Source organism: Lepidochelys olivacea, assembly GCF_965140295.1.
Source record: "Lepidochelys olivacea isolate rLepOli2 genome assembly, chromosome: 2".
Taxonomy (NCBI): domain Eukaryota; kingdom Metazoa; phylum Chordata; order Testudines; family Cheloniidae; genus Lepidochelys; species Lepidochelys olivacea.
Genome location: NC_140412.1, coordinates 152786366 through 152912383, shown reverse-complemented (window position 1 = coordinate 152912383; position 126018 = coordinate 152786366). Strand labels below are relative to the sequence as shown.

General features: G+C 41.9%; 1 protein-coding gene across 3 annotated transcripts; it reads left to right on the top strand.

Annotated features, from left to right (window-relative positions):
- The first annotated feature begins 6381 nt into the window (after nucleotides 1-6381).
- On the top strand, nucleotides 6382-84612 carry ANKS6 (ankyrin repeat and sterile alpha motif domain containing 6). 3 transcript variants are annotated; one of them, XR_014710516.1, is made up of 18 exons: nucleotides 6382-6800; nucleotides 12633-13132; nucleotides 17607-17651; nucleotides 20526-20730; nucleotides 21565-21671; nucleotides 24854-25002; nucleotides 30254-30464; nucleotides 32007-32053; nucleotides 33380-33583; nucleotides 34840-35005; nucleotides 40161-40333; nucleotides 50004-50196; nucleotides 53135-53251; nucleotides 64307-64374; nucleotides 68314-68430; nucleotides 72986-73082; nucleotides 76485-76589; nucleotides 83643-84612. XR_014710516.1 is itself a non-coding variant. In XM_084621202.1 (17 exons), the coding sequence occupies exons 1-17, from the start codon at nucleotides 6457-6459 to the stop codon at nucleotides 83690-83692; spliced, it is 2790 nt and encodes a 929-aa protein (XP_084477328.1). In that variant the 5' UTR covers nucleotides 6382-6456; the 3' UTR covers nucleotides 83693-84611. The 3 variants fall into 3 exon arrangements, 2 of the variants coding, with proteins under 2 accessions (XP_084477328.1, XP_084477327.1); XM_084621202.1 differs by lacking the exon at nucleotides 76485-76589 and having other exon boundaries at nucleotides 50007-50196; nucleotides 83643-84611; XM_084621201.1 differs by lacking the exon at nucleotides 76485-76589 and having other exon boundaries at nucleotides 83643-84610.
- Nucleotides 84613-126018: the final 41406 nt, after the last annotated feature.

Sequence of the window (126018 nt, the reverse complement as noted above, 5' to 3'; positions counted from 1 at the left end):
TGGATACACAAATTTGCACCTCTATATATTATCTATTTATTTATTTAAAAACATTTTTGCTGTTAACAAGCATGTTACCTCTGGAGACACAAATCCAGTTTGAGAACTGCAAAACTAAGCATCTCTGATGGTATCTTCTAGACTGAGCACTGAGTCCCATTGGGTAGATAGAAAGATTAACCTAAATAGTCTATACAGAAGCCCCTGGAACTCCATGAGATTGGGTCTCTAATCCATGAACTATTGGAACTCATTTACAAAACTTTTCTTACATGAATTGTCTCATACTATAGAATTAAAATTTATAATCCCTATTCCATGATGAGATATCTTTGAGCTATAGTGTATCTTAATTAAAACTATCTTTAGGGAGGTTTTTTCCTCAAAAAGCATTTTATCAAAAAAATTCAATTTAAATAAAAAAAATCTGATTTTTAATTTTTTTTAAAAAAAGAATTGGTTTTTATCCACCCTGATCTGCATAGATGGGGGGGGGCTGTAGTGTGGGGTGACTAATGATCAGGGGGATGGGATCAGGAGTGAGGGGGGTTATAAGGTGAGTGTTTTCAGCCGTTCCTATTCTGAGCGACAGCCACCCCTGCTGCCAGCGGACATAGAAGCGGTGCTCTCCCCTGGCCACAGGAGCAGCCCCACTCTGCAGCCACCCCCAGGTCATATTACAAACTGCTGCCTGTCACAATTTGCTGTTTTGCTGTTACTGCACATGCACAGTAATATCTGCTGAAGCCTCTGCCTTCCCTGGCCTTTACAGTCTGCTCCCTCCCTGTTGCTCTCGAGGGCTAGAGGGGTCAGAGGAGGCCAATCGGACGGGAGGGTTGGGCGGAGACTGTGCAAGGGGCTGAACTGAATGGTGGGGGTCAAACAACTGGGGGCAGGGGAAGGAGAAGGGCCAGAGCAAAATCAGTGATGGAGATAGGAGCTGGGGTTGAGTCAGTGGCAAAGGGAAGCCCTGGGATAGGGCGGGGCAGAGGGGATGAAGTTTATCCCCGATGAGGTGAGGTGAGCCATCAGCAGTGTTTCTAAAAATGAGTGTTGAGGGGCAGAGCAGAGGGGCTTTCCCCTCCACACTTTCATAGGACAGTACAGCTCAGCACCAGCTTCCCAGGGCTGTGCTCTTTAAAGGCACAGTGTGCTCCAATGCCTAGGCAATACGGGCTCTTCCCTATCTGATATGATGTATTGAACTGCTGAAGGAAACTTGATTCAGCTAAAATATTTTACATATTCTCAACCCCTCCAAAAAGGAAAATTGTCAAGTGTTTAATACAATCCCTTATCAGTTTATATGTCTGTATAAAGCCTCATAGCAGTTCACAAATTTGTCTTAAGTGGTGGTCTGATTGCCTGAACTGGATCTCCTTTTTCTTGTAATCCACTGTAAACAGTGTGTCACGCCTATATTTACTTTTTAAAATGTTATTTTTATTACCCTTAGCACGTCATCGTTTACCTTTGTTAACATAGCGTAGATGGATATCTTTTGTGCGATTCAATTGATATTTTTAATAGCAAATAATCCCTGAAAATATGAATAGTTGCTCGTCACCTCAGCAATCACATTTCACGGTAATTCTAGTATAGCTCTTCCTGTTTATATTGGGATATTAGTTATTCATTCTAAATATTTGTTCTTTTTTCATTTTTTATATACCAGTTTATTCTTTGGAATCATATGACATCAAGGCAGGCTGATTTCCTGGTTTGGTGTCAAAACTTCTTAAGTTTCCTTTGATCCACCAAAAGGGATTGCCTTTATAAACTGTTATTTTGCCTCTCTATCCAGCACCATAGTGCTTTTTCCCATGTCATATGTGTGTAGAACTTGGTTCCCATATATTCACCACAGGCCAGAATTTTAAAGGTTGAAAGCACCTAGATGCTTTTGAAAATCTCACTAGTTGCCTAAATACCTTTAAAAATCTGGCCCGAAGGGCACTATACTATCTTTTATAAAATCCTCCTCAAAGTAAATTTCTACTGTATTTTTTATTTAATATAGGTTAGCTATACAACCCCAAGACAGATTGACAACCACAAGTATTCAAAAATCATGAATTATATTTCCAAAAATCATGACATTAAAGTAGATAGATAAATACGTTTGGGGTTCTTTTAATTTTCCTTTCTGTTTTTGAGCCTTTAGGGCACATTAGCTCAATACTTTTGCTGTCACCTCACCCTAAGAATCATATACCTAAAAGAGTTGTACATTCCCATAACATTCCATACCATTTTGGACTTCCAGTAACATGTGGTTTCTACCAACTACAAAAGCAGTTTCTCCTCCCTTGGTGTTCACACCTCAACTGCTAAAAGAGGGCCTCATCCGCCCTGATTGAACTAACCTCGTTATCCCTAGCCTGATTCTTGCTTGCATATTTATACCTGTCTCTGGAAATTTCCACTACATGCATCTGACGAAGTGGGTATTCACAAAAAGCTTATGCTCCAATACGTCTGTTAGTCTATAAGGTGCCACAGGACTCTTTGCCGCTTTTACAGATCCAGACTAACCACGACTACCCCCTCTGATACTTGACTACCTTCTTTTGTAATTGAAAATATATTAAAATTCCTTATTTCTGTAAGTAATTCCCTATCCTGAAAATACCGAAGTGCACATTTTACTCTCCTATTACTTCATTTGTTGCACAAATAAATGTTGATTTTTCTATGCAATTGTTTATATTTCTAATTGCATATTTTAATTTCATAGCCTTTTATGTATGCTACATATTTGATTATGATACATTTCAGTGATGTTCTTCTTTCTGACAAGTTTACTGTTCTGTAATGCTAAACCCAAGGATTTGTAAGATGATTTATCCAGTTGCACCTTGCATTGGTTGGCTCGGGTGGCATAGTGCTGACCTCACCTATTTTGCCTTTGGTGAAACTATGTCTAGATACGTCTGCATCCGATGAAGTGAGCTGTGTTAGGGGGCTTACTCCTTCACCCACTTACTTCCCTGGTCCTTCTCGCATGAACAGAGAGCAACAATACCCGAAGTCCAAAGGTGCAAACAATTCAATGTTTATTGGGGTGAACTTCCAGCAAGCATGATTCCAGTTTCCTTCCTTAGTATCCTCCTTCCCAGCTCTGACACCACAAAGCCTTACACCTGTGTCCCTGTTCCCATTCCTGCCCTTAGCCAAACATGATTCCAACTTCCTTACTCCCATTCCCTGTTCCCATTTCCCCCTTTAGCAAAACATGATTCCAATTTTCTTACTCCCATTCCCTGTTCCCATCTCCCCCTTTAGCAAAACATGATTCCAATTTTCTTACCCCCATTCCCTGTTCCCATCTCACACACCCACATGCCCACCCCCACCCACACCCCGTCACTTCCTCATTGACTACATATTATATAGTAAAACTTGAGTTCTGCTTAGCTATACCTTAACCAATCATTTTCCTGAAATTTAACTAACCAATCCTAACATATTGTAACATGATTATGTAACCAATTATATCCCACCACCTCAATTAGTTTACACCCAGCAAAATTAATTATACAGCAGACAGGAACAATCACAGAACCAGACAGAGATTATACAGACAAACAACAGCAAAGTGGGAACTATAATGACAAAACAATACAGAAGTGAGGATTTCACATCCCAGCTATTGATAAGTGAGTTCTTGCCAGACAGGATGCTATCAATCTAAGTTTCCTTTTACATTTTCTAGGCACTTCCCTTTCTCTGGAGGTGATAGGAATACAATCCTGTCCTGATAGTGCCTAACAGCCCAATAGCACCTTATTTCAATGTGACTAGTTTGGAATGTGAGGATGTGACCGTTCGCTTCCCAGCTTATGGCTGCCTCTGCTGCTTAGCCAAAGGCCTTAGCCTAAGCACAGGGCCACAAACTGTCACAGTAAGAGAAGGCCCTTACACCAGCAGACAGTGATTTTGATTCTTTCTTTTATACCTCTATCACTAGCCAAGTGATAAGAATACACCTAAATTCTTAGAGTACAGGCCTTTGCAGACAGGCCTGAATATCTATATCCTAACGAAAGCTCATGCTCAAATAAATTGGTTAGTCTCTAAGGTGCCACAAATACTCCTTTTCTTTTTGCGAATACAGACTAACACGGCTGTTACTCTGAAATATGTCTACACTGGCAACTGAACGACAAAACTTTTGTTGTTCAGAGATGTTAAAAAAACACCCCCCCAAAAGACAAAAGTTTTGCTGACAAGTGCCAGCGTGAACAGCTCTTTGTCCGCAGGAGCACTCTCCTTCCGACAACACTAATGCTGCTCATTGGGGGTGGAAGTTTTATGTCGGCAGGAGAGCGCCTGCTCTGTTCCTCTGGCTCCCAGCCACGCCGCCGGCGAGTGCTGGGGGGCAATTCCCCCCAAGCCTGAGAGCCAGGGGACTTCAACTTCCCACAGGAAGTGGCCAGCCCCTCCCCTGCCCATCCCCTGCAGAGGCCTGGGGCCCCACACAGCCCCTCCCTGCTCCTATCTGCTCCTGCCTGGGACCCCAGGCTGCTCTGCTCTCCTGGCTCCCAGGCTTGGGGGGAGGGGGGAACTGCCCCCCAGCACTCGCCGGCGGTGTGGCTGGGAATCAGGGGAGGGGAGCAGGCTGGAGCCGGGTTGCTCTACTTACTGGTGAGTGCAGGCCCAACTGCTTCTGGAGTCATCAGGGGAGTGGGGGCGGGGCTGGGGTGGAACGGGGCAGAGGCTTAGGGAAGAGCCAGTGCGTGGTCTGGAGCAGCACACAGCTGTGCAGGGCACCAGGGAATTTGGTGCCAAATTTCCTGGTGCCCTACACAGCTGCATGCTTCACATATACGTAAGGACGGCCCTGAACCGTGTAATGCTGTTGCAAAAAAGCAAACATCATTCTGGGATGTATTAGCAGGAGTGTTGTAAGCAAGACATGAGAAATAATTCTTCTGCTCTACTCTGCACTGATTAGACCTCAACTGGAGTATTGTGTCCAGTTCTGGGCGCCACATTTCAGGAAGGATGTCGACAAATTGGAGTCCAGAGAAGAGCAACAAAAATGATTAAAGGTCTAGAAAACATGACCTATGAGGGAAGATTGAAAAAATTGGGTTTGTTTAGTCCGAAAAAGAGAAGACTGAGAGGGGACATGTTAACAGTTTTCAAATATGTAAGAGGTTGTTACAAGGAGGAGGAAGAAAAATTGATTTTCTTAACCTCTGAGGACAGGACAAGAAGCAATAGGCTTAAAGGGAGCAAGGGAGGTTTAGGTTGGACATTAGGAAAAATTTCCTGTCTGGGTGGTTAAGCACTGGAATAAATTGCCTAGGGAGGTTGTGGAATCGCCATCATTGGAGATTTTAAAGAGCAGGTTAGACAAACACCTGTCAAGAATGGTATAGATAATTAGTCCTGCCACAAGTGCAGGGGACTGGACTCGATGACCTCTCGAGGTCCCTTCCAGTTCTCTGAGTCTATGAAAAACACAGTGAGGACAAGGCACTTCAGTTTGAAGTGAGGAAAAGGCCTGAGAAAATGTCTCTGAAATAAGAGCTGGGGCAATATACTCATATGTTTTGCCAAAGTGGGTAAGCAGATCAGGTTGAAAACTTGATCAGTATGTGTAACTGCCAATAGGGAGGGGGAAGGCTGCATAAGAAACAATGGAAGTTATTCTGCCTAACAGCTTGTGTTTAAAATGTATTTCAAATACTGTTTACAATGCTTTGCACTAGTTTCAGTGTTTCCTGTACATAAAATGTTTGTTTACTATAGAAACTATATGGCCTAATCTACAATGGAAAGAGATTAAGAAAGAACATCTTCATTCAGAGTTTTACATAGGCTAGCCCTGCAGTTTAACTCTGTGGAACGGTTTTCCAGATTACCAAAATGTCTGTCTTTGTGTCCAAATTGAAAATGCAGGTTTCACAGTAGTAGCAAATTGTGACAGTGCACCCCCAACCATCGCAAGGCCCTGCCCCAGGAGCTGGGGAAAGGGAGAGCCAGCTAGTTGTGACAGGTTTCAGAGTCTGTACCCGCAAAAAGAAAAGGAGGACTTGGGGCACCTTAGAGACTAACCAATTTATTTGAGCATAAGCTTTTGTGAGCTACAGCTCACTTCATCGGATGCATCGGATGAAGTGAGCTGTAGCTCAGGAAAGCTCATGCTCAAATAAATGCGTTAGTCTCTAAAGGTGCCCCAAGTCCTCCTTGTCTAATTGTGACAGGCCTTCCCACCTCAGTCCCCATTCGCCGCCCTGGCCCAGAGGACGGGGAAGGCGAGGGGTAGCAGAGCGCCAAGGAGCACCAGGCTGTCAGCGAGCGCGGGGTGTAACACTACACCGGCTGCCCTCCCGCGGGCGGAGCGCCGAGCCCCCCTGCCAGGCCGGCGAGGCCCGCGCCGGGGGCGGACGCGGGGAGCGGGGCCGCCAGCTGCCCGGGGCTCGCACGCCGCGGCGGGCGCTGCCGATGGGGGAATGCGGGGTTCCCACCCAGGTCCAGCTGTTTCTCCGCGCCTGCGACCAGGGGGACTACGAGAGCGCCCGGCGCCTGCTGGGGCTGCCCGGGGGCGGCGCGGAGGCGGCGGGCGGCTCCGCTTGCGGGGCGGAGGAGGCGGCGGAGTCGGGGGCAGGGGAGGCGGCAGCGCCTCCCCCCTCGGTGCCAGTGGACTGCACGGACGAGGCCGGCAACACGGGGCTGCAGTTCGCCGCGGCCGGGGGCCACGAGCAGCTGGTGCGGTTCCTGCTGCGCAAAGGGGCCTCGGTGCAGAGCCGGAACCACTACGGCTGGAGCCCGCTCATGCAGGCGGCCAGGTAGGGCCGGGCCCTGCCCGTATCCGCTCCCGCGCAGCCACTGAGCATGCTCCGGCCGCCCGAGCCCGGCGCTAGGGTGCCTGGGGCTGGGTGGGGACCGCCCTGCTCCGTGGCCGGGGGGCGAGAGCGACTGGAGCGCAGCGGGGCCCTGGAGGGCAGAGGTTGGGTGGCAGCGGCCTGGGCAATGCCGCCTCTCTAGCAGAACGGCTGCTATTGGGGCTGCTCCTCCCCCTTCCCCCCGGCCCGGTTTGACCTGGGTTTGGTGTTCATAAAGGGGCCCTGTTGTTTCTTCATTTCAAGGAAGCCAGTTAGAAAACAAAACAATCCCCACGTGCCCTGCTGAAGAGCAGAGGAAACCTGGGGGAGTGGTCAGCACAGAGCAGAGACATTCCTTCCTGAGCATCCTCACTTACACACGACCTGGAGTGTGTCTGTTCCTCCACTTACCCGTGGTTAGAGCCCATAATAAACCATAGTCAGTTTCCCTAAGAGTAGCCAAAGTATCATAGACCCAGTCCTTTGGGAGAATCAACCTGCACTCTGGACAGATCAGGGATTCTGTTTTTGATCCATTCAAGCTATTAGCAATAGCTCCAAACATCTTGTAAATGGGGTCCTCCTGGGGAGCCAGCTGTGGTCAGTCAATTAGGGTGAACTGCAAAGAATGGGGCAGACAATCCCCATAAAGCTGGTGGATATTCCAATACCTAGATTTACCAAGCCAGCATAAAACAGCTTTTTTATTGTTACTCAGAAGTCCAAACAACACAGTTCCTTTAACGTGATCCAGCCTCAGGCCTCAGTCCAGGTACCCACGTCAAATATGATGAAAATTTCTGTAAATCTTATTTAATCATATAAAAGAAAAGGTTCTACCAATCCCAGAGGATCGCACGCATTACCTGCCAGGTTAACGAATGTTTCAGATCTTACCCAAATAGACTCTACAGCCAATTCTTATTAACTAAAAGCTCAAGGTTTATTTATAAAAAGAAAGAAAGGTGAGAGTTCAAATTGATTAAAGGAATCAATTACACACAGTAATGGCAAAATTCTTGGTTTAGGCTTGTAGCAGTGATGGGATAAACTGCTGGCTTAAGTCAAATCTCTGAAGTACATCCACATCTTGGATGGGTCATTCAGTCCATTGTTCAGAGCTTCAGTTTGTAGCAAAGTTCCTCCAGAGGTAAGAAGCAGGAATGAAGACCAAATGGAGAAGATGCAGCTGCCTTTTACAGTCTCTTGCCATGAGGCCTGTGCTTCCTTTGTTTCAAACACAAGCTGCCCAGTACATGGCTTGGAAGCCTTAGAGTTCTCTCCATAGGCATGTCCCTGCATGATTTTAAGTTTGAAATACAGACATGTCTATAACTCATAATACAAACATATAAACAAGATTGTCATATCTGGCAAATAATAACATTTTTGCAGATATCTTGCATGGCATATCTGGATGATTACTTCTTGGGCGTTACCTCAGGAGCCAACATTTGAAATCCAGGCATAGAGTCAATACTTATAACTTTAAAAACAAAAATGGTACATGCATACAGATAGCATAATCATAACCAGCAAATCATAACCTTTTCATAGACATCTTACTCTACAACCTTTGTACAACATTTTCTGCAAATATATAACAGTAGTTGCAACAATTATCTATATGGTCAAATTTGTATCTGTACATGTAGGAGTCATAATGTGCACTTCTGGATGCTGGAATATTTTTGCTTTTAAAAAAGTTATTTTAAAATATTAGTTTAAACAATCCCATAACTTGCAAGAAAGTTACATTTTGCTCGTGAGGAAAGGCACAGCAAGTGTGAAATTGAATAAATGTCAGAATTTAGTGTTAGCACATTTCTTTTCTCATTGGCCTTTAGTTTATTATAATTACAGTAAATAGTGGTACAGGTCATGAATAGAGATCTATAAATTACATAAATTTTACCAAATCATAAGTGAAACCTGTATTTTTAAAAGTGATGTACAAATAAAAAATAACTGTTTTGCACCTCTTTCTTCCCCTGTGGGAATACAATATGCCTGAAAGTTTATTTTATTTGGTTTTGTTTCTTTGGTTGACTTAGAGAACTTGATCCAAAGCCCACTAAAGCCAGTGAAAAGACTCCTATTTCAACGGGCTTTACCTAATTTTTCTAAAAGTCTCACTGGACAAAATGGAAGACTATTAGTTTATAACTGTCAATAAAGAGAATCAGATTTCATCTGCTGTATCAGTCATAGAATTTACTATAGCATTTGTCACTGTACTGTCTAAGGCCCCAACCCTGCAAATGTTTGCATGTGTTATCTTTAAATGTGTGAGTACTTCATAGGTCTTAAGTCTTTTGCAGGATTGGATTGCAGAACCTAAGAGTTTACTAAAATAATCGAGCACTTGATTGAGAGGGAAAAATATTATTTTTTAGTCCATTGCTTTAAAACATTTGAAGAAAAAAATCTTGTCAAGAGTCAACAGCTTCAGCTAAAAACCACAGAAAGCTCCCAATGTACAAGTCCTTCAACTAGTTCTCAAGTAAGAACAGGGAAGACAAAATTTAACAATCCTGGTATTTCTGAAATAAAAAACAAACAGAAACCTTTGTTTGTTTGTTTTCCTTAAAAATAATATACACCTTCTCTAAAAACAATAACACTGCAAAAAAGGGCACAAGACTTCCTCAGGTCACTTTTTAGAAACTGTCATTTTTAAAAATACTGCACAGAGATTTCTGCTTCATTAAAGCTCATGGAGAAAACTGAAAGTGGCTGGAGAATAGCCTTTGTCTTTAGTGAATTATGTCAGTGGCACAACAAAAAATACTAAGGAAATTTATTGCTTGCACACCCTGTACTTTCACTGACTAATGCTTTCTACAGTCCTTAAAAAGATAGGCTCCAGATCACAGACACTTACTCATATACACCTCTACCCCGATATAACGTGACCCGATATAACACGAATTCAAATATAACATGGTAAAGCAGCGCTCCGGGGTGGGGGTGGGGGCCTGCACACTCCGGTGGATCAAAGCAAGTTCGATATAACGCGGTTTCACCTATAATGCTGTAAGATTTTTTGTCTCCCAAGGACAGCGTTATATCGGGGTAGAGGTGTACTTAACTTTATTTATGTACATAGTCCAGTTGAAATCAGTGGGACTGCCTATGTGTGGAAGTCAGTTGGGTGCACAAGTATTTGCAGGATCAGGGCCATATTGGGGTAATTTATTGCTTGAAGATTATTTTCTCTGATACATTTCTTCCACAACTATTTCATATGTACCAGAGAAATATGGATGTTAAACCCCACCTGTTAGCATAGTTAGTTCCCTTCTCCTCTTTATTCTAATAATATGGTGATTCCTCAAATATATTATAATTGTATTGCTGTAATGCACAAAGGCCCCTTTTGGGTGCAGAGCTCCATTGTACTAAACACTGTATAAACGTATGTAGGAAGACACCCTAGCTGTGTCAAGCAGCTTAAAATAGATACTGTTTGCTGGTTGTTTATAAAAATATGGGCTTCATCTCCATAGCTGAGCAGAGAAAGGGGAGTTCTAACTCACCTTTCGATTTTCACATCATGGGGTCTGCTTTGGCATAAATTCCTGCACAGTAAGTGGAATAGGCCCCTTGGGGGTCATGGGCAGGTAAGAATAACAAGAGAACAGTGGTGCTCGAGCCAGGACATGCAGAGGCAGATAATGGTTTTGTGGGGCCCTGGGCCAGAGCAAATGGGGGCCCCTCCCTACCCCTTCCACGCAGGGTTAGGGTTGCCAACTTTCTAATCACACAATACCCAACACCCTTGCCCCGCCCCTTCTCTGAGACCCCGCCCCACTCCATCCCCCCTCCCTCCGTTACTTGGTGTTCCCCACCCTCACTCACTCACTCATTTTCACTGGGCTGGGGAGGGTCCCTTTTTGACCAGGTGTTGCAGTTGAAAACTGGACACCTGGCAACGGTCCCCCCCACATCCTGGCACTCCTCCCGGGAAGCGGGGTCAGAGTGCGGGGGCTGAATTGGTGCCTGGGGGATAGATTGGGTTTTATATAAATAGAGAATCAGGCTTATTATAACAGAAGTGCATATTTTATCACAATCTATGATCCAGAATAAATACTTTCCTTAAATCTGTACTCTCAGAGTATAAGCGTAATGTCAAATCCTGTGTGGAAAAGGAACAAATTATTTTATGCTAATTGATGATACACGATCACTCTCAAATGCAAATTCAAACACCTTATTAAATTTACCATAAATCAACAAAGTTAAACATTTCTGGTTAACTTTTATATATATACAGTAATACATGAATTACCAAAAAATACTCTTATGTGACAAATATAAAATTATGATAATTTACTGTGGTAAGAAAGGGCAGCATGTTTTATGGGGCAGATGATAATTGTTGTACACTCAGCTACTGGTAGCAAAATCTGACAGGGAGGCATTTTCTGGCTATGCTGTCATTGCTTTTCCTCTTGGAACTTACGAAAACCTCTTTTGTCAGGAGCCAACGGGGGAGATTGTGGGGGAGAGAAGGTGAGGCAAGAATGAGGGAAATATCCTGATTCTTATGATATAAAAAAATATCATGGTAGTGTTTAAACAAACAACAAAACAACCCCCCCTTCCTCCTAACCCTCCCCCTCATACTTGCCTGTTTCCAGTCTCCTGCAGGATACTGTGACTGAGATATTTATTAAAAGCCCCATGCATTTGAAACTGAAATTATTGTACTTGAACATTTCCCCCTTCCTTTGATTTGTACACTGAACGCTAACTTTACCTTTTTTTAGTATCTTTCACCACAGCCAAGCTTAGGTCTTTCTGGTTCATCCCCAATAATAAATATTCTGTAGTTGTAACTTTTTTGTCTCACCCCCCCACCCCCCCACAGGATGGTTAAGAATCTCTCTCATTCTCTCAGAGCTATATTGGCTCTGCAGAGCTCACAGCAGTAGAAGCTTATTTATAGGAAGAAAAATTGAATTTGAAGTTTTGAACTACTAAGCCAGTTGTTAATTGGACTGGTAATTTAAAAGAAACAAATAAAACCTCCCTTCTAAACTTTCAAAAGCTTGGGGGTGGGGAGAAGTTTGTGGTGAAGAAAGATTTCTATTTGGAAAGTGAAATAACCCCCCTAAAAGTGACTATATCTGATCATAGGGATTTACAATGAAAACACCTGTGCACAGTGGCAGATCAACCAGTAATAGTATTAAAACAATACTTTTATTTTTTTAGGCCCTGATTCAGGAAATTCCTTAAGTATGTGCAGAATTTTAAGCATGTAAGTTCAATATGGGATTATTCACATGTTTAAAATTACTTTTATTCTTAAATACCTTCTTGATCTGGGACATTTGTGTTTTGTTCAGATCTTTACAGTTCTGTGGATTCTTCTAAATCATGGAATCATAATCGGGATTGGAAGGGACCTCAGGAGGTCATCTAGTCCAACCCCCTGCTCAATGCAGGACCAACCCCAACTAAATCATCCCAGCCAGGGCTTTATCAAGCCCGACCTTAAAAACCTCTAAAGAAGGAGATTTCACCACCTCCCTAGGTAACCCATTCCAGTGCTTCATCACCCTCCTAGTGCAAAAGTTTTTCCTAATATCCAATGTCAAAGGATGGGGGCTGGGCAGCGGTGATAGCCTTGAGTCCAGATGGTACATTTTCAGTTGATGTAGGTACAATATGAGAGGTTAGCATACTGGATATCTGCTGTAGCAAAATTTTCTCACATGCTCTCTATAGGAGATATTTGTTACAATAGAATTGGTTCTTTTTTCAATTCTTTTTCCTCCTCTTAAGGTTTGGACATCTAACCGTGGCTCACATCCTGTTGGAGAATGGCGCTGATCTCAATGCACAGAATAAGCTGGGAGCCAGTGTACTTACAATGGCTTCTAGAGGTGGCCACGTCAGTGTCGTGAAATTGTTGCTGGAATCTGGAGCTTTTGTTGATAATTATGACCATTTTAATACCAGTTTGGTTGACAACAGCAAAGAGGAACTTCCCGATATAACACCACTAATAGCAGCTGCACAGCATGGATATGAGGCAGTGGTGCACTTGCTGCTGGACTGGGGAGCTGATTGTAATTACACTGTGAAGACTGTGGGCTGGAGTCCTCTAATGCTGGCAGCTGTTAGTGGAAAGGTGAGCTTGGCACAACAACTCATGGACAAGGGAGCCAATCCTAACCACCTAAATGTGCTGCATAAAACACCTTTTGAAATCTCCAGTGGCTTCAAAGATAAAGACATGAAAGATTATTTGGAATCACTAACAACAATCAGGCGCCTGACAGGTATGGGCTACTATTCTTCTGGTTTCCTTGCTGCAGGGTTTAGGTTAGACATTTTGAGACATAAGAATCAAAGAAGTAGTTATTAATGTATATTTTGTACTTCGAGGCACAGGGATCGTGATCTAGATGTTCTTGGAATGGATTTACTCACCTTTGCCTGCAAGCAGATTTCCTCCAAATAACATGGAGGCATGTTGGTATTTCCATAGTTTTATGGCAACAAGACTGTGAATTTGACTTGAAAAATTAAAACAAAAAAATTGGTGTTCCAAGTGGGATCCTATGTGTGCTCTTTTAGGGGGAAAATAAAAAGATTTACCCAAAGAGGCAAAGATGTTGAAAAACTGAAGACAATTCAGAGAAGCGCTACAAGAATGATTCAAGTCTACAAATCCTGCCTTACAGTGAGAGACTAAAGGAGCTCAGTCTTATTAGTTTAACAAAGAGAAGGTTAAGAGGTGACTAGATCAAAATCTAAATACATCTCCATAGAGACAAGAAATCTTATACTGGAGGGCTCTTCAGTTTAGCAGACAAAGGCATACTAATGTTGGAATGGAATGTCTAAATGGAAATAAGACTATTTTTTAACAAAGAAAATAATTAACTTTTGGAACAGACCACCAAAGAATGTGGTAAATTCTTTATTGGTTGAAGGCTTTAAAGCAAGAGTGAATGTGTTTTTAAAATATATACTGTAGTTCATCCACAAATTGTTGGGTCTGATGCAGGAATTGTTGGGCAAAAGAAATTACGCCAGCAAAATATATGTTGCTCAGGGGGTGTGTTTTTTCACATAAGTGCTAATGTAGACAAGGCCTTAATCTCTGCCACACACTGGTTCTAGCTATATACTCAGACACGAAGGGCATTTCTCTTGAAAGGGGCAAGGCAGCAGAAAGGGACACTCACATGAGTTCTGCAGCTCTTAAGTCTCTGCTAATATGCTGTAAGATGGCTGGCTGATGCACCTGGAGAGGGAAGGAGAATTCACCCCCTAAACAACAGGACACTTCAAATTTTCTTCTCAGGGTTTTTTTAAATCTGCAAAATTAAAACAAAAAATCCAAAATATTCTGACTGCCCTTCAGGGTGTTGTCTTAACCCTTGTCTCCAGGGCTTCACAGTCCTTATATGCCTTTGTCCAGGGGGTCTCCAGCTGAAGTTTTCTCCCAGCCAACCGCAGTTCCCTGTAGGTGTCTTCCTATCTGGACTTTAACTAGACAGGTGCAAGGAGTTCCCCTTTCCAGGTCCTTTCCTGACCCAGAGTCTCTCCTTTCTGGCCCCTTGCCTCTAGTGCATGTGACTAGAACCAGGTATTACCTACTGCTCCCAGTTTTAAAGAGACCAAGGAATTCAAATTCTTCCTTTGGTTCTTCCTCCCAGCATTTGACGCTATGCAGTATTTTGGAATTACTTCCTGTGAAGTCCAGTTATGGACAGAAAGCTGTCTGTGTAAAAATGGCAACTTCTAACTTAGTAGGTCTGTCCAGCTTTTCTTGATTTCATTTCAAATATGTCATTACTTTATACTCCTGTTAGCACTGACGTGCCAATAACCCTCTGGAAGAGGGAGCTGGATTTATTATCTGACTTGTATACACATAACAGAATATATCACTTTTTTCCTTAATTATGTGGTGCCAACAGTTCCTAGACACTTCACAGAAATTTATGAAGACAAACTCCATGCCCTAAAAAACTTAAAATTGGAATAATTTCATTTGCAGAATTGTGATCCGCTGACTGCTTGATGCTGGGACTGGACAGCAGGGGATGGATCACTTGATAATTGCCCTGTTCTTTTAATTCCCTTTGAAGAATCTTGCACTGGCCACTGTTGGAAGACAGGATACTGGGCTAGATAGACCATTGATCTGACCCTGCCATTCTTATGTTCTTTTATCATTGATAAGGATGGAAATGAAGGCCTTGGAAACGGAGTTTAGAAAAATAATTTTTTATATGGAACTGAGCAAATTTGATGTGGAAATCCATGAGTAGGAATGAAAATGGAACGCCACAAAGCCATTTTTAGTTATGTTTCAGAGTAGACATGCACTTTGGGAATATTTACCCCAGCGCAGAAGCCCATACATTTTATCCCAGAAATTCACACTAATGCTTTGAACCTTACTGTGGACTTTCTGAAGTGAATGTCATCCTTTAACAGATATTTTACTCTTCCAGAGAGTATACATTTACTGTATAAATTTAAAGATTTCTTTCCCTTATACAGAATAGATGTTGAGTGGCAAACAACTCTACTCAGTCTGTAGTCCTGATCCTGCACTGAGAACCTTGCAGGTGGACCTCTGCTCCCACAGGACCTATATTATTTTCTTTGTGCTTTCTTCTTTACTGATCAAATAGAAGCCGAAATGTACATAATTATACGTAGAATATTGTGACGGTGGTCCCAGGGAGCCACAGTGGGGTACTCAGTTAGGGTGAACTGCAAAGAATGGGCCAGACAATCCACAAAGCTGGTGGATATTCCAATACTTAGATTTACCAAGCCAGCACAAAACAGCTTCTCTAATATCTTACTGATTACCCAGAAGCCAACAACACAGTTCCCTTAAAGCCGTGGTCACCAACGGGTCAATCGCGATCAACTGGTAGATCCTAGAGGATCTCCCAGTTGATTGCGATCTCCGGTGGTGTAGCGTGGCTGCCGCTAAGGCAGACTCCTTGCCTACTCTGGCCCTATGCTGCTCCCAGAAGCACCACCCCTGCAGCTCCCATTGGCCAGGAGAGCTGCAGGGGCAGTGCTTGCAGAGAGGGGCAGCGCGCAGAGCAACATGCCCTGCCCCTCTCCCCCGCCCCCCAGGGGCCCAGAGGTGCATTGGCCCCTTCCGGGAGCAGTGTGGGCCGGTGTAGGTTGGGAGCTTGCTTTGGCCTGGCTGCACCTGCTGCAGACAGGGAGCAGCCGGAAGTAAGTGCTGCCCGGTGGGAGGCCACACCCCAACACCCAGCTCTGAGCCCCCTCCTGGAGCCAGCACCCCAAACCTCCTCCTGCACCCCAAGCCCCAGTCCTGACCCCCCTCCCAGAGCCAGCACCCTGTACCTCCTCCTGAACCCCAACATTCTGCCCCAGCCCTGACCCTCCTCCCAGAGCCAGTACCCCATGCCTCCTCATGCACCCCCTCCCAAACCCCAACCTCCTACCCGAGCCCGGTGAAAGTGAGTGAGGGTGGGGGGGAGCGAGCGACAGAGAGGAGGGGATGGAGTGAGCGGGGCAGGGTTTTGGGGAAGGGGCAGGGCCTTGGGGAAGGGGTGGGGTAGATCCTGGGTTGCCCTTAGACTCAAAGAGTGATCTTGGGCATAAAAAAGGTTAGAGACCACTGCCTTAAAGCAACCCAGCCTCAGGCCTCGACCCAGACACCCAAGTCAAATATGATGAGGATTACTGAAAATCTTATTAATCATATAAGAAAGTTCTACCAATCCCAAAGGATCGGACACATTACCTCCCAAGTTAATGAATACTTCAGATCTTACCCAAATACATGCTTACAGCCAATCCTTATTAAGTAAACTAAACTTTATTTAAAAAGAAAAGAGAGAGAGTATTGGTTAAAAGATCAATGTACATACAGACATGAGTAGAGTTCTGAGATCAGATTCATAGGAGAGATGGCGAGCTTTGTAGTTGCAAAGAGTTCTTACAGAATTAGTCCATAGGTTATAGTCCAATGTCCATATTCAAGGTGATCCAGATGAGACTGGAGATCTCAGTCTTACGACTTAAGCTTCCCCTGCATGAAGCATCAAGCAGATCTGAGATAAAAAGGATCAGGACCCAAGGGATTTTTATACAGTTCCAGGCCTTCTCTTGACAGCTCAGAGTCCTTAGGCAAACAATCAGTAATCATGGAGATTTTGAAGTAGACCTATTTCCTAAGCATTACCGGTAATTAGCTACATGGATTAACATAATGCAATTTATCCATTAGGCAGTTTATCACAAACTTTAAAGAGACATATAGACAATGACATTACTTCACCCAAGATTCATCTAAATGTTCATATTCCCTTTTGATCTCTGCATGAATAGCTATAGTGACAGATAGGAAAGTCTGTTTGCATGGATAACATCTAACAAGATATAAGTGAACATATACAATTTGTATCACCTCTAATTCTCTTACAATACAGGTTTGCATTTCACAATTCTAGCCTATCTAACACGGAATGGCTCTAATTACCATTTGCGTACTTTTCTAACATGTCTCTAGGTTGACTCTGGGTCATTTAGCCTGCGAGCCGCTTAACCCTTTCTGGCCATGCGTCACACTTTGTATAAGATTTGTTGCAATTATATAACAGTGTTAGCAACAATGATTTGCATGGTCATACTCTAATCAGATAACATCACCAATATATTTTTACTTTTTATGCTAAACTAATTGTACTACAAATTTTTGGCTACATGACTCAAATTTTAATACAGATATTTGTATTTTCTCAGATAATGACAAGAGGCAGCCTGATGTCTTTCATGCTTTGAAAATGGGTAAGCATTAAAAAAAATTCACCAGCACATCTGTTTCTTGAGACTGTAGGGCATTGTACTTGCTAACATGGGAAATTGAGACAGTGTGTACTGGAGTTATAGGCTACTTTGCCCTTTCCTTACTATTTAGATAAAGATATGAACAAAAGCTACATCAATACTTAGAGTATCAAAGGACGTAAAATCAGAGGTTCTGACAAGCTAAAAGAGACATTCACTGCCTGTGATTTCTTTTGACACACTGGGAGGATATCAAAATGAGAAATCCACTCCGACATTTTCAGGACTCAATTACAAGGAAATACCAAGGTGGATAGGGTGACAGTCATCAAGAATTCTTCTTGCAGTGTTGCAGGAGGACAGTACTGTAACAAGAGCTGTGCCATGCTGATTCTGTCAGTCTTTCAAAGTTTGTATATAGTCCCTCAGTTCCTGCCAGTAGACTAGATGATGTGTAACTAGATTAATCTACCTTTGCCCTGGCTGAGACTGATGACCAGGCTGTCAGGGGATGATGGGGTGGATGCTGATGTCCCAACTGTTATTGACAATCAACTTCTCTAGATGACAACACTGGAGTATCTTCTGTATCCTCATGAGACCCCAGCAAGTCCAGGATATAGCTGTCAACATGGATGAGACTTTAAACCTGTAGACTCCATCAGTACAGGAAGAGACCCATGCATTCTTGAGCATGGCCCTGATCAAACTGACCATCTACATACACCCTTATCTGATATAAATGTTATCAAGAAGTATAACACTTAGGAACACAGGAAGAACCCACCAGTGACTAGAAAGATAAGCAGATAAGAAATTTAAATCCAGTGTACACAGCAAATAGACTACCCAAACAAAGTCAAAACAGATACATTAAAATATTTCAGCCTTATGCTGATCAGTAGAAGTCAGCAGTCAACCATTCATGCAAAATGAGTTACCTAGTCTACATCATAGCAACCTGGCTTGCTGACACCATTTGTCCCATGCTAGGTCACTTGGGCCCACCAACCCAGTCCACAGAATGCAGATTAGTAGGTGATATAGCCATAATTCTCACTTCCAGGTTCAAGTGCAGGAAAAATATACTTGAAACAAAATCTTTGCAATTCATCTATCTGACCTATAAGACCAGGGACAAATCCAGTGACTTTTTAGAAGAGCAGCTTGTGATGCTATCTGACATAGTAATGAAGAGCTGAAGATCTGTTGTCTTAAAATACCAACATTCAAATGGATGATGCCACAGATGCAGCAGCACAAAATCTCTTATGCCTGCTATCAGGTGGGTTCTTTACCTTTCTTCTGCAAACCTGAGGTGGTGTGGTCTAGGTCATTAAGGACAACAAGTCTGTAATATACTAAGTCATCAAGCAAAGAGGAGCAACAATAGCAAAGTGTTGTGGCACTCAACAGTGAAAAAGTTCTTGAAGGGCCTAGCTAATGCTTTTCTACCAGTCAAAGACCCAGTTGCCGTCTGGGATCTGATGCTCACTATCCTATTGAGAAAAAGAGGCTTCCTGATGACGGTGACATGAATGAGGAGAGTGAGTAAACTATAGAGTCTTGTGCCTGACCCTCCATTTCCAGTTTTTCACAAGGCCATGGTTGTTATATGTACCCACCCCAAGACCTTAATGAGATAATTAACTTTCTGGTGTGTGTGTGTTTCCCATAAGCCTCATGCACCTGATGAAGAAGTTAGACTTTACACTGTGGATTTTAAGAGAGCGTTGAGTTATTACTTAGATAAATGTAGGGTGTTTAGAAAATTACTTAGATTTCTTTTTATTCCATATGAGAAACATTGTAAGGGAAATGTCATTGTTTCTTGACATCTGTCCAGATGGATTAGATTGTGCACAGAGACTTGTTTTTATTTTAGCTAGTGTTCCCAAATTAGAAGGACTTTGTGCCAGTTCAACAGGAAGTACCTCCTGTGGTTGTCTTCATCACATTCAAACTGAGAAGCATAAGATTATGTTTACACAATGATAATACCTAAACTTACCTCCAGATCTGATGCTTTTACAATTGATGTTAAATTAAAAACTCTTCAGCCCACCATTTCTGGAGTTTGTACTGCTTGTCAAACTAGTATTACTGGAAATGGGCAGATATTACCCTGACAAAGAAAGAGATGATACTTGTCAATAACTGCAGTTCTTCAAGGGTGTTGCTTCCCTACATTCATGCTATCCACCCATCTTCCCTTTTTTCCTCAGAGTCCTCTCAAATCTGTTAAGGTGCTAGAGTACAGTAGAAGTAACACGGCCTCAGAGGCTAACAGGCTCCTTGGTGGTAAAGTTTTGACACCACGTACAGTCATGAAAGTGAAACAGGATTTTAGGCCTGGTTTAAGTGCAAATCAAATTGCAACCTTAACTACAGAGTCAGTACCAATGTCTGCATAATATTTAATATACCATTTAATACACCTGCTCTAGGGATTTATCCTTGGAATTATGGGATAGTGCTGTGGTGCACAGGAAAAGACTGGAGGGAGCAATTTGTATGGATACACTCCGCCAGTTTATGCAAAACAGGACAGATACGCTGATCAGCTGAAGGAACAAATAGCACTACAAATTCTTAGTTGTAACATTTAAACTTGAAATAGTGCAGTTCTCTAATGTAGATGGAGCTATAGTGTATGTGAAGTAATTATATTTCTGTTGATGTTGCTATTTCATTTAATTTTCATAGTACAATAAAACATTTTAAAGGTGATACATATTTTGATTCTTTATTTTTCTTTTTAAGTAAGAATATTTTTGTCAATGTTAGCAAATCAAAATATATATTAATTTAGAGGCTGAGAAATTGTCTATTCCTAATATACAACATTATTGTGTTTTGTGACTTTCTTCATAGGAAATTTTCAGCTGGTTAAAGAGATTGCAGATGAAGACCCAAATCAAGTTAATATTATTAATGGTGATGGTGCTTCTCCACTGATGATTGCAGCTGTAACTGGACAGTTGGCTCTTGTACAGCTGCTTGTTGAGAGAAATGCTGACATTGACAAACAAGATAATGTTCATGGCTGGACAGCCCTAATGCAGGCCACATACCATGGGTAAGTGATTTTTCCCCTTGATTAGTGGTAGGAGAGGGTTTATTCTACTTCCTAGATATGGACTCAAAAGTAATCAATTAGATATTGGTTCAGAAAAGCAGAGGGCAAGCTAACTAAAAATTCTAGATACTGATGCCAAGGAACAGTAAGTCCTATGCCGGTGAGAAACAGGCCTCTCTTAGGTGCTGAAACTTGTAGTATTGTTGATGTGATTTTCCTTGGTGCTAGCTTCAAAAGAAGCATCAGTTTTGGTATTGGGACCCTCAGGTTTCTCTAGTGGGCCCTATCTCCAGTAAGTGGCTTGGAGACCCAGGCTACCAAGCTGGTACCAAGTGGAACCCTGTCAGTGCGGATTAGCACTGGGTCAGAAGCCTCAGTCTCTAGTTCCATCAACCACTCCTCACCCCAAGGAGACTAAGAGGAGGAAAGTACTTAGGGAGCCCAGTTATTGAACCAGAACTCTCTTCTGAAGAAATAGCAGAAGAAGAAACATTGCGACTATGGATCCAAGAATTGAATGGCAGATCTGGGGACTTCAGTGCTGGAGACCCTGAGTGCCAAACTTGTTCTGCAGATAGCCAGGAGCATTCTAATTTGTTGCAAAGATTTTGATGTGAGGGGTCCACTGTTTTCCCCCCATCAGCAGTGATGCCTCACTTTCTATGTTAGAAGGTTCCTTACTGGCGCCAGTCCCACAGAATTGAGAGCCACCTAGGTTGTCTATAGACAATATCTGGACAAATTCTAATTCAGAAAAAAGAGTGTGGCATAAGAGGGAAGAGATGGAACATTAACACTCTTTCACATATGTGACCAATTCTTTTTTCCTTAAAGAAATAAAGATGTTGTTAAGTATTTGTTGAATCGCGGAGCTGATGTCAATCTACGTGCAAAAAATGGATACACAGCCTTTGATCTGATAATGCTACTGAACGATCCAGGTATGTTATGTCACAGAGCCCAAAGGAAATGCTTGCAATAACAGCATATGCAACAAAGAAAACATCCCTTCTAATTTAGAAAATACACTTGAGTTGTAGAAAATAATCTCCCATGAGTTCCATGTGACAGAGAGAGATTATTTTCTGGAAACAGTATGCTTACTGGATTAAAGGGTCAAATAGAAATGTACGGAAATATATGGGGTATAGCTTGTCCTTTTAGAATCTGTTTATTCCTGCTGCCTGATTTTTCAAGTGTGGTGTAAAAATGCAATGTTTGTGTCACCAATGTCTTTTCAGTGATGTGAATTATGATGGCCCAAAGACTCTCCTGTGATATCACTAAAAATAGAGAGTAAAAATATAGAATAATTATGAAGGTGAAAACGTCCACTTGCACTGATGTTTTAGTAACCGACAGTAAAAGGAAAGGAAAGAGTGGGTGCCATCATCTGGAAAGTGGGGAACTCCTGGGCAAATCTCTTTTTTAGTTTTGTCAGATCGAGTAAAAGTCACATTTGAGGAGTCCAACATCTTTTTATTGAAAAACATCCTAGAAAGAAAGGAAAAACACCTTAAATGAAGCTTTGTTAAAATGTTTTTAATGTTTCTGTTAAGCTATCAGATAAATGACTTTAGCTTACATTATTTGGCACTTTTCTGTTATTCTTACCTGTATCTGAACTGGCTTTTCTGAAGTCAAAGAATACTGTTTCTGATGGAATTAACCTTTGCTATCTCTGTATTTCCTTCACTCCTTCCAAGAGAGAGAATGAACGAACAGGCAGAGGACTTCAACAAAATAATAATAATAAATAATAATAATAATAATAAGGAAGGTGAAAAAAACTGAACGCTAAATAGTTCTTAGTTCTGTTATCACCCAGTTGACTAGTGTTGAATGGCAATCAGTAGAGCTGTACTGACATCTTGATTGGACAGTGTTCCAAGCTATACTATGGGTTATTGACAGTACATATTGTGACATGTTGCAGCATCACAGGCAAAAACGTAGAGAAAGAAAATGAATTCAGGAAAGCTACTGCTTTGACAGGTCGTTGGCACTCGTGCTGATACAGTGCAGGCAGGGAGCAGAGAGGAGGACTGCAGCAGAAGGCTGGGTGATCTGCAGGCAGTTAAACCCTCAGGCTCACAGATCCCAGTCAGCCAGGCAGAGCACCTCCCACTCCATGATCTTTTTCATTCTGGGCATCACAACAGAGACTCCTTTCTCAGCTGTGTTCTCTAAAGTTTCCCGCTATTGCAGAATCACTTGTGGGAGCTCTGGTGTACACAAGGGTCTGAGGATTGTCAGTTCTTTAATAACTGACAGGTACCTGTATTTTATCTGGATTGGAGCTCTCACTAGTAGAGCTGCACCCAGGGCAGCAATAGTGGGGAAATTTTTTTGGGGGGGGGAGGAGGAAATCTACTGAAGTGTTTTTTCTTGTGGTGAATGTCAACTTGCAGAGCTGATGAAGGCTTCCGGTTTTCTACTCAGTCAGGCTACTGTGTAGGCCAGTTCATTCCTTCTGAAAGTCTCTTCTGGTTCTGCTGGAAATAAGAAAGTTTTACCGAACTTTTTTCAAGCATCAGCACTGCAAAGACACACATATTTAGTTCCAAATACAAAATGTCTATGCTCCCCTAAAAGTCATGTTATTCCACTCCTTGTGCTTACTAACTCTGCACACTCAAGTCTCCCTCCCAGCCACTGTCAAATCTTCCACTAGTCCATCTCCCCTTAGATCATCCTGTCCCTTTCCACTGCAGCATGTAAAATAATCTGGGATTAGATTTTCAAAAGCGCTTAAGTTAGCAAAACCAGTCCCACTGAAAGTCCTAGCTCCCTTAGGTGTTCCTAATGCTCTTGGATCTTGTCTTTGTGACACGTTACTGCTCAGCAAGCCAGAGTGTGACTCTAGAGTGCACTAGCTTTCTGTGCAGTAACATCCCATATAGACATTGCTACAATACACAAAAGGTCCACAGTGTGCTTTGACATATGACTGTTTGAAACAGGTGGCCACACAGTAATCCTTAGACACTTTTGCAGATCCCATCTCTAACCCTTGTGTATTTCATTAAAAACTTTGGGTGAAATCCTGACCCCAGTGAAGTTAATACTAAAACTCCTATTGTCTTCAGTGCTGTCAAGGACCCACACTTTGTTTTGAGAATACGTATTGCCAGTACAAAATACTACTTTGCTAATGTATGTCTCGCTTATGGTTTATTCTCCTCTATTTTTCCCCTTCCATTCACTCTACTTTGTTTTTTTCTGCTTTGTGTCTTGGTGTATTCTCGATCATTTTCACTATCTTGTTTCCCATAGATTAATTTTTACACAGTTTTTAATGGCTTTTAAAATGTGCAATTTATTTTTTCTCTAGGTTCATTGTCATTTTTTTTGTCTCCCAGATACTTTTTTTTATTCTGTCTCACTCTTCAGCATTTTTTCTCTTCAGCAGTCTCTCTCTTTCCCTCATTTTGCCCTCCCATCTTCACCCTTATATTCATTCTTTCCTCTTCCTCTTTTTTCTGTTTTTTCCGTCCTTTCTTTCTTCCACATCTTTTCAGTCTTTTGTTGTGTAATCTGAGTATTGCTCTTCCCTCTGGAATTTGTCTTCAAACTTCCTCCCTCCAGCCTATGCTCAAGGAAAGAGAAGAGAATATCCTTTCTCTCTGCTCTCTTCTTCTGTCTCAGGTAAGAAAAAGTACCTTCTTGATGTTTTTCTTAGCCCACATCAAGCAGCTGTTAGGTTCATTTGTTAAAGTGATTCTCTTGATTCTGACTGAGCAGAGCTCTCTTCTTGCTGTTCAATACTCTTTAGTCTAGTTCTAGTGAATCAAGCACTGATAATGCTTCTGTAGATCTGGTGGTATAAGTACCACGGTGTAAGTCAGCAGCTCACTGCGCGCAGGGCCACCATTCAGTATTTGTGGTCAATCCACCTTTGTATCTGAATGTTACAGAAGTTTCACCTGGACAAGAATAAAGAGGGAGGGCAAAACAGGGAGCCCTTGGCACCAGAATTTTAGGCCTGTGTGTCTGGTGCTGTTGCCTTACACTCTCACAGAATGCATAGGAGCAGCTTCAGCACATCAATCCTGGTTATACATTTGAGATGAAAGGACATTTACAAGTAAAACAAAACAAAAACTGAATTTGTTTTTTCTAGACACAGAACTTGTACGTCAACTAGCATCAGCCTGCATGCAAGTAGACAAAGACAAGGGTAAGCAGAACAACAAATCATCTTTGCCCTGTTCTAGAAGTAGACAATCTTTAAATACCCCGATGTTGCCAGATGACAAGGGAGGATTAAAGGTAAACAAATTTCATATGTACTCTCTCTTTGATGATTTCTGCATAAATAACAAATGTACAATTTACTCCAAGGTATGAAGTATGGAAAGACACCACGCGAAAGTGTTTGGGACCTAGGACATAACTAACATATTTGCTTTCTGCAAGCCAAGTATACATTCATCCTCTTTGATTTTCTAAGATGTGGATTGTGGTAGACTTTTTGGCTGCTGGAGTGGTGGTAAGGACAGGGGGTGGAACTGTTTCTTTAATTTTAGAGGAAAGTTGATATAAGCACCCTTACAAAGAAACTTATTCCAGAGTGGGAAAAGTCACTGTATAGTTAAGGTTATAACTGAGTTTCCATTTCAATCCTGATTTTGGTTCTCATTCTGAAAAAAGTTGTATTGGCCTAAAATTGGTTAGGTTACATCTGCAGCCAAGTTAGAAGTTTTCTACAGCATTCAAAGTGAATGGGATATGGGGTTTAATTAGTATTGTGAGCGGAAGAGGGGGATGTGGGCTGCTCTTATCCTGACAGTAAGATCAGTTCCCTTCACTGCAGCTCCAGCTCTGCCCATCCCCTCTCTGCCAGAGGAGGAGGCTGAGGCAGGGGCAGAGGTGTAGCAGTAGGGAGGACCAGAGCACTGCTTCATGCTCTGCAATAGAGGGAACTGCTCTAAGTATCAGTGCAGGGCCAGCTGTCTGGCTCCAAAGCTCAGGACTTGTGTGAGGAAGGGAGCCCCTGCCCTGAAAAAAAAGGGACATTAGTGGAGTTCATCTCTGAGAGTGGTGTCAGATCTACATGTCATCCTCTTTCTGTGGTCTCACATGCAGCATCAAGGGTAAGGTGATGGGAGCATTCAGACAGCCACACCAGACTGTCCCCTCGTAGCAGTCCCAAGTGTTGGAGTTATGATTCCCATCCTCTCAGGTAGTGCTGTATTCCCTCTGCCTGGGACTGCAGGTGGGTCACCAGCTAAGGGAAGCTGTTAGAGGAGCTGGGCTGGCACCACAGCACTAAAGTTAGTTTTAGAGGCAAGTCGTCCATGTGCCAGACAGCTGAAGCTGCTGTAGGAGGAATATTGCTCTGCCAGCAGCAGGCAGGATAGGTCTGAACTCTGCATTCCTTACAGACCCCCAGCTCCTAGCTCCTCCCTCTCTTTGTTCCCTCTAGGCTCCTTGCTAGGCTTTGAGGGGGCAGGGAAAGGAAGAAAGCAGGTGGTAGCAGAGGCATCTCAGCTCTATTATATAATGGAGTCTGTGCACTCATGTTTGCATTCCATGTAGGGATCAGAGTAGAGACTCGAAGATGAAGAGCATAACCAGGAGCTCTTTGAGTGGGACCCAGGATCCCAATATGGTTGCAGAGGAGGCAGCTAAGCTGGGTTGGTAAAAGGAGGAACCTCTGGGTGAAGGGACTGCTGCATCAGATATGCAGCTTTCTATTGTAAAATGTACTGATGAAGGCTAAGTTTTGTAGGCTGGGGAAATATGGATTCCATCAATGGCTCCTGCAAAATTTGGGAAGCACAATTATTTAACTTCCTCAGTATCTGGTGCATTGGCCATCTGGATCACATGCTGCTGTAATGCACTATAGCCCTGCAGACCTTCACCACAACGACACTCATTGCATATTTCAACCCCCAAATGAGACTCACCTGATTGGTAATTATCCAGAACAGCTGTCTTTCACAGAGCAATTCCCATTTTTTGCAGAATGTCTAGTTGGCAGCCGGTATCAAGTGGAGTGCCCCCAAGGGTCGGTCCTGGGGCCGGTTTTGTTCAATATCTTCATAAATGATCTGGAGCATGGTGTGGATTGCACTCTCAGCAAATTTGCAGATGATACTAAACTAGGAGGAGTGGTAGATACGGTGGCAGGTAGGGATAGGATACAGAGGGACCTAGACAAATTGGAGGATTGGGCCAAAAGAAATCTGATGAGGTTCAACAAGGATAAGTGCAGAGTCCTGCACTTAGGACGGAAGAATCCAATGCACCGCTACAGACTAGGGACCGAATGGCTAGGCAGCAGTTCTGCGGAAAAGGACCTAGGGGTGACAGTGGACGAGAAGCTGGATATGAGTCAACAGTGTGCCCTTGTTGCCAAGAAGGCCAAGGGCATTTTGGGATGTATAAGTAGGGGCATAGCCAGCAGATCGAGGGAAGTGATCGTTCCCCTCTATTCGACATTGGTGAGGCCTCATCTGGAGTACTGTGTCCAGTTTTGGGCCCCACACTACAAGAAGGATGTGGAGAAATTGGAGAGAGTCCAGCGAAGGGCAACAAAAATGATTAGGGGTCTGGAACACATGACTTATGAGGAGAGGCTGAGGGAACTGGGATTGTTTAGTCTGCAGAAGAGAAGAACGAGGGGGGATTTGATAGCAGCTTTCAACTACCTGAGAGGTGGTTCCAAAGAGGATGGTTCTAGACTATTCTCAGTGGTAGAAGATGACAGGACAAGGAGTAATGGTCTCAAGTTGCAGTGGGGGAGGTTTAGGTTGGATATTAGGAAAAACTTTTTCACTAAGAGGGTGGTGAAACACTGGAATGTGTTACCTAGGGAGGTGGTAGAATCTCTTTCCTTAGAAGTTTTTAAGGTCAGGCTTGACAAAGCCCTGGCTGGGATGATTTAATTGGGGATTGGTCCTGCTTTGAGCAGGGGGTTGGACTAGATGACCTCCTGAGGTCCCTTCCAACCCTGATATTCTATGATTCTATGAATAAGGGGAGCCCTCATATCTGTGATCTGGCACTGTACTGTCAGGACTTGCTCACCACTGAGCTACAGAGCAGACACTTTATTCTGAAGTTACATCGCTGCTACAGTTTAGCCCAGGTTTCAAAAACAATTCTGCCCCACCAGCCTGTGGTTGTGTGCCAAACCCAGAAGTATCATGCCATCTACAGAAGAACTGCAAATAGCATATAAGGCCATCTACTCACACCCCAACCACCAACTACCTGTTACATGAATGCTCTGAATTGCTGGTCTTGTCTCTTTCTTGCCAGAGTTGCTCTCAGAGCCACTACCACTGCCAATTTGCCACTCACTTTCAGGGACCTTGCTGAGCAAGGAACAAGAACAGAGCTTTCATCCTGGCTTCCATTTTTGAGAAAAAGGACAGGAAACAGTGCTGGCATCATGGGATTAACAGGATTTACCCCCAGAGAATTATGGGAGTTTGACTTCTCTTCTGGGTTTTGAGACCCTCAGTAGCTGTACTGGAACTGTAGAGAAGGTAGACAGAGGGCAGGTGGACTGCAGTGGTGTAGTATAGTGATAGTGTTGATGTGAGACAAACTGTACCTGAAACTGCCTGGCTCATATGGACATTGTACACTGTAGATACTCACAGGGGAACCATCCCACCAATTTAATTCCCAATTGTTCAATTATTCCATGTAGGCTAGGCCTTTGGAAGAAGTTAATAATTGCACAATATTGCTCCTTATGTTGCTGTGTAATATACCTTATGAACATAAAATTATTCACTTACTATCAAGTGATGTACTATGACCGAGTACCTCCTCTCGTTGTCCTTGTAACAGTGACCAGGCTGACACTGCCCACATCTGCAGGATCCACAGTAGTCAGAGAGAGCTAGGCGTCACTGCTTCCCCTAGTGTCTCTGAACTGTCATATCCTGTTTATCAGGTCCCCAGCTTACTACAAAAAAACCTGTAGGGTTTGCCTGGAAGCTCCAGTCCTTTCAATCCATTTGAAAGCACCAATAAAAGTATATGGATGTTTGTATTTTAATGCTTTTTCTACCATCAGAGCCATCCCTTGGGAAGGGTGAATTGGGGTGACTGCTCCAGGCCCCACGCTTTGGGGGGCCCTGTGGGCCGGTGCAATTGGCCAGCGAGGTCAATCCCGGAAGAGATGAATCTGTGCATTCCACCCCCGGCCCTGCACCCCCCTAGGGATGGCCCTGTCTACCATAATAAGTTCCTTTGCTCAAGAAGTACAAAGAATTTTTTAAAAATAGTCAATACACATCCCAGTTTCATCAGCCTTTGCTCTAATGCAAAACCTTAACAGCCATCTGTGCATTGTTAAAATAGAATAACTTTACACGGGTATTGATGTTATGACAGTAAGACGTGCTAGATCTTGATACTGGAGAGCATGACGTTAGAGTATGAAGTTGTGAGTTGATTGGAAGATTAAATTACAGTACTTAGTACTGTAGTTTTAAAACTTCCCACCCAAAGTACCTGAGTAAATGCACATGCTTCGCTTTCGCAGACAAAGTGACTATAGTGGAAAAAAATATGGAAAACTATTTACTAGGTCCAAAAATTGATGAGGTAAATCACATCCCTTCAAATTCACAATTTGACAATGAATTTCCTGTGATAGAAAAAATGTGGGGGGGAGACTGAGAGAGATTTTAAAATGGAGCTTGAAAATTCATTCATTCATTTGTTCATTCATTTAGATGTATTCTACTTCAGTGTAGCTTTATATACATAATATTTTGTATGTAAAATTAGTTTTACTTTTTATTAATTTAATAAATACTATAAATCAGATGTTCATGTTAACACAGACAAACCTGTAATTTTTTATACATCTATATCTACCTATATCTGTACATAAAGCTGCAATTCAGTCTAGGGCAAAGGTTCCCAAACTTTTCTTATTGCGTACCCCCTTCCAGATCTACCAGCTGCCCATGTACCCCTACCTTTCTCATCACTGGTACTTTGTGTGTTCTTCTTAACACCCCATGTCTTTAGCCATCTATCCATATTTCACGGTTACATACCGATATCGGAGCTACATATACAACCAAAAACAAAACCCCTGCCTAAGTTCTGAGCTCAGACTGGACAGTTGCTGGGCAACTGAATCCACGCTATACTGTGATTAGAGGTGAAGGCTCTGTACGTCAGCATCTGTATCGGTGTTCTCGTTGGTACATCCTGAAGTAAATTAACTACCACATTTTATGTAACAAATTCCCATGGAGTTTTAAAGCTTCATCTGAGTAACCTATTATGAAAATGTAATAAATTAAGTAATTAATAGATAAAATCCAGCATTATACAATTTCTCCCGTGTACCCCCCAGAGATGTCTTGTGTACCACCAGGTCTAGGGTATTGGGTGACATTGATAAACGGCTCCGTCAACTCTTGTAGTTTATCACTAAAACTCCTTGTCAGAATTATAGCTTTGTGCGAAGCTGAATTAATGTAACTTTTCTTTTACTTATATGTTAGAACAAAGTTGTCCTGTCTTCTCATCCCCCTAGTCATGGTGGAACAGAATGTCCAATAGATTCCGCAAGCTGAAGTTGACCCAAACGTTGCGTCATGGATTTTCCACCAGTCAGTCTGTGCCTTTTACTGATGAGCCCGAGTCATCTCTGAATTCCACAATAAAAGCCACTTCACAGCCAGATGTGAACAACTCTGGAAACTGTGATGCTGCAACAGCTTGGACCACAAATGTCAAAGCTAGCGGTAAAGTCAGAACTGCTTATATGCTATATGGGAAGTGTTCTATCATCTGGTAGTTTAGGTGGTACCATATTTAATGTAATGCATTTGCTACAGATGAAAACATGTAATAAGAATGCAGTATGTGGAAAGATGCTGCACAAAGAGTTATTTTATCAGACTTGCACTGGTTTTGGTTAGTGATTGCCGTTGAGCAATAAATTTAGCATCACCCATGCTTAATATCATGTCATGCCATTAGTGCAGTGGTTCTCCAACTTTTGTATTGGTGACCCTTTACACATAGCAAGCCTCTGAGTACGACCCCCCCTCTTATAAATTAAAAAAAACACTTAATATATTTAATACCATTATAAATGCTGGAGGCAAAACAGGGTTTGGGGTGGAGGCTGACAGCTCGCGACCACCTGAGAGGTCCCGACCCCCAGTTTGAGAACCCCTGCATTATTGTATGCTAGAAAATACCCTTGAAATGGGCAGTCGATTCATATTAGAGAGAGAAGGTGGGTGAGGTAATATTTATTGGACCAACTTCCGTTGGTGAGAGAGACAAGCTTTTGAGCTACACAGAGCTTTTCTTCAGGTCTGGGAAAGGTACTAAGAGTGTCACAACTAACTACAAGATCGAACAGATGGTTAAGCACAGTGGTTCTCAACCAGGGGTACATAGAGGTCTGCCTGGGGGCACATCAACTCATATAGATATTTGCCTAGTTTTACAACAGGCTACATTAAAAGCACTAGCGAAGGCAGTACAGACTAAAATTTCATACAGACAATGACTTGTTTATACTACTCTATATACTATACATTGAAATGTCAATACAATATTTATATTACAATTGATTTATTTTATAATTATATGGTAAAAATGAGAAACTCAGCATTTTTTCAGTAATAGTGTGCTGTGACACTTCTGTATTTTTATGTCTGATTTTATAAGCAAGTAGTTTTTAAGTAATGTGAAACTTTGGGGTATGCAAGGCAAGTGAGACTCCTGAAAGGTTGAGAGCCATTGGGTTTAGCATAAGTAGTTAGCACGTTTTCTAAGGGAATGTGCCAGGATGGGTAAGGAATGGTGTCCCTAGCTTCTGATTGTCAGAGGGTGGAGACGGATGGCAGAAGAGAGATCACTTGATCATTACCTATTAGGTTCAGTTCCTCTGGGGCACCTAGCATTGGCCACTGTTGGCAGACAGGATACTGGGCTGGATGGACCTTTGGTCTGACCCAGTATGGCCATTCTTATGTTCTTATGGGAATATTCAAGGTGAATTGGCCTGTTAACACCCCTGTTAGTCATAGAACAAAAAGGGGGGTTAGTGGGTTTGAACCCTGCAGTTTATGATGTAAAATACAAAAACAACAATGGCCCAAATTCATCTTGGATACGTTGCCAGGAAAGTCAATGGAGTTGCATGAGGGATAAATTTATGCCATTGTATTTACTGAGTGAAACTGTTGTGGCATACAATACATTTGTCAAAGTTATCCTTGGGAATAAGCATTTGGAGTTTTTAAAAATATCCTTGATGTGTTTTTCAGGTGTGTGCACAAGAGCAGGAAAGGATGATGAATTATTGACAACCATGGTATGTTACAGTGCTGTCAATGTGCTCAACACTGAATAGAACATCATGCAACTCTCACTCAATCATTTACAATCCAAATTAGATAGGCAGTACAGTTCACTCATATTATCATACAAATGATACAGTGGTCACCATTAATAAAATAAACAGCATTTGCTGATGATCACTAGACAGTTGTATCCAAACTGCTGTATTTTTTCTCTTTAGTGAGAACAGGAAATAACTGCAATATTGCAGATGGTATGGATTGGTAATGCTTGGTAAATATTGACTTTTGTAGCAAGTACAATCCATTAGTTGATGGATGAACTTTTTATGGTCAATAGTGACTTAAAAAGAGATCACTTGAATAGTTGGTTTATTGCTGAAAAGCCACATGAAATACTGTGTTCTAAGGAGGAATTTGAATGTAGTAAGGGATGTAACTCAGACTTATTTCACAACCATTTACATGAATGAACATGCTCTGTTAGATAAAAGGGTAAGCTATAGTAAAATTCACGAAGAACAAGGCATCGTGCATTTTCAGCAATTTTTTACCTATCTCAAAACCTTCACTTTTTGGAGAAAGTTACAAAGAGGGTATAATATAGATTCCTCCTCTCCTTTGTTATACTCCAGCTTCAGATTCTGTTATAGCCTAGAGACTGCATTATCTTCAGTTGATAACCCCTTCTTGGCAATTGTAAAAGATCAAATTACCCATGTTGATTTCATTAGATCTTAAAGAACCATTTATTTGATATGAGGGACAATGTGTTGACTGAGGGAACTGGGGTAGAAGAGGGCTTCAGTTTTTCTTCTTCTTTTTTTTTAGGAGACCCCAAAGAGACAGAGTAAGCAATTGTTCATTCTTTCCCAGGGTCTCATCTAGGAACCCACAGAGTTTTTATCTTGTCACTCCTCCTGTTTATCATTTGGAAGTGACTAATTAACTAGTTAACACTCCTGTTGACTTCACTAGGAGCCAGGATTAGGCCCAAAGGAAGGAATGAAATAGATTTATACTTAACAGGGCAACTTGCACTATTTAAGTGAGCCAAGTTCAGTATATTACATAAAGCTAGTGTATGATAACAGCTTTAATGGTCATTTGCATTGCTTCTGTTTATTATTCTGTATTGTACATCTTCAAAGATGTTTATGTCTTGATTAAATTGTTCTTTTGCCTGTTTAAAATACCCTTACTCCCCCACCATCCTTTTATTCTGATGATGAATATTAAAAGTCTTCCATTCTCTACATAGCTTCATTTCCTATTTTAAATGCATATAATTAGAGTCAAATACATCTTTCTAAAAAGAGGTAATTTCTTTTTCTTCTCAGTTAAGAAGTGGTGCTCCATTTACTAGGCTACCTAGTGATAAACTGAAAGCAGTTATTCCTCCTTTCTTACCTCCTTCAAGTTTTGAGCTGTGGAATTCTGACCGAACACGAATGAACAAAGATGGCAAGACTGAACAGATGAGGACTGCCTTGCCACAGCGTGGGATCAAACATGATTTTAACAGCAGTGCAAACTCTGACATAGTAAGTGAATGCATTGTACAACAAAATATTGTATATTGTTACCTCCAGGAAATTTTGGTTGATAAGACACAGTAGTTTGATGCTGTCCCTCAGACTTATGGTCCTCTTGGATTCTTGCAACATGTAGCTGTGAGAACATCTTGTAGAATCATGTATTTTCCATTGTGAGTTTTTTAAAATTTCTATATCTTTAGAATGGGTAGTCCCTGTAAACTCAGCTACTCAGGAGGAGAAGCATTAGTAGAGTAAGAGCTTGCATGCCACACTTTTCCTTGAATACAATAAGCTCCAGCATTAACATGGGTTTGTCACAAAGTTCTGAGGTGATCATAGATTCCAAGTGAGATGGTTTAGTCCTCAAAGTACGCTGCCTCGGTGTATCAGAGCAGGGGTATTTTGAGTTGATAATGAGTTCTAGAAGGAAGGAGGGGGAAAAACAACTGAACTGAAAGAAAACAGATCAGTTACCTGTAAGTCAGTCATTATAAAGATCACAGCAGCATGAGTGGATAATGTGTGGAGGGAGCAAAGCAAAAGAGGACCAAGAATGGAGTCAGGGAGGCATTCACTCAAGGGCTAGAGGAGTGGAGAAAGACCCACCAAACCAGAGACTGAAGGAGCAATCAGACAGGTAAGAGAACCACCATGAGAGGAGATAACTGCAAAAGCCACTGGAAGATGGGATTTCAAGGAGTAAGGAGTGGATATTGATGTAAAAGAATTCAAGGAGGATGTTGATAGAGTTGAGACTTTAGGATTTGGCCAGAAAATCATTAGAGCCTTTAGTGAGAACACTTGCTGTGGAGTGAAAAAGGTTGAAGTGGGATTAAAGAGGTCAGAGGAGAGGAACTCACAGCAGTAGTTGTGGTTTAGTTAGAGGGGATGGTAGTGAAGCAGATAGTGAGCCCAAGGGTGTTTTCGTAAGATGGGGGAATCTAGAGCAGGACTTTGTATTAGATAAATTTTACATGTGATTTTATGTACCGATCTTGAGACTTTGTATTGCTCATGTTATACTGATGACATTTTTAGACAAAAATCAGAAGAAGAGGACTATTTTTATATTACTACTTTATTCCTTGTTGAATTAGGATTTTGTAATGTTCAAGAAAATAATCATATTCATTTCTGATATCCATTTTGATCCTCAGAGAAAGTCACTATCCTTTGTGGTAAGTAAAATTGTGTTTAAAGCTTTATCTGCCATTTCTTCAAGAAAGAAATTTTAAAAGTGTATATATTTCTTGCTCTTTTAGACATCTGTTACCAAAGGAACTAGACCCATCAAATTGCCAGCCTTTGCAAGAAGACCTGCTTCTCCCTCAAATTCAAGCAACTTCAACCACTCGCCACACTCTTCTGGTGGATCCAGCAACATCGCTGGAATTAACAGACATGGTGGAGAACTCCATAATAGATCAGGTGGATATATATTTTTTAATTTCATATATAAAAATTAAGACAGATTCAGCTAGGTAATCTAAATTCACAGGTAAGGTAGAAATTACACAAGTGCCTGCAAAACTGCCATTAACTTTGCTGGAACAGGAACCACAGACAGTCACAGTAGGGGACTGTAGCAGATCGAGCACTCCCTGCCACCTCCTGCTGGTTATCCGGGAATTAGCTCATTCCAGCACTCGGAGTGCCTCCTGCTAGCCGGTGTCTCTCCTGCCTCAGGCCCCCGTGTCCCTCCCTGATCCCGGTGCCATCTTATCTTGGGGTGCTGCCCCACAGCAATGCCCCCACACTCTGGGTCTCCCCTCCCAGGGGAACCCCCAACCCTCTAAGCCCACCTTCCTCATCTAGCCCCGTTTCCCTGGGGCAAACTGCAGTCTGTAATGGCCACTCATCACTGGCAAGGGGCTTGGACCAGCTTCCTCTGCCTATCCCCGGGCTGCACCTCTGTAGCCCCAGTCCCTCCTTAAGTCTTTAACAAGGCCTCAGCCTGGGGAGTTGCCTGGCTGGAGCTCCCCAGCTCCTTTTGCCCTTCTCCAGCACTGCTCTGCTTCAGGTACCCTTGTGCTCCCAGGAAGCTAGGTCCTTCCCACTCCACAGCTGAAGTGAGTCTCCCAGCTCCTCCCTTAGCCCTTCTTATGCCAGGCCCTGATTGGCTGCCTCAAGCCCACTTATGATTGGCTCCCAGGGCAGCCCTTTTCCACGGCTGGATTTAACCCGTTCCAGACTGGAGCGGGGTGTCTGCCACGCTGCAGGGACTATGGGCCCAGTCATGCATTTGGAACCACAGAAGCTGACCCTGAATCTGAGAAACCTCAGTGACTTTAATTGGGGTACATCCATGTAGCTTAGATTGCAGGAGTGGGTATGCTGTCCGAAAGGACATGTTTCTACCTTAATATTTCTTTAAAGAATTTTAGTCTTTTTTTTCACATATCACTTTTTTTCTGGATGAAAATTTCTGATGTTTTAATTAAAAGAAAGAAAAATCAAACTACCAGCATTCATGCCAAGCCTATCCAAAAGAAGACATTCCAGGCATAAAAGCTATTAAAAATACATGCCTGCTTTATCCCATTTTTGCATATATTATGGTAGACTTTCATAGCATGATCGTATAACATTGGATAGTGTAAGATACTGAAATTGAAAAATATTTATTTTGTAAGTATGGGTTAAGTCTGTGGAGGTACATACATATTTCATAAAGTAATTGTGGTAATTTTAACATGCCAGAAAAGATTTTAACTTCAAAACCTGTTGTAGTAATTTAACATGTGACAGGTTCCCAAAACACAGAACAAAAGATCATATCACTAAGAAATGTATCTGATACACATCTCTGGAAAGAATCTAAAGATTAAACCATTTTCTCAATATAAAGAAATATATTTGTAATATTTTGACACAGAACAGAGGGTACTGGCACCTGTCCTCCCAGGGGCATGAACCTGTCTGTAGCCAGCTGAGGATTCTTTACTGATTATTTCCAAAAGAGCTGCATTTACTAGGACGTATCACTACGTGAAATTCTGTGGCCACTGTTATGCAGGAGGTCAGACTGGATTGTTGTAATGCTTCTTTCTCGTCTTGAAATCCATAAAAGTAATACTTCTTTTGTCTGCCATTTTCCTCCGCAGTTCAATGGGGTTATATTATTGCAGCTGTAGACTGGGAGTTTTTTCCATGTATTTTCATCTTGAATGTAAAATGTGTTTTTCACCAAGAGGGGAATAAATGTAGTTTAATCAGAATTGCTAGGGATTTCAGATCTGGGGTGGATAGAAACACCCATTTCATTCTACGCATAGATCAGAAACCACTTCAGCTCATGGTGGAAAAGAGCTGAATTATCCTTCTCCGTTGCATCAAGCATTGGCCACCCCATGTCCTCAGGAACTGTTGCTGGGTCAGATAAAGCCTAGCCTTACTAGGGGGATGCTATGATTTTTGCATTCAACAACAGATGATCATTGGACATTTTTGGGTTGTTTTAGAGTTTTCTCCTCATCTACCAAATATATTTTATTATTTGTACCAGGGTAGTGCCTAGAGGCCCCAATCAGGATTGGGACCCCATTAAGCTAGGTAAAGCACACAGATTAAAAGATGGTCACTGCCCCAAAGGGTTTACAGTGTAAACTCTCAACCATGAGAAGAAAGAACCCTACTGGATACCCTCTGTAACTCTGAAATGTTACTGCCACTGCCCAAATTCTTCTGACAGCAGCATCTTCTCCCCATATTTTATTATCACCTGAGAATTAGATGGGCTTCTCCCTATTCTCTACCTCTCCCCAGCCAATCTGCTGAGTCAGAAAACTAATGTATAGATGGAGTTTAGCAGCCCTACTCCAGTAGATCTCTGCTTAGTTGATTTAATAGGATGCACCTCCTCCCAAACACAAAAGTGACCCCCAAAGACCTACAGGGAGACCACCAACAGGATCTCCAAGGGGCTGGCCTATAAAAGGTCTCCCACCTTGGGGAAGAGAAGACCAGGAGCAGCAGAGTGGTAGAAACAACGTGAATGTGTTTCACAAGCCCAGTGACCTGGTGGGTTCATCAGAAACATCTGAGTGATTTTCCTTCCTGCAGGCAGTGCCCCTCAGTAGGATTTGAGGAAATACTTGCAGCTAACAATGTTTGTCTGTCATCATCTCGATCACTTTGCTTACATGCATCTCTTTTCTCCACACTTTGTTTGTATCTTTTCATATTAAGAAATTCTTCAGGATAGAGACCAGTGGTTCAATTCTGGTTCTGTTAAAACCAGTGAAAATTTTGCATAATGTCAGGTTTCAGAGTAGCAGCCGTGTTAGTCTATATCCGATGAAGTGAGCTGTAGCTCACGAAAGCTTATGCTCAAATAAATTTGTTAGTCTCTAAGGTGCCACAAGTACTCCTTTTCTTTTTAGTGAAAATTTTGTCGTTAACTTCCATAGATCCAGAATTTCACCCTATGTCTTCATAAGGCCCCTCACACAGTAAGACCCTGTTACAGGGAAAGCTGGTCCTTTAAGGAGAATTTAGGCCTATCTCTTAGCAGTGCCTAATTTCGTACTGGATCATGGGACTTCAAGTCCAGGAAGCATTAACTGAGAGTGAGCAAGTCCACTGGGAAGGAAGAAGCATCCTATCAAGAGCTTCATGCTGTCAGTAGTGGGAGAGATTCAAGAAGAGTAGCAGCTGCTCAGGGAAACTCTCCAGGATCTGGTGTCTATATCAAGGCTGACATGTTTCCCTGTGAAGGAGCCAGAAACAAAACCTGTGAGAGGCTTGGCTGAAGAGACCTGAGCAAGACCTGACCAGAGACAGGCATTGTAGGGGATGTCCCAAGGAAGATAATGGAGAATGGCAGTCTTGGGTTTGGAGCAGATTGCTGCTCATGGTGTAGGGGCCTGTAGTAAATGGAGGGCACAAGACACCTCCTAGAAATGTCATGTGCAAGCTCCTGCATTGAGGAGAAAAAGGACTGTTAAGCCTGAGGTATTACAAAGTCTTACTGATCCCTGCAGTGGAGATTATTGTCAGCTCTTGATACAAGGGGAGAAGGAGGTCCCCTGTGTCAACGGGTGAAGGACTACATAGCCAGTGAGGGGAAAAGGACTGCTGAAGCCTGAAGCACCTATATTTGTGTGTTTGGACTTATTTACCCTGGAAGGAGAGAATTTTTACTTTGACTGTTGGGCCAGAGAACCAGATCATCTTATTAGTCCAGGAAGACAGTCTCCAGTGGAGGAAATGAGGCAACAGCCACACACCTGACACTGAAGAGAGAAACACAACCTCAGCATGCCCCAGTTGTGACTGGGACCTTTTGGCGCGACAAGTAATAGTAAGGCCAGCATGACTACTCGTGTGTCAACTAAACACTTCCGCCTTGCTCTCCTCAACCCAGGCAGCATTTTCAAAGACGTTTATGATGCCTGACACCCTTTGTCCAGAAGGCAAACCCATCTCTGTTAGCAGTACATAAACCTGGAACTGGTACCTGGAGCCTGTTGTCCTTTAGGGTTCAGTGACATGGATAATGAAAAAAAGTTTGACTTTGGATAAAAATAATTGAAAAACGTTAAATTTCATTTGTCAGGCATCCCCCTCTTCTGTCCTGCTGGAATCGCAAAACAGCAGGCGAAACCTGGAGACAAAGAGTCGTGGAAGCCCAAGGATATACATAGACTGACCCCCCACATCCAGCCTTTTAGTCTTTGCTTTGCCGCTTTCCTGGAAGCATGGAGAGCAGCTCTCAGCCTTCTGTCTCCAGCGCTTTAGATAGTCTTTGCTGGCTTTATCTTTCCCCTCATTTGTCTGCCTTTCAAGTATTTTCCCTCTCCTGGTGTCTCTGTTCACTTGCGCTGGTGGCAAAACAGGCTACAGCCGCTGTGTTGATACTGCCCAAAGGTGGTGGCTGCCTTCCCATATTTTTTGCTCCTACTACACCTGATACGCTAAGGGCTACCACAGGATTTTGGGACCAGCAGATTAATAGGTGGGCAGGTGAACAGTTTCTGATAATAATGCTTTACCATTTATATTGTGCTTCATGCATTCAAAGCACAGTACAGAGATTAACAGATAAATGAGGTGGTGGATAAGTATTATTGTCCTCATTTTACAGATGGGGAAACTGAGACAGAAGGTTGAAGTTAATTACCCAAGGCCACTCAGTGAATCAGTAGCAGAGCCAAGATTAGAATTTAGGAACACCTATACTCATGTATCAAGTCCACGCTGCCTTCAAAGTATCTGCAACTCTTTTTCCCACTCCCCCACAACAGTGGGAATTTCTTGCACTGAGACCAGGGATTTGGTGGATTTTCCCATTCTTGCTAGTTTGCTTCTACTTTCCTGCCCCCCACAGGCCAATCCAAGAAAGACAGAAGGCTTTCCTGGGAGCCTAACTTTTCCCCCGGAAGAAACAGTAACTCCTACAAGGACTACCAGCACTGGTGTGGAGAGATTTTTGTCTATGCACTGAAGTTTTTTGGAGGGTGTAGGGTGGTGGAGGAGGTGGCTAGAACGAATCTGTTTTTTTTTTAATTATATCAATTTATTTAGTATGTTGCTTGTTGGTACCTAACTTTTTTTTTTTTTTTAATTTATGGTTCCTCCTCAGGTGGCAGTGCAGATAGTGTTTTGTCTCAAATTGCAGCTCAAAGGAAAAAAGCAGCAGGCTTACCTGAACAGAAACCCAGCCAGCAATATAGCTCAATCCACACAGCTGCTTCATCCACTCTTCCTGAGCTGCAGCAGTGCACTCAGATAGCTGGCAATGGACGTATTGCAAAGGTATATATATGACTTTTAAGTTTTCCTGTTGCTAAAATACCTAATACTTAACAAAGCAGTTAATGAAACATGCCTTAGTCATGTGTGGTAGGAAACACAATTACACAACATATAATGGGGCTAAAATGTGTGAATGTCTGACACAGGGGTAGAAACATGTCAGCTCCACCAAACTTTCCCTTAGTAACAAATCTGTACAAAGGCAGGCAAAAATAAAGGGAAGTTTTTATTTATTTTCTGCTTGGTTCATTTTAAATAAATGTAATCACAGCCCAGACTTTAATAGATTTCCTGAAAATAACTCTGTCAGCCTGACATGGGCCTGCTTAGCATGCAAAGCCCCCTGAATCTGACTCTGCTCAGCAACTAATTCTTTGGAACAAAGTTTTCACAACCAGACTTGAATATGCACAAAGGGGGTTAGGAGGCAGCGTTTTCCTGGAAATTTAAAAATAAATAAATAGCAACGTTGACATCCTTTCTCTGTAGCAGAGGCAGTAAAACAAGATGGGATATGCAGCTGTAGTGGAGTATATGCCCTTTCCAAGAATTAAGGCTCTGATTTGGCAAAATACTTAAGCATATGCTTAACTTTAATTTTGAAGCCAGTGGAACTTAAGAACATGTGTGAGTGCTCTCCTGAACTGGAGCCAGAGAAAAAAGCTTGTGTAATAAGGAAGAGATAACCCAAACATTTTTCTAGGGAAGCAGAATAATATAACTTTAAGCTTTAGCTTCATGAAGAAATTTATTTGTAAGCACTTAGAAAATGTCCAGCTGAAGCTCAAGGTTCATAAACAGCTAATTGTGGCAAACAATTCTGATGACCTTTTGCGATACTATTACGAGTCAGAGCCACAATTCAGCAAAGTACTTAAGCACATACCAAAATTTAAACACATCAGTGGGACTGTTGATGTACCTTACTGAACAGGGGCCTTGGTGAAAAGAAGGAATCCAGATTAAACCCTATTATGTCCGGTGATCTTGTTACAGTTGTTTCACACTGCTTTCACTCTAGTGACTTCAAGACAGTTTTTCTTAATTTACACCAGTCTGTGATCAGGATCAGGTCCAGTATTCTTAGATTTTGGTAAAGTTTTTGATGTGGTCCTGCCTGAGAATCTAATGGAAAAGTTAGAATATTTTTTTGCAACAAATTCCAGGGAATGGATACAAATTGACTGATAGACCATTAGTGGAGAGAGAGAGAGAGAGAGAGAGAGAGAGAATATGCATGTCATTTTGCAGGGATTACTTTAGCACTCAGTATTGTATTAATATTATTATAATTGATCTAGAGCAAGGTTTCTCAACTTCAGGGCTTTGGAGCTGTGCTCCGGCTCCGCTCCAGCTGCAGCTCCACTGCTCCGGAGCTGCTTCGCACTCCAGCTCCAGGCTCCGCTCCAAAGCCCTGCTCAACTTCTCCTCTGCTACCCCCAAACCACTATTTTTTTTCTTCTGTGATTGTATAAACAAGAATCTTTTATGCAGTTTCAGCTAAAAAGGCCAAAAATGCTGTAATAGGAACAGGACTGCATTTGTGATTTGTGTAACTGTAATAATAGCTGTAACATTGTCTGGCAACCATATGTCTGATAGTTTTTTGAGAGTATGTCAATGAGGATCCCAATGTAGGTGCACATGTGGCTCATGCACAAGTCTTTTGAATAGCAGTGTCTATTGAGGCTATGCATGCGCCCTGTGCCTCCTTGTGGTTTTGTGCAAGAGTATAAAGGATGGAGCTGCCACAACCTTCCCTCAGTTCCCTCTTGGTAGCAGGCAAGGAATCCGGTGAGTGTCTGAACCACTGCCCTTTTCAGAGCTTTATAACCTTTGTTTTATTCTCAAATCTACTGTGAGAAGAGCACTGTCCTCCCCCTTAATCTGTACTTAGGGTCCTACCAAATTCATGGCCATGAAAAACGTGTCACAGACTATGAAATCTAGTCTCCCCCGTGAAATCTGGTTGGTCTTTTGGGTGCTTTTACCCTATACTATTCAGATTTCATGGGGGAGACAAGCGTTTCTCAAACTGGGGGCCGCGACCCCAAAGGAGGTTGTGGGGGGAGGAGGGGATTGCAAGTTTACTGTATGGGGGTCGCCATATTGCCACCATTACTTCTGCACTGCCTTCAGAGAACGGTGGCTGCTGGGCAGACACCCAGCTCTGAAGGCAGTGCCTCACCAGAAGCAGTGCAGAAGTGAGGGTGGCAATACCATACCATGCCACCCTTCTGTGCTGCTGCCTTCACAGCTGGGTGGCTGGAGAGTGGCAGCTGCTGGCCAGTGTCCCAGCTCTGAAGGCAGCAGCACAGAGGTAAGGGTGGCAGCACTATACCATGTTATCCTTACTTCTGCACTGCTGCTGGCAGGGGCGCTGCCTTCAGAGCTGGGCTCCTGGCCAGCAGCTGCTGCTCTCCGGTGGCCCAGCTCTGAATACAGCGCCACCACCAGCAGTAAGGCTGGCAATACTGCAACCCCTCCACAATAACCTTGCGACCCTCCCACATCCCTATTTTGGGTTAGGACCCCTATAGTTACAACAGTGAAATTTTAGATTTAAATATATGAAATCATGAAATTTACGATTTTTAAAGTCCTATAACCATGAAATTGACCAAAATAGTGAATTTGGTAGAGCCCTATCTATACTTGATTGCTATTGGCATTAAAAAATTAATCTAAATTAATCTGACTACTCCCTTGTCCAGCGAAGTGAGGCATTTTGCGCCAACCACCTTCTGGACTCTAAACTGTCTGGATTCAAACCTTGTCCATCCTACGATGGCCTTATCCCCCAGACCGATGGACACACTTGATGCCTTTTATGCCTGTCACAGGTACTCAGTTTGCTGGTCTATCTCCTTGAGGACCCATAAGTCAAGGGACGTTTGTCTCAAGCTATACCTATTGAAGAAGTCCAAGAGGGTCCCTTTGGATCCGGAGGCAGTAACTGCAAAGCCAGAACTGAAGAAGTCACCTGGTGCCCCCTCAAGCAGGCACCATGCTCCGGGATCCAGTAGTGAGAAGAAGACACCCAAGAGGGTGCTGAGAACACTGGGACTGGCTACCTCAGAGCCAATGGCCTCAATTCCACCAACCTTAGAACCAGCAGTCTCAACACTGGCAGCCTTGACATCGACCCAGATACCAAAGGATCCAGCACCTACGGTCCCCACACTTCAGCCCTTACCACCCAAGAGACAAGCCAATATGTAGTATAAAGATTGCTTCAAACATCAAGCTGGTTCTTCCTGAAGGAAGCATACCAAACAAAACTACTCAAAGTATTTTGCCACCCTAAGGGCAGGGGATGCAGGCCAGACCACAAGTGCTGTGCAGGAGTGATGACACTGAAGATGACATCGGTACTGGTGATCAAGCCAATCACAGCCTCAAGATTCATGACACTTGAAGAATCAACAACACCTCCCAAGGCCTGCTGCACATTGAGACCTTGGTGGCATAGGTATCATCAGTACTGGGGCTGTACATCCCACATCACCACCGTTTGAGGAGGTATATTCCTCATTCCCTTCATCAAGCTATTCATTTTTGCCAGTGTCAAATATGGAATCAGGAAGTGACCCCAGAAGGAGACCAGAGGTCAAGGCTCCGCCTCAAGCCTGATGTGAATGGCAGTAGACTGCCAACTGCAACTGGACCAGTATCCATATGCCACCCTGGCCATTTTGGTCTTACTGGGAAACATCGTCACATGAGTCCTGGAGCAGATCCCCTTTCCACGCTTAAAAAAAGTGAAGGAGTTCTCACTCACTAGTGGTATTGTTTGTTAATGAGGCCTCCCACATCAGAGAGAGACTGGGATCAACCGTAACCAACAACAGAGGGACAACAGGAACCCCAGACCTTACCCAAGGAATCAGACAAGGCAGTGACACTGGTGTCCACTTCAGTGACTGATGATTTCATGGTATTCCATGATCCCCTGACCATGGAGACCCTGGGCATTGAAACCACAGTGATACAGTAAAAGTCCCACAACCTCATTGACATCTTGAACTCTATGACAATGGCCAATATCACCCTTTCCATCAGCAAGGGTATACTCAAGCTGGTGAAGGGGCTTTGGCAGACTTTCTGCCACATCCAAACGGGTGGAAAAGAATATCAAATATCTCAATAGGGCTTTGAACACTTCTATGCCCATCCATACCCAGGGTCCCTGGTGGTGTCAGCAGTGCAAGAGAAGTCCAAAACTAGAAAGGGCACCCTGAAGGACAAGGACACTAAGACACTGGACTTCTTCGGACACAAGGCATACTCCTTGACCTCATTACAATTTCACATGGTGAACTGTCAGGCCCTGTTTGAAAAGTATAACTTTCTCACATGGGTGAAAGTGACTCCCTTCCTATCCAAGTTCCCACAGGAGTATAGGGAGAAACTGAAGGAGGTTATAAAAGAGGGCCAGAAGTTCATTAGAACAGCATTGCAAGTGGCTATGAATGCATCCAGTGCTGCTGCTAGATCAGTGGTCATGGCCATAACCATTATATGGGCTTGAAGTGTCTAGTGTCCCCAAAGAGGTCCAATCCACTATAGACTATAGAGGGGATAGAGCTCTGGAGCTCTTCAGCAGCCTCACTGATGAAGTGCGCCATTCACCTAAGGACTCAAGGGCCAAGCTAAGATCCCTGGGGATCTATACCGCAGCCCCTACCACAAGGCCCATAAATACCAGAACCAACAAAGGCAGTGAACACTGACCTACTCTCAAGAGTGACAGCATCCATCATTCCATCCCTTAAGGCTAAGGACTGGTTTGTGACTTTTGACTTACAGGACTTATAAGTCCACATAGACGTCTGTCCAGCCCACAGGATGTACCTCAGAGTCACTGCCACCAGTCATTTGACTTTTCACAAGGACAAGGTGAAACCAGATTCTAGGTTCATCACCACGGGGTCTTTGATTGAGATGGAATTCTATACATTGATTTACCTGTTTTCTTCCTGAAACCTCACTGTGCACTGGGAGAGAAGAAGTTACATACTCTGGATGTTTTCAGAGCCTTACTCTATTACATCAACGGGACCATGCTGTTCAGATGTTTCCCCAGTTATTTCTAGTGTGGCGAGGCACCTCCTTCACTCATCGGGCTCAGCTTTTCCCCTTTGCACATGCGGGGACCTGGTGTAAATCAGTCCTACTCCAGAGAGTTTTTATTCCTCATGGGGGTGGTTATTTTCTGATACTACAAGTTGGGCCACAGGGTAGGCCCAAGCAGTACTCTTCAGCCAAACCAAAAAAAAAACAAATTCATAACACGAAAAGGGAATACCTTTCTCTTCTCCCTCTCTAGGCTGTTGCCCTGTTATACTGGCTTCTGGGTGCCAGTTCTTCCCCACACAGCAGTTAGCTTGGTTGCTGCCCCTACAGGGAGTAGAGGAGCCTTCCACCCAGGAGAAGCCTTTTCTCCCTGTTGCCACTACCCTTGCTGCATCTTGTCTCTCCTCTCTCTCTCTCTCTCACAAGAAAGAGGGGGTTTTAAATGTCACAGACAGCCATTCATTGGACTCAGGTGTCCCTAGTTGACCTGAGGTATTCTCTTTTCAGCTCATAGAGAAAAGGGCCTTTACCATTCTGTTGCTGATACACCTGCCTTCCACCACTCTCTCCTAGCTGTCCAGCCTGACTTTGTCACACTGGGGATGGCCGGCGATTCCATAAGTCAGACCATCTCATCACAAAGAGTATCTATGTTGATAAAACAGTGCATCTCGCTTTGTTACCACTGGTTGGTCTAGACCTATAGAATGCTAAGGGTCACTCCACTAGAGCTCAAGCAACATCCTCCACCTGCTTCTGATATGTATTGCTATCTGAAATCTGCAAGACAGTGATGTAGAGTAACCCACTGACCTTGCTGAACATGATGCATTGGACTTAGATGCTAGGTCAGTTGCTAAGTTTGGGGGAGCAGTACTGATGTTACTATTTGACTAGTGAAGCTGAAACTCCTCAGTCCCACCATCTGATGAGGATACTGCTTGCCAGCCACTTACAGTGTGATCCTCACTGACACACACTGGAATAATAAAGAATGGTACTTTACCCTATAGTAACTGTAGTTCTTTGAGAGTTGTTGGAATTGTGGGATCCACAACTCCCCTCTTTTGAAGCCCATAGCACACATGGGCTTTGAATTGCAAGGAGGAAACTCACAGAAGGTTGCAGCCACTCCACCATATGTTCCCTCACATGGGAAAATGAGGAGAGACAGGCGCATGTGTGGCCCCAGCTGACGCTGCTATTCAAAAGACACCCCTGTTGCACACATTAAGTGCATGTGCCCCTACCGTCGGATTCAAAATCTTGAAGAACCTCAACTACTTAGGGTAAGTAACCATTCTAGGTTGAAAAAAAAGGGCTCTGACAGTTTTACATATTATAAAAATGAAGCTCGTCTGTATTTCTCACAGAACTACTCAGGGCCCAACTTGAGGGTCACAGCCCCAAATCTGAGAATGACTAGTGTAGGAGGTGTAGTGATTTTACGTTGATCAAGGTTGCAGGCAGTGTCAAACTAGAAGAGATTAGAAAAGCCGCGCAGAAAGGAAAGCAATTGAAGAATAACCTACAGGACTAAGGATTAGAGAACTGAGCATAAATCACTGAGATTGTAATTAATTTAGGTAAATGCAGACAATGCACTTGAAGAAAAAAACCCTCTGAAGAACAAAATGACAGATAATAGGATAGAAAGAGGTAATACAGAGAAGGATTTGGGGATTCAATTTGAGAGAAAAAATTAGATATGGGCTTGGAGCTGCTGCTGCAAAAAAGCAAATATCCTATTAGACCAGCGGTGGGCAAACTTTTTGGCCCGAGGGCCGCATTGGGGTTGCGCAACTGTATGGAGGGCCAGGTAGGGAAGGCTGTGCCTCCCCAAACAGCCTGGTACCTGCCACCTATCCACCCCCTCCCACTTCCCGCCCCCCTCAGAAACCCCGACCCATTCAATCCTTCCTGCTTCTTGACCCTTGACCGCCCCCTCCCAGGACCTCCACCCCAACTGCCCGGGGACCCCACCCGCATCCAACTCCCCCTGCTCCCTGTCCCCTGACTGCCTCCCCCCACCCAGAACTTCCGTCCCATCCAACCACCCCCTGCTCCCTGTCCCCTGACTGCCCTGGGGACCCCCTGCCCCTTATCCAACACCCCCGCTCCCCGCCCCTTTACCATGCTGGAGCCAGCCACCCTGCCGAGCTGCCTGGCAGGAGCAGCAGGCCAGAGCGCTGGCAGCACGTCGAGCTGAGGCTGTGGGGGAGGGGCCGGGGGCCAGCCTCCCCGACCAGGAGCTCAAGGACCGGGCAGGATGGTCCCACGGGCCGTAGTTTGCCCACCTCTGTATTAGACTATGTAAATCATGGCTGTTTGACATGCAGGACTAAGGAGGTAATAATATTAATAAGTAATAATACAATTTCCAAAGGACCAGGGAGCAAATTTGTCCCTGCATAAATTCCAAGATGTGCTGGTGGCTAGCTCAGGCTAGGGTGGCCTAAGAGCTTCACTAACTTACAACCCTATAGCAATGACCTATATGAGCTTCTGCAAAGATACAGAATCACTAGGATATTATGTCTTATGTGTGCCTTATAGCCCCCTTGCATCAGTCTAACTAGCATAAAGGGGCCTTAAGACAACTGTGAATCTAGGAGCCCAGGGGAAAGTCATCTAGATTCCTTGGGCCCATATATAATGCAAACTTTAAACTAGGTGGTGCATGGCTTCAGAGTAATTTGTAAGATGAGGTGTAATGGCTCCGTTTGGCAGGGTCTGTTCAGAAACATGTATGCTCACATTCATCATCCATGCCATTTTTCCATTTCCATGCTGTCATATATTTAATAAATATATGTGAAATGAATATATACAGAACAGTTTGTCACTTGCCCTAGTGTTATATAATCATATAAATACTAAGGATGTAGTGAAAAACTTCACACATCATGGCTCCAGTTCAGCAAAGCACTTAAACACATCTCTGACTTCTAAACTTTTAGTGAAGTCCTATTGATGGTGTGACCAGGATTCCAGGGGAGCCAACTGAGGTCACTCAATTAGGGTGAACTGCAAAGAACATGGCAGACAATCCCCAAAGACGGTGGATATTCCAAGACTTAGATTTACCAAGCTAGCACAAAACAGCTTCTATAATACCTCACTGGTTACCCAGAAGCCAACAACACAGTTCCCTGAAAGCAACCCAGCCTTAGGCCTCCACCCAGAAACCAAGTCAAATATGATGAGGATTACTGAAAATCTTATTAATCATATAAGAAAGTTCAACCAATCCCAAAGATTTGGACACATTATCTCCCAGGTTAATGAATATTTCAGATCTTACCCAGATACACACTTACAGCCAATTCTTATTATCTAAACTAAAATTTATTAAAAAAGAAAAAAGAGTACTGATTAAAAGATCAATATACATACAGACATGAGTACAGTTCTTGAGATTAGATTCATAGGAGAGATGGTGAGCCATGTAGTTGCAAAGAGTTCTTTCAGAAATAGTCCATAGGTTATAGTCCAATGCCCATATTCAGAGTGATCCAGGTGAGACCGGAGATCTCAATCTTATGACTTAAGCTTTCCCTGCATGAAGCGTCAAGCAGATCTGAGATAAAAAGGATTGGGACCCAAGGCATCTTTATACAGTTGGATAAGCTCGGAGTGCTTATCTTTATACAGTTTGACAGCTCGGAGTGCTTCAGCGAACAATAGGCAATTATGGGGACTTTTGAATAGATCAATTTCCTAAGCATCTCTGGTAATTATCCACACAGATTAACATAAGGCAATTTATCCATTCGACAGTCTATCACAAACTTTAAAGAGACATATAAACAATGACATCATTTCATCTGAGATTAATCTATATGTTAATATTCCCTTTTGATCTTTGAATCAACAGCTATAGTGACAGACAGGAAGTGTCTGTTTACATGGCGAGCATTAAAAAATATATGAGTACACCCATACAATTAGTATCACCTCTAATTTCTAACAATATAGGTTTGTATTTCAAAGTTCTAGCCTATCTACCGTGGAGTGGCCTTAATTACCATTTACATACCGTTCTAACATCTCTCTAATGGCTGACTCTGGGTCAATTATCCTGCAGGATGCTTAATCCTTTCTGGCCATACATCGTACTTTGTATAAGATTTGTTGCAATTGTATAACAGTGGTAGCAACAATGATTTGCATGGTCAGATTTTAATTAGATAACGTCAGAGATGGTCAATCAGATAATCTTAAGTATGTTGTTGAATCAGGGCCTAAATTATGTTTTTAAATCAGTAGTGTTTTAGTTAAATCTGTGAATGAAAAACTTGTATCCAAAGTTAAGATAATGTTATCCTTTATAAACAGTTATTTAAATGAACATTTACATCTCTTTTTGTTTGGAGTGGGGAATTACTGCTTTATTCTAGTCCTGAGAGATTAACAAATATCCTTTCCTTTTGGGGTGATATTTTCAGTTGGTATGAATCAGTGTAGCTCCATTGACTTCAATAAGCACAATCTTAAAGATCTGTTTAAGTGCTTTGCTAAATTGCGACCTTAATTAAAATAATTAATTGAAGGTAGTTTTAGTTAACAAAAACATTTCTATTTTTAACTGTAGCAGAAACTGGAGATGAACAAAAGACCTCCATCTGGGACCTCATCTACATCTAAAAGCACATCACCAACTCTCACACCATCCCCGTCTCCATCCCCATCCCCTAAGGTTCACAATGCGGAGTCCTCTCTCTCTTCCTTTCACAGACAAGCCAAGAGCAATGGTGGCTCCAGCAGTGGAACTATTACTGATGAAGGTGCGTGGATCACTATTGTCAAGAAAATAAAGTTTTAGAAGCCATAATGATACTGGTTTTGTGTATGAGGGGAAAAAATGAGTCTTGTTTCCTTTTTAGAAATTTAAAAGTATTCTGTTTCTAACAGTTTAAGATTGGCAGCTCCTTAACTCTTAACTCTTCAGCTGCTCCATCCCCCAAAGCCTTTGAGTCCCATCCACATGGAAGAGTTTCTTTGGTGTGTGATGGGCAGGACTGATCATGTAGCAGCGCTTCTCTGCCCCACATCCTCTATTATGAATCCTCTTTTCTACAGTTTGCACAGTGTAATTTGAGCGTAGCAAGTGCCTTTTTGATTACGTTCCAAATGGAACTGAAATGGATATGGTTCTTTTTATTGAACAAATTCATTTAAACGCTACATTATCTTATGACAGTTTGGGTTGATGATGTCAGCAGGTACTAATAATCTTTAATTAGAGCAGTGCATTATTTTTATTTTATTGATTTATTATTCTTTGAGAGAGTGAGGGGTTTTAAAAAAATGTTTAGGACTTTCCCAGTTAGATTACAACTTTTTAAGTTGAAATTTTGGGCCTAAGCTATTGTCCTGATAAAAATTACCCTGTTACGCTGTTGAAAATAGAAAATAGTTGATTTTGATATTTCTGGAAATTGGATTGTTAATATATGAGTCCTCTTAGAATTTTAGGTAACACATCCTTAAATGTTTTGTATCATTTCTGTTGATGCACTGTATTCATTTTGAGAAAGTCAGGACTGATTCTACTTTCACATATTCTAATTTTATTTTGGTGGTTTAATTCCATTTACTTTAGGGAGTGACTTCCAATTTATATTAGCATAAAGGGGAGCAGAATTTGCCTCACTAACTGTTCTTGTACTGCAGACTGGCTGTTATAGAGAGGACCTACTAATGGAGGAAATCTTTTCATATTTTAGTTCATGCAATTTTAAGGGGACGGCTTAGTAGTGTAAAAATTTTAGGTTTCCAATAACCTAGAGACAAAAGACTCATAGACTTTAAGGTCAGATGGAACAATCATGATCATCTAATCTGACTTCCTGCACATTGAAAGCCACAGAACCTCACTCACCCACTCCTGTAATAGGATTGCCAGGCATCTGGTTTTCGACCAGAACACCCAGTCAAAAAGGGACCCTGGCGGCTCCGGTCAGTACTGCTGACTGGACTGTTAAAAGTCCAGTCGTCGGTGCAGTGGGGCTAAGGCAGGCTCTTTGCCTGCCCTGGCTCCGCATGGCTCCCTGAAGCAGTGACATGTCCTCTGGCTCCTAGGCACAGGGGCAGCCAGGGAGGCTCCTCATGCAGTCCCTGCCCTGAGCGCTGGCTCTGCAGCTCCCATTGCCCGAGAACCACGGCCAATCGGAGCTGCGGGGGCAGCGCCTGCAGGCGAGGGCAGCACACAGAGCCTCCCTGGCTAGCCCTGTGCTTAGGAGCCAGAGGACATGTCGCCGCTTAAGAGAGTGCCTCGGGCAACCGCCACCCGGAGCCCACCTCGCACCTGAACCCTTTCCCCAGCCCTGAGCCCCCTCCCATACCCCAATCGCCTGCCCCATCCCTGAACCCCCTCTCGCACCCAAACTCCCTCCCAGAGCCTGCACCCTACACTTCCTTCTATACCCCTACCTCAGCCCTGAGCCCCCTCCTGCACCCCAAACCCCTCATCCTCAGCCCCATACTAGAGCCCAGAGCCCCAGTCAGAGCCCTCACCTCCTCCGCCCCACACTCCAACCCCCTGCCCCTGCCCTGAGCCCCCTCCTACACTCTGAACCCCTCCGACTCAGCCCAGAGCCCCCTCCTGCACCCCGATCCCCCTGCCCCAGCCCAGAGCCCCCTGTTGCACCCTGAGCCCACTGCCCCAGCCTGGAGCCCCTTTCCACACTCTGAACCCCTCAGCTCCGCCCAGAGCCCTCTCCTGTACCTGAAACCCCTCATCCCCAGCCCCATACCAGAGTCCGTACCCTCAGCCGGAGCCTTAACCCCCCCCCCCCGCTCCCCAACCTCCTGCCCCAGCCCTGAGCCCCCTCCCGCACCCTGAACTTCTCATTTCTTGCCCCACTGTGGAGCTCAGCCCCCAGCCAGAGCCCGCACCCCTGCCCCAACCCCGAACCCTTCTTGGCTTCACCCCCTCAGCCCAGAGTCCCCTTCTGCACCCCAAACCCCTCATCCCTGGCCCCACCCCAGGGCCCGCACCCTCGGCCGGAGCCCTCACCCCTTCCCATACCCCTGCCCCAACCCGGTGAAAATGAGCGAGTGAGCAAGACTGGGGGAGAGCAAGCGATGGAGGAAGTGAGTGAGCGGCAGTGGGGCCTCGGAGAAGGAGCAGGGCCAGGGCGGGGTAGGGAGTGGGGCAAGAGCGTACATGTTTTTGCAATGAGAAAGTTGGCAGCCCTATCCTGTAATGGACCCTGACCACATTTTGAACACTGACTGACAGGTTAACCACATCCCTGAAAGCCTTAGAACCAGCTGAAACTCTTCAAATCTGGCATCCAAACTGCTCCCCCTACAAAATCGTGGAACTGTGTCACAATCCCAGACTTGATGCTTCTGTGCTACAGTAAAATATGTTCACAGTAGGTCTACTCTGAGATTGAGGATTAAGGCTCTATGGCTACACCAATAGTGCTGTGGCACTATAAACTTCCTCACCTCTAATGACATAAGGGTTCAGAGACCCTATGGCAATGCCAGAGCCGCAGTGCTGAGTTTACTCAGTAGTAGTGCACACACACTCAGAAGCCCTATGATAAGTAAAATGAATAAACTAAAAAAATAATAAATTCAAAGGGCTTGTTACAATACTTAAGATTTTCTTTATTTCACACAAAAAAGTAGGCAGTTGATTTGCACATATTCTTACAATATAGTTATGGTGAGCATAGTGTTTAAAAGATTTGTGTGGTTTCTTTTTAGGCAACCAGTTGGTGGACCATCAAAAACCTGTCCACAGTTTGAGAACCTCTGACATAGAGAATCATGAAAGAAGAAACCATGTGAGAGTAAAAGGAGTTTGTGAAAACTTGGAGAAAGGTAATCTCTCCCGTGCAGAATGTCATTGATGGGGCTTTAAATCTGAGCACAGTAGAAGTATTAGTAGATAGATCCCTCAGAGCCCTCTTTCTCTCCAGTGACATAACTGATAAAGTTATACATTATTATCAACAAACAAGTTCTGGTGAAAAAGGGCTAGAGAGCACAATATCTTCTGTGAAAGCCCAAAATCCAGATATTTCAGGATTGTTCAGAGAAATGAGAGAACTAGTTAAGGAACTGAGGAAAAAAGGGATATAAAATACAAATGGGGTTTCCTAATTTACCTTATCTTCTCCTGTAAGAATAAAACCTTTAGATTTTACTGCTGACCACTGTTAAGCGTTCACAATCAGTTTTACTGCTGACCACTGTAGTTCACAATCTGACCCTTTGCTTTTAAAGATCTAAGGATGTCTACACTAGACTTTTCCCTGGGATCAGTCTATGGTGTAGAACAAACATTTGTAGCCTGGATCAAACGTGTGAGCAGTGTCCTCACCAGCTTTTAGAAATATGTCAAGTATGTTGAATTAATTGGCAGTCAATTAACTTGAGGTAAAAGTGTCTAATGAAGATGAGCATTAAGATGAGGACTGCTTCCTGAGTTGTCCACAACCTTGAAGTACCCCTCATTTGTAAAGAAGGATGCTCCCAAGAGGGACTTAAAGGAGGAATCAGTCCTTCAAGATATCTTTTATTTTAGTTTGAGTTTTTGTAAAACTGAGAGGGATTTCATAACTGCTAAGGCCAGAAGGGACCATTGTGATCATCTAGTCTGACCTCTTGTATAACAAAGGGCCATAGATCTTTCCCAAAATAATTCCTAGAGCATAGAAAAACATGCACCCTAGATTTAAAAATTGTCAGTGATGGTGAATCCACCATGACCCTTAGTAAAATGTTCCAGTGATTAATTACCCTCACTGTCAAAAAATTACACCTTATTTCCAGTCTGAATTTCTCTAGCTTCAACTTCCAGCCATTGGATCATCTTATACATTTGTCTGCTAGATTGAAGAACCCATTATTAAATATTTGTTCTCCATGTAGATACTTGGAGAATGTAATCAAATGACCCCCTTATCCTTGCCTTTGTTAAGCTAAATAGATTGAGCTTTTTGAGATATAGCTATAAGGCATGTTTAATCATTCCTGTGGCTCTTCTGTGAACCCTCTCCAATTTATCAACATCCTTCTTGAATTGTGAGCACCAGAACTGGACACTGTATTCCAGCAGTAGTCACACCATAACTAAATACAGAAGTAAAATAACCTCTCTAGTCTTACTTGAGATTCCCGTTTATGCCACTCAGGATCTCATTAACTCTTTTGCCACAGTGTCGTATTAGAAGCTGATGCTGAGTTGATTATACACGATGACTCACAAATCTTTTCCAGAGTCATTGCTTCCCAGTATAGAGTTCCCCATCCTCTAAGTATGGCCTACATCTTTGTTCCTAGATGAATACATTTACATTTGGCCATATTAACATGCATATTGTTTCCTTGTGTCCAGTTTACCAAGTGATCCAGATTGCTGTTTATCAGTGACCTGTCACCTTATTATTTACCACTCCCCCAATTTTTGTGTCATCTGAAAACTTGATCAGTGATGAATTTATGTTTTCTTCCAGCTCACTGATAAAAATGTTAAATAGTGTAGGGCCAAGAACCCATCTCTGCAGGACCCCACTAGAAACACACCCACTTAATGATTTTTCTCTGTTTACAGTTAAATTTTGAGAGCTATCAGTTAGCCAGTTTTTAAACCATTTAATGTGGGCCTTGTTAATTTTATATCATTCAATATTTTTCATCAAAATCTTGTTTGGTACCAAGTCAAACACCATACAGAAGTCTAAGTATAATATGTCAACACTGTTACCTTTGTCAACCAAACTTGTAATCTCATCACAAAAAGATATAGTTAGTTTGACAGGAACTATTTTCCATAAAGCCATTTTGATTATTATCCTCTTTTAATTCTTTATTAATCGAGTCCCACATCAGTTGCTCCTTTATCTTGCCTGAGATTGATATCAGGCTTACAAGTCTATGATTAACCAGGAAATCCTGTTTACTCATATTAAAAATTTGCACATTAGCTTTCTTCCAGTCTTCTGGAACTTCGCCAGTGCTCCAAGACTTTTTGAAAATCAATGTTAATCGTCCAACAAATTTCTGAGTCAGATCTTTTAAAACTCTTAGATGCAAGTTATCAGGACCTGCTAATTTAAAAATGTCTGACTTTAGTAGCTGTTGTTTAACATCCTCCAGAGATGTTAGTGGAATGGAAAGAATGTTATCATTACCATGTCATCTATTTTTTCCCCAAATATGGAACAGAAATCTTTACTGAAGATATTTGACTTTTCTGCATTATCACTGATAATTCTACCATTTCCAGCTAGTAACTGACCAATATCATTGTCAGGATTCTTTTTGTTCCTAATATATTTTAAAAACTCCTTATTGTCCTTAATTCTGCTGGCCATATATTTCTCCTTGTGTCTCTTTGCTTCCCTTATCAGCTTTCTACAGTTCCTAACTTCTGATTTATATACACTACTCTCAACTCCCCCTTTCAAGTCCTCTTTGGTGTGATTGTATTAATGGGGGAAAGAAAAAGATAGTTAAAAGTGGAAGAGGAAAATATAAAGAGAAAAATGTTTGTGAGAGGATTTCAAGTCTCATTATTTAAAGTAAGTCTGTAGGATCTCCAAGGGAAATGTTTTTACAATAATATTATTATTATTATTGTGTAATTCCATAATTTACATTTTTGTAATTTTCAGTTTGGTTGCTTATTTTACTTTGGCTTCTCAAAATAAATTGTCTTTTTTGGTAGAATGGCAGAAAGAAAGTATAAATCAGGTGAGGAGACGAAGCTACAGAAACTTCTAGGACAATATGTCCAGTCTAATATTAGCAGCGATGACTATTTGTAGAACTCTGTTGATATAGTTTAAATATTTAACTAAATTGAGATAAAATTTCAAAGTGTGTTTGAAAAAGATTTTTAGCTATCAAGGCCTCCAAGTTTTAATTTCTCTAGATCTTGCAAGGGAAACCCAAGCCCACAGATTGAAATTCAATAATCGGATTGTGCAGGTCTTTGTTGTGCAGGAGAAAGGGAAGAGCTGTTAGGAAGCCAGTTATGGCTTCTGTATTCTTAATCTGCCCCAACCCTTCACTTACTGGACCATATGCAAACTATGATTGACACCAATTGCACAAAGCAGCTCAGGTGTTGCAAAGAGATCAGAACTTGAACAGGGAATCTGGCCCCAAATATTTAAAAGCAGTTCCAAATAAGATTAGTGTACAGAAGGCAGCATTTTATCTAACAAAGCTGCATATTATGAGAATAAGAAATATGTTTATCTTGACTTTGAAACTTGATATTTTTAATTTTCAAACCGTCCTAAAACAACTTCAAAGGAGAGTCAGTCGTTTGGAATTATTAATGACTGATTTTTTCAAAAAATAGATTGTTACTATTTTTCTAAGAAGAACAAGCCCTTAAGCACTCAAGTTATTGGAGTTTAGAAATTTATTCTTGATGTGTGGAAAATTGATACTGTTTGAGTTATGCAACATATCTCACTTGCAGCACCATGACAGATATTTATTTATTTTTCTTCTGTCCAGCTAAGATATAATTCACTTATTTTTCTGAGGCTATTATACTACGTGTTCTGTTTTCTTCCCGTATTTTTGGCTAAAATACATTAGGCTATTTTTTATGTCATCTTTTAAAACTGAGACATAAAATAAGGAAAGGAAAATCTAAAAGACTTAGGTAAGAAAGTTCTTTGATGCTAAGGGATGCTCGAGGATTCTCTGTAGCCTGGTGAGTAAGTCATTCACCTTGGAGGTAGGAGATGTGGAGTCAAACTGCTCATCTGAGTCAGGCAGAGAGAAGATCTGAATCACATTTCCTGCACCTCCCAGGAGAGTGACTTAATCATCACACTGTAGAATCACTTACTCTGACCCAGTGAATAATTGTGTCTTTATACAAAGTGGAACAGCTTCAGGGGGAGAAATTGAGAGCAGTCCTCCCCAGAATAGCATATAACCTGGTAGTTAGGCTTCGCATCTGGGAGGAGGGAGATCTGAGTTTAAAAGTCCCTTCTGCAGAGTGGGGATGCTAACATGGGTTTCCCACATCCCAGGCAAGTACTTTAACCATGGGGCTAAAGATTATTGTGGATAGACAGACACACACACACACAGTTTTCTGAAGCTGATCAGACCTTTTCCAATTTGCTGACAAATACCAAAAACATTTTTTGAACAATACTGAATATTCAAGAACAGAAGTACCACAATTCTGGGCCAGACCAATGGTCCATCTTTCACACTATCCTGCTTCTCACAGTGATCAGTACCAGAGTTTCAGGGGAGTGTACAGAACAGGACGGTGGGAATAATCCAACCCGTGTTCCTCTTCCAGCTTTGGGTAGTCAGAGGTTTAGGGTTGTCTGATCATGGGGAGGCATCTCTGACCATCTTGATAATAGCCATTGATGGACCTGTCCTCCATGAACTTATCTAGTTCCTTTTTTAACCCAGTTATACTTTTTGACCATCACAACAGCCTGTGGTAATGAGTTCCACAGGTTAATTTTGTGTTGTGTGACAAAAGTACTTCCTCTTGTTTGTATTAAACCTGCTGCCTATTAATTTCATTGGCTGACTCCTGATTTTTTGTATTGTGGAAAAGAGTAAATAACACTACTCTATTCACTTTTTCTGTACCATTCATGATGTTAGACTTTGATCATATCCCATTTTAGTCTTCTCTTTTCTAAGCTGAACAGTCCTAGTCTTTTTAGTCTCTCCTTGTATGGAAGTTGTTCCACACCCTTTATCATCTTTGTTGCCCTTCTCTGAATCTTTTCCAGTCCCACTGTTTCCTTTTTGAGATGGGGCAACTAGAACTGTACAAAGTGGTGTGGGTGCACCATGGATTTATATAGTGACATTATGATATTTTCCTGCTTTACTTTCTGTCTCTTTCCTAATAGTTTCTAATATTCTGTTAGCCTTTTTTACTGCTGCTGAGCCTTAAGCTGAAGTTTTCAGAGATCTATCCACTGTGACTCCAGGATCTCTTTCTTGAGTGGTAACAGCTAATTTAGTTATGCATGTGTAGTTGGGATTACCCCGCTATTCTGATTTTTTTGGTTTTCTGGCCAAACTAAAAAATCTATTATCCTCCGAGCCCTAGGTGGACATGATAAGATTTCTCATATTCGGTAGCCCTCAACAATAATAAAAAACAACAACTGTGCCTCTGATATGTGAGTGTTACATAGATTTTTTTTTCTAGCAATCATTGTCTTGGAGATGATTGTTACATGGGAAATGCTCTTTCTGTCATAACATAATTTGAATAGTTATGGAGTCATTGTTAGGCTCAATGATTGATTGATTACATTATTAGCAATATATAATTAGAAGTAGCATACTATTCACTTGAATGCATTGTTTGTTTGTGTATTAAAATTAATGGTAACAGTCTTAATAATGTAGTAAATAATGAAAGGCAATAACTGAAATTAAGAAAATGCAGCTTCGTATTACCCTTCTACATACAATGCACTTTAAATTGGGATAAGGGGATTCTTTAGAGGCTGCTTCATTTTGGTATACATAGTTTGTATCAGTACCTATAAAACTGTTGCTATTTTTCCCCTCATGAAAGAAAACACAAGACATGAAAAGTAGTTACTGTTATGTGAGGAGTTACTGAGTGGTGCTGTTAACACATAATCTTACAAATTCTTTTTCTTAGCATGTGAACAGTGTATAGTCTTTGAATAAATGCTGTATTTTTGTTACATTTGCAATGGAGATTCTTTGGGGGTAATTGTTGCAAACAGCAAGTGTGGTTTGCTTTCTGCCCTAATCTCTCTAACTAGAGATAATTGCTTGGAGTAGAGTGACTTCCTGGGAACCAGGCAGTAGAGTTAGGGCTGAGATTCCTGAGAGAGGGAATTGCATGTATGTTGTTTGTGAACCACTGTAGTTCAAAAGCAAGTGCATAGAGTGTAAATAAATAACTTGAAATTAAGAAAATATCCTGACTTGGCATCCTTGATTTCTCCTCCAAAGGGAAGCCAACCTGCCAGGCCTCAAAGTCTGCTTCCACTTAGCACAGAGGCAACTATCTATTTTCTAAAAGGAGTCTTAGTAGAAGAAAATGCTTCCAGTGGGGCCCATATGTGCTTCTAAATCAAGGGCTGTCAGCATTCAACACCTGTTTTAAGATTCTAGACATGATTAGAGGAGGGCAACTTGTGGTAGGCAGGAGCTTCAGTTGCACTATAGAATCAAAAAGAAAAGGAGTACTTGTGGCACCTTAGAGACTAACCAATTTATTTGAGCATGAGCTTTCGTGAGCTACAGCTCACTTCATCGGATGCATACCGTGGAAACTGCAGCAGACTTTATATACACACAGAGAATATGAAACAATACCTCCTCCCAGCCCACTGTCCTGCTGGTAATAGCTTATCTAAAGTGATCATCAGGTTGGGCCATTTCCAGTACAAATCCAGGTTTTCTCACCCTCCACCCCCCCACACAAATTCACTCTCCTGCTGGTGATAGCCCATCCAAAGTGACAACTCTTTACACAATGTGCATGATAATCAAGTTGGGCCATTTCCTGCACAAATCCAGGTTCTCTCAACCCCCTCACCCCCCTCCCAAAAACCACACACAAGAACCTGGATTTGTGCAGGAAATGGCCCAACTTGATTATCATGCACATTGTGTAAAGAGTTGTCACTTTGGATGGGCTATCACCAGCAGGAGAGTGAATTTGTGTGGGGGGGTGGAGGGTGAGAAAACCTGGATTTGTACTGGAAATGGCCCAACCTGATGATCACTTTAGATAAGCTATTACCAGCAGGACAGTGGGCTGGGAGGAGGTATTGTTTCATATTCTCTGTGTGTATATAAAGTCTGCTGCAGTTTCCACGGTATGCATCCGATGAAGTGAGCTGTAGCTCACGAAAGCTCATGCTCAAATAAATTGGTTAGTCTCTAAGGTGCCACAAGTACTCCTTTTCTTTTTGCGAATACATACTAACACGGCTGTTACTCTGAAACCTGTCACTATAGAATCAAAGCTTGATAGGGCTGTGACCGGGTGTCTGGATGGGCCACACTGAGAATGCTACACTCAGGGCAGATTGTAGGGAATAGGGAAGACCATCTCCAAAACTGATAATTTATTCTATAATGAGATTCACCAAGCCAGTAACAAAACAGCTTCTGTAACACCACATTGATTAGCAAGAAGCCAAATACTGTCCCCTTTAAATTATAATCCTTGGTCTCCATCTAGACAGCCAAGTCTAATATAGTGAGGGGTTACTGAAAACTGGATTCACCATATGTGAGGTTCACCAATCCCAAAGGACCGGACACTTATCCCCAGGTCATTATGAGTCTCAGATCTTACCCAGTAATCGCGCAGATGCCTGACTTTTAGTAAATAAAAGACTAAAGGTTTAATAATAAAAGGAAAAAGAAAGAAAAAAGTTGCAAAAGGCTAAAAGATCAATATACATACAAATATGTGTAAAATCCTTAAGTCAGTTTCATAGCAGAGATGGTGAGGCTGCTGATTTATACAAGTCTTTCTGGAATCAATCTAAAAAGTTTTTGTCCAATAGACAGTCCAGGTGTAGAGTACAGTAACTCCTCACTTAACGTCCTCCCGCTTAACGTTTCAAAGTTACGTCGCTGCTCAATTAGGGAACATGATCGTTTAAAGTTGTGCAATGCACCCTTATAACGTTGTTTGGCTGCCTGCTCTGTACACTGCATGTAAGATTTTGTGGAAGAGCAGCGACTTTACAAGGGAGCATTGCACAATTCCCTCTTCTCGGCCTCCTCCCTCTCCCTCCCAGCACTTCCCCCACCTCCAAACAGCTGTTTAGCGACACTTAGGACTTTCTGGGAGGGAGGGGGAGGAGTGGGGAAGCGTTGCATCTCCACTCCTCCCCCTCCTTCCCAGAAAGTCCTAAGCGCTGCCAAACAGCTGTTTGGTGGTGCTTAGGACTTTCTGGGGACGGGGAAGGAGCAGGGATGCAGCGTGCTCTGGAGAGGAGGTGGAGTGGAGGTGGGAAGAGGTGGGCCTGGAGTGGAGTGGAGGTGGGAAGAGGTGGGCCTGGAGTGGAGTGGGGATGGGAAGAGGTGGGCCTGGAGTGGAGTGGGGATGGGAAGAGGTGGGCCTGGAGTGGAGTGGGGATGGGAAGAGGTGGGCCTGGAGCATCCCCCAGCAAAGTCAGCGCCTGTTCTTCTCCAGGTAAGCTGCCACTGCTGCTGCAAAGGTGCTTCCTAGTGTCCTTGCCTGCAGCGGGCTGTGCCTGTGTGGGGTAAGCCAGGGGCACTTCCCAACCACAGTACAGTACAGTAGTGTACAGTATATAATGCCTTTTGTCTTCCCCCCAAAATTTCCTTGGAACCTAACCCCCCGCATTTATATCAAATCTTATGGGAAAATTGGATTCATTTAACATTGTTTCACTTAAAATTGCATTTTTCGGGAACATAACTACAACTTTAAGTGAGGAGTTACTGTATGTTCAAGTCTTTCCTTGCATTTCCAAAACGTTATTTGGAAGCTCTCTGTCTTATGACTCAGACTTTCCCTGTTCAGAGTTTAAGCAGACTGTAAATGGCAGGATCAGGTGCAGAGCTTTTCTCTATAGTTCCCTAACAAGCTGACAAGCCTCTTGTCATAGCAGGACATGAATAAGCAGTGCAGATTGTTGCTTTGAAGCTAATCTTCTATTTCCTGTGCATACACAGGTAAACTAGTCACATTCATTCACATAAGGCAATTAGCCGGCAGTTCATTATAGCATAGACAATTAAGTTGAAGAGAATATAGATAATATGATTAGTTTTATGTAGTATCTTACATCTTTGATTTTAAGATTAACTGACCCATTCACATGCATATTATAAAGCAGTTAAGACATGAAGGGAATTAGCATCTATAAACTAACCTGGTTACATTGTTAAACTTCTAACAAGATACAGGTAAACACAGACAAATACACTTAGCATCTACCCTTGATTTCTATTGCTGCAAATAAATGGGTTCATGATTACTGGTCTAGAGCATCTCTTTGAAATTCATATACAAGTACATTGTCTTGATAACATTTCAGAGCCTCTTGTTAAGTTGTTATGGGTCATACCCAAGTTGACCAGTCTGTCAATGTCACAAGGGCGTATTGCAGAATTCCAAAAGATGAAGGAATAAGCACCATTTAAACTATGCTAGGATATGGCTGGAGAAGTGTAAAAATGAAATATAAAGATTACACTTATTTCTGTTGCCCTACTGTCAAGGTTCCTTTCCCACTCTGAACTCTAGGGTACAGATGTGGGGACCTGCATGAAAGACCCCCTAAGCTTATTCTTACCAGCTTAGGTTAAAAACTTCCTCAAGGTACAAACTTTGCCTTGTCCTTGAATCCTATGCTGCCAAGCGTGTTAAACAAAGAACAGGGAAAGAGCCCACTTGGAGACGTCTTCCCCCCAAAATATTCCCCCAAGCCCTACACCCCCTTTCCTGGGGAAGGCTTGATAAAAATCCTCACCAATTTGCATAGGTGAACACAGACCTAAACCCATGGATCTTAAGAACAATGAAAAAGCAATCAGGATCATAAAAGAAGAATTTTAATTAAAGAAAAAGTAAAAGAATCACCTCTGTAAAATCAGGATGGTAAATACCTTACAGGGTAATCAGATTCAAAACATAGAGAATCCCTCTAGGCAAAACCTTAAGTTACAAAAAGACACAAAAACAGGAATATACATTCCATTCAGCACAGCTTATTTACCAGCCATTTAAACAAAAGGAAATCTAATGCATTTCTAGCTAGATTACTTACTAACTTAACAGAAGTTCTGAAGAGCATTCCTGACCTGGTCCCGGCAAAAGCATCACGCAGACAGACAGACCCTTTGTTCCCCGCCGCTCCAGCTTTGAAAGTATCTTGTCTCCTCATTGGTCATTTTGGTCAGGTGCCGGCGAGGTTATCCGAGGTTATCCTAGCTTCTTAACCCTTTACAGGTGAAAGGGTTTTGCCTCTGGCCAGGAGGGATTTTATAGTTCTGTATACAGAAAGGTGGTTACCCTTCCCTTTATATTTATGACACCTACAAAATATACACACCGGTCAATACAATTTTTTTTATCACATTCCCCCTTACAGTTAAAAGGGAACATCACAGATCATACCCCAGTCTAAGATCATGCCCCAATCTCTCTCTGTGTGGAAACCAGTTTTGTGAACCCTTATCAATTCATGATGATTAGATTGCTTAGATAGAATACCTGAAGAAAAAAAGAGACCATTCTAAAGGATAGTTTTCAATATGTTGAACTTAGAAATAAATGTAACATTAAAAGCGGCTTCATGGGGCAGGATGCGGTGAGAGAAAAGAAAAGTAGGATGGATATGGGGTATCATAACCATAAAGGCCTCTTTTGTACCTCTGTCATCCCGCCACCTCCAGCCAGTATGAGCTTTCTGTATTTTCTGGTTTGAATGACCCATCCCTCCCTGTTTTGTGACCGGCCTGGAGGGGAGATGAGTGATGGGAAAAATAGCTGAAGTGATTGAACTTCCATACAGGTTATTGGAACCTTAGTTCAAAGAGACAGAGAAATCGTAGTCATCCAGGCTTTGGGGCTTACTTCCAATTTCCCTCATAACATAATTGCATGTAAAATGTAGTTAAAAGTAAGACTAGATGTCTAACAAGTACAGTTTGGTATAGTAGGAGTGAGATGCATTTGAGTGCATAGGAGTGAGATGCATTTGCACCTACAGTATATACATGGAATAAAGACAATCTTGTTTTGCAATTTTATATGAGTGGGTTCCTGGAATGTTTGTTTTATTTATCTGTATATCTTCATCAATTAAAGTTTGACATATTTCCCCGACAGGTTACCAAAATTGAATTGTTTTAAACATTGTTTCTTTTTCTTTTCTGTTATTAAAGATGAGCTGACTAGTATCCTTAAAAAATTGTCACTTGAGAAATATCAGCCTATTTTTGAAGAACAGGAGGTAAGTCAGTTTTTTATTTTTGTTTTTTAAGTTTTAAGTGTTTCAGTATTTTATTTCAGCATTTTAGCATGAATAATCTATTGATCTGTTTAAAACCTGTATTTTATTATCCAAGTAAAATCATGGCTCTGTGTTCACTACAGCTGTGCAGTTTGCAGCACACTTTACTATTTGCTGCAGAATTGTTATCTAAAAATCTCAATTTTCATTAAAAAAAAAAGACCTGGATTCTTTCAAGTATTTCTGGTGGCAGCAATAACCCGGAAAATGTGAACTGAATTTTAACAGATACAGCGATGAGTCTGCATAATCAGGAAGACAGCATGAAACAACAAATCTGAGAGGTGTGAGCTACTCCCTTCATCTCAGTCAGGTCTCCCTGGATTCTGTCATCCTGTGGCTGTGGAATGTGACATTTTCCCAGAATGCCATAAAATTCAACATGTTTGCCACTGAATCTGCCATAGTGCCACAAACCAGATGTCCAACTTTTTTTTTTAGTCTGGCACCTGTGAGCAGCTCTCTCTTCCTGTGTATCTCTCCACACAATGGCATTAATTGGGTTATACTCTATATTCCTCTACACTGCTCCACAAAACCAAAGCTGGAATCCAGTGTACAACCAGAAGAGCCAGCAGTGCAGAGAGAACAGTGCTTGGGGAAGCCAAGAAGATGAGCCACTGAAGTGGGCTACTATCTCCTCCTTTTCCTGAACAGATGAGGGATAGGATGTTTGAACTGGACCATGCAGACAGCGCTGTGGCAGCTGAAGAACTGGGCTGCATGGAGAATGCACGAAAACCATCGTTGAAAATAATCATCACATCTTTTTCATCAATGAGTATTTTCCACTCTGAGTCAAAATTGTGTGCTTGTTTGTAGAAGGATAGAGGATGAGAATGAAGAGTACTTCATGGACATACAATAAATGAACATTGCCACAGAATGTCTGGGTGCAAGTAGAAGAATTTGGCCCCATTGTACCACAGAGTGTTCAGGGCCACGCGTAAAGGTTATTCAGTTCAGCCACAAAATATTGGGCTTGAATAATATTCACCTACATAATAGGGAAGGTAATTGCCTCCACTGTAAGAATCACTGGGTGAAACGCCATGTTGTGTGATCATCAGACTAGATGATCATAATGGTCCCTTCTGGTCTTAAAATGTCTGATCTGAATTTTCAGTAGTGACTCAGTATGTTAGGTGCCACAGTTTCTGGATACCAAACTGAGACACCTTACATGGGCCTAATTTGCACAAAATGCTGAGCACCCAGCTTCTGAAAATTAGGTCCCAAAAACAATTCTGACCATGACAGTTTGAAAAGCTTATGTTTATTTAATCCAGACCTGAAGAAGAGCTCTGTGTAAGCTTAAAAGCTTGCCTCTTTCACCAATAGAAGTTGGCCCAATAAAAGCTATTACCTCACCCACCTTGTCTCTGTAATATTCTGGGACCAACGCACCTACAACGCATCACTGTGAACAAAGGTTTATTGTAACAGACAAGGGTGTTGAGCTAGGTGCACACTAAAGAAAAGTTATTTTGAGAAGTGCAAAAACAGACTATATATTATGGGCAGAAAGGCCCCCTTACACTTCTCTCCACAGCCGCAATTCTATACACACTTGAACACATGCATTTAAGTTTGCACACATGAGCAGGCTCACTGAATGGGACTATTCATGTGCATAAAGGCAATCATGTATTTTCAGGGTCAGTGCCCAAAAATGTAAGTGAATTTTTTTGAACATTATACTTTGCTGTGAGCGTCTAAAGTTAAAGAAGGAAGAGAAATAGCATGTGGCATTTTGGGTTTTGTGGAACATATTTTGCTATAATATAAATCTGTTTTTTTTCTCCTAGGGAAATTTTGGTTTGTTTTATCCAATTATTTAATGAAAAGGAAAGCTGTGCTCTGCAAGTCTGAGAATAAAGTGATAAATAGGAAAAAACAGCACCAGTGTTTCAAAAAAAACCAATGAAGAATATTAATTATAAAATTAATCAAGAAAGAATATTAATTATAAAATATGCATATGCTATGTATGTAGAGGTCATAATGTGAAAAATGGAAAACTCATTTTATCACATGCTTATAAATGCATCACTTAACTGTATTCCATTTCCCTGGAGCTTTTTCTGACATTCCATACTCCTCAGCTACTTTAAAGAGCTTCTTTTTTTCCTTAAACCTCCTCCAAGAGAAATATTTCCTTCTCCCCCATGTCTCAAATTGTGTAATTGTCCCCAAAATTATCTACCCAAAAAACTAGAATTGGCAAGATTTTGTCTTGGGCCAGTAACAGCTTTTCTAGATACATAAAAATGTCATAGCTTTGAAATCCAACATTTCACCAACAAGCAGGACTAGAAATGGGAGTTTTGTACCACTGAGTAGGAGTACTTTTCAGCTTGCCAGTGGGATATATAGCAGTTGCTTCTAGCCCTAAGAGGGCCTGATGTAATGGATTTTAAAGCAGTGGTGGTTTTATGTTTAGTTTTTCTATTTTAGTTCATTTTAGCAAGTATTTAGCATTTATTACCTTTAATGTTTCCCTCCTTAGGAGTCTTGCACAGTTTGATACATGATTACCAAGACATCTGCCTTTACGGGTAGAAGGCTGTAAGACATAGTCCCAATTAAAACTCTATAAAATAGTCCTAAAATTCGTTTTTCTGCAATATGTATATAGAGTACATGATGGTATGATATAATATGTTAGTAGCATCTTATTGTTCTGTTAAAATGAGATTGATAGCTAAGAGAGTGATAGAGAGAGATAAGGTGATGATGTCACTAGATATGACCCCATACAGGACACAATGTGGTATCTGATGTGATGTTATGTCCTAAACCAGTCCCCTAATTTGGGATCTAATCTGATACCTTCTTCCACCTGACACTAAATTGGAAGCCCTGCCATACCAAGGGAGCAAAACCACCAGGCTTTGGTTTATGGCCCAGAATTGATAAAATCACTGACTAATTAATGGTGCCACCCCAAGAAATTATGAGGAAAAAATAGGTAAAAGCAAGAAGACAACTAAAATATAAAAAGAGAGGTGTTTTAAAATACTTGCAAAAAGACCTGTTAAGGACATTTGTAAATGTAAATGTTAAATTAAAAACTCCTCTGTTTTTCCCCACATAATAATTGGAGAGTTGTAAAAGAACTACATATTTATAATGATACACTATAATAATCTGAGATACACGTTATATATTTTAATTGTTTTTATTTAGGAAGAAAATTAGATGTTTTAAATTTAAAAATAAACAGAATTGATCATAATATAGAACTCATGAACTGGAGTAACTGTAATTGTGGGAAATAGATATCCAGTGACGGTTTAATAAGTAGAAGGACACATCCAGTCACATCTTTAGAAAATTTTAGGCAGTTATAACTAGACTTTATACAGCACTCTGTGGCTTCAAATTGTGGTACAAGCTTTAACAATGCCTGTAACATCCCCGTGAGACTGGTAGGTCATGGGTTCTGCATACCCAACTGTAAAAACTGAGGTTTGGCGCAACCTACTCAAGGGCACCCAGTGTAACAGGGCAGAGCAAGGATTAAGAATGGGGATATCCTGGATACCAGACCTGTATTCAGCCATTCTGAGGTTATGAATTACACATGTGTGACAACAAGGCGTGTATCCATGCCAAAAGGAGAGCATTGTGATATGAGAAGTAGCTCACCCAATCACTGCCTTTGCTTTACAGCTAATTTGAATGCAGCAATTCCATTGGTTGTCTGGAGACTGCACAGATGATGGATTTCCTGGCCCAATTGCCACGCCTGTTTGAGAACATGGGGTTTCTGCTTCTAGTATATAAGTAACATAAAATAAGTTCATAAAGTTAGATATATATGAGAGAGAACCAATCTGCACAGTAAATGTATACCTGTGTATCTTTTTTCCAAAGGTGGATATGGAAGCCTTCCTCACACTTACTGATGGTGATTTGAAAGAGCTGGGTATTAAAACTGATGGATCAAGGCAGCAAATTCTAGCAGCTATTTCTGAACTGAATGCAGGAAAGGTAGGTATGGTTTGAAATAAGAAAACTGATAAACTAGTTTTTCAGATATGCTTGTGTTTCAGATCCAAACAATGGATGTTGAAAAAAAACCTTAGTTTTATAAACAAGCTATTTAATGTAAATTATTCGTGATAAACATTATATTTCTTTGATATTTCCAGGCCTCCTCCATTAATTCCTTCCTTGTTCAGTAACTGGACAGTTATTCACTTTTTGTACTCATTCATAATAATAAGAAGCTAGTGGTGATTTAAATATTGGTCATATTACAGCTATTTGGCCTTCAACCATCATGATGTCAAAAAAAATTCTATAATTTATCCTTCCCTAGAATAAAGTTGTGCCTATCAGCCTTTTGGTCTCCTTTCAACTGGACTCGTATAGCATTTCTCTCAGGCAGCACAGTTTTGTTGTCTTCTTGTTTGGTATTTACAGTTAGATGGAAATAAGGAGAAAGGCAGAAAAAAGGAGAATTCCCTACAATGGATTTCTTTAGTCACAGACTGTGAGCTGGTGCATCTCTGCAGCTAAGTCTTATGGTTCTTCTCAAGTCTTTCAACTCCAAGTTCCATTCTGTCTTTGATCTTTTATACCAGTCCAGGCATACAGGACATTAAGGACTTGGCTACACTTACATTTTATAGCGCTCTAACTTGCTGGCTCAGGGGGGTGAAAAATCACCCCCCTGAGCACAGCAAGTCAGAGGGCTTTAAAGCGGGAGTGTAAACAGGCTCCGAGCACTGGCAGCCACATTCCCAGCGCTCGGAGCTAATTCCCTCATGGAAGTGGATTACCAGGAGCGCTGGGAGACCTTTCTCCCCGCGCTTGTGCGCGACCACACTCGCGCTTCAAAGCACTGCCACGGGAGCACTCCCGCGACAGCGCTTTGAAGTTTCCAGTGTAGCCATGCCCTTAGACTTTTGATCACATCAACCCACATTGCGAAAGCACTATTTGTGGTTCCATTTCAGGAGTGCTCTCTAGCTGTATCTATCTGTAACGAGGTTGAGACTCACCAGCACGACGCCTCCTGCTGGTCATCTTGGGAATTGCTCAACTCCAGAGCACCTCCTGATAGCCGGTGTCTCACCTGCCACAGGCCCCTGTGTCCCTTCTGGACCCCGGTGCCCCTTTACCTTGGGATTTTGCCCCCAGCAGTACCCCCTTATTCTGGGTTTCCAGGGGAACCCCCAGTCATCTAAACCCAGCTCACCTCAGAGGCTACTGCCAGTCGTCATCTAGCCCCCGTTCACTGGGGCAGACTGCAGTGTAATGGCCACTCATCATTGGCAAGGTGGGTTGGACCAGCTGCCTCTTTCCAACCCCGGGCTGCACCTCTGTAATCCCAGTACCTGCTTTGTCCTTTAGAAAGGCCTCAGCCTGGGGATTTGCCAGGCCTGAGCTCCCCAACTCCTCTTGCCTTTCCCCAGCACTGCTCTACCTCCGGTACCCTGAGCTCCCAGACAGCCAGTCCTTCTCTCTCCACTGCTAGAGAGAGAGGGACCCAGCTCTTCCCTGAGCCCTTATAACAGGGCCAGGTGTGGCCTGATTGGGGCATGGCCCCAGCTGTGGCTGCTTCCCCCATCAGCCTAGCCTTTCTTTACCCAAGTGGGGTAACTTCCCTGCTACACTATCCTTATGTAAATACTTAAGGTGCCAGTAGACTGTACTGCAAAATATGTAGCCTAGTGTGTAGATTTTTCATGAACATAAAATTTGTTGTTGTGCACTTGTGACGTTCCCCCTGTGTTATCCAGACCAGAAACCTGCTAGGTCACTCCAATCCTTGACTCTGGGAGCCAGCCTTACCCTGCTCTGCTGTGAGAACCTCCACTCCTGGGCTGTTCACGCACAGCCTCTGGCATGTAAGCTGCTCCTTGGATTGTGCAACCAAATAACACTAGCCAATAACGCTGGTCCCAGACACAACCCTAGCTAGGAACCTCTGTCTTACAGTGTCCAGTTATGCCCGCTGGACGCTACAAGCTTATATGGGTTCGTCAATTTAACAAAGAAATTGATATGTACCCGGCTTGTTATCCCAAGGAGAGTCTCTGACACACTTCAAACCAAACACACTGCTTCAGGTAGAATTAAGAAACAGATTTATTCACTACAAAGATAAATTTTAAGTGATTATAAGTCAAAGCATAATAAGTCAGATTTGGTCAAATGAAATAAAAGCAAAACATATTCTAAGCTGATCTTAACACTTTCAGTGCCCTTATAAACGTAGATGCTTCTCACCACAGGCTGGCTGGTTGCTCTTCAGCCAAGCTCTCTCCTTTGATCAGCACTTCAGTCGCTTGGTGTGGTGTCTGTAGATATAAGTGGAGGAGAGAGAGAGCCCATGGCAAATGTCTCTTCTCTTTTATCATATCCTTTCGTCCCTCTTGGCTTTGCCTCCCTCCCCCTCCTTAATCACTGACAACACCTCTCCTGCCCCTGCACTTGAGGGCATGTTGTCTTCTGCTGGAAAGGAGCAAGTCTCAGCCCCTCCCATACTTGGAAGCACACTGCTTCCCTGTGTTACAGGGTCACAGGAATCCTCACCCACCTTAGTGGTTTCTGGGATCCCCTGCCCCTGCTCTGGGACACATTGCTCTGTGCTCCCTAGAGCCAGTTTTGCCTCTGGTTCAGCTGCGACCTGCTAGCAGCTAACAACTTGGATAGTTCTTTCCCTGGCAGGCATTACACCCCCATCCCTTCCTGATGTGGTGTTGCCTCCAGCTGCAGTGCAGGAGTTGATCTCAACCACCCTCCCACCTGGGAGCATGTGGCTTCCCCCAGCTGCAGAAGAATCAAGGAGACTCTTTCCCATTCTCTCATCAGTTCCTGAGACCTTACCCTTTCCTTCGGGGTCCAAGCATAACACTCCTTCTTGCTGCAGGCAAATACTTTAACCTGAGCTACACGGAAAAAATTATTACTAAGGAGCAGGTCGACTAGGAGGCATTCCATTATCCCCACAGTCAAAACACTTCCCAAATCTTCCCAGAACATATGGATTTTAGCTAGTGGCATGAGGAATCTGCTTTCACCCACCCCCACAATCTCTGCCATTTGGCCAGGTAGCATACTGGCCTTTGGGACCACACTCTGCTTAACCAGAGAGATCTGGGCCCCTGTATCCCTCTGCCCCAAGTACTCCCTGCCATTAATTTTGACAGCCTTAACATGCCCCATATCTGGTTCTGCAGAAGCTAACCTCACAGAACCAATATGGTAGGGTTCAATTGCTTGGGGGGTTTCTGTGTTGAGGACAGCAGAACTAACATGAGCTATTGGTTGCCTGCTTCCTCCTAGCCCAGGGCATTTATTCCTCAGGTGATCAGTGGAATTACACTGATAGCACCTTTTGGGCTCTTATGCTTTTACAAGAGATTTGGAATGAGAGTTACCGGTAGAGGAATGTTTTTGCGTAAGAGAATGTTTAGGCTCCCAACCCCCTTCTCTCTTCCCAGGGATCCTCCCTTCCCACCAGTTTGGGGTCGGGGGGTTCTGGTTCTGCTTCTCTAGAAGGTCCAGTTGGTGTTTTTGCTCTCTTTCCCTCTCTCTTTTTCTTCCATGGCCCTTCTGTGTGCAGCCTCCTCTCTGGCTGCCTCCCTGGCTGCTTCTTTTTCTTTTTCTTCTCTCTCTCTCTTTTTGCTTTATCTCCAGTTCTTTCATTTGCAATAATCTCTGGTGCTCCCTCTCCTTTTCTGCAATCTGCAGCCTAAAAAGCTCCAACTTCCCAATCGCTTCATTGCTTTCACTCATTTTCCTGCTTTTCTGTTCCTACTTCCCTTTCCTGAAATAAGCAAATAGAAAATAACAAAACTGTGACCTCCCCCTGACTGTTCTTAGCCACTGCACTTAAGACTCACTTAAAATCACAAATATCAGTGTTTAAAGTGTGAACTTCACGTGGAGTAACAAGCTGCACATACACCCTGCTCACTGCGCCACTGTGACGTTCCCTGTGGTGTTATCCAGACTGGTGATCTGCTAGGTCACTCCAATCCTTGACTCTGGGAGCCAGCCTTGCCCTGCTCTGCTGTGAGAACCCCCACTCCTGGGCTGTTCACTCACAGCCTCTGGCATGTAAGCTGCTGCCAGCTACTTGCAACCGAATGGCACTAGCCAATATCTCTGGTCCCAGACACAACCCTGGGAATCTCCAGCTTGCAGCGTCCATGGACTGTAGGGCTAGAAGAACATGTTTGCACCTCTATCTACCAGCTATTCCCAATAGGTTCCATGGCCATGAGGCTGGGCACACAATGTCTACAGTACAGCTCTGTGAAGGCAAAGTAAGGAAACAGAATTTCTTTTTTTTGTTTTCAATCCAAGTAAATCTGAATTGTATAATTTCCAAAATTAAGAAAATAAAATAAAAACAATTAAATATGTATTGCTTTGTGTTTGCAGAGTATAAGTTTTATTATGTTCAATTCATATGATAATTGCTTTCCAGGATAGACACAAATTTTCATATTTATGTTTAACCTTTATAAATGTATTATCGAATGAGAAATTTAAGAATGCCTTTTTTGTTTGTCTGTTTCTTTTACAGGGACGAGAGAGGCAGATTTTACAAGAAACTATACACAATTTCCACTCTTCCTTTGAGAGTAGTGTTAGTAATACCAGACCTCCTGGCAATTCTCAGTGTAAGTATTATTCATATGTTGTTGGATCAACTTCAAGCAATTTTTCTTAAATCAGGGTAAAGTACAATATGTGCAAACATACTATGTGTTGGTTTAAAGATTCCTGCATTTCTTTCTCTTTCAGACTGTAGTGAAGATTTCAAAGTAAAAAGGCAGAAAGTTTATAAGATTTTTGTATAGGGATAGTATTTATGTGTTTCAAACACATTAGTGTGTATTTGGTTAATTCAGAACTTTTAAAATTGACAATGCATTGCATTTTACATTGAAAGCCACTGGGGGGGGGGCATGTTTTTCATATGAGGTAGGTCTCAACTGCATAATGAGATAGCTAGGGTTGCTCCTTGTCTAACCCTAGAAGCAGACCAATTTCTCGCCTCTTATGGTCATCAAATAGGCTATTTAGTGGAGTAATGGCTACTGTACTTGTTGTGCTGCATTTTTGCAGTACATGAACATCAGTGCTGAGCCCTGCCTCTTACATTCTGTATGGAAAGAAGAGGAGATCATTTGGACATTGCTAGTGAGTGTCTCCAGACCCACATGGAGAAACTCTGCTTTCTGTAAATTCACGGTTACAGAAACTTTTGGAAGACTGACAATTACTTCACCTCCAGCCAAGGCTAACTGGCCTTATGCAGTTTCTCCTGCTGGGGGTCTTTATGATGGTATAACAGCTCTCTGATCCTTCTATGGCTGCAGAGTCTGCAAATATCCGGGATCCCAAGGCAGATTTGCAGTGTAGGTCTGTCCCAAGCAGTAGAATCAGTTGTTTTGCCAAATGTAGGAAATAACCAATTCCATTATTTTTCCATGCCCCCAAACCCCTTGTACTGGCCATGAGCAACTTCTGTCACTTGAATGACAATTGGACCCTCTGTATAGGACAGTAACCTCTAGTTCCTCTACCTGAGGACAGTTCAGGCTCCCAGTTTAGCAATTCAGCAACTTGACTCAACTGGCTCTCTGTTATAGACGTTATAGTTTTCTGGGGCGATTACTTTTAGTTGGTGTAGCTGCAAGGTTGCTGTTTTAGTTAGGACAGTGGTAACAATTTCCCCACAAATCCTGGAATCCCCACAAAGCCTCCCAAATACACTAATGAAATCAGAACAATGAGAGAGACATTACTATTACCTAACTGTGCGTATGCTGCCCCCTTGTTACCATCATCCCCAGATGTGAGACTGGTGAACAGTGTAGAACACAACACATGCAGCAGAAAAGTATGTATTTCTCCTGCCAACAAGGTTCCAGCCAGATGCAGAGATGCATTCAGGCTTGTAGCAGTGATGGAATAAACTGCAGATTCAAATCAAAATCAAGTCTCTGGAGTACATCCACAGCTTGGATGGTTCATTCAGTCCTTTGTTCAGAGTTTCAGTGTAGCAAAGTTCTTCCAGAGGTAAGAAGCAGGATTGAAGACAAACTGGAGGGGTTTCCAGGACCTTTTATGTCCTCTGCCATGTGGAAGGACACCCCTTTGTTCTTACTGTGGAAAATCACAGCAGCAAGATGGAGTTTGGAGTCACATGGGCAAGTCACATGTTTATGCATGACTCAGTTCTTTACATGGAGAGCAACCATTGCTCACATGCTACCTTGAACGTTCCCAGGAAGACTTTTCATGTGAATTGGAGTCTCCCAAGGTCCATTGTCAGTTAAGTGTTTTTTGATTGGGCACTTAAGCTGCAAATTCCTTTCTCAAGAAGCTGACCAAATGCTTCACTAATGCTACTTGGAATCAGACACATTGAGATACAAGTAGATAGCCAATATTCATAACTTCAACTACAAAAATGATACACACATACAGACAGCATAATCATAACCAGCAAATTTCAACCTTTCTATAGACACCTTACTGGACCTCCTTTGTACAAGATTTGGTGCAACTATAGGACCTTGGTTGCAACAATGATCTATATTGGTCACAGTTCTTGTCAATAATGTCACAACTAGTGATTGCTGAGGTAGTCTGTCTGGTCCGATTTCTACTCTCCACTACACAAGGGTCAACTTGCCCAAAAGCTTCTTTTTCAGTACAAATATCACTGAAAACATGAGGGAGCTAAGTTTTCATTTTCAGAATAGAGAATTTCTGGTGATATACCCGTGGCAACTTCTGGATAACTTTATTATCAACATCTCAGGCATGAAAAGCATCTTATGAGCATAGTGCCAGATGGGCAGAGGCTGATGTTTGGATTCTGATATGGAGTGAGCTGGAGATTCAGGCAGAGCGGAGTGACTGCAGAAGAAACACTTGGGTATATAGCCTTACCAAATGGCCAGTATTTGACCAGCCTGGCTGTTATTTATGGATTTGCCAGTTGCCAGAAAGATAATTTAATCTGCCAGGTTTTTTTTTTACATAGGTTTAAAGATTTTCATTATTATGACAATACACTGGGATATCTAATGTTAAAAGTTTCTGTGTCCAGCTCAAGATGTTGCAGTGTTCCCACTTCCGTAGTATAAACAATAACAGATCAAAAACTGTTGAAAATACAGCAGCTGTCTGCCTGAAAACATGCAAGCACATTGTGGTCATGTGTGAGAGAGGATTTGAGTCACGTGAGAGTGATAACATTGCACGTCTCCTTGATCTTATCTATATGTGTTATCTCTCTAGATACTATAAGTGGCTGTTCAAGGGACGAGGGGTTGCTGAGTTGCCTTATGGTTGGTGGTTGAGGTTGCTGTGGGCTTGCCTTGGGGAGTTGAGGCGGGTGCCAGGGTTTTTTTCCATTTCAGAGGTGGTAACCCTAGGGTATATCATCATATTTAGGTCTTGTGATGGGGTATACTGGGTGCGTTGAGGCTCCCTGCTGGAGGCCTCATGGTCCTACCACACCCTGCCCCAGAAAAGAAGCAGAGAAGGTGGGTCCTCCAGGCCTGCCTAGAAAGCCTGCAGGGAAGCAGCCAATCTGAGTTCAGCAGGCTCAGTTAAAAGTTGCTGCAGGGCCTGAGCAGGTCAGTTCCTGGCTGGCACCAGAGGAGTAAAGACGGATGCTCCTTGCTGGAGCTCAAGGGAGAACCAGCAGATGGGTTCTGGTGGCATTGGCATTTGGTGAGTAAGGAGAAGAGTTGAGAACTTCAGCCCTGAGTTAAGAGTGAAGCGAAAGAGGGTAAGTGGAAAGTGGCCCAGGGAATAGCAGCAGCAACTATTGGAGGAAGCAGTACATGGCTGCTGTCTGTAGGATCCCTGGGTTGGGACCTGGCGTAGTGGGTGGGCCCAGGTCCCCTCAGTGGCCAGTGATGAAGTGGCCTAAGCCCCAAGGAAGGGATAAGACTCTGCATTAAAAGCCCAAGAAAGGGGCTGGGAGTTTAAACAGGCCCAGGGACAGGGCTGAAGCTCCTGAAGAGGTCTAACCATTGGTTGTAACTTTGTTACTCCAGAAGGAGTTCCTTCATGCAGTGGACTGTTTGTGATTTGGCCGGAGGGCTGAGCCACTGAAGACTCACCTGACAAGGCCTAGAGCTGATGGAAGGTGCTCATGAGAGGTGAGCACGTCCTGTCACATGTCTCCAAGCAACTTGCTAAGCTCTGCACTATCCAGATTGGAAATCTGTGTTGGCAGAAAATTAAAAGTTTAAAAGTCCTTTTGAAGAAAACAAAATGTAATAATGAAAAGTCTAGGGTTACATGAAACACTACAAGGAGTTGGCCAACAGTTGCTGTTGAACAATCAACCAACAAGATGCTGGTGGCTAGATCCCCTGGGAGGAGTGGAGGCTGCAAACAGCCAGGGGATCAGGGATCCAAACCTGCTAGTCTTGCAGGTCCTCTTTGGGGAAGAGAGGCCAGGAAGCAGAGGTGGCTGTGGACTAGTAGCAGAAATATTAGCTGTCGAGGAGGAAGACAAATCAGATTGTGAAGGAACCTCTACACTAGGTCAGTAGCTTTGTATGGTAAAATTATTCATTGGACACTTTTATGCAGCCTCTAAATCGTAGGGAAGTGATTTCTGGGACCTCACAGGCATTAGCGTTTGTAAAAGGATGGGTGTAGGTTCACAAGTGTCCACTTCTTTTCCTACTCTGTCAGTACCAGTGTTGTCAACTCTTGCAATTTTATCATGAGTCTCACAATATTCCGTGTTATTCTTAAAGTCCAACCGTTGGAGTCAGGTCATTATAGGAGAATCTCAGCTTTCATTAAAAAAGTAGGTTTCAGAGTAGCAGCCGTGTTAGTCTGTATCCGCAAAAAGAACAGGAGTACTTGTGGCACCTTAGAGACTAACAAATTTATTAGAGCATAAGCTTTCGTGGGCTATCACCCACTTCATCGGATGCAGAGAATGGAACATATAGTAAGAAGACAGATAGATACATACATACAGAGAAGGTGGAAGTTGCCATACAAACTGTAAGAGGCTAATTAATTCAGATGAGCTATTATCAGCAAGAGAAAAAAACTTTTGTAGTGATAATCAAGATGACCCGTTTAGACAGTTGACCAGAAGGTGTGAGGATACTTAACATGGGGAAATAGATTCAATATGTGTAATGACCCAGCCACTCCCAGTCTCAATTCAAACCCAAGTTAATGGTATCTAGTCTGCATATTAATTCAAGCTCAGCAGTTTCTCATTGGAGTCTGTTTTTGAAGCTTTTCTGTTGCAAAATTGCCACCCTTAAGTCTTTTACTGAGTGGCCAGAGGGGTTGAAGTGTTCTCCTACCAGTTTCTGAATGTTATGATTCCTGATGTCAGATTTGTGTCCATTTATTCTTTTGCGTAGAGACTGTCTGGTTTGGCCAATGTACATGGCAGAGGGGCATTGCTGACACATGATGGCATATATCAAAGCAGTAAGTTTCATTGAAACTGGCACAATCCTGCAAAATGTTTGTCTCAACAAATTGGCATTTTCTGCCAAAAATAGTAGTTTCCTGACTCAGAAATGAGAATGCACAGAAAAAGAACACATAATTTGTCATTAAAAAAATCTCATGACTTTTAAGCCAGTCTCACCCTTTGAGGAGATCTGACTCATAGTTTTGGAATACTTAGGACTGGCAACACTGCAGCACTCAGTGTTGCCCTCTGCCATTCCTCGCTGCTCTCACAACCTCTGCACAAATAAGAACTCTACAGTAATTGTCCTGTTCCAATCCATCCTACCCCAGCCACCCCTATTTGAATCATGGACTGCCATTACCAGTCAGGACTGATCCAAAATGGCAGACAGTGTAGGGGAGGAGGATAGATTTAAAAATGTACTCACTGTCTGCAATGTAAAAGAGTTAGCAAAAAACAAAATGTAATTTTAATCCTAGAAAATAAACCATTGTCACTATGACCAAAGCAATTTCATCAGCTTGTATCTGTTGGTATTTGGTTCCTCTGAAGCATGCAGACACAATCACATCTTTGGTTTGCAGGCATGAAGAGCAGCATCGTGCTGGCATTTCAAACAGCAACACCTGAGCAATTGCAAGACAGATAATTTTAGACAATTGTAAACACAATTTTGGAAATCTATTGAGGTGCAACAACCACAAGCGGCCTAGCATAACATTCTGTTTATTTTTCCCTAGACTGCAGCACAGTCTTAAACAGCAATATCAGATAAATGCCTATACGCCAGTCTTTCTCGACAATTCTGTTTTATTCAGATTCTTAGACTACTCCTATCAACAGGGAGTCGGAGCGCCTTCCAGAAGTGCAGTTAGCATCATGAATAGCATCTGTCACATCTGGTGCTCTCCTTATTCTCTAAATGGGGAAAAACTATAGAAAAACTTTCTATTAAATTATATGGCAATGAGCTTATCCCTCGGGACCCTACAGTGGCTAATAAAGTCCCTCCAATCCAGGGAGCAGCTGTGGGGAAACCATATGGGAAAATAATGCTGTAGCATTTGTGTGAGGATTATCACTAACTCTTTGGAATAATTCCTTTTTTCCTCTGGAGCAAGGTGATATTTCCTGGAGAAATGGCTGCCTATAACAATTCAACTGCCTACATTTTAAATAATTACTAAATTTGCTCTGATCATAGCATGCCCCCAAACCTCTTCTTGCCACATTAGTAGCTTCCCCTATCACTCCTTGATCTTGCTAGGGACAAGTCCTGAGCATGAGCCCATAAGAAGCGGGCTGACCTTACCATTGCACTCTAGGGACCAGACTATGCTTACACTAAAGCTTGGTATTCAAAAATATATTGGTATTGTTATCTTTCTCAAAACAGTTTGCATTCCCAGCTTGTGTGATGGAGTGCTATAACTACCAACTTCATTATTTTCAATTCAGTCACTGGAATGGATGATCCAGCTCTTGAGGGAAGGTGTGCAGACTGCCCGCCCAGGTTCACACCCAGAATAATCAACAACAAGCACAAAAGCAAGGAGGATCTGTGTGTGGAATTAGAGAGAATATACAGATTTAAGGAGATGTAGTACAAGGAAAACAAAGACAGGCAGAAAAAGTATTAATAGGTGACAAATTCAGTTGGGACAAAGACCGAGTAGATGTCTTAAAAGACAAACTCGGCCAACCTAAAATACATAAAATGAGCCGGTGTTCCTTTAGGGAACTGTCCCGACTTAGACGTCTGGTTACCCATACAGGAGGACTTTACACACCAATCACACAAGAAGAAAAGTCGGGTTCGTCAGAGCGATGCCCGGTGCAACACACAAAAGGAGCCCACAAGCTACTGCCTCAATCGCCCTTTCTTTCACACCAAGGGTTTTACCCAAGGCGTGGTGCGGCTGTGATTGTGCAGATTTCACTCACTCAGACCGTGGGGACAGGAACCCTTTGGTCAGCCGATCCCCGAACGGAGACGGCACCCAGACTCAACACACCACAGGGAGGACGGATAGATACAGAGACAAGACAGTCCTCAGTCCGGACAAAACACAGAAATAATTACCTGACCAGTTTCCTGATGTCAGATCCCAGGATCCCTACCAGAACAGAGTTGGAACCAACAGGTTCGATGGCATAAACTTCACTGTGGTCATGCACCCTTCCGTTCTGGCGGAGGACCGCTCGGGCCAAATGCCCCGGTGCCGGCTTGCCACGGCCATCCTAAGAATGGTCAGGAGTCACACGGCCCCAGTGAAGATGGTTGCCATCTCGGTGGAACCTCCAAATTGTCAAAGATTCAAGATTCACTGAATTTGTCAGACCACTCTGTTTATTAGCAAAGCGCTTTGCCAGTGCACCCAGATATGTGTGAGCCTCCTGCGAAAAGCTCAAGCCAACACATTTATACAGACAAGCCAAAGCCAATCCAACATAGGAGACAAAAGGAAGCAGAAACTGACAAATATACATACATATCTTATTTGCATACTAACGTTTACCAATCTCCTAGCTCAGTAGGAGCTCTAAGTTAATTAGTTTGAGGACCCATTGTCTCACACTCCTTAATGTTTCTCTTCCTGACAACTATATTTCAACAAATCTTTCAAGCAGCATTTCTTTAATGAATTATAATTTCAATATAATTCATTCTACTTTCACATAGGCTAGTGAGAAATAAATGGGTGATTATATGGCTAACTAAATGCAACGTGAGACAGACTTGTGGAGGAAGGCAGATTGTTCCACCTATTGCTTTTTAATGTTTTTTTGGGACTATAAACTCAATTGCTGACTGTGCCCTCAGCCACCCAGTACCTCCTGCCAAGGTCACTCACTGCTTCTGGAAAATATATATGAAATTCACTACAAGAACCTTTGGAAAAGTTGATGTGTATATTATATTTTTGGCAGCCAACCTGTTTCATAATAAAGTTTATTGTTGAAATAAAGGTTTATTTGTACTTAAGTTATGTCATCTCTCCCTGAAAACATTGCATTCTGTAACCTAGCTCATTACAACACAGAGAAACATACATTAACTTACTCCTTCACCCTTAAAATTTAGAACAGAGGACCAAACTATGGGGGCCCAAGCAAGATGGTTGTCTGAGCTCTGAGGGGATTATTCTATTGAATAATCTGTCTCCATCCGTACCCTAACCTCACTGTAACACCCCAAAAGCAGGGCACCAGAAGGCATGGCTCCCATAACAGGCTACAAGGATACAAGGCTAAAGTCATTTGACTACTAAAGCAGATATCAGAGATTTACGGTCTGAATTCAAAGCTGATTTATTCTCCAAGATTTCTGCAATCAAAGAGGAAGTAAGTATAGAATTTGTAGGCTGGATGCTGCATTGGGAGAAATATCAGAGAAGAGAGAAAGCTGCTTCTTCCTTGTGTAAATTTGCTGGAGCCAAAAGAGAGAAGAAGCAACCTGAGAATTTAAAAAGTGTCTGAAAAAGATGAGGAAGGAAATTGTATTATCTTTTTACAAACCTTTATGAATTAGTTGTTAAATTTCATGTCAGTGGCAGAGATTAAAATAGAGTACCCCGCCTTAGGCTGGTAGCAGACCCAGGGATTTCATTATGAGCTTTCACCTTTACCAAAAAAAGTCTTGATTATGAAAAAAGGCTAGATATCACCCAGAGTCTATACTCCAAGGCCTCAATCTTCAGTTTCTCCTAGATCTTCTGCTCTAATTTTTAAAAAGAGTAAAGCGTTGAGTAAAATTAAAGCAGCAATTAGAAGGGTAGAGATTCTCTGTAGCAGAGAATTTCCATTCAGCTTCTAACATCGGATTTGTACAGCGAGAGCCTCTCGGGAAGGGAAAACTACACTCGGGATAGAGATCCAAAGCTCTATCATGCAAGAAAAGTCTGTGGTAGTAACTGTTGAAGAGCTGGTCAGAAAATAATGGCAGAGAGTGAAGCTGAAGAAAAGGAGAGCGAGAAAAGAAAAGAAGGACCTTCTCTAGTAGAAGTGGAGCCAAGGGACTTAGATACCAGAAATGTAATTGAAGATTAACTAGAAAGGATTTAAATGAACAGTTGAACATTAGCTATGATTATGGTGAAAAGAAAAGATTGTGCAGTTCAATTTAATTGTGGTAATCAATTAGCAGTAACTGCCCCCCCCCCAAGTAAATTAAAGTTATTAAGGGAACATGCAGTGAAATGGAATTTGTATCGGGGGGGGGCAAGAGAGACGCTCCCCCATAGGGATGGTAAAGATTGGAGAAAATAGATAGTGGGTGTGTAGGGACCTATAGGAAGTTTGTATAATTCATTATGTAATTCAAAATATCAGGTGATAGGCTGTTCTCCTGGGGGTGAATAATGAGGTCTCGGTGGTGGAAAATTTACCTTACTTGGACTGCAAGGGATAAGCAGCACAAGTATTCATGGAGAGAGTATGGGGGTTTGGTGTTCAGCCAAGTATATAATTCATCTAGGGACTGATTTATATGAAAAGTCAAAACAACATATTTGGATTCAAAATTAGAAATATACATTAAATTTATCCAGAGGAGAGAACTGGGGAGGAAGTGAGGGGCTTGATAAAAAAAGGGAAACAACTATGAAAACTTACAAGCAGAAATCATGCCATATTCAAGTACAGTTTGACAGTTGTGGGAACAATACATTTAGTAATGAGATGTGTATCATAGAAGGGGTTTGTGTCAGTAAATGGCCTCTTCATAGTCAAGTTTAGAGTGTTGGTGTTCCAATTCAACAAGGCACTTAAGCATGTACCTAGTAGCAAATATCTCAGAGCAAGTAATTAATTCCTGGGGGAGCAAACAGCTCTGCATCTCTCTCTATCAGTGTTATAGAGGGCGAACAATTTATGAGTTTACCCTGTATAAGATTTATACAGAGTAAAACAGATTTATTTGGGGTTTGGACTCCATTGGGAACTGGGTATCTGGGTGCTGGAGGCAGGAGCACTTCTTAAGCTGTTTTCAGGTTAGCCTGCAGCTTTTGGGGGACGTGGTTCAGACCTGTGTCTGTGTTTGCAGCAGGTTAGCGTGTCTGGCTCAACAAGGCAGGGTTCTGAACTCCCAAGCTGCCAGGGAAAATATGCTGAGACTACTTCTGAGCCCATCAGGTGGCAGTTCACAAGGGGGTTTCTGTGACCCAACCCGTCACACCTGTTTTTTGGTTGTGTTTTTTTGCCTTCCTCTGCAGCATGGGGCACAGGTCACTTGTTGGTTTGAACTAGTGTAGATGGTGGATTCTCTGTAACTTGAAGTCTTTAAATCATTATTTGAGGACTTTAGTAATTCAGAGGTTAGGGGTCTATTACAGGAGTGGGTGGGTGAGGTTCTGTGGCCTGCAATGTGCAGAAAGTTAGACTAGATAATCATAATGGTCTCCTCTGGCATTTAAGTCTATGTACTTAACATTAAATACCTGAATAATCCTATTGAAATCAGTGGGCTACTCATGTAATTAAGTACCTTGCTGGATCAGGGCCCTGGTTAGAGGAAAAGACTCCATGAGCTGGACTCCATAATCAGGGTCTTTTCTCCTACAACTTGTTATTGAGTCATGGGATCAAATAGACCACTGATGAAATCGAGTGCAACAACACTGAACATTGAAGTCAGGAGTTTTGTGTCTGATGACGAATGTAGTCCATTTTCTTTAAAATATTGCTATGATTGTTAGTTGAGCATGTTGTGGGAACTGCCAGAAACTAATAATAAATGATCTCTCTTTCTTTGCAGCATCTGGATACTGGATAAAACCACACGAATCTGTGCCTACCAGGAGGTAGCTTGGATAAAGATATTCTGGTATTTTTAAGCCTGGGGCATGGATGATTGAACTCAAATGTACAGAAGAAAATATGTAAAGCTAGGTGCTAACCACGGTGTCTCAGCACAGAGTGTGCAGGAGGTTGCTGCAGTAACCTTGTTATGGCTCCAGTTCAGCAAAGTATCCCTTTAACTTTGAGAATAAATAGGTTTACTGACTTTAAGGGGACTACTCACATAGTTAGAGTAAAGCACATGGTTAAGTGCATAGCTGGTTCTGGGTCGATAGGAACAAGGCTAGAGAGAATAGTGGCATAGGGAGATGTGTAGGTCACCCTTCAGAAGTACCAGTTTGAAGAGCTCACAGAAGACTTATGAAGGCACAGCCAAGCACCACAGAAATTCAGGAGGCAAAAAAGTTGTTGCAAATTCTGAGAGCTTGTAAATGTGGAAATCTCTAAATTGAATATGCCACTATAGAATGTTATGTCTCTACAAAGGACAGAGGCCACGTTACAAGATTGAATAGTTCTGTGTGAAGGAGTAGAAAGGAAGAATATTGATGCATATTAACTAACTAAAACATATTTAATTTAATCAGTGCTAAGAACACTAAATACAGTTATGCTGATTAAATATTTATTTGTGTAAATATAAAAATATCACTAAGAAAATGCATAATCTGTCACCAATATTTACACAGAAATAATGTAAAAATGAGACATTTTAAATTGGTGATGTTTTGTTTGACATTAAAACCATCTAACTGATTTTGTATTCTCTACTTTTGATTAACAGACATTGTAACAGGTTACAAAACAATTTTCGTATTCCTAATATAATTGTTTTTTAAACCATGAATGCTGAAAGGATTAGCACAAGAATTATGGATGGAGCTATTTGTTAGTATTGTGCATAAGAGTTTTTGTTGAGCAATTAAAATACAAGCTATGATAAACTTCTAAAGTTAGTTTTCTCCTTTCTTAAATTTGCAAGTGACAAATGTTCAAAATTGCACTATTGGCTAGATTCAATGTGAGTCTGAGGGTGTGAATACAGCTAAGGTCAAGCAGAACTTGCTCAGATCATTGGTGCAGAGGACAGAGCTTTAACTAGTTCATTCATTACATGAAGAGGCCATAGAATTCCCATGGGCTTGCTGCAAACTGGTATTTTTAATACAACTGCACATACTGTATAAGTGCCACATAGTAGTACTCCCTAGATACCTTGGTTACTGACTCCTGGCTCTGGAGTTCCAGTGGGGACCCTTTTAAACTGCTCTTCCCCTAGGTGGGGGCTGGTTATAGTGTGTCAAGGGCACTGAAATTGTTGATGGTGAGCATAGTTGCAGGAAGGGGGGTACAAAAAGGGACCTGTAATGAACAGGGAAGATGGGGGCATAGCACCAGCGGCTGACCCTACTTTCTCTGCTGCCCATCTATTTCAGTTCCGCCAGACTCTGGCAGGTTTGACAGCCTCTTCAGTAATTGCCCTCCACATTTGGCTGTGTAACCTAATGTTCCAAGTAAGGGCAGAAGTAGCCAGCAAATGGAGCTGCTCCGAGTAGGTGGACTCAGCTTGGCAGCCGAGTGGAGAAGGATTTTTTTGAAGTCAAACGCTGAAGTACAGACGATGTCAAAGCAAGAGAATGTAAAGAATTAAATCTTTGTAAAAATATCCTTTAAATAAGATAACCAGCCTAAGAAGGGGAAACAAATGGCTGGTGAGAGAAACACTAAAATAAAATTATCAAGTAGTAACCACTGATGTGGATCTGTTGGAGGAACACGGATATAAAGAGAAAGATACAGTGGAGAAGGATTCTCTGTAGGGACTTGAATTGCCACTATGATTGACACTGGATAAAGAAAAAGAGAGTGAAGATGAATATAATCTGGTGCTTCGAGCACTCACCTAGAGACTCAAGTTTCCAGTGACTAATTATTTTATAAAAATTGGGAGAGTTTTGGAATGCCCATACTAAAATATCCCATAGCCTAGTGGCTAGGGCACACTCATGTAATGTGGGAAACTCAAGTTTAAATCCCTTTTCTACATCAGGTGCATGGGGGAGTTAAACCTGAGTCTCTGACATCTCAGTTTAGTGCCCCACCCACTCAGCTAAAACTTATGATGAAGGTGGTAGGAACCACCTGCCCCTTCCAGCTGTTTTATGAATCCTTTCTTTTGCTTTTGTCAAAATGCCTGCAAAATTTTAACAAAATGTATGGGTAACACCAAAATGAAATGTTTAATTTCAACGTTACCAGAATGGTTTGCCCTTGTTGTTTTGGACAAAACTATTCTGTGACCATGCCATGAAGTTGCAAATAGTTTTGGTAGAAACTTCATTTTGATTAATAAATTGTTCATCCAAAAAAATTCACCCAGCTCTATTTAGGAGTGAGAAGGGGCAAGTAGTGCTTCACCATTGATTAAGATATTTAAAATTTATTTGTACACAGCACTAGGAAAAGTGCTAGGAGTAGGTCCTCCAGCATAGACAGAAATATGAACTAGATGGCTTTTCATCTGTACATTTTATACTCCATGACCATTCAACTCTTGGTTACAATCATTGTTTGTATGCTGTAGTCAGTTATCCACTGGGAATTTGACAGAGACCACCTCTTCATTTCACATAGGTCACCAAACAGCCATAATCTAATAAAGACTCATCATTAGTGATCTGTCCTGGATTAAACCAATCTTAGAATATCAGGGTTGGAAGGAGGTCATCTAGTCCAACCCCCTGCTCAAAGCATGACCAATCCCCAATTTTTGCCCCAGGTCCCCAAATGACCCCATCAAGGATTGAGCTCACAACCCTGGGTTTAGCAGGCTAGTGCTCAAACCATTGAGCTATCCCTCCTCCCAAAAGTGAAGGGCTCCGTGTATCATTCTCCTCTGTGACCCTGGTGCTCCTTTCTATCCTGTTTAGGTGGAAGATTTCGTAAATGTGGCTTGTATTTCACCACCCCGGTTAAAAAATGACTCCTTTAGAGTTTCATAAATGAAAGAAATATTTATTTTTCTCTTCACTCTAGAATTATGGATTCAGCTAAACCATAGCTTCTAACTCATGGCAGTACTGTAACACCAAGTAGCAGGAGTGTAGTGTTATTTTATAATAAGCTTTTACAAAGGTACTTGAAATTTTGTTTTCTTTTTCTTTATTTCTAACATTAATCAAGATCAGATTTTAAATAGAGATGTCTCATTATTTGGAAGTGATTCAGAATGTTGTCTGTAGTTCTTTATGCCTCAGAAAATGCCTCAGACATAGTGTAGCTTCTCAGGGGACCAACTCTGGTTTCCAGAGTGAAGGGGGAACATAAAGGCTTTTACAAATTGAGATATTTTTATTGGGATCACCCCTGTTTAGAAGCTGTCTGGCTGAGTTTGCCTCAAACTAATAGCCCCAAATTTACCACTTTTAGATTTTTGTTTGATTTCAAAGTCCTCTTGACAGTACAAGGTACATTTACAGGGAACAGGCTTTGTCCATTAAACCATCAACTGTTGGGAATGTTTAAAGATCATTTGAAACAGTTAACTTCTATAGTTTCTCAGAAGTTTTGGAAAAAGCTCTTCCATTGACTCTGGTACTCCACTGGAATGAGAAGCATAACGTAAGTCGACTTGAGAGTTTCTCCCATCAACCCAGCGCCGACCTAAGATACGTCGACTCCAGCTACGTTATTCACGTAGCTGGAGTTGCGTAACTTAGGTCGACTGTGCCCCGTAGTGTAGACCTGACCTTGGGAAAGGAGGACAGGAAGGAAGAGAATAATGAAGATGAGAGAAAAAAACAAATGTGGGATGAGCCCTACTGAATGAAGAAAGAGAAGTGGGGGAGAGACCCAAAGAAAGGACAGAGGGAAATGGCTGATAGAAACAGAGATAGCATTGATGATCACACCACTGGTTTTCCCACTTCGTGGTGGTATGTTAGTGATGGAGGTCTAATAGAAATGAAATGTCTCTTTTTAACCTGCTGGTAACCATGCAATAAAGCAAGGAGCCAGCTATACATCACTATAAATTCAGCATAACTCTGCTGAAGTCAATAGAGATCCCATACTAAGGATATATGTGGTTATAACAGATTTGAGTCTGGCCCAAATTAGTTGTGACGCTTCCTGGGAGTACTCAGGGATGTGACAGAGCTCACCACCACCTGCCCTTCACATGAGGTAGCCTTGTCTGTGCCTGCTGGGGGTCAGCTCCCCAACTGCACTGGCTAGCTGTGAGGCAAGCACTCCCCTCCCCGCCTCACAGATCCTGCTGTTGTTTTACAGGTTAGCAGTTGGCACATCCCAATCCTTGAGCCCTCTGTGCCTCTTCCTGGATTGTCCAGCCCCTGGTCCACTGGACACCCACAGATTTCCTGCTTCCAGAGGTGCTCATCTGTTGCACCTCTAATCACCGCTCTGCTTAACTCACAGCACTTAGATTTGTTTAGAGTGAAATCAAATATAAGTTTATTTAACAAAGAATAGAGAGTCAAGTAGAAGTATTGGAAATGGTTACAGATAAAACAAAATCATAACATGCATTTTAGAGCCTAGACTTATTTAAGATACTCATGTCTTGTAGAATATTGCTCACCCAATGTCCTTGCAGCATTTCACAGCCAGGCTGGCCTCTGGCCCTCCTTTCATGAGAGAAGAATGCTGCCAGCTTGCCTCCCAGGCAAAGAATAAGTGTGTTTCTTTGCCCCCAAGGTATACCAGTTCCATTCTTTGTCTTTATTCAGAAACAGGACAACCTTGCTGTTTTGTTTCATCTTGTAGATTTCCTTTCTTATAGATTTCACAATCCTCATTTAGCAACTGGCTCAGTATGTAAATAGGCATACAATACACAATACCCAAATGGCGAGACAGGGAGATAAGTGTCTGCTTCCTTCCAAATGTTCTTTTCAGGCAGGAGGTATGACAATGAATATGACAACAAGTGGGTTACTGGCCCTCAGTAGTGAGCTCACATGCCACCCTTCAGTGAACCATTATGCATATGTTTGACCCAGGGTATCCTGTAAAACCCTACGAACTCCTGTGCCTCCGAGAGGTCCCTGGACCACAGTAGTTACCCTGGCTAAGATTTTCAAAAGTGACTAGTGAGTCTTAATTTTTTTGATGCTCATCGTGAGACGTCTTAAAAGATCTGATTTTCAGATGGTGGGTGCTCAGCACTTTTTGAAAATCAGGCCCCTTAAAGATATCTCAAATTAGGCACCCAAAATCAATAGTCACTTTTATATCTTTTCCTTTGGCTACAGGGAAGAATCTTGTATTAAACAGTAAGGAGATGGAGAACATGCCTTCGGTCTCCCTTTAGATGGTATCTTAATTTGTTGGGGCTCACGTGACATTTACCCCAACCTTGCTTAAAATCAAGGAAAATCCTGCTACTCTGTAACATTATAGACATTAATCTGATAAAGAAAGTGTTATAAATGTTAATAGCTGCTCTGTGTTATATTGCTTCTCTAACTTCTATTGGATCAGGTTAGCATAAAAAACAGTGTGAATGAAGTGATGCAGTACAAAAGTGGCTTATGTAGAGAACCTTTTTGTTCTGTTTGTTTTTTAAACAAAATAATCCAGTTTGGACATTATGCAATGTGAAGTTGGAACGTATACTACAGATTTTTATTTTATCCTGATGCCTTGACCAGTTTCGTTTATCTGGCAGGGTGTCATTTATTAGAACTAGCTGAATACTTTAAATCATTTATTTGGCAAATTTAACCTTTTTTCTCTTTTTGTCACGTAGCCATGCACGTGTCATGGTTTTATGTTTTTGTTCACTATTTAAATTGTTCAATGGGTCATTTGTGTAAACAGATTTTAGTGTCTAGGTTGTTTGGTTTATAATAGGTGACTTAAATCACATATTGTTTTTTTCCCCTGGCTGAAGGACCTAAGCTACATAAGCAAGGAGTGCACCTGAAGAAATCACTCAGGCTTTAATTGTCAGCAAGAGAATAGGAAGGAGAGTAGAGGAGAGAATATTGGATACGTAGAACTAAAGAATTTTTATGTGTTAAAAACAATCTGAAAAGGAAAGAGCATTATATTGATTATGTTTATATTTGTGTATTTGGCTATGTACAGCTTGGTTCTCTTGTGACTGAAGAAGATAACATAAGAATGGCCATACTGGGTCAGATCATCTGTCCAGTATCCTGTCTTCTGACAGTGACTGGCGCCAGATGCTTCAGAGGGCAATTTATAAAGCTGTTCTTCAGTCCCAGCTTCTGGCAGTCAGCAGTTTAGGGACACCCAGAGCAAGGGGTTGTGCCTTGACCATCTTGGCTAATAGCCATAATGGACCTATCCTCCATGAACTTATCTAATTCATTTTTGGACCCAGTTATACTTTCAGCCTCCACAACATCCCCTGGCAACGAGTTCCACAGGTTGACTGTATGTTATGTGAAGAAATACTTCCTCATGTTGGTTTTAAACCTGCTGCCTATTCATTTTATTGGGTGAGCCCTGGTTCTTGTAAAGGGGTAAATAATACTTATTCACTTTCTCTACACCATTCATAATTTTATTGACCTCTCGCCTATCCTCCTCTTAATCCTCTTTTCCAAGATCAACAGTCCCAGTCTTTTTAATCTCTCCTCAAATGGAAGTTGTTCCATATCCCCAATCATTTTTGTTGCCCTTCTCTGTATTTTTTCCAATTCTAATATCTTTTCTGAGATGGGGCAACCAGAGCTGCACCCAGTATTCAACATGTGGGCAAACTGTAGAAATATATATAGTGCCATTATGCTATTTTCTGTCTTATTATCTATCCCTTTCCTAATGGTTCCTAACATGGTTTGCTTTTTTGACTGCTGGTGCACATTGAGCAGATGTTTTCAGAGAACAATCTTCAATGACTTCCAAGAGCTGTCTCTTGAGTGGTAACAGCTAATTTAGACCCCATCATGTTGTATGTATAGTTGGGATTATGTCTTCCAATGTGCATTATTTTGCATTTATCAATATTGAATTTTATTTCCCATTTTGTTGCCCAGTCACTCAGTTTTATGAGATCTCTTTGTAACTCTTCATAGTCAGCTTTGGATTTAACTATTTTGAGTAATTTCGTATCATCTGCAAACTTTGCCACCTCACAGTTTACCCTTTTTTCAAGATCATTTATGAATATGTTGAACAGCACTGGTCCCAGTACAGAAACTTGGGGGGGGGCCCTGCTATTTACCTCTCTCCACTGTGAAAACTGACTATTTATTCCTACACTTTATTTCCTATTTTTTTAACCAGTTACTGATCCATGAGAGCATAGGCGCCGACTTCTGCTCATGCCGGTGGGTTCTTGACCCCCTCTCTCCCCCGAGCACCACCCTGACTCCACCCCTGCCCTGCTCCCCCACCTGCCCTGCCCCCATTCCAACCCCTACGCCAAAGTCCCTGCCCCAACTCCGACTCCTCCCTGCACTCCTTTCCCAAATCCCCACCTTGGCCCCACCTCTTCCCTGCCTCCTCCCCTGAGTGTGCCACGTTCCCGCTCCTTCCCCTCCCGCCCAGAGCTTGCTACACTGCCAAACATCTGCTTGGTGGTGGCAAGCACTGGGAGGTAGGTGGAGAAGTGGGGACGCGGTGCGCTCAGGGGAGGAGGAGGAGGTGAGGTGGGGAGGGGATTTTGGTGCCGGTGGGTGCAGAGCACCCACTAATTTTTCCCTGTGGGTGCTTCATCCCTGGAGCACCCACAGAACAGTCACTTTAATCTCTCTGCATCAGTTTTCCTGTCTGTAGTATGAGTTTTGTAGTGAAGTGGTCATGATAGGGTTAAGTTGGTTACCCAGAGCATGATGGGATGGAGCAATTCTCCATCCCTCCCTTCCATTTTAGTCAAGTGGGAGTCCCCACATACACACCACTCTGTTGTGATGCAGTTAAATAAAACAACAAGTTCCCAGCCTGCAGTCCTGTGGTTAGACTTATTTTTGTAGCACTGAGTGGTCTTTCAAAAAGATTAATAACACTTAAGCCAGTCTCCGCCCCATGGCTGGTTGTACAAGGCTAATAGTCCTCAACAAAAGGCTCCAGAGAAGGTTAATATTGGCCTTGTTTCTAAGTTGCCACAAAGTGCTGACATGCCCTCTTCCGTTCTTAATCTTTTTATCTGCAGATCTGGAGGGAGAGGAACCAAGATCATGACACCAAAAGTCACATCTGATGTGACATTCATAAACATGCTGGTGACCAGGTAAGAATGCCACAAGGGTCAGCCTTCTTTCCGCAGACACCCAACTGATTCTACGATGGATGCAGTTTAATTATCATTGCCTCCACCTCAATACTACACTGAAAAAACTGCCATCAAAAATGGCCCAGCCCTTTTGTATCAATTCCAAAAAACACCAGTCTGACTTTTGGTGGAAACAAGGACTTGAACAAACACTCTGTCATCTTCAGATATACAGGAAAACTGATGCAGAGAGATTAAAGTGATTAAAGGTAGGTAGAGTCATGATCAACTATTCCACCAGCACTTCTACTTCACTAAGCCAGAAGTGGGAAGATAAGCCTTCTCTTAGGCAGAGTGGAGCAAGGTATTACATGGTGCTGCTCTGCGCTCTTAAATAGTTAGCATGTTTCAGCCAAGAGATGACTACATTTCAGTAAAGGGCAAAGTAAATTGCAAGCCAGTATTAATTTGTAAAGTGCTTTAGGATTTGTCTAGATGAAAGGTGCTATGTAGAAATCATTATCATAATTTTAAATTGTGCATTAAAGAAATAGTTTAACAGTTTAGATTTAGTTTCCAAAAGTTTGAGTCTTGTTTGATCTTTTGATACCCTTATCATGGGTCTCTCATACTTTGTGACAACATCTTGAATTATTCATGCTTATTGACAATCAGAGGAATTAACATTTCTCTCAGCAAAAGCAAGAAGATACCCTCTGCATTCCATGATAATAATGATCAAAGATGAAGCGAGATTACTGGTGATACTTTAAGTACTTATAGGAGCTTACACACACGTTTTACCAATTCTTGAGAAATCTTTTTAAGAATAATATCAACCACCAGGGGGCACTCTGAACTAAACTTTGGAACTAGGAAAGTCTCTAGTATGTTAATTGTTCTTTCAAAGACATCTTCAACTCAACCAGAAAGCAGCCTAAATAATAAATAAAAATTGTATCCAGTTTGTTGGTTTTCTTAGAAGGAAAGGATGTCAATCTCCAGCATAAGTATGACATTAACTAGCAGCAGGAGCAGCAGTCTCCTTTGTTTATTGTAAGAATATTTTAAAGGATTGCTTTTTCACAGTTTGACCTATTGACAAGTTGTCTTACTCATTCACTTGCTTGCACAGTGCACTTCTGGAAAGAATTTACAATCACATAGGCCCCAATCCAGTAAAGCACTTACCTATGTACTTAACTTTAGGCATAGTGAATAGTGCCATTGATTTTAATAAGACCGCTCACGTGCTTAAAGTTGAGCACTTTGATTTTGCTGGACTGTGCTTAGAGTAAATAGCATAGGTTTCTAGAGGCTCACCGCTCTGTTTACTAGTTACCCCAGAATGAGGGGTAACGCAGACTTTAGTTATGTTGCTGCTTATTTCATCTGTGCATACTGTGTAAGGTAAAGTGCACATATTCCCTGAAGGTTGTCATCCCTGCTAGCAAGCAACATTGTGTCACTGTAGTCAATGTGGGAATTAGAATGAGAGAATGAATGTTTTGTTTTACTATTTTTGGTGTACTGTAAATACAGGAGAAAGATCATTTTAATTTAAAAAGAAAGATGGTTGAAATCTGAACATAATCAAAAAGTCACCTAGCCTGTTAATAATTTTCGAAGTGTGGCTGATAAGCATATCTACATTGACATAACTACTTAAGCCACACTCTTGTTTGGATATTTTGCCAGTAGTTCTCTCATTTAGCTCAGTTATTATATATGAATTGGCTAACTGACAGCTGTCTGAGAAACTAGACGAGTTATCTACACTTTTTAATGTATGAATCTAAACTTCCCTCTGTGTGGGTGCAAGAGAATAATACCCATACAATATTGGGGAAGTGACTGCGAAATTAACTACTTTAAACTTTAAAACCTGGTATTGCTATGGTGAATTCCCTACTCTGCTCTTTTTGATGGATAGTTACTGTAGCAGATAAGGACAAAGAAGGTGAATTTGTATAGCACTTGGACTTGATCCATCTGGATGTCTTGGAATCAAAGGTTCAAATCCCTGCAGGGTCAGCTCAGCTCTTCATTTTTCTAGGGTAGATAAATTAAGTCCCTTGCAACCACTGTGGGTAAGTTTTTTGAATGAAGTGTTAAAAACAGAGGCCCTCTTTGTACTATGTAGACACTGACGATCTCCTGGTCTTTTTTGTAAGGGCATAGATGTGCTCTGGGCCAAAATTTCTCTTCACATTGTTCTGTGCTAACTGACATGTAGAAATTCTTGCAAGTCATAATCCACTTATTTCCTGAGAGATATTTTTCTGCTGCTAACCACATGGGTTTCAAAGTATGCTAATGTTAGCCTGCGTTGCATTCAGCATGACAAAACCTTAAAAGTGGTCTCTTCAGGGCTCTTTAAAATGTGTGTATTGACTTAAGTTATATAAAATGCACCATCACAAAGGTATGTTTAAGTCTGCTTAGATCCACCCAAATTTGTTTTTGAAATCGATTCATCATGTGGCCTTATCTCCTGTCCAATTGTTTTATGGAGTCACCTAATATAATGAGATGTGATCTGCCTGGAGACATCAAGAATTAGAAAGGTTCATGGCAGCAGACATCGTGGGAAAGTGTGGCTTTTCCATTAGAAGCCTCTAATTAGAAAAGAATGGGTCAGATATCAGGACAATGTGGGGAGACTACAACTATCCATAAAAGGAGGACAAATAGCACAGATGACAGTCCCCACAGAAATAAAGTGATTTAAATACTTTATAATGAACTGAACTGAAGCTGCTTCATTTCATCATTTAAAATGTTTGGCTAGCCCTTTCCCTTTTAGGGAGGCAGCCCAAAAATGTATTAAAAACAGAAAACAAAACAACACCACAAATACCAAATTCCACAAATGTTTTATAACACTAACTATAATAATATGGGGGGAGTTGGTTATTCTCAACATACCTGTCTTTCAACAGCATCTCACCCAGGTGGGAAGCAACCTAAGTCAGCCCTGTATAGCACATGGGGATATTGCTCCATGGATTGCTTAGCAAAGCTGATAGGGTGAGAGAACACAGTGCACAAGCTTAAGAAAATTATGCATTAGAAATACAAGTACCCAGCAGTTTGGCAGGAAAATGTATTCCTGAACCAAGGATCATATTAGCATTAAATCCAATACCATTATCACATCTAGTGCTTACTGCTAGCTAAGATAATCAGAGTTGAGAATGTACCTTTATGCTGTTATGATAATGACAGAAGTTCTATAATTCCAAAGAGAACAGTGGGGGCAAAAAACCTAACTGGTTTCAAGACTGAGCTTGGTAAGTTTGTGGAGGGGCTGGTATGATTAGACTGCCTACAATGACATGTAGCTGACCTACAACTGCTAGCCGCAAATATCTCCAATGGCCAGTGATGGGACACTAGATGGGGAGGACTGAGTTACTACAGAGAATTCTTTCCCAGGTGTCTGGCTGGTGGGTCTTGCCCACATGCTCACAGCACAACCCAGGCGGGAAAAGTGACCTGGATGCATGGAGCCCAGACCTTGCTCTGTGTTCCTCCCCTCACAGCCCCCTAGGGGTGTGGGGAGGAGCAGAAATGCCAGCTGCTCTTTGCATTCTGGTCAGTTTCCCCACATGGGCGCAGGAGAGGAGTGCAGGGTTTATGGGTGAAGGGTTAGGGGAGAATGGGGTTGGGATACAGGAGGGGGTCAGCGGTTGTGGTGCAGAAGAGGAGTGAAGGGGGGACTGCAGGGGTTAGTGGCAAAGGGAGCACATGTAGGGGTTAAGGGTGAATGCAGGGATTAGGTGCACAGGAGGGGAGTGCAGGGGTTGGAGTGAAGCAGGAGCTGGGGAGCCCACATGAGCCAGGGGCAATGCAGGGGGGCAGGAGCACTGCACCCACGGGTCCAGGAGCGCCAAAATACAAGTTTGCCCAAGGTGTCATTTTTCCTAAGGCTGACCCTGCTCAAAACAAAACATATTAGCGACTTATTTTGTAAGTCATCTAGTATGTACATGGCAAAATCAGAAATGTTATTTTTTTCTCTATCCAACAACATAAAAATGACTTTTCTTGGTTACCTGAATGTGGGAGGGATAAGACACAGGACTGCCAGTGCCAACCCTCGGCTTCAAGATGCCCCCATATTTTGGGTGGTATTTTCCTGCCAGCTGACTATAATAAACAATGAAGTAAGTCTGATATTTTTCTGTAGTGCACATGTATGTTTGTAAATGTCCTTGTTGTGTTCTACCAGTAAGATTTATCTTGGTGACAATTACAGACATTTGCTTTATTTAATAAAAGCACCAATCCATAGATTGCTCCTGAATACCACAACATATTTACAATCAGTAGTGCAAACCAACAGTTCCTTCTTCAAAACTCTGTGAACACGTGGTTCCAATATCATGAATTCTTTGACTAAGTGCATGTTTCCTTCCTGTTACTTGATTAGTATATGGACACACATTATAACCAATCCTGAAAGCATTCCCCCCCAATGATCTCAAAACCAACACAATTTTAGAGAGAGAAAAGAAAGGGTTTAGCAAACAGATTCCCACAATTTCTTTTAAATTACAGCAACTGGATGATCCAAGACATGAAATAAGAAGCATATACATTAGTGCAACGAGGCTTTCCCCCTTAAGTTGTTGAATAAAATTCAGCCCATGTCAGTAGACCTGAGAGTGATTACGATCTGATGTCTTTTCTATGGCCCTTGTGAAACCAGTTGGTAGCCTCAAATCAACTCTTATATATCGCCACATTTGATATCACCTTGGTGAGAGTTTCATTGGAGAGGCCAAGGATGGAAGAGACACTGAAATTGAACTAGCTTCTCACAGCTAGAAGAGGTCCTTCCATTACAGGGTTGAGACACACAAGGAGGGATGCATGTGAGATTTAAGTGTTTGTGTGGCCAAATTGTACCATTTGACTGCAAAAGTAAAAGACTTCTGTTTCTAGCACTCTCAGTCTGACTCTTCCATAGACATTATGGCAGGCATTACAAAGGAGCCTAATGGAGTTAAGTGCCCCAAATCCAATTAAATTCAATGGGGTTGAACATAGCCTACATTTCACACAAAAAATAATTAAAATGTAAACAATCGGTATAGTACTTAAGGTATTTTGTGACTGTCCCTTTAAACTGCTGCATTGAAGCTTTTATCCCATTGTTAATTTATCCTTCTCTTTCTTAAATTGAACCTTTCACCACTTATTTAATCCAAAGAGATATAGGGGGCCTTCGGAGGGGATTATAAAATTCACCTTACTTTCGTAAGTCATTAGTATCCTGCATGTGTGCTTTTAATGAGCTGAAATGAGAAGCCTTGTAAACTAATTTGAACAAACTACAGTGTATTACTCACAGCAGGAGATCTCAAACATCAATCAACTCATGAAAGTTTGGTTGCAAGATATTTCTGTAAGAATCTTTCATCCTCAAAATGATACTGAGAACTCTGCAATAGAGCTTGACAAGATTCTCGTGTGTGAATGCCCAAGAGATAAATGATGCATTGTTCTACTGTGTAAGGTGATAAAAATATTCCACTTCTAAGACTATGTCTAAACAAAGCCAACCTGCTCATTAAAACATAATGCAATCTGACTGTTTTACATAATGTTTTGTAAATTAGGCTTCACAAAACAGACCTTTATTTTCAAGTTTTCCCTGAAAACCCCCAGAGGAAGACAAGTTTGCAAAACAGAAGATTTCATACAAGTTTAACAGCTAGAATGCCTTCTTCAGAAGTGTGCTATGTAGGAAGATTCCATGCTGCCATCAATGAACTAGACTTTTTAAAAAACTTTAGTTTCAAGTTAAAATCTTCCTGAAGCCACAAATGAGGTCTCAGCTCAGTGCTTTGTGAATACAAATACAAATCAAAATGGGCACTTTCCTCAAAAGGACACTTTGAAGATTAGCTGTCCACTTCGAATGAATGAAGCACCTTCAAATGTAAGCATATTCTAGTGCTACAGGACCTTCAAGGTTTGGAATACCTTCAAGCATTTCAAAGGAAGAGTATTCTACAGCATTAAACAGTAGCTGTTCAGTGCCTTTAAAATCTGGGACAAATTACATGAGAGGAAAAGATAGAGAAAGCACTTGGAGCAAAATGGTTGTTTTTTGGCAAACAGAGGTCTTCACTTATCTGAATGGCATTATCCTAGGGGGTCTCTCTCACATTTTAAAAGTCTCAGTTCAAATATATGTAATTCATACTACAGCTGCTTGACCTTTAGATATATGGGCATAAAGGCCCTATTTAATATCAGCAAGAAGTGTATGGATACCCAGGCTTTTTATTCGTTTGTAATTTGCTACACAAATCAAAATAGGTAAAAGGCCGACCTTTATTTTGTTCTGCAACCATCTCTGCTACCGTCCAGGCAGTTACTGGATCCTCAGTCACTCAGGGACAGTTTTCTAAAGGTCTTTTGGTGCCTAAATATGCAGATGTGGAATTTTCAAAAGCACGTGGGTACCTAACTCTCATTGATTTCAGTGGGTAACTCACTAAGGTGCCATCAATCCAGCTAAGTGGAAAGGAAAAAAAAAAGTCTTTTGAAGGGCGAAGCAGTAACTGTACATTAATTACTAGTGTGTTGGTACTAAGCTACTTTGGTGCTAAGAGGAGGCAGTATGGTCTATTGGGTTCGAAGCTTGGATCTGCCACTAGTCAGCTTTGTGACTCGGCCTGAAATACAACTAATAATAAGATGATGAGTGCTGTGGAAATGCCTCACATCCAAAGAAAGATTAGATAGACATTGCTACTTGGTGTGTAGAACTGAATAAAATTAAATTCAGAAAAATGTCAGGGTACCATAAAAAGTAACTCCTAGCCAGACATCTCCAAGAGTACACAAACATCTGTGTCATTTCACTTTCAATGGATGTAAATGACTAAATAAGGTGCAACACAGTAAAAGTTCAGGCCCCAAGCCAAGAGATGCCTGTGCCACCTTCAATTAAAATGGGGCAAAATAAGAGATGAAAGGTCAGGGATATGAAGTAGATTACATTTTAGATTAAACAGACTGGATATGTCCCCATGGATCCTATCTACAAACCCTGTGAGCAAGGTCCCAGCAATTTGCCGACTTCCTTTCACTGTGCAAAGTTGCTAGTTCCATCTGATCAGGACCATCTTCAGCCATAGAGTTTGGGGGAAAAGAGCAGGATTTATCCCTTTGTGTGTGTGTCTCTCTGTGTGTGAGCGAGCAAGATTTTAAAGCTTGTGAAAGATACTGGACTGACTGTTCAAAGACTGAAGTGCTAGTTCTTCACAGAACAAGTGTAACATCAGCAGCCATACTGAAAGCTTCCACACATTTCCCTGCTAAATATATCTTAGGCCATGTCTACACTTACAGCTAGATTGGCACTGCTGCAATCGATGCATCAGTGTCAATTTAGCGGGTCTGGTAAAGACCCGCTAAGTCGATGGCAAAGCGCTCTCCCATCAACTTCTGTAAGGTAAGTTGGCAGGAGAGCATCTCCCGTCGACACAGCACGGTGTAGATACCGCTATAAGTCGACCTAAGTTACACTGACTTCAGTTATGTAACTTATGTAACTGAAGTAGTGTAACTTAGGTCAACTTACAGCTGTAGTGTAGACCCACCCTTAGTCTTCATCTCTAGGGGTTAAAGTTCATATTCCCTCTCATTTTTGAGGGAGTCCAGAGAAAATTATGTTTTCAGAATAATTAAAAAAAATCTCATTATTGGTACATTTTTACTGAGCACCTGTGAGTAAAAAATCATGCCAAAATGGATGCAGTCCATGATAGCAGATACCTGTGCTTATTATCTATTCACATTTCGTACTGTAAATCAGTTTGCCACCCTGCAATCATTAAGCTCTTTTCATTGTTCTTGGGGAAGGACATTGACATTGCAACAGCACTTCCTTGATATCATATCCCCATAACTGCCATAATTCCAGCTTCATCATCTCTGCCCCTGCACAGATCCTTAGCTCTCTCACCCTGCTACCCATTCTGCTCTCACTGCTTCAGTGGCCCAAGTTCGAGTTCACATGTTAGGAGCAGACTGCAGGCAGAGCTATATGCACCTGGTCCTGGAGAGGCATATGTTCCCCTCCCGTTTCCTTATTACTGCTTCTTTACCGACAGGACTGCAGCCTGTCCTCCTTCTAGGCTTGAAAACTGTTTCTCAGGGCCTGGATGTACTGGAGATATGCATATCACTGCAGCAATATAAATGTAGGAACACCAGTGCTACATCAGTGCAAACTTCCTGTGTAGGCAAGCCTTAAGACTGTAAGGCAAATGGGTAATGAAAAATGGCAATATAGTGACAGGAGGTGGGGGGTTAAGGTGTCCAGCTGGATCATGTAGAAATTGGGATCAAGACAAGTTTATTTAACATCTGCATTTAATGATTTGGATCAGGGAGTAAACAGCACATTAATGAAATTCACAGCGAGGCCTTATGAACACAAGTGGGATAGAGAAATGCCACACAGAGAAGACTCTGCAAGGAGCTCCTAGACTGCTGCACTGGCTTTTGACCCTCAACAGCTCTCTACTAGCACAACTCCACTGGATTTGCAATGCCAGAGCCTATCATTGGCTGCAGTAGTCCCCGCTGTGCTGGACAACCAGACTGGCCCAGTTTGGGGAGAGAAGAAGTTGGTGGAAACAATTAACATTAGGTGCCCAGAGTCTTTTTATCTGACTAAAAGGAGTACTTGTGGCACCTTAGAGAGTAACACATTTATCTGAGCATAAGCTTTCATGAGCTACAGCTCACTTCACTGGATGCATGCCTCCGATGAAGTGAGCTGTAGCTCACGAAAGCTTATGCTCTAATAAATTGGTTAGTCTCTAAGGTGCCACAAGTACTCCTTTTCTTTTTGCAAATACAGACTAACATAGTTGCTAGTCTGAAACCTGTCTTTATCTGACTATGGTAGAGATGTGTTCTTAGAAGACTGGTTTCAGAGTAACAGCCGTGTTAGTCTGTATTCGCAAAAAGAAAAGGAGTACTTGTGGCACCTTAGAGACTAACCAATTTATTTGAGCATGAGCTTTCGTGAGCTACAGCTCACTTATAATTTAGAGATGCTCCCTAAGGACAGTATTATGAACATGGGAGTTTGGAGATGTGCCCTGGAGGCAGGGGTTGGGTACACCACATGGCTGTATGCAGCCGTTCAACAGAGATGCTCTCTGTTGGGAGGGGGGAGAAGGAGGCAAGGAGGGGGAGTGTGGGTGTGGAGCACCCGCTAATTTTTCCCCGTGGATGCTCCAGCCTCGGAGCACCAACGGAGTCGGTGTCTATGGTTATTACCCATTACCTTGTACATGTTGGTTTGAATAAAACAGTTTTATTACTTACTGTCATTCTGACCTTATCTTTTAGGCGGGGTCAGTGTGTTTCTGTTGTCCTTGGGAAATGTTTTTGTACCATCCTTAACATCATCATGCTCTGGTTACCACTTGATAGTGGGATGTGTTTGCATGAGTACTCTGTGACTAGCATTACTGGTTTACCAAAGTACACCTCTGGAGAATGGGGCTTTTCTCCCACTCGGCTGTTAATGGGAAGAAGAATCAGATTTAATTGACTAATTACTGATAACTTGCTATAATCTCAGAACAACGAAACCATATGGAAGATGAAAGAAAATCAGAAGTGGAAGCCGAAATATTATTTTGAGAAAAGGTCCCATGAGATCGTCTCTTTTAAGCCAGGTGACAGAGTGTGCCTGAGGGCCAAAGGGGTACCATTAAAGAACAGCTACATCCCAGATTTTATATAGTGCAGATAGACAAGGGCGACACATTTTGACATAATCGAAAGGATTTACGAATAATCCCAGAAAGTTCCAACACGTTGACAGTAGTTGTGGACTCTGGCATTTCCCGTATGACTGATCCTTTATCATCAATGCACAGAGGAGAAACTGTCAAGGAACAAGAGAACAACTCAGATGCTAATGAAAGGCTGATACTGAGAAGATCAGAGTGGGAAATTAAACATCATGAAAGGCTCATAGAGAGTTGCTAACATGCTGGAGAAGGGGTCTAGGTCAGTGATGGGCAACCTGTGGCAGGCCACGAGACAGTTTGTTCCTGGCAAATGGGCGCTGTGGGAAGTGGGTTGCCCACCACTGTTCTATGTAGTTGACGCATTGGGTTTATGGAAATGTACTACATGGGTTGAGAATTTAATGCATGTATTATTAGATAATTATCAGCTGTTTATATATATGTATATACAAGTTAATTTGTTTTTCTTTGGGAGGGAAGATGTAGCGATAGCTTTGTTGAAGATTATAATTTAGAGACGCTCCCTCATGAGGGACAGTATTATGAACATAGGAATTTGGAGATGTGCTCTGGAGCCGGGGGTTGGGAACCCCGCATGGCTGTATGCAGCAGTTCACCAGAGATGCTCTCCAGTTTATTTTATTAAAGTTTTATTTCTTTCTCATTCACTGGTTTGTTATTTAATGAACCCCAAGATCTTTACAAATATAAACATCAATAAGTATTAGCACAATTTTTGTATATTTTTCCAGTTACTGTGGAACTGAATATTTCTGCAGTGGAAGTAGTTTCATGCATTTGCCTTTTGACTGAAAATAAGAAAAATAATCAGTACTAGAGTATTTAAAACATAGCAAAATCAGCCAGTGTTCATGTCAATTAATATAGATATATGCTATAATAAGATCCTGGAGCTAGTTCTGGCAGGTCTCATTTACCTGGTTTCATTGTAATTTTAATTAAACACAATGTGTCTGTATATTTTTATTTCCATACGCAATACGAATTTGTTTGAAAGGATGCAACTATTAGGTATGTCCTATTAAAAATGATCTCAGTTATAGATATATATGAAACAGTCCAGATGGAATTATTACAAATATGCACAAAGACATCAAAGAGTTTTCTATTCTATTTGACTGACAAGGCTGAAGTGGTCATAACTGTGCTAGATTGCTGCAGCTTCTACTTTGCATCCCATGTTCTTTCAAAGCAATATGCAGTTTCTATTTCCCTAGCACTATGTTGTTGTTATGATTGTATGAGACAATTTCTAGCTTAAAGAAAAAAAAAGGGCAGCGAGTCAGGGCATTAAAATTAAAGGGGAAAAAAATCTACACAAACCACTTAAGTACATTCATTATTATGGCCCTTGCTACCTCGGGCCACTGGAGAACTTATAATTTAGTCAGCATTATGCAGTTTGAAGTGTTTTATGTTCTGCATGGAAGCAGGCTGCAATTCAAATATCAGTGGCCATGAAAAATATGCACATACATTTAGTATGAAAATCTCCGCGGGCATAACAGAAGAGATGGGCACATGTCGCCGTAGTGTGATGGAGAATTTCTGTGAATTAATCATTTGGACATAGTTTATCACCATTTTATATTTTGCCAGAGACACTTCCTCTCCATTTGTTGGTAAAGCTTATTATACATGCACATCTTAGAAAGCTAATAAGGCCAAAGCCTTTGATGCTTAAAGGCAACAGGCTTTGTTAGATTCTGTTATGACACAGACAACTTCTCCACTGACAGAGCCATTCAGATAACAAGAGTAATTGCTTATTTTATTGAGTTTAGGGAATTGTGCTTTATTCTCCCTCCTTGCCTATTACACCAGTTATTATGACCCGTCTTCTATCATAATTTAGAGAGAGCAGAGTATATGCATTTTGAAAGCATTTCTTGGAAGAACAGAGTGCTCTGTTTACATGTTTCTTTCATATTTCCAAAGTGCACATATTTAATACATTTCTTATAAAGCAGCATCATGGTGGTTTTGTGTGTGTGTCCCAGTATGCAAAGTGCAGAGGAGCAAGGGGACTCACCTGCTTGTTTCTGTCTATCCTTTTCTGATTGGAGACGCTGCCATTGTAATAGCAAAACTACAAACAGAGCAATTGCTTTTGACACTTTAAAAGAACATTATTGACATTCACAAACACACTGGGAATTTTAAAGTAGAACTTTTCCATCTGTAAGACTTGGCATGATCAAAGATGACATAGCAACTTGAGATTAGTGAAAATGAGGCTACAGAGCAGAGTTTTCTGTTCCTCTTGGAGAAAAGAGCTTGAGTTTGAGTCATGTTAATCCTCCCCAATCTTTGCGGAAACTACCATCAGGTGGAAACATTTTTTACTTTTATTTCCTTCAGTTTTTGCAGCCTTCAAAATATTTCCAAAAGTACAAAAACATAATTTTGAAATTCGATTCAATATTTAAAATGTTACCTTCATTTTACATTTTTATCACATAGTACATCACTTGTTATTTTTTTCTAGCATCAAGGTATATTTAAGGAAACTACGGTTAACACGTAAACAAAACACACACTGTAGAAACTTATAAAATGTTTCGTGGTTGGTATCTAAAACTGTACAAAACAATATTGAGGTTAACAGGAGAGTAACTTTAAAATTTGGAGGCAACAATAATGAAAATAAATGGAATGGAAAATAAAGTGAACCTACACCATCCTGAGCCACAGTCTCTCTCAGACAGTTCACTGCCTCTCTCTTCTTGGGCTTCTCAGCTGCAAACCCTCCCTTCTCTTAGGTTTAGGAGTCTAAACTGGTTTTTCAAGAGGGCATTAGCGAGAGACCTCCTTCACAGCTTTTATCCCAATGGTTAGGCTAGACACCTGGGATGTGGGAGCAGGGCTGGCTCTAGGCACCAGCAAAACAAGCAGGTGCTTGGGGCGGCACATTTCTAGGGGCGGCATTCCGGCACCGGCCATGCCACCCCTAGAAATGTGCCCCCGCCCCAGCTCTCCTCTGCTCTGCCTCTGCCTGCTCCCCTGAGTGCACTGCCACGGCTTTGCTTCTCCCCCCTTCCTCCCAGGCTTGCAGCGCACCAAACAGCTGTTTCGCGTGGCAAGCCTGGGAGGGAGGGGGCAGAAGCGGAATGGCGGCGGCGGCGCGCTCAGAGGAGCAGGCGGAGGTGAGCTGGAGCGGCGGGGGCACATTTCTAGGGGCGGCATGGCCGGCGCCGGAATGCCACCCCTAGAAATGTGCCGCCCCAAGCACCTGCTTGTTTTGCTGGTGCCTAGAGCCGGCCCTGCCTGAGAGGGAGGGGGTAGAAGCGGAGCGGTGGTGTGTTCAGGGGAGCAGGCGGAGCAGAGGTGAGCTAGGGTGGGGAGTTGCGAGGGGGGGAGCCGCAGGAAGCAATGTATGTGTAGGGGAAATGCGGCATGCCTGCGGGAGGAAGTGGGGCCGGGGATTTGGGAAAGGGGTTGGGAAACGGCGGAGTTGGGGCGGAGCCTGGGGTGCAGGGGGGGGGGGGTGGGGACGAAAAAAAAGCTGGCACGGCCAAAAATTTTTTTGCTTGTGGTGGCAAAAATCCTAGAGCCAGCCCTATGTGGGAGATCCTAGTTTAAGTCCCCTCTATGATTGATAGGAAAAAGGATTTGAACAGAGCTCTGCCATTTCTTAGGGGAGCACCTTAGCCATTGGTCCATAGACTAGTCGGGGTGCAGGAGGGGATGGGACAGAGGCTCTCTCAGACTCTCCTGTTGAAGCAGTTCCACTGTGGCAAAGTAATTTTGAACAATCATTGGTATAGGACTGGATTGTGGGTCCTCCACTTCCCAGATGCATGCTTGAATCTACAGATTCATTCTCATATGCTCACTCTCTCTTGCTCACCCATTGAGTCTTTCATTAGTTATTCACAGCGGAACAGCTTCAACAGGAAAGACTGAAGACACCCTACATCAGACTATCTTATATCTCTTTGGCCCTGGCACTCACATAGGAAATGGCAGAGCCCCATTTAATTACCCCCCTTTTTTCTCCCTCAGACAGAGGGTGGATTTGAACTTTGGGCTTCCCACATCCCAGGTAAGTATCTCAATCACAGGGCTAAAAGTTAGGAGGTAGCCTTTTCCCACCCAGACTTTTTGTGTGAGCTCGCTTGTCAGGAGACAATTTGGTAGGTGAGCTCTTTGCATGCTTGCAAGATACTGTGCCACAGATGATTAGTTGAAGGAATGCCTTCTTCCCCTGGTTTGTGCATCACTCTGGGGATTAGGCATCTGGAGACTTAGAGGGGAGCAGCAGTGTGCATGTACACAGGCAGAAATATAAAGCCCTTTACTGCAAACATGTAGGCACTGAATGAGTTTAGGCACCTACAGTGGTCAGGAGCAGCTGAGTGGGGGTTTTGTGAATCCCAAAGAGGCTGGATTCTGGGATTTAGGCACCCAAAGTGGCATTAAGGTGCCTAAATCCTTTTGTGAACCTTGCCCATAGTCTGACATTATAAACTATGGCCCTGATACAGCAAAGGATGTGCTTAGAGTTATGCACTTCCCCAAGATCTTTGTAGGATCAGGGGCCATACATCTTGTATTGATTTTAAAGTCATATCCAGATTTTAATCAGAATATCACATACATCTACAATTCAGTAGCAGGCAGTGGTATACCCACACAACAGCCAATATCTCTAGATTCATGATTCTCAGGCTGGAAGGGACCATTGTGATAATTTTGTGTGACCTCCTGTCTAACACAGTCCATAGAACGTCCTCAAAATAATTCTTAGAGCATATCTCTTAGAAAAACATCCAATCTGAATTTTAAAAGTGTCCATGATAGAGAATTTGCCACATTCCTTGGTAAATATACTCTCACTATCTACAATTTGGGAGCTCATATTCAGCTGATTATCCACCTGGACCCCCAAATCTTTTTGTGTGTCACTGCTTCTCAGGATAGAGTAGGTGTAAGAATGTCCTACATTCTTTCTTTCTAGTTGTTTATATTACATTTAGCCATAATAAAACATATATTCTTGCTTGTGCCCAGCTTATCAAGTGATTCAGATTGCTCTGTATCATTGACCTGTCCTCTTTATTATTTACTAATCCCCCAATTTTTGTTTCATCTGCAAACTTTATCAGTGATGTATTTATGTTTTCTTTCAGGTCATAGATAAAAATGTTAAATAGCACAGGGCCAAGAACTGATACCTACGGGACCTCACTAGAAACACATCCATTCAATGATGATTCCCCATTTACAGCTTAATCCATTTAATATGTGCAATATTAGTTTTATATCTTTCTAGTTTTTTAATCAAAATGTCATGTGGTACCAAGTCAGATGCCTTACAGATGGGTAAGTATATTACATCAACACTATTACTTTTATCAACCAAACATGCAATCTCATTAAAAAAAATATCAAGTTAATTTGACAGGATCTATGTTCCATAAAACCTTGCTGATTTGCATTAATTATATTACCCTCCCTTAATGCATTATTAATCCGGTATCATATCAGATGCTCCATTATTTTGCCTAGGATTTATATCAGACTGTCAGGCCTATAATAAACTGGGTCATCCCATTTAGCCTTTTAAAATATTGACGCAACACTGGCTTTCCCACCATCATCTGGAACTTCCCTGATGTTCCAAGACTTTATTGAAAATCAACAACAACAGTCCAGTGAGCTCCTCAGTCACTTCTTTTAAAACTCCTGAATGAAAGTTATCTGGACCTGCTGATTTAAAAATGTCTAACTTAAGTAGCTGCTCTTTAACTTCCTCCTGAATGGAAGGAGTCTTATCATATAATGATATGAGTCTTATCATGAATGAGTCTTGTCATGTAATATGTCTTCACATCTTTTTCTTTCCAAATAGAGAACAGAAATAATTATCGAATGCTTTTTTGTATGATAATTTATGATTCTACCTTTTCCATCTAGTAATGGACCAATAACACTTTAGGGTTTTTTTTGTTCCTAATATGCTTAAAAAACTCATTTTCCTTAACTCTGAAGGCTATAGATGTTTCCTTGCATTCCTTTTAATTCCTTTTCAATTTTCTACAATTCCTAGCTTCTGATTTATATTCATTATTATTAGCTTTCCCATTCTTCCCTTTGTTTTATATATATGATAGCTGTTTTCACTTTCTCCCTAAACTAGGTAATTTTTTTAACCAATAGAGCCTTCTAAAGATTGTGATATTGTGGCTTTTTGAGCATCTAGTAAAGTGTTCTTAAACAATTCCCAGTTATCATTAACTGTTTTCTAATTAAATTCTTTCTCCCAGATGATTTGATTCTTAAATGTTTTAAGATTTGTGAAACTGGCCCTTTTAAAGCACCAAGTATATATATTACTGATCTGGACTTTATTCTGTTTGCACATTATAAATGAGATCAAGTCACGATCACCTGTACCTAAGTTACCATTATTTTTTAGTTCTGTGATCAGTTCCTCTTTAGGTGGTAAGATGAGGTCTAATATCGAATTCCCTCATGTTGGATGCAATACTTTTTGAGTTAGGAAATTATTGTCTATAATATTTAGAAATTCCAAGGATGTTTTAGTACTGGCAACATGGGAGCTCCAGGATGTATCACTCAAACTGAAGTTCCCCATGATCACACAGCTTTTCCCCCTACACATTACAGATAGGTGCGTAGGAGCTCGTCATCTTGTCCCCTAGTGTGGTTTGATGGTCTGTAACATACACCAACTTGTACCCCATATTGTACTTTATTTGTTTGGACATTGATCCATACGCATTCAAGATAATTTTCTTCTGAGTTATTAGTGACTTGAACACTAGTAGTGCCACTTCTGGCGTAGAGTGCCATTCCTCCTCCCCTTTTGCCCACTCAATCCTTCCTAAATAGGTTATAACCATTGATTATACAGCTAGATCTATTTATGCTGAGAAATGAACAATTCCAATTCCTCCTGTTTGTTACCCAGGCTCCTAGCATTGGCATAGCGTCAATTAAAATATTTTTTCTCTTCATATGCTTTTTGGTTCCTTGATTAATTTTGTTCTTAACATCTCAATTTTGTGCTAACTGAATATGAACAGAGCATCCTAATAATATTGTTCATTGTGAATTAATTTTCACATGAAGAAAGTAGATGAGGAGTCATCCAATGAATATTTGTTATTCAATATCCAGTAATCAATATTGTTACAGCATCTGGTTTCGTGGAGTTCTAAAGAGAAAGAAAGAAAAGTTACTATATTAATTATTTTTTAAAATATTTTCATGGGCTAGTTCGAGTTTCCCTAAGGAAAGCCAGTCTCACAATTTAAGCAACACTGTTACAAGGTATAAAATCAGATTAAAACTAAACTATAAAGCAGAAAGAAGTGATATCTACTTTTTCAGGGACAGGGATAAGAAGCCCACAGGAAGGGAAAAACAGCATGAGGTCATCCTGTCTCTTGAAATGAAGTCATTGAACTTTGGAAGATATAAGCGAAGACGGAAGCCATTTTTGGCATCTATCACGACACAGGTACAAAGAAAAAGAGCTCTTGCAATCTGAAAAAGATGGGTCTTTCAACCAGGGGGAGGTTGAAATCTCTGGAAACTAAATATATGTGAGAATCCATCTTGAACAAAGCTCGTATCTAGCTAGATTAAGTTTTAGATTTTTAGATGTGTTTTCAATTTGATTTGCTTGTAACCATTTCTGACTTTATTTTTTTTTACTTGGCATTGCTTAATCTATGTCCCATAATACATTTGTTTTATTTTCACTATAAAAAACCCAGTGCTGTGTTTAAATTGAAGGTATATTTACCCCAGTTATACGCTGGATTGAGCTTTTGTGTCTTTACAGGAACAAATGAAGCTTATTATTTCTCTGAACTGCCCAGGAGTGGGATGGACATGGCAGAGCACAAGAAAGTTTAAGACCAGTGTGTTGGGGTCTCCCTGCAAGTATTAACCAAGGCTGGTGGAAGCCAGAATGGGACTGTTTGGCTGTAGACAGGCTGCGGGGGTCAGAGCTGCTGAACCAGGTCTGTCTAGCACACAGACACCCATGCATACTGGTAGACTTTTTGTGAGCATCCCAGCCTGGAGTGATAGCAGCAAAGCATTGTGAAGCACCCAGGGTTTCAGTGGTGATACAACTGCTTACTGGTCTGTCTTGCATCCCAAACCCTGTAACACAACTGGTATACCTTAACTCTAACTGCATGGCCTCTACCACACTCTTTCCATTGCTCACTTGTTAACATATATTTTCACCCTTCAGTTCCACCTTCAAGTGCTCAAATGGGAAATATTTTTGAATAATCTGAGAGTTGAAAAAGTCCCTTTTCTATAATAAAGAGACAACTTGAGTAAGTATAGAAACCTCTTAAGTTTACATTAATTGGTTTATCCATTACCTATCTAACTAGATAACTACTGAGTAGCATTTAGACCCCATGGAATTGCTTCAAATGTAATAAGTGGAAGAAAGGACATCTTCAAAGAGTTTCTATCTTTGGTTAATGGGCTCTGTCTCTTTCCCCATCATCCTTCAAGTCACTATGCTTTCATATTTCTCTTCTGCAGACAATACTCCCCAGTGTTCAGAAAGAAGACATTGGCACATAGATGCTTCATCGCAGATATTACAGCTACTAAGTACTCCTTTCACTTTACCCCAGATGTGAGTTTCTTCTGATGAAACAAAAAGCACAATCACAACTATAGTTTTTCTAAACAAAAACGAAGGTCCATATTATAGCTGGTAAGGCACAGGCCACAGGGAAAGGATGGGGGTGAGAAGGGGGCACTGCACCAGCAGTAGCTGTAGGAACTATTGTGTCTGAGGGCAGCAGACTATCTCCAAAGGAATTGGAGAGCACACTTTTAAAGGCTGTAGAAAGTGCTCCATCAGAAAAGGCATTTTCAGCCATGCTGGTGCAGAAGGGAGGGTTGAGCCAAAATCCTGCCTTACCTGTCTTGAGTCCTCTGGCCCATCTCACATGCCCTAGAATGACCAGCCACCATTTGGCCTCAAATCTCTGCTTGCTCACACTAGATTATTATTATTGGTTTTCTTATGAATTCTGGACTGTTTGCAATGTTTTTTTCTAGCAAATACATTACCAGGGTGGTGTGACTGGGTGGACTAGGCCTAGAAGCCCCCTGCTGGAGGCCTCAGGGTTCTGCCACACCCTGTCCCAGAAAGGAGCAGAAGAGAAGTCCTCCAAGTGGCCTAGAGTGGCTGCATGGGAAGCAGCCAATCAGAGTGGCTGCTGAAGGGCCATATAAATAGAAGCAGCAGAAAGCAAGTCAGTCAGTTGCTGCCTGGAGCTGGAGGAGAGAGAACTGTGTTCCCGGCTGGCTGAAAGAGCAGCAGGACCCCAGACAGCTCAGTGTGGGCAAGGACTGGGGGAGCTAAGAAGGAGCTCCTGGCTGGCTGCTCAGACTAGCCCTGGGAGGGCTACAGAAAGCGTGTCTCCAGGGAGGAAGTCCTGGGGGTACAGCCCCATATCAGGGTTGGGAAAAAGTAAAAACTGTATATGCTGGAAGGGGTTTGTTCTGTTCCACCTACAGACAGTGCACATGACTTGGCTGGAAGGCTGAGTCACTGAAGACTAGCTGAAGAATCCATTGACCAAGGGGGTGGGGTGCTTATGAGAGATGGGTGCCATGCTGTTACAGCACCACAAACTGAGAGACTGCAAGCACACACTCAAACAGGGGGGCACTTGTGAGACATGGGTGCCAACTCTGTTACAGATGGATTGTTTTTTAATCAAATAAAGGATTTCAGAATCCTGTTGAACATTCATAGGCAAAGAGAATGAGACATTAAATTTGGGGGGTTTTAAATGTCCACATTGGTGTTCAGTTTGTAGTCCTCGAGGGTCTAAACTGTGATACTCAAGAGTTACTGTATTAAAAAGAAAATTGTTCAATTAGGAAGGTTTTCCCAGAACTGTGCCCTCTGATTTTTAAAATGGGTAGGAGATAGGGGCATTGCATGCCTGACTGCTTCCCTTTCAGGGCCAGGAGCTGCTCAGATATGAGCCAGATGTTAAGGTGGGCATATTTGCTGAACAATAAATGTTTTTGTGGGTAATATATTTTAGTTGTGAAATACTAGTACAAACAAATGTACAGAATTTTTTTTAAAATGTGCTTGGTCATTACAGCCAGCTTCTGACTAAACAGAAATACATGGACATTTCTAAGAGCAGAGGATTTGTTCTAGTAACTTTTATGAAGTTCTGGGTGAGTTATGATGAAACACTGCACAAGTGTCATTAACTTTAAGTGAAAGAACAGTACTGATTGTGACTGCATCATTCAGCTTTTTACTCCAAACAGTGTTCATTACACTGAACACTCATTACAATGGACTATTTGTTCCAGGTAAACACAGGAAAAAATTCTGCTTTGTGAAGTTGTACAACTTGAACACATATTTTGTAATTGGTTATAAAATAAATTGATGAAAAGGAAAACTGGGACATTTTAGGGGTCCTGAAAACATATCCCAGAACAGTGGAACATCTTAAGAAAAATCCAGACAGTTCTGGTAAAATTGGAGAGCAGGACAGGAACTTTACTGTCTATACCTGAGCCTGGGGGAGCAGATAGCAGAGGATGGCTCCTATCCCTCACATAGTCACCCATGGCAGCCCAAAAGAGGGGAAAAGGAGAAGCTGAGAATTAGCAACTGGTTATGGCCTCAGTATACCACAATTGTCTTCTGAAGGGACCTTACTAAGAGCAAGAAGGTAGTTCAGTCTACATGTCCTCGCTGTTATCATACAGTCAACAAGGTTGCCAACTGGTGCCAGATCTGATGATGGATACCATGTTAAATGGCATGATTTTGTGAGATGGTTACTTATTCAAAAGAATTTAACTGAAGCCACCATTCTAGTTCATGTAGGACAATGATAGCAATGATTTTTTGGTCATAGTAATGTTCAATCTGACCTGGATTTAAATTTATAGCTAATATATGTGAAAACTGATTCTTGGTGCCAAAGAATTTTAGAAAATTTAAAGAACAAAACAGAACGTATTGGATTCCTTAACTTGCCTTTGACATGAGTTGACACGAGTTGATATGTTACCTTTGAAACAGTGTACTAAAATTTTAATAATTAGATATTATGTATCATCACTGCATCTTAAAGTTGTGTAATTAGTGCACAGTACCAATAGCCTAGGGAATATGCTCTGTATTCTGTATTGCAGTTGTTGGTGCACTTAGAATCACAACTTGTTAAAATGAAAGTAAGAATAATGCAAATGAGTATAATTAACAGTGAGGGTGCAGTAGATGTACAGTAAAGAGCCTTGATTAGAGTCCAAAATTACTCAGTGATCAAACATTTCTTGTTCATGGCAGATTGCTCTTTTCTGTGGTGTAATTTACAAATGACATGCTGTGCTTTATAAGGTGAAAGAAAAAACTTTCTTCTTCTTTTAAGTTATTTTTATTATGCCTTCTTAAGCAGAAAAAAGCTGAAATAGAGTGGTTTACTAATGAAGTATCAAGTGAAATTAAGTTTTAGGCTTCTAAGGAAGGTACCTTCTGGTATCCAAGAAAATAAACACTTCAGTAAAATAAAAGCCTATAAAGGTTAGCTGCTGAGTGGCTGGCAAGGTCCAATAGCTTCCTGGTACTGCAATGTTTCAGAAACAACTGATAATCCTACTTTGTGTATTTCACCGGAGGCATACATTGGAATCCTGTCTGGGCAATCTTGGTTTCTGAGGTTTCTATGTAAAAGTGAAGTACTGGTAATCACCTGATCCAAAGCCCATTGAAATCAATGGAAAGATTCCCACTGTCTTCAATGGAAGCTTGTTCCGGCCCTACATGAATTGCTCAAGGTAATGAAATGAGCCAGCTATAAATCAAGGAACAGAACACAGCTGGCTTTCCTGACTCTTATTCCTGTACCTTTCCTACTGAACCAAAATGCATATAAGAGCCATTGAAAGTGCAGGAACAGTAAAACTGGCACAATCTAACCAGGCGGGGTCAACTCAAACTGATTTTCTCACAGTTCCATCCATACAACTCTCCAGAAAGGATACTAAGTTCCTCTTAAGGTCCAAATCTTTAAAAAAAGCCCCATGGAATCTAGTTCTCTCCTCAAACAACTGGGAACAAAATAGGCACAAGGTCCTAGTTTATACTGCAACTCAGTGACTTCACAAATTGAATGGCTGAGAGAGTCTGAACTGTCCTTATGCTCTGGATGTAAACCATATTAGTTTGGGTCTGAGGCAAGAGACTTCTAATTCCACTGCCCTGGCCACACCTTTTCTGTGCCTAAATAAAGAAATGAACTCCCCAGGGCTTTCAATCTGTCATCTTTCATAAGTGCTGAATTCATACAGTGGGTTTTCTTTTGAAAGAATGAAAAAAGTGAGTTTGCTTGCAATCAATAACTTTGTGCTTCAGCTTTACGAGGGGGAGGAGGGGAGAAGAGCCAGCACATGAGAGGAGAGAGGGAGACTGCCAAAATTTCTCCTGTATTTAATGAAGCACTATGAATTTCCAGCTCTTTGGGGAAGGTATACTATTAAAAGTGATTAATGGGCTTAAAATACATCCAGCTGAACTGCTGAGTGGGGAAATGTCCATGTAATATGTAATGTTTTCCTTTTTGTGAATATTTTAGAATCTTTTTGAATTTTTGTAGGAAAAAAATGATGTTACACTTTTTACCATTTGCTTTGAAAAGGATTTTCTACTCGCTCATTTCCAGAAGGTTATCTTTGAGCTGTACAAGCTAGCCCTTCATTTAGGTCTCCTCTTACATTCATATTTAACTTTCTTTCATTCTGTGGCCTTTATTAGCTGAGCTCAAGGAGCTTGTAGCACATTTTAAACAGCAACGCTGGGAGGATGTAAATGCAGAATAATGTATCAGGACTCAAATTTGCATGGTCAAATGTCAAAAAAATTAGGCCTTCCCCAGAACCATGTCAAGAGAAATAACGTAAGTGGCCAGCTCAACAGCAGGCATGCCATTATCAGTTAGTTCAACCTGTCATCACTGACTGGGAGTGGAAGCAGTGGTCATTAGCTTTAACTCTGCTGGGGGAGGTTGCACTTCTTTTTATTTTATTATATATATATATTTTACACCATCTGACAGTATTTCACAGAGCACCACAATGTTATGGTGCCTTCTTGACAGGGGAGGGAATCGGGGTGGGGAGGACGGGAAGAAGGGAAGAACGTTCATAATCAGCTATTGTCAGCTGGAGGGCGCAGGAATTGCATTGCCTATTGGATAAATACTCATTTAGAGTAATCACTTTATTTCAGCCCTGTAATGACATTAACAAGCTTGGAATACAGGGAATTACATGAGTCAGAACAAATAATTGAATATTCCACTGCTGGGGAATGCAGCACAAGTCTGACTTAATGTCATGCTATTTCTGAAGCCAGCACAAGCATGCAATTAGATAATAAGCTTAAACAGCATAAAATTGGCACTACTTGTACAAAAATGAACCAATTGTTAAATTCTCACCTGCTTGCAACATCCATGAAACAAAAATACACCCATTGTCTTTTCTTTTTATTTTAAAAAGAACTAGCTTAAATGTTTCAGTAAGTTTTTAAGAAAACGAAGCCTAAAGAAAAGGCAGTGATTAGTCATTAGAATTCATCAATTACCAGAAATTATTTCAGTAGGAAAAACTAGAACGCTTTTTCACAAGGAGTTTGGTAGGGACAGGATGTGAATTCTAAATTATTCAGAATATGTTTTCCAATGCTATCACATTTTCATATCTAAAGGGAAATGTCCAGGTTTGTCCCTCTTTCTGCCACAGGGAGGGGTCAATTCTTTTTTTGCTGCAGGTATGTATCTCAACTAGTAACGTGGGCAATCAGCTGAACATAGACCTAGGTTCTCACCATTTTGAGTCTTTTTCAACAAATTCTTACTCTTGAGACTTGGTTAATAAGGCAAGACGCTTTTTATATAGATATGCCAAACAGAGCAAAACCACTCTGGGCTCTAGCAAACAAGGGAGAGTTTGAAGCCGATGAGTAACACAAATCTCTGTAACCAACTGTCTGATTTATTAGCAAACTATAGCATTATGGGGGGGCGGGAGAGGAAGGTTTAATTTTTGAGCCATTGTCACAACATTGCAACACAGTGTCATTTGGCAGGTTATATCATTTTAAGCATGAGTCAACATGATGTGATGAATCAAATTATACAAGCTGTTATGGAACATCATGATGCATCCAGAACCCTTATACAATTTGATAGTCTGATAGCAATTGCCACAGATTTATGCCAGTTTAAGCAAAACCTTCTGGAAAAAGGCCAGAGTGACTTGCTGTTGGAGAGGCAGAATGCAAACACAAATGCAAACACCATGTTACTAGATTTTGTCTGAAGAGAGCAGCTCTGCCAGAAAGGCACATCAGGACTACAGCACTTGCACTTGCATGATTAAAAACCTTTCTTTGGTTCATTATTGAGGATGAGAGAACAGGCTGCCTTAAAGGTAAGAACGAGCCTGGACTTTTGCCCATCTGTTTGAACAATGTCTGAGCCCTTTTAAAGTTAAAAGAGTGGGCAAAGGTTCCTCACAATCTATTTGCTCCCACCAATCAGGCCACTGCTGAGTTTTCTTACTCCCTTACCTTTGGAGTGCCGCACTAGCACCTCTGGCAAATGTGATTGCCGTTTAAATCCAACCCCTCGTGCTCTGGAGCAAAAATGTGGAATGTGCTAGATTTATATAATGTAGCAGTGGGCCTAAGAGAGAGGGTGCTACTGGTGTTGGGCTCCATCCCCGCTGTTTATAATAGTAAGGGTGTGGCCTGAATTCCTCCCCTCCTATGAAGATATCCAGTGCTCTTTGGGGATGAGGCCAAGTACTTTGCTCCAAATGGCACTTGAACAAGACAGAAGGGCCAAGGACGAACTCTCTGTCCCTTCCACACTCAAGGTCAGCCAGAGAAGCCTATTTAGGCTCAGCTCCCTCCTCAAAGACAATTCAGCTCAGTGGGAAGGTTTTCTGTTGAGAGGGAGGGAACTGGGTCTGACCTAGTGGGAATCAACAGGTTCTGATAATTGAAGCATTTAGATGCCTAAAGGAATCTCAGAACACTCTGAGCTTTGTCATGTTCATCTCTTGTTTCTGTTTTCTTTCTACGCTTTTTCAGGAGAATGACTCCCACCTCTTGCTTTTGGTAAGGCATTCTGGACAGTCATACTTCAGATTATCACTGGCATTGGGAGAACATGACCCATGGGTTTGACAAGTAGGCTTGCAGTAAAGCTAACTGCAGAATAGTAAGCAGGAACTTCAGACTAGAAGGTCAGGCAAAATGTCTACTGTAGAATAGTTGATCCCCAGGTAGAAGCTGGGAATGTGACTCCTGTAATGGTGTAACGTTTGCAATATGTTAGGCACATTTTCATGAAATATTTGGTGCATTCATATTGGATTTATAATACAATTTTTATTCAACAGAAATGATGACTTTTAATTACTTCTATTTATAACATCCTACAAATTATTTTAATTTCCAAAGTTGAAAATGCATTTTCAAATGACTAATTTAATATCATTTAGCTGACTGAAGAATTTTCTCATTTAAAAACACTGAACCTTAGTGTCAGCAATAAATAAGTTCATATTCATTTGCCATAATTTTGCAATCGGTTTGCATAAGTATAGCACTGATAGTACAATATTTTACTGCAGTCCTTACAGTTCTCAGGGTTTGACTGTCATTCAGTTTTGTGTTGTTACATGGAGATCAATCATTTCACAATGAAACTGCATCAGCGTCTCAGAAGATTAAATTAAAAATTGCATTTATATCAAGAGGAATTTACTTTACCGCAATATTTATAAATGACACAAAAGCATTGAAAGATACTTGCTGAAAAAGGGAAGGGAATACAATATAGATTTCTATGTTATGTCCTTAATATCCCCAAATGCTTTGCAGAGGAAATAATAATTTGGGCCAGACTATGCCATTTTTTCTCATGTTGAGTAGCATCTTATTCCACAAGTAGGCCCACTTACTTTAATGGGGCCACTTGTGGAGTTTGGCCAGGTCTACACCACAGACTTAGGTTGATGTAAGGCAGCTTATGTCAACCTAACTCTGTAAATGTCTACAGCTTTGATTCTGCCAATGTAAGTCCCCCACTACACTGACCTAATAACTCAACCTCCACCATAGCAGTAGTGCTGAAGTTGGTGTAGTTAGGGTGGCGCCGTGTCTGTGCAGACACTTCATTACTTACATCGCCTGTCAGCACTGCGCTGCCTGACACGGGGAGCCTGAGCTATTAGCTCCATGCAGCTGGGAGCCTGGCTGCCTGGAGCTGGGCTATCACACTGCAGAGAGCTGACAGCCTGAGCTCTCAGTGCTGGGCAGCCAGGCTCCAAGCTGGGAGCTCTGTGCAGAGCTGACAGCCCAGGCTCACATCCCCTCATCCTTCCCCTGTTGGTGGAAGCGCTCCTGGTGAGGATGTGCACTATGGGCAGAAGGAGGGTAGCGTGGATATGAAACACTGCAGTAATTATGGAGGTGGCTATAAGTCAACCTAACTTTAATAGGTCGACTTAATTGTGCAGTGTAGACAAGGTCCAAGTTACTATTCAACATGAGAAGAAGAGTCAGAATTTAGTCCTTAAAGAGAAAAGGAAGGTTTAAGGACAAAAGTAAAGAATGAAATGTGTTGAGAGGGGTAGGAATTGGATGGTGCAGCACAAAGATGACCAACTCAAACTCTGGAAATTGAGGGAACTGTCAAAAGAGGAAAACTTTAAAGGCATAGAGCGAGTGTTTGTGGAAGTAGGTGGGTGATAGGTCAGAAAAAGAGTGTGGAGGAAGTCCAGGGAAAGTTTTTAAAAGTAGGAAAATTTTGAAGCAGAACAAGAGATAAGTAGGACACCTAAGGAGGAGAATGTGGATAGAAAAAGTGGAGACTGATGCCATGCTTGAGGAAAGCTGGACAGATGGTGGGAGAAAGTGAAACTGGAGAGGGGAATTGAAGTCAGCTTGATTAGGGCACCAGGGCTGCTGGATTACTTTAATTAAAGCTACAGTGATTCAGAATGCTATTCAGTCAGCATAGACTTTTCTAATGGAATGACTCTACTATTATCATCTATTGAATAGCAGGGATTTCATGAAGTTCTTAGAGCCCAGTTGTTGACCCTGATGTATGAATAGAGGGGATTCTCTGCATGAGGACCAGCCCTAATCTGAACAGAAGTGTCCCATGGCATCATTCCCCCCTTCCCTGAATCCCACAGAAGGCTCTTGGTGTGATTCAGGACTCATGCTGGAAGTAGGACTACAGAGGATCCACAGAAAAGGTATGTCCTGAGGCTGTACGAACCCCTTGGTGGAATGCCCTTCACACAATGGAATATCCCCATATGAGGGGCTTCTGGGGCTGGTGCCCACAGGGGAACACCTGTTAACATAGCTCTAGCACATATTGACAGAAAGCCAAAGAATAGCCACAAGGAGCCAGGAGGTAAGCATGAAGATAGTGATTTGCATTTCATTTGCATTGCATTTTACCTCAGACTCTCTCAGATTCCCTGAAATTCACATGGATGATGAAGGATCATGGGGATTGTTTCTATAGAGATGGAGAGGGAGGCAAACCTCTCTCCCAGTAGGAAAATTCAGAGGATGCTCCATTATATGGAAATGACTTTTTCCTGCTTCTGTGTCACTTCACATGGATTTTCTCATAGGAAGGGGCAATCTGGGCCAAAATTGTTTAACATATTCATTGTCTTTCATAGGTCTCCTGAGGTTCTTTACTTCCTGATTATCTGCTGATCACCCAGTAGCCAGTGGGACACAAAGCCAGCCTGCAGACAGAAGGTGAGTTAACTTTGCTTCAATGTTTATTGAATAACTGCGTATGAGCAAATATTTTGGGGGGTGTGGGGTTAGTAGGGTTTGTATGCTGCATCCAAACTGGGTTTCTGAAGGTTACCTGACTGAAGAATTGTGCTGCCATATCTTGTTTGGATGGTGGAGGGAATCCTGCAGCACTAAGTTGTAAGAAAGCACTGATGCCAGGAAGCATTTCATTGTTCAGAACAGCTATAGTTCTGTATGAGCTTGAAAAGGTTCTAAAGCGGTCAAAACACTAGATGCGCGTTTTCACTCTTCTACCTGTGGAATAAATGGAAAAGTGACATAAACACAAGTCCAGTGATTTTTAAAATGTACACATTAAACATCCACTATATTTGCAGTGACCCCTAACGTGTGGTTTCTGGGAAGATTTGTTACAAATTTCCTTTGGCTGTTCAGCTGCTGCTAAGAGGTCACTTCTTAAAGAAAAGAAAAGAAACCTTTCTTTTTCATGTGTAACTGACACTATATGGCTACAACCCAGCTCTTCATTGCTCAGGTGTCCATGTCTATGCAAACACAACAACTTAATTGAACATATGCCACAGTGCATGCAGGAAAGCACAAAATTTGAGTTTGTATCAAAAGAAAGGCTGAGTTTTGAGCCAGTACTGGAGAAGTCTGTAATAATCACACTACTTTTTAACTGAAAAATGTGGTATTCACTAGATTGGGCCAGCCTTTTCAGATCTCTTTTCTTCTTTACCTCAGAGGGTGCTGTCAAAGAATCTTTCCCCTTCTGCCTCTGCAGCCTTGAAGGGGGTAGCAGGAACACTGCTTTTCCTTATCTCCTCCAGATAGCCACAGACAATGTTGGCTATTTGCTGCTCCTAGCCAGCCTTCTCCTTCACCAAAGTATAAGAATGGGAACTGAAAGCACAGACTTACCCTTCTTTACTACTCTCTGAAGAATTATAAGAAGGAAGCTGCTGGAGACCTATTTTCTCCATTCCAAATAAGTAGGAGATCTGGGGAATCAGTAATGATTCTTTGGGCTAGGGGATGCTGCTGAGATAATCCGCCCTCCCCAACTCGCTCTCTCTCTGACACACACACACACACACACACTCTCTCTCTCTCTCATACTTGGCAGCAGGAAAAGGATTTCTCAAATAAGAAAAGATGGATCAATACTGTTGTGAGGCCATGAGGACTGGGAAGAATAAAAGGGGGGCTTGTTGGAAGGGAGCAAGGATACCTATTCTCAAAAAAAAAAATACACCTTCAATGGAGAGATTTGATTAGCAGTTGTTATCATTTAAAGAACCATTTGCCTAATCCCTAGTTGAAAAGCCAGATACTACAGAACTTGTGTCAGAGTTCTTTTGTTTTTCAGTGATAAGATTCATTCAATATTGGGTTCCATTACTGATGAACGTAAATAATATTCCTCATTAAATACAGCTTCTAGGTGGGAAAGATGAATACATTTTCACATTCACAGTAATCGAGAAATACATTGGGTTGCATAAAAATGTGTGTTATGTGACACTAACAACATTCACATAATGCACATGGAACTCTCTGTGCTCACAGGGACTCCAGAGAAGGTCCTGCATACGGGCTGGCATTTTGTTAGAAATGACAAGTTTTAAATCAATGTCAGGCTGGCTGAGGGGTTGTTAAAACAACAAATCCTCCTGACTGGTTTGCCTGGGAGAAGGTGTTTCTGAAGCAGATATTTCAAAGACATCAGCACCTCTTTGGCATTCTGAGGATGAATTGGTTCCTGTTTGGCCTGACTGCTAGTTCAAAGGACACTGTCAATGCAGATCTGCAGAACACTTGGCTTAACCTCTTTCCTCTCTTTCCCTCACTCCACAATTTATTTTAAACATCCCTCTGATCAGGAAAAGACTCAGGAGCCGCGATGTTAAATGTTGCAATCCTCATTCTGTCGGATTGAGTGATCCAGTGCATACACATGCAGATGTCTTTGAAATGTCTTTTTCCTAAATGTCAGTATGTAAATATATCCTTCATATTATTCTGTGTGTAAAACTAGATGCTGCTGTTATTGCTGTTGCAGATATATATGCAAGAACATATCAAGCCATTCCTGTACATTCTTTACTTCCTCACTTCTTATGAGCCGACAGAATATTTTGAAATGTGTAGTAGTACAACAATGACTATAGTTGTGTTATCTGCAGAAGCTGAGGAGCTAGAATATTTAGCAGTGTCATCCCAAATTTAAAGATCTTTTTATTCCCTCCCTCACCCCAACACTTACAATATAAACAAAACATAAAAAGCCCATTGTTGAGGGTATGTTTGGTTCTGGATCAATCATCCTTGTCAGTTTCACTCTGAGAAAGTATTAGCTGGTTATCTTAGGTTTGTTCATGTGACTCAGGGTCGGCTGGGGAATAATGACAACTGCCTTGGGAGCATAGCAGGTAGTGAGGAAGGAAAAAGTAAATCAGCAATCTGAAAAAGCACTTTTGCTTGGCTCTGCCTTGTTCCTAAAATCCAAGCCAGTTTAAATTAAGTTAATTAAAATTATATGAAAAGGCAAATTTCTACCTTCAATTACCTGTTCAGTCTTAATTATTTCAATGCGCTTGTGCAATGATTTACCCCCTTTGAAGCCACAATATTTTGATTTGGAAACCCATGCTGGCAAAGTGTAATCCACTGTGCTTTGTATGCATGCGTTTTCAGATTACAGTAAAGTGATTTTAAAGTGACATGCCATTTAAAACTGAATAGATGTGAGGGAAGAATTTGGACCCAAATATCTTGTTGTTAATGACTTTCCATTGGCTCTAATTATGTAAAAGTGAACATGGCTCCTACTGGTGCAGAGTTATTTGAACAAGAACAATATTGAACAAGGATGAAAGGATGTTGACTGGTACTTTTGAGTTGACAGTGAGTGCTTAGATTGATGAAAAAAGTTGTCTAACCTGAAGTGTTGAGCATTTAAATAAGATACCCCTCTGGGGTAGGGCTGGGGATGAGGGGTTGGGGGTACAGGAGGGTGCTCTGGGCTGGGACTGAGGGGTTTGGAGAGTGGGAGGGGGATCAGGGCTGGGGCAGGGGGTTGGGGCAAGGAAGGGGGTCGGGGGGCAGGCTCCAAGTAGCACTTACCTCAAGCAGCTCCCAGAAACAATGGGATATCCCCTTTCCAGCTCCTATGTGGAGGTGCGGCCAGGTGGCTCTGCACACTGCCCTGTCTGCAGGCGCTGCCTCTGCAGCTCCCATTGGCTGTGGTTCCCAGCCAATGGGAGCTGTGGGGGCAGTGCTTGGGGTGGGGGCAGTGTGCAGAGCCCCTGTCTGCTCCTACACATAGGAGCCAGAGGGGGGGACATGCCGCTGCTTCCGGGAGCCATGCAGAGTGGGGCAAGACCTTGACCCCGCTCCCCAGCTGGAGTTAGAGGGAAAGATTAAAACATCTGGAGGGCCAGATATGGCCGCCAGGACATAGTTTGCCTACCCCTGGATTAAGACCTGGTCATTATAGCCACATGTGTACCTGGAGTCATGTAGTGACAGAAGAATATAGGATTCCATTTTAAAAAAGATGCTAGTCCTTATGGTTACAAAGAAAACCTAAATAACATGAACTAAATGTAGCCAATACAGCAATGTCTGCCTGAGTCTGCAGAGAGCCTTAAACAATAGCTTTGAGGGGATGAACTGTCCCATGCATCTCAGTGGATTGTGAACCTTGAAACCCACTGCTCAGGAAGGGGAGCATTGACACCCCAAATCTGAAGGATGTGGAAGAGAGGGATATCAGTGCTGCCACTCACAAGGCTCTCCTGGATCGGTGTTGGAAGAGACCTGCACTCATAGAGGGTTGGGGTTGGCTGAATCCTTCTCAACCAACTCATCACATTAGACCATTTTATTCTAAACTGTGAATCACAATAAACATTTTGAATTGTTTTCAAGCTTTCCTCTTATGTTACTCTTAAGAGGTGTTTTATGTACTACAAATAATTACAAGATGGTCCCTTAACATTTAATTTTATTTAAACAAATATAGTACTAAACAAATAACTATTGTTCTGTAGCTGCCAATTTATCTCCCCTTGAATGTGGCCCCCTTAATTGTTTTCAGTACAGGTGCACAGGTTCACAAATACCAACTTCCTTTGCCACAGAAGACACGAAAAACTTTTCAGGCCATTTAACTAACGAAGCACACAGAATTATTGCCAGGAGTAACTTTCAACCTTAGTCCTATTTTCTCACAAAATTGCTGCTTATGCACTCTATTAATTAATAATAATAGCAACAATTAATATAGTCTATAGCACCTGTCGTTCTCAAAGTTACAATTAGCATAAAAATGATGCTGTCATAAATATAAAGGGAAGGGTAACCACCTTTCTATATACAGTACTATAAAATCCCTCCTGGCCAGAGGCAACATCCTGTTACCTGTAAAGGGTTAAGAAGCTCAGCTAACCTGGCTGGCACCTGACCCAAAGGACCAATAAGGAAACAAGATACTTTCAAATCTTGGGGTGGGAGGGAAGGCTTTTGTTTGTGCTCTTTGTTTATGTGTTTGTTCTCTTTTGGGACTGAGAGAGGCCAGACAGAAATCCATCTTCTCCAACCCATCCTAATCCAAGTCTCCAATATTGCAACCAGTATAAGTAAGCCAGGCAAGGCAGATTAGTTTATCTTTTGTTTTATGTGAATTTTCCCTGTGTTAAGAGGGAGGTTTATTCCTGTTTTCTGTAACTTTAAGGTTTTGCCCAGAGGGGGATCCTCTGTGTTTTGAATCTGAATACCCTGTAAAGTATTTTCCATCCTGATTTTTCAGAGGTGATTCTTTTACCTTTTCTTGAATTAAAATTCTTCTTTTAAGAACCTGATTGATTTTTCATTGTTCTTAAAATCCAAGGGTTTGGTTCTGTGTTCACCTGTACAAATTGGTGAGGATTCTTATCAAGCCTTCCCCAGAAAAGGGGGTGTAGGGCTTGGGGGGATATTTTGGGGGGGAGACGTTTCCAAGTGGTCTCTTTCCCTGTTCTTTGTTTAAAACGCTTGGTGGTGGCAGCATACTGTTCAAGGACAAGGCAAAGTTTGTACCTTGGGGAAGTTTTCAACCTAAGCTGGTAAGAATAAGCTTAGGGGGTCTTTCATGCGGGTCCCCACATCTGTACCCTAGAGTTCAGAGTGGGGAAGGAACCCTGACAGATGTTTACACAATCTCCCTATAGTTTCACTCAGTTGATTAACTCTAACTGGTTTCTCACTAAGCCTCCCATTAATATTAACAATATTCAAAGACCTCAGATAAAATGCTTCACATGTCCCATGACTGGGCCAGTAATAGTTACTTAATTAGCCACAGCTACTTCAGCTTCCAACGTCTTATTTAAATATCAACATAAGACATTAATTTAAACAACTAGCCAACAATTTTGTGAAAGAGAAATATTTTAACATAATAATAATTGTGAGAAAAACACACTACTGTCCTTACTTAGCATTTAGATAATTGTTTATGATCACATTTAAACAGGAGTACAGAGTTAAAGACATATTAATCACTACTTGTAGTTGCAAATACAGGCCTGATCCAATGCCCCTTTCCATTGACTTCATAGGCACCGGTACAGGTCAAATTTTCTAAATGCTTTTACATTTTGGGCATGCACCCTTTCTTTCTCTATGTTTATACATCCCTTGGCACATTTTTGGGAAATGCTAGCATTCCTGTTCCATGAGTGAAAGAACACTGAAGGCAAAAGATTTTGGAAATGAACCACTGGCTAGGCTAGTGGTTAGGGTGTAGGGGTTTGGTTTTGTGGAACACTGGTCCACCTTATGTGGGGAGAGGGGGCTGTATAGTTTGGATGGCCTCCACCTCTGTAGAAAGGGGACCAATCTCGTCAAGGACAAGCTGGCTAGAGTAGTCTGGTTCAACTAATAGCAAAAGGGGAGAGGAAAAATGGGAAAATATGAGAAGTCAGCACAAATTCGAGATATTGAGAACAAAATTAATCAAGGAACTGAAGGACATGAAGAGACGAAATTCTTGAATTGCTGATACATCAATGCTAGGAGATTGAGTAACAAACAAGAGGAGCTGGACTCGCTCAGTTATGACCAAAAATTCAATCTCGTTGGTATTACTGAAACCTGGTGGGATGATTCACATAACTAGAATGTTAAAAAAATGGTTATAACTAGGGCTGTCAAGTGATTAAAAAAATCAAGATTAATTGAGCAATTAAAACAATTAATCGCACTGTTAAACAATAATAGAATACCATTTATTTAAATATTTTTGGATGTTTTCCACATTTTCAAATATACCGATTTCAATTATAACACAAAAAGAAAAGGAGTACTTGTGGCACCTTAGAGACTAACTAGTAACTAGAGTCCTAAAAGTACTCCTTTTCTTTTTGAGAATACAGACTAACACGGCTGTTACTCTGAAACCTGT

Bases quoted from the DNA above. Each gene is read 5' to 3' on its own strand.
- ANKS6 (XM_084621201.1), top strand. From the start codon at position 6,457: ATGGGGGAATGCGGGGTTCCCACCCAGGTCCAGCTGTTTCTCCGCGCC. The intron at 6,801-12,632 runs GTAGGGCCGGGC...CCTCCTCTTAAG, and splicing joins CCGCTCATGCAGGCGGCCAG to GTTTGGACATCTAACCGTGG. The intron at 20,731-21,564 runs GTAAGTGATTTT...TTTTCCTTAAAG, and splicing joins ATGCAGGCCACATACCATGG to AAATAAAGATGTTGTTAAGT.